Genomic DNA, 101,630 nt, shown 5'->3' with positions numbered 1-101,630 from the left:
ATTCCACGGTCCTGAAAGAGCCGGTCGGAAGTGCACGTTCATGCACCTTTGCCAACAGTCTCAGAGAAGTGTCTTTATTATTTTTTCTCTCAGTGTGTGGAGCCGCAAAGATATCGTGCGCCCACAATTGATATCCCATGGAAGGCATGGGAGCTTCCCCCTGCGCTCTGGAAAAGCGGCGTGTTGGAGAAGTCGCTGAATTCTTGCATGTGGAAATATGTATCGCTGCTTGAAGTGGCTTGTGTTGGTTTTCACTAGTCCCCCCCCCCACCCACCCCATGATGGACTCAGGCTGTGCATTTTTACACTGCAATTGAGTCAGCAAAATGATCCCTAAGTTCATGGGGATCCGGTTCATTGCAGTAGTAAAGTCCCTTTCTTTCACTCTCTAGCCATCTTTCTCACTTTCATATCTTTATGGACTCAGGGCCAGACAAGCCGTTCCCCCAAGCACCCTGGAGGGAAGCAGATAACTAGCCAGCTCTGCAGCAATTTAAAATTAGCAGCCTGAGCTTCAGGGCGTTCCCAGCGGTTCTCCCAAAGGATGTGCCTCAGAGCACCTGGCCTGGTTTCCATCTGGGTGCCTGCGGGCGACTGGCTCCCGTTCCCAGAGATAACAGGTCTTCCCTCCGGACCCTGGAACTGTGACCCTGTTTGGAAAACGGCTCTTTGCTCGTGAGATGGAATTTGGTATTTAGAGAGGAGATCATCCTTGATTCACCAGGGCGGGGTCCTCCAGGGGCCTTGCATGAGTGTCTTGTAGGACAGCGGCAGATAGAGCCTGGGCCCAGATGGCTGATGGGAATGCTGTGTGTGACCACAGAGGCGGAGGAGATGTGGGGGCGGGGGACTCGGCCACCAACCAAGGGGCAGGGGACAGCTTCTCCCCTACGACCTCCAGAAGGGCCACGGCCCTGCTGACCTTGACCCAGACGTCTGGCCTCTAGGGAGGAAAAAAAAAACATTCTCATGTTGTATTCTCAGGTTTTATGGTGATTTGTGACAACAGCCAGCCCTAGGAAGCTAGCAGTATCCTGGGGTGCGCCTGAGATTTCCACGTGTCCCAGAGACACTCATGATTGTCTGGCCTCACCTGTCCTTGGGCCACCAATGGCCATGGATCAGCCGCCACTCAGCTCAGTCACTTAAACCAGGAGACCTCTTGGTTTTGACGCCCCCCACCCCCAAGCTGAGGCTCAGCCTGGAGAGCGAGTCAAAACGAACCAGACTCACTCAGCAACTTCCACCCTCATTGACAAGATTTCCACCTCCCCACAAAATCACATTCCTTGGCTCCACGGTTCCCGCCCGCTGCACCCTGGCCCCACTTCCTGTCAGCCTGGGAGATAATAGCTCCCTTGTTCCGTCCTGGGTGTGCTTTGAAACACTTTAGAGGAGAAAAAAAAAAGTGGGCAGGGACAAAAACAAGAGTTTGACTGCTGTGTCCATTGGCAATCTCCAGCACAGAAGATGAAACATTAAAGAAAAAAAAATTCCCCTCTGGTGTTATTAACTATTTTTTTTTCCTTGTCCTCTTCTCCTTGCTTGGTATCCCGCTGACACCGGGCAGTCGCAGGCCCTTGGGCTGTGAATCGCGCTCTAATTGTTTCGTGCCTGCTGGTGGCTGATGTTCCGTGGTTCCTGCATCTCGCACATTCCTGCCGCACCTCTCCCCCCGACCCAGCCTAAGAAACACTCCCGAGACGCATGCGCATTAGCGCTGGTGTTAAGGGGAAAAAAAAAAATTCCAAACTGAAAACGAGCCAATGTCTTCCTAACACTGTACTTTAAAATATATAAACGTTTAAAGTAGTAGCGTCTGCTTGGTACTCCCTCTTAAGGACTCCTGATTTGAAAAGGTTAGGTGTTAGTGTCGCAGGTTCGATTCCCAGTCAGGGTACATGCCTGGGTTGCAGGCCATGACCCCGAGCAACCGCATATTGATGTTTCTCTCTCTCTTTCTCCCTCCCTTCCCTCTCTAAAAATAAATAAATAAAATAAAATAAAAAGGTTAGGTGTTGTGTGTCTCATATATGTATGTATATATTTCATCAAGTGGATTAGCTATTGATTTTTCTTTGAAAGTTGGTCCAATTTGTCTTTTTTTTCATTAATTCATTTCCTATTGGTAACATTTTATGTTAAAAATATGGTTAGCCCTGGCTGGGTAGCTCTGTTGGTTAAAGCGTCGTCCCCGTACACCAAGGTTGTGGGTTCCATCCCAGGTCAGGGCATGTAAAAGAAAAAAAAAACAACGAATGCATAAATCAGTGGAACAAAATATTGATGTTTCTCTCTCTCGAAAAGTCAATTAAGTATATTGTTTTAACCCCTATGTACTTAGTCCTGTGTAGTGCCCAGCAGGTAACTTGGCTGGTTACATATCACATTTTAAAGAGCATGCCTAAAGCCCTGGCTGGTGTAGCTCAGTGGACTGAGTGCTGCCCTGTCAATCAAACTGTCACTGGTTCGATTCCCAGTCAGGCCACATGCCTGGGATGCGTGCCAGGTCCCCAGTGAGGGGCACATGAGAGGCAACCACACACTGATGTTTCTCTTTCTCTCCTTTCCTTCCCCTCCCTCTCTCTAAAAATAAATCAATAAAATATTTAAAAAAGAACAAATCATCACGTTGAGGTACTAAAAGAGATTAAAAACAAAATAAAGAGCATGCCTAAAAATAGCAGAATTGGAGCTGAAACACCGCTAGAGGGGCACCGGGTTCTATGGGCAAAGCTTGCCCACGAGGAGGTTTCGGCCTCCCCCCCGTAAGTGGGTGTTTGCAGCTGAAGGGAGCCTCCCCCAACGTGGCCAAATGTCTACACTCCTCACCGAGGAAGGTCCACCCACTCGCTCGGGGAAAACTGCCCTCCGTTGGTGGACATAAAGGGAGACGCGGACAGCACAATAGTGACAGCAGGGGAAGCGCATGCGTGCTTCAGGGGAATGGCCCGTGACCGCAGGCCAGCCGCGCAATCCCTCGGGGCAGAGGGTGGGGCACGCCCTGAGAAAGAGCGCCAGAGATAACGAGGAGGATTATTTCCTAGCGGCGGCTGGGGTGCCTTCTCCCTCAGCCGAGCACGGGGCCCTGGGATGCGAACTCCACACACGAGGTAAGGGGGGCAGCACAGGTGGAGACCCAGGGTGTCTGCCCCTCACTGCCCTGCCCAGGAGGAGGTCTGCCCCCTACAGGTCTGTCAGTGTTCCAACTGCCGACACCCAGGGGGCAACCCTTAGGGAGGGGAGGTGGTGGGCGGGGCCGTGGGGCATCCAGCTTTCATCCCGGGGCCCAGGTCTGCCTCGAAGTGGAATTGCAATGTTTCCAGTAAGAGCCTCTAGAAATCAAGATGACCGACATCTTGGTGGCGGAGGGCCTGGTCATTTGGTCAGTGGTCCCTTACCTGCTATCACACCTGTGAGTTCTGAATGCATAAGGACCCTCACTCAGGGTCACTGTGGGTCCAACAGGAAATGGCTCCACTTGCCTTTTACAAAACTACCACCATGAGCCCTGGCTGGGGTGGCTCATTGGATAGAGTGCCCGTCTGCAAACCAAAGGGTGGCCGGTTCAATTCCCAGTCAGGGCACATGCCTGGGTTGTGGGCCCGGTCACCAGTAGGGGGCGGGAGAGGCAACCACACTCGGATGTTTCTCTCCCTCCCTCCCCGTCTCTGTAAAAATAAATATATAAAATATTTTTTAAAAAATACCACCATGATAGCCCTGGCTGGTGTAGCTCAGTGGATTGAGTGCGGGCTGCGAACCAAAGCGTCGCAGGTTCGATTCCCAGTCAGGGCACGTGCCTGGGTTGCAGGCCACAGCCCCCAGCAACCGCACATGGATGTTTCTCTCTCTCTCTTTCTCCTTCCCTTCCCTCTCTAAAAAATAAATAAAATTTAAAAAATACCGCCATGAAAGGTGTGCTGGAAGGCTAGACCCTGCTCACGGAGCCACTGGTGTGAAAGGTGAAAGTGAAATTTACGCCCGGCATCGTCCACTGTTTTATAATGACACATGTTCTTCTTGGCCCAACAGAAAACAGACCTGACGTGTGTTTTATAAACAGGAGGAGCCGTGTGTATGGAGGAGATCTCTGATAGGAGCTTCCGCATGCCTTGCATTTGCTGGTTCATTCATTTGCTGTTGATAAAGTGAAAGCATCACTCACTTCAATTTCTCCTACCTTTTTAAAAAAATTTAAAGTACATTTCTTTATTGTTGTTCAGTTACAGTTGTCTCCCTCCCTTTTCTCCTACCACCACTGCCCGCCCACCCCAATTTCTCCTACCTTCCTGGCAACGGATAGAAGCCTAGGATTTGACGAGCGCACCCCCGAGGCTCCAGAATGCCTAGCAGTGGGGGGCGGCAGGGTGCCGCTGTGCCCGTGCAGAAGACGACGTGCCCACCGCCGTCCGGTTCTCTGGGCAGTAACGCTGAGCGTGCCAGGAGTGAGAAGCTCCGCACAAGCGGCGTGCCCTCCGGCTTCCCCAAAGAACAGAAGCTGGATGCCGGCGAACGTCCTGGTCTCGGGAGCTGTGGCTACATGGCGAGTTCTTCAAAAAGAAAGCCGTCACCTCCGGAAGCCCACCCTGGTCCCATGGCACGTGACACTCTTCCAGCAGGGTCCCAGGTTGATTCACTGGGGGGAGGCCTTGCAGTCAGCAGATGTTGAGATTTTCACAAGGTGTTCGACGGGCTCTTTTTGATGGTGTCAGTAAGGGACAGGACGCAGATGTCTCGGTGTGAGGGTGGCCCAGGTGTTTGGTCGGCTGTGCACTTCCAGGCGTCAAGGAAAGGCTGGTGCGGGTCTGACCGGTGGGCATCGACCAGGCAGCAGGCCGCCCAGGATGTGGGCCACTCCCTTTTAGCATGTTTATTAGTATACAGACTGCAGCCTTATCAATATTTAAATGATGCAAAGTGGAGAGTGATACTTCATGTGAAAGGGAAAAGAAAAAAAAGAGCAAGCTCAGCTCCAGCTGGTGTGGCTCAGTGGATTGAGTGCTGGCCTGCGCATCGAAAGGTCGCTGGTTCGATTCCCAGTCAGCGCACATGCCTGGGCTGCAGGCCAGGTCCCCAGTTGGGCACGTGGGAGAGACAACTGATCAATGTATCTCCCAGACATCGATGTTTCCCTCCATTTCTTTCTCCTTCTTCTCCCCCTGTCTAAAAATAAATCAATAAAACCTAAAAAAAAAAAAAAAGAGCTCAGCAAAGTGGTATCACAGATGAATGTATGTTTGCACCACAGTTTGAGAAATGAACAAGACAACCCTTTCACGTGACAGGTAATCTGAGTGTCTGATCGTGATTACACAATGAACGTAAAATGTTAAAGACGACTTTGGCTGCGATGGACCGGGACCAGTGAAATTGGCGTCCCTGCTTTATGGGACCCAGTGGCCTGCATTTCAGCCCTGGGTGAGAACTGGGATTAAAGTCCACACCACCTCTGGGGTGGGTGGAAACAGGTGGCTCTTTCAGGTGGGGACCAGGGGACTTCCGAAAACCCTAGGTGTGTGTATAGGGTCCTCGATCAATTGGCTGATCATAGGCATCCACTTTGGAAAGGAAACTTTTTATTTGGCGATTATCACAGGTTCACGGGTGAGATGTAACAGATAATACAGGGGCATCCTTTGCCCCCTGCCTCTCCCAATGGTAACATCTTGCCAAATTACAGAGCAATGCATTAACTTTTTAAAAAAAGATTTTATTTATTTATTTTTTAGAGAGGGAGGGAGAGAGAGAGAGAGAGAGAAACATCCATGTGCAGTTGCTGAGGGCCGTGGCCTGCAACCCAAGCATGTGCCCTGGCTGGGAATCGAACCTGCGATGCTTTGGTTCGCAGCCCTCCCTCAATCCACTGAGCTACGCCAGCCAGGGCGCAATGCATTAACATTGATACAATGAAACAATGCGCCGAGTTTATTCAGATTTGCCGTTTACATGCGCTCCTGTATGTGACTGCGTTTGTTTAGTTCTGTGCAATGTCATCAGTCTGTGTGGATTCGTGTGGCCACCACAGCCAAGGTACACTCGAGATGGATTCTTCCGGGGGGTACACCCTCCTTAAGGCTACGCTTAAACAGGAAAAAAAAAAGTAATCTCATCATTCCCGTAACTGCAGGCATTCAGGATCCTGCAGGCTGGAAGGGATTCACGGGGCAGCAAGCACTGCGCAGCCACCGCAGGCGCCTGGTCCGTAGGTCTGCGTCCTCGTTTCAGTTGCCTGGATGCGCAGTGGGGACCACAGAGTGTAGACCCGTCGCCACTTGGCCGCTGAAGAAAGAGACCCGAGCTCATCCTGCTCGCCCTGGCTCTACCGGGCAGAACCCAGGCAAGGACGCGGGCCCCTCACCCTCTGTCCAGGGCGTCCCGTGCGGTCCTTGCCACCTACACCCAGCGTCGTCACCTGCTCACAGTCTCCGGATGGAGCTGCTCGGAGGAAACGGGTGTGTGTCAGCGCGCAGCTACCTAAGTGCAAACGACAAGACAAACGCGTGGTTTGCAAGGCAGATGGTTCTTCACAGTCCAGACGTTCGCGGAAACCGGAGAGGAGTGGGGGACTAGGTGGCACGCGTTCCATCCGCAAACACTCGGTCGTACCAGACCAGCACCTCGCCTTCGTAGCGGGTGCCGCCGTGGGTCACCAAGTCCAGGCGACAGAATTCCACCACAGTGAGAACAGAGTTTGGACGGACCAACTTTTCTGGGATCTAACTACGGGAAAGGCCGACTAGAGGCCACTCCTCATCTGGGCCGGGCGCCGTAGGAGGGTGTTTGTGGAAAGACCCCTCCTGCGGAGAGGTGCAGCGCTGGCGTACCGGCTGCGGGGATCGCCCCTTTCCGCGGGTCGGGGCAGCGTGGGCGCTCGCGGGGGGCCAGGTGCGTGCGTGCGCGCGGGACAGGCCAGCAGCGCGCCGCTCCCGTCCGCTTCCGGCCTCACCTGCGCGGCCGCATGCGGCCCGCGGTCCGCGCCAACAAAGGCGACAGCGCAGGGCGGGCAGCGCGCTCCAAGATGGAGGCGCCGGGGTCTCCGGCCGCTGCCAGGTCTGCCTCGCGCGGGCGCTTCCGCCGACTCACCTGCCGCGCCCCGGTCTCCCGGGAGGCGGGCTGACGCGCCCTCAGCCTCCGGGGGCGGTGCTTGCGCCGCAGAGGCGGTGCCTCGCGCCACGGATCCCAGACCCCCGGCCCCCCGGTTCCGAGCGCGCGACCCCGGCCCTGGCGAGCAGCGCGCGCCCTGAGCGGGCCCCCTTCCCACTCCGGGTACCAGGGGGGCCCCCGATCGCGCGCCCTGGAGCCCCTCCCCGCCCTGCTCCCCCAGCCGGCACCTCGCCGGGCCAGAGTGAGCCCCACCCCCTGCCCGCGGAGCGGCGCGAGCCCCCCGCGCGCAGGCCCTCCGCCCCGTGGCGCGCGCCCCGCCCCTCCGGCCCGCCCCCTCCGGGCCCGCCCTCCCGCTGCCAGTCATCCCGGCTCCCTCCCGGCCCGGCCGGCACTTTCCTCTCAAGTTGCAGCGCAAGTTCGCCTGTGGCTGGCGGCAGGGAGGGCGCGCGGAGCCTCCTCGCCCACGGCCAGGCGGGGGTCCCCGAGTGCATGGGCGCGGGCCGGGGGCGCCCGGGGGGCTGAGGAGCCGCGCAGCCCGCGCGCCCCGCGCCATGGAGGGCCCCGAGCCCCGCGCACGGCCCGAGCGCCTGGCGGAGGCCGAGGCGCGGACGGCCGACGGCGGGCGCCTGGTGGAGGTGCAGCTGAACGGCGGCGCCCCGTGGGGCTTCACCCTGAAAGGCGGCCGCGAGCACGGCGAGCCGCTGGTCATCACCAAGGTGAGGCGACCGCGAGACCTGCATGGTGACAGCCCGCAGGCGGGCGGGGGGGGGGCTCGGAGCGGGTGGGGGCAGCGGAGTGAGCGGCGCGATCGCGCCCCACCCCCCCGCCCCCGGCTCCAGGGCGCGCGTGTGCTCCGATCAGCCGTGGGGAGCGGGGCTCCGGGGCCCGCTTAGGTGTGTGGTCCGGGCGCCCCTCCCGCCGCTCTGTGGCGGCTTCCAGCCCCGCTGGCTCCCGGCGCCGCGGAGAGTTTAAATGGCTTCTGTTCCGGGTCCCCTCCCCTCCCCCTCCGGGAAGGGGCCCCGCAGGGTCTCTGGTCACTGGCGGTCTCGCCGGCGGCGGCGGCCGCCCCGGCGCGCACCTGTGGGGCTGCCCGGGGGGAGGAGAGAGCCGGCCCGCCGGTGTTTCCCTGTGTGGGCCCCTGCGCCCTGCACCCCTCGGACCTGCACCCTTAGCCCCGCGAAACGCCGAGCAGCAGCTGGTGCCGCCAGCGCGGCGTCTCGATTGCCATCAGCCCATCAATATTTACTGACTTTCGGCTCGCGGTTCCGCGGCTGTCTGGAGACCCGCGCCGGCGCGCAGAGAACTTTTCGGCCGCCTTTGTCAAGGTGCGGCTCGAACTCCACCGAGAGGAGAAATAAATGCCTCCCTGTGCCTCGCCGGGAATGTGTGGTTTTGCAAAGGTGGGGATGAGAGGGGGCTCTTTTAGACCTGAGTTTTCTGGTCTGGAGACAGAAAGGTCCGCCCTTGACATGGGCCGGCGGAACCCGTGTACCTTTCCTGTGAAAACTCACCAACAAGAACCCATCTCCCCCGTCCGGGTTCACTTCTGCTGGGAAAGTGTGGATTGGTCCGTTCCTTTGGGGAAGGGTTGGGCCGGATCCTTGCTGGGGACAAAGGTCCCTTTAAAATGGAAACAAGTCTTGGCCACGGGAAGCGTTTGAAGGTGACCTACCGGTTTTCTCTGCTTTCCTGCTCGGGCCGCCGCAGGAAGAAATCTGGCGACTCCGGACCCACCCCCTGCGGAGATGACTTGGGGAAGTGTGGGTGGCTTTTGTCATTCAGAAAGCAGAGGCTGTGACGCCAAACCTTGCTCCTCTGTCTTTTCCCTCGTTTTTTTTTTTTCCTTCTATTTACAGAAGTAGCGATGGTGAGGGGAGGACTGGGTGGGTGGGCCCTGGCGTCGCGTCGAGCTGGGTTCTTTGGAAAGAGGGTGGGCGGTCACTGGAGTGTCCAGCAAGGGCGCTTTCCCCGCACGTTGGTGCGTTCGGGCGTCTGTGTCCTGTGCCTTTTCAATACAGGTTTTCCAGCGCGTGTCTCATGGTACAAGTTCAAAACATGTTGGGTAAAGGACTCGGACTTTTAGTACTTCATGTCACTTTTTAAAGGATACACACACCATTCATTGTAAAAGGAGGTTTGCAGTTGTTTTGTATGGAAAATAATGCCATAATTAATAAATATAGGCATTGCCTGGTGGGGCTCAGTGGATTGAGCACTGGACTGCAAACTAGAGGGTCTCCGGTTTGATTCCCAGTCAGGGCACATGCCTGGGTTGCAGGCCAGGTCCCCAGTAGGGGGCGCACGAGGGTCAACCGCACATTGATGTTTCTCTCCCTTTCTCCTTCTCTTCCTCTCTCTAAAAATAAAATATTTTAAAAAGTAATAATAATAAATATTAATCCAATGAAGTCTGTTTTCTGTGCTCACGACTGTAAACCTACTTTTGCTTCACCGTGCATCCTTTTCATACTTGCCTCGGTAAGCCGGTGGAATACGTTGTAAAACATGATGTAAGGGGAGGCCTTGCGTTTTGGCCTTACACAGTGTGACGAAGCTGGAAATCACGTTACAATGGAGTTGTTTTAGCCCTGGCCGGGTGGCTCTGTGGAGGAGAGTGTTGTCCCTGTAAACCAGAGTCGTGGGTTTGATCCCCGGCCAGGGCGCACACAAGGACTGACCAATGAATGCATTAGTCAGCGGAGCAACAGAGTGATGTTTCTTTCTCTCTAAAAAGGAAATCAGTTGTTTTACCAGAAATTGGGTAAAGGGACCCCAGAGCACCTCTTTGTTTATATACGTACCCTGAGTTCTTTTTTTAAAAACAGATTTTATTGATTCTTACAGAGGGGGAAGGGAGAGAAAAGCGAGGGAGGAGCATACCAATGTGAGAGAGAAACTATGGGTGGGTGGTTTCTCTGATGTGCTCCAAAGCGGACAAGACATGCCCCCCAGCGGTGCTGGGAAGCAGGGACCACCCGTAACCCTGGCACGTGCCCTGCCTGACTGGGAATCAAACTGGTGACCGTTCGCTTTGCAGGGCGACCGCCAACCAACCGAGCCACGCTGGACAGGGCCCGCCTCTTTTAAAAAAAAAAATTTTGTGCCCTGGCTGGCGAGGCTCAGTGGATTGAACACCAGCCTGCAAACCAAAGTGTTCGATTCCCAGTCAGGGCACAGGCCTGGGTTGCTGGCCTGGTCCTCAGTAGTGGGCGCATGAGAGATGACCACACATGGATGTTTCTCTCCCTGTCTTTATCCTTCCCTTCGCCTCTCTCTAAAAATAAATATATAAAATCTTAAAGAAATCTCTTTTGCCTAATAGTCCATTAGGTTTTTAAAAAGATTTTATTTATTTATTTTTAGAGAGGGAAGGGAGGGAGAACGAGAGAGAGAGAAACATCCATGTGCAGTTGCTGGGGGCCGTGACCTGCAACCCAGGCCTGTGCCCTGACTGGGAATCGAACCTGCGACACTTTGGTTCGCAGCCCGAGCTCAATCCACTGAGCTATGCCAGCCAGGGCTGTCTATTGGTTTTTTAATTACAACTGACATTCAGTGCTACATCTGTTCCAGGTGTACAAGTTAGTGGTTATACATTTATATAACTTACAAGTAGCTCACCCCGATAAGCCTAGTACCCACCTGGTAACAGGTACCCCAAGTTCTAAAAAACCCAGTGTGTTGTTAGTGGGCTCCCATTCTAGAAACTGAAGGTGGGACAGCCCCGGGATCTTTTGGAGGGGGGCTAGGGGGGCATATGAGGCAGTTTGCTCCTGATTTGGCCGGAGGGCCGGCTCCCACAGGAGTCGCTAAGGTATTTTTTGGAAAGTTTTTGTGGCCAGGCTGGTAGCGGTATATGTACACAGCTTTTCCGGATTGTGCTTCAGGATTTCGCAGAATCAAATGTGTTTGATTCTTCTCCTTGATGCTCGTAATGTCTCTCCCTTCAAATGCTGTTTTTTTGTTGTTTTAATACACAGGACTGTTGCTTCTTTTGTTTATTTTTAGAGAGGGGAAGGGAGGGAGAGAAACATTGACGTGCAAGAGATGCATCCAATTGGTGGCCTCTTGCATGCCCCCAACCCAGGCACGTGCCCGGACCAGGAACCGAACCGGTGACCTTTCAGTTCACAGACCGGGGCTCAGTCTACTTACTGCAGGGGTTTCAGAACAGTGCGGGAGTTCTGTCTGAGTTTTCCCGCACACCCTGCATGGTATATTGTCCATGTTACTCACACACCTGTCTCTTGTGGATTGGTCATCAGTGATACTTGCTCACAGTGCAACTGCCAGTAATAAACAGTATCATTAGGAGAAAAGGATGAAGCAAAGTGTGTCTACTTGGAACAGCGTGGAGAATGGAAATGGACGTTTGTGATGGAGACTGTGGGCACCACGGGAATTTAGGCTAATTCCAGCTTCTCATCTTTTCTTTCCCTGCAGCTCCAGAAAAATCTTCAGGGTTCATGAGGTAGTGATTGTTCTGATTGATTTTGTGCATTTTTTAAAAACTGTCAGCCTCGGATATGTTTATTGACATGACAGAGGGGAGGGGGGAGAGACAGAAAGAGAGAGGGGGGTATGAGAGAGAAACATTGATTGGTGGTCTCTCGTGGGCAGCCCAGCTGGGATCAGACCATGACCTTGGGTATGTGCCCCAACTACGAATTGAACCCATGACCTTTTGGTGCATGGAGTGCTCCTTCCACCCACCTGACGGGGGCTTGAGATACTGTGCATTTGCAAAAGTTTGTGATTAGCCCTGGCTGGTGTGGCTCCGTGGGTTGGTTGCCTGTCGGCCCTGCAGACAAGAAGGTTCGAATCCGCGGCAGGCATATGCCTGGGTTGTGGGCCAGGTCTCCTGCTTGGGGCGCGTGAGAGGCAACTGATTTGGTGTTCCTCTCCCTCTCTTCCTCCTCCCCTCCCCCGCTTTCTAGAGGTTAATGAATACAGCCTTTAGCCCCGAGGTCCTGCACCACGCGCTTCCGGTTTAACAGCACTGACGGGGCAGGCGCTGGACCCCGTGTGGGAAGCACACTGGTGTTCCGACCCTGAGGGCTCGTTGTAACCCTCCGAGCCGTGCGCTCCTGGGAACTGGAAGGCGTGCCCCAGCACGGCCGCTCCAATCCCGGTCTGCAGGCGGAGGCGGAGGCGCAGGCGGAGGCGGGCTGCAGCCTGGGTTTTTATACGCGTGCCCTCGGGCCACAACCCTGGCAAGTCTGCAGAAGGACCTTGAGGACCAGGTCTTGACCTCGGACGTCCCTGTGGTTTGTGCGGTCGGTTGCCACGCCGCGTGGAATGACTCGGTCACGCCCACTGGGTGCGCGTGTCTAAACCTTGACCCCTGTCGAATACCCGGTTGCGCAGTGGTTTTGCGTGGGGCTGTGCTGTGCGTGCTTGGATGTTGAGTGGGGTCCCCTTTCTCGACCCACGGGCACCCCTTCTCCAGCTGTGACAACCCAAAAAAGTCTCTACACGGCGCCCTGTGCCCTGGGTGCGAAATCGCCCTCGCTGCATTGACCGCGTGCCTCCCACCTTTGCTCCGGGAGGTTATCGGCTTGCAAAGCTCCTGCGTGAGTCATTCTCTGTGGAGACTCCGGCCTCGTAGGATCTGCTGGCTGTGGTTGCAGGCCCCTGGCGTGGCCGGGGACTCCTGTGTCTAGGGCTGTTCTAGGCCTGTTTTCTCCCCAGGCTGCAGCCCCGATAAAAGGCTTTATTTACCTACTGAAACACAAACAAATACTTGCCTCATCTGCACTTTTGCAGCTGGAACAGGGAAACCAGGCAGGAGCTGCCCCGGCGCTGTGTTGGACGGCCGAGGGGCGCTGCTGGGTAGGGACTGGCGGCTTCTCTGGGTCTCGTTGGAAGGCAAGGGGGCCCGGGCCCCCCCGGGAGTGGCGTTCTTGGCATTCGAAGCACCTGTGTGAACTGCCACCTGGCTGCCACTGCAGGTGGCCATTGGGTCAGGCTTAGGAAAGACAGCAGCTGCTTGCTTGTCCGTCCTGCTGTCTGGGAGGGCACGTCCCTGCCCGTCTTTCCAAACCTTTCACTGGTTTGCATTCCTGCGACTGCCCTCCCATGGGGGTATCTCCGGACCTGTCAGTGTGAGACACAGAAGACCCCGCTGTATCCTCCTGTTTTCCTCTCTGTCTCTTCAGCAGAGGAGAACGTCCGTGGGGGTGAGGGGTGGAGGGAGGGGGGCACTGATTTCTAAAATGTCAGCGGCCTGGAATTCCAGGGAAGCATTCCGGGCCCCAGCTGGGTGTCAGCGGGCCCCCCGTGGCCTGAGGAATGTTTGTGCCCGGAAGGAATGAAACCCCGGCCCTCCTTGTGGCATTTCTTGGAGGAGTCGTCGTCGTCGTCCCCCCCCCCCTCCCCGCCCCGTCTCAGGAGGCCGGAGCCTTGGCTTAGCAGCCTCTCAGGCACCCTTAGAAGGGTCTGGCTGTGCCTGATCTCAGGGTGCCTTTGGGGGACCCAGCACCGCCCTGGAGCGGGTGGGGGGGGCTGTGGGCTGGGAGGTCCCCCCCCCCCCGACTCACCATCCTAGGGGCTTCAGGCTGTTGAAGCACTTCAGTGCATGGAAGACCAAGTCATGCAGCGACCTTTCTAGTTTCAGTGCTGGAGGTGACGGAAGGGAATCCCGGGACGTGGGGGTGGGGGGCAGCATCAGACAGCCCGGAGGCAACTGGGCTATGCAACTCCTGGCCAGATCTCCCGGTGCTGGGTGGCGGGTGGTGGGGGACGGTGGGAGGCCCTGGCCCCTGACGAGCCGCCCCTGGAGGGTGGAGAAAGGGCCCCATTGTGTGGGGCCGTGGTGTGTGTCACTGCTGACCGGGACACCCTGATGGGGACAGGCTGTCCCGGGGGACCCAGATGAGCTCCCGAGGGCCAGGTCCTTGGCCGGGGATCTCGGAGGGCTTTGAGGACGAAGGGTGTGTGTGTCGTCGAGGGAGCAGGTCCTCAGGGGCTGACGCATGGAGAGAGATCTCTCCGGGGTTTCACTGCACTTCTGGGCCGAGTGCCGGCCGCCTGAGACCCTGCCCTGAGGTTTGTTGCTGCTGCTTTTGCAGGCCCCGGGCAGAAATAAGGGGTGCTGGTGGGTGGGGAGGGCCAGGCCTCCCGCCACGCAGCAAAACCAGGTGCTGGGGGTGCTGAGGCCACAGCCACAGTCGGATGCGTGGGATTCTGAAGGCTCATGGGTATAGAGGAGTTACGGGGCCGGGGGCGGGGGCGGGGAAGAGGTGAGTTTTCTTTCCGTTGCCAGCCTGCTGTTTGCCAGGGGGCACTCATTTCTCTCTCTTCTCTGCCTTGCCCTGTCCCAGCCTGTGCCTGCGTTGGCTGGGGGGCGGGGGGGGGGACCTCCGCCCCGGCTGCTCTGCCCGCTGCTGGGTGCAGCATGGGGGAACCAGCAGGCAGTGTCGGGTCCCACCTGGGGGGGCTGGTGCCTGGGGCTTGGAGGTTCCACCCGTGCAGAAGGGGCTCTCACGGAGACATTCACTCAGCAGGACCGAACCCCACGAAATGCGGAGGGCTTGGGCGGCGTGGAAGCTGCAGGTGGCCGCTGCTCACCACGCTGCCTCGCCGCGATGATGAGTCTTGCCCTCCCGGGTTCACTTCTGAGTGTTTCTGAACATGTCCTAACAGTTGTCTTTGGGGAAACACGAACACAGGTTTGCCCGAGAGCTAAATGTGGAATAGCGTGATAATGACAGGCCTCTGAGAAGAGCGTTTCACCCAGTCCCGAGCAGAGGAGAGCAGAGGTTTCTCCCCGTGGTCAGAGCAATGCCTGCCTGCTCGCAGGGGGCCCCCCCGGGCTTGCGATTTGGGAAGTCCTGTGAGGTGGTCCCCCCCCCCGGCCAGGGTGGTTTGGTGTCAGCAGGCCAAGGAACCTGGGCTCGTGGCTTTCTCCCGGGCTCCGTGGAGTTTTTCTTGGACACTCTGGGCACAGTGTAAACATTCGGCAGGATCATTTAAGGATCTGAGGGCTGAACAGACGTTGTATTCAGGTCTTTTCTTCTTCTTTCGCTTTCAAACCCTGTGGCCAGGCGGGAGGGCGGCTCTTGGAGCAGAAATGCCACAAGACACTGTTCTGCCAAGTGGATGCCTTTCCCCCACCCCCGCAGGAGGGATTGGGAGAGAGCTCGCCACTGCATGCTGAGGTGTTTGTTCTTCTATTTTTAATGGGATAAAGTTTACTTACTAACTTATTTTAGAGAGAGGGGGGTGTGACAGGGAGAAAGGGAGGGAGAGGGAAACATAAACGGGTTGTGTCTCGTACATGCCCCGACTTGTTGGGGACCGAACCTGCAGCCCAGGCAAGTGCTGGGGCTGGGAATCGAACCGGCGACCTTTCACTTTCTGGGACGAGGCCCAGCCAGCTGAGTCACAGGGGTCATGGGTCCTGGGCCTTCTTGTAAAATAAGGCCAGTGCCCCACAAAAGGGAGGTATATATCCTGGAGGAATTGTTTCCCTGTCATCTTCCTGGAGTGGACATTTGCATTGTCCTGTGGTAGATCCGGTTCTGTGCCACCCTGTGACTGTGAAGTTAAGGCTTCTTTTCCGGGAGAACACGGCTGAGTAGAAGGACTCTAGAGTTTTGTTAAAAAAAAAATGAAATAAATGATTGGACTAACCGTCTTTTAGGTTCAAACCAATCTGGTGGTTCTGGAAAGCCAGCATGTTCTGAAGTGCAGAGCAAAAGTATCGTTTTTGACCTGGGCTGGTTTTTTTTTTTTCCGTTTTAAATCTCTGGCGTTTTTTAGTTGTAGGGACTGTTCAGCTGCCTCCGGTGGGTGTGGACAGGAGGGAAAGTTTCGCAGATTATCTTCCTTCGGGGCGGAGGGGACTGAGATCTCCGGATCAAAGGCGTAGCGTGAAGGTCAGCCTCAGCCCAGGCCGGGGAGGGTCTGAGAGCTTTAAAGACAACATTTTTACTTCCGCGTAGAAAGGACGGAATGTTAGTGTATCTTTTTCGAGTTTTTGTTTTTATCGGAGTGGTTCTGGGGGCAGTTTAAATAATCAGACCGCTCCTCAGGCTTGTTGTCCCGCGCACCAGCTCATTTCCTGTTCCCTGGAGACAGCCATTGAAACTTTGTAGCCGATTTCTGTCGGCTTGTGCTCACCTTCTGGATTGCGGCTCCTTTTGTTTGTTCTCTTTGGAAGTGACTGGTGACTTCCTGCCGGAGCAGACGGGGATTTAGCCGCCCCGCCCCCACAACCTCCTTCCCACCCACCGAGTACCCAGGCCCCTGTCTGGGGTTCCCACACTGCCCGCGTGTACTTACATCATCGTTTTGGTTGGAAAGGGGTTTTTTCTTTTCAAAAAGAACTTCATTTTATTTATTTTTAGAGAGAAGGGAAAGGAGGGAGAAAGAGAGGGAGAGACACATAAATGTGTGGTTGCCTCTGTCTCACCCCCCTTACGGGGGACCTGGCCCGCAACCCAGGCATGTGCCTTGACTGGGAATCGAACCTGCGACCCTGTGGTTCACAGGCTGGTGCTCCATCTACTGAACCATAGCAGCCAGGGCTGGCCTTTCCTTTTCTTGACCCTTTGACCCAGCTCTCAGTTTTTCAAGCTGACGTTTTCATTTCGTGGTATTTTTTAAATATTATATTTATTTATTTTTAGAGAGGGAAGGGAGGAGAGAGAGAGAGAGAGAGAGAGATCAATGTGCGGTTGCTGGGGGCCATGGCCCGCAACCCAGGCATGTGCCTTGACTGGGAATCGAACCTGCGACCCTGTGGTTCACAGGCTGGTGCTCAGTCTACTGAACCATAGCAGTCAGGGCTGGCCTTTCTGTTTCTTGACCCTTTGACCCAGCTCTCAGCTCTTCAGTCTGACGTTTTCATTTCGTGGTATTTTTTAAAAGATTTTATTTATTTATTTTTAGAGAGGGAAGGGAGGGAGAAAGAGAGAGAGAGAGAAACAACAATGTGAGGTTGCTGGGGGCTGTGGCCTGCAACCCAGGCATGTACCCTGACTGGGAATCGAACCTGCAACACTTTGGGTCGCAGCCTGCGCCCAATCCACTGAGCTACACCAGCCAGGGCTTCATTTCTTGGTATTTTTTTGTGCTTCTAGGGGACTTTGGTGCAACTGTATCTCCCAATTTTTCCATTGGATTTTAACATTTGTGCTCTCACTTGTTGGCCATTTCCAAACTTTTTGTTGTTCTGGACTGTTGCTTGTTGATATCAGACGGATGGTGTTTCCTGGTGCTTGTTTCCTATGGTGGAGGATATTTAGTTGTTGTGCTTGCTTTGAATGTTTTTCTGGGTGGATTCAGTGCTGACCTCTGCTGCGTTGTTTTGTTTGTTCTGGCTTCTCTCTTCCGCGCTGAGGGCTGTCTTGCTGGCCCAGGTCGTTGTGAAGACGAGTGGGTGGTGCAGCTCTCTGCGGAGGCGGTGTGCAGGCAGAGAGGGCCTCCCTGGGGCTCCTGCGGGGCCGGAGCTTTGGGTGCTCCTACCCCCCTGCTGCGCGTGCCCTGGTCCGCCATCAGTCTCCTCTGCTGGAGACAGGTTTCTGGCGTGGGCAGATCGGAAAGGTGAGGCGAGGTTTCAGGGACTTGGCCAGTTCCGAGGAGCCCAGCTTAGGTCACGGAGGTCCCAGGGGTCCGTCACCTGCCCCCCTACTCCGGCCACTACCACGGCGGTTCTGGTTTGGAGGGAACGGTGCGGTGCTCGCTACCGGAAGCGGCAGAGCTTGGAGACGCAGCTGGGTCTCGCCTTGGTCCATCAGCGTCTCTAATCCTGAATGCTTCAGGCTGTCACTCTGGAAGCATTCCCCTTTCGCTGTAGTAACACGGGGATTAAATGAGGTTATGCGTAAAGCTTGCCCTGGTGAGTTACATTTCTTCTCTCCTCTCCCTTCCCCCGCGCTTGCCTATAGAACCCCGCTTCGTGAAGAATTGGGGAAACTGTAAATAATGTCGTTGCCTGGGACCACCAGTATGTAAAGAATGTAGGCTGGATTTTGTATGGGAACACGTTAATGCGTGTGGTGGAGATTCTGTTACCGATGGTGACCATTTAGTATGGGCTTGAAAGAAAGCATTTAATGAAAGTCCATCTCTTGTCCACCAGTACACTCACTGTGCTTTTTACTGCCCAGGGGAGTGATTCTTTCCTCCTTTCTACCCCCGCCAGTACTTTTTATAATAATGTTTTTTCTCTTTTTAAAAGATTTTATTTATTTATTTTTAGAGAGGGAAGGGAGGGAGAAAGAAAGAGAGACAAACATCGATGTGCAGTTGCTGGGGGCCATGGCCTGCAACCTGGGCATGTGCCCTGACTGGGAATTGAACCTGCGACACTTTGGTTCGAAGCCCGCGCTCAATTCACTGAACTACACCAGCCAGGGCTTATAATAATGTTTTTTCCTTTGTGTCATATCAGTGGAGGGTAGCTCTCTCAGACCAATTCAGATCAGGTTAAATGTTAGAAGGTCTCCCAGGCATAGTGTGGGACCCGCCCTGCGTGGAAGAGGTCGCTGCACTTGTCTTCTTTCTTCTGCACACACTGTTGGACTACATTTCCCAGCTTCCCTGGCAGTTAGGTGTGGCCATGTGACAGTTCTGGCCAATCAGGTGAACTTGGGAGTGAGGGTTGCCCGGCTGGAGCTGGCCCTGCAGTCCCTGTTGCTGCTGGTGGTCTGGACCAAACCTGCCTGTAGGACTGCCCCTGATCCTGGGTGCCTGAGTGACAGCGGGGCGCTGCTCAGGACCTGGGGCCCCTCCTAGGAGTACCATCACCTGAGCAAGAAATAAACGAGCCCCCGTGGTGTTTGGGCCGTGACTCGGTTCCTGCATTATTTGCTCTAAGAGGGAGACAGTTCCAACAAATGGAATGCAGAGGGAAGTCAGCTTTGCTTTTGAGAAGACACTTAGCTTCAGGAGACTGACTGTGCAGGGCTTAACGTGCTCCTGCGCCCACGCAGGGTGCAGCGGCCTCTTTCCTTCGTGGGAGCAGCCCCTCTGGGCTGCGGGTGCAGTTAGTGCCCTGCTGATGGAGCCCTGCACGCCCAGAGCGTTGGCTGCCTTTCCCCCTTATGGGATGTTGGCCCAGTTTGGCTCTGCCCCTCCCTGGAGAGGGGTTGCCTGGCAGCTACGGAGAGCTGGGGCTGCGGGCACAGAGAGCCCCCCACCCCCACCCGCGCCTGCCCTGCCCCCTGCAACCAGGCCAAGAACCTTCACCGAGGGCCGGCGAGGCGAGGAGGCTGGGTGCCAGCTGCTGGCGTGATGTCAGGGTCCGTACCTTCCAGGTCGCATTCCCCTTCCCTCCGCTGCCTGGGTCGGGGCGCAGGAGATGCCGCTGGGAGGGCTGCACGTTCAGTCCTCACGAGCGGGGCTGCCTGTCTCAGACGCATGAGCTAATAATGATGTGTTCTGGCAGACTGGTTTTCCCCTTGGGGGCCGGAGCATGGGACCCATGAACTAGACCATCCAAGAAAGGGGAGAGGAAGGTGGGGCTGGTGTTGGGGACCTCGGTGTGGGGGAAGGGGGCGCGGGGGAGGGTGCCCGGGGCCCGGGCGTGGCAGCTCCCGGGACGTGAAGGGACTTCGTTGCCTGTGGCTGGAAAACGCTGCAGCCGAGGAAGTTCTGCCTGTGTCTACGGTACGTTCGCTGGGCGGATGTTTGTACGTTTGTAAGCAGCGTGATGTTTATCCCGGCTAATTGTACGCAGGCTTGCCAATTTGTACACATGGGGATCCTGCTGTTTCTTGCAGAAACGTTGAAACGGTCTTGGAAAAAAGTGAAAATAAAGGAGAAGAGGGATCAAAACGTAGAATTATATTATTTCTGGCAGTATAGCTATATTGATTCCTCCCCACCCCCCGTGGAATTCTTTGCTTCGCACCATATATTTATAACATAGATGTAATTATTAATTGCTTCAGGGTAATTCTCTCTGTTGTTGATAGTAATTTGAGAAAGTGAGAGAAAGAGAAACATCCATTTGCTGTTCCATTTATTGGTGCTTTCATTGGTTGACTCTTGTCTGTGTCCTGACCAAGGGTTGAACCCACCACCTTGGTGTATCCCAACGATGCTCTTACCCACTGAGCTATCATGTAGCCAGGGTGAAGGTAAATTCTCTTAAGAATTATGCCCTGGCTGGCGTAGCTCAGTGGATTGAGCGCGGGCTGCGAACCAAAGCATCGCAGGTTCGATTCCCAGTCAGGGCACATGCCTGGGTTGCAGGCCACGGCCCCCAGCAACCACACATTGCTATTTCTCTCTCTTTCTCCCTCCCTTCCCTCTGTAAAAATAAATAAAATCTTAAAAAAAAAAAGAATTACATGGGCGCCCCAGGCAGTGCGGCTCCGTGGGTTGGGCGTTGTCCCGAAAACGGAAAGGTCCCCGGTTTGATTCCTGGTCGGCACACCTGCCCGGGTTGTGCACACCTGGTTGGGGCGCGTGCAGAAGGCAACCTGTCAATGTTTCTCTCTCACGTTCATCTTCCTCTCCCTCTCTTGCTCCCTTCCTTCTCTTCTCGAAAGTAAAAACATGAAAAAAGAAAAAAAAAGAACGCCTTTGCTGACACGCCTTGGAATCAGCTGATCGCTCAAAGGAAGCTTAGTTGTGTGGCTGGCAGTTGGAATTTCCAAAAGGACCCGTTTCGTATCGTTGAGCATATTGCGTTTTATCATTAAGCTTTTCCGAGGCAGGGCTATTCAAAAAAGAAAAAACAAAAAACAACCCAACTGCACCTTCTGGAAAACTGCGTCCTTTCTCTATTGGTCTGGAACGTCCGTGCGTAAACAGTGCGCGCTTTGGACGGTCCGCGCGGCCGGCTGCTCACTTCCCCTCGCGCCGGGCGTCTTGAAGGAAGAAAGCTTGCTCAGGAAGCATCTGGGCTTGTGAAGATAGGCCCGCGGCTGCTCGACTCAGATTGATTCCGTGTGCCTTTGGCCGCAAAAATCTCACACGGCTGATACCACCCGGGGTGTACAAGGCTGGGGTGGGGGGAGAGGGCGGAGTGGCCCTCTTTCCGGCTGCTGCCCCATTTCCAGGGGGTGGTGGTGTGGACGAAAGTCATCGTCCCCGGGTAGCGGGGTGCCCGGTGGTGCAGTTTTACCCACGGAGGGAAGTTCTTCTGCTGGCGACTGAGGGGCTCCTCCTGGTGCCCTGGGCCAGGAATTGGGTTTGCTTTCCCAGAGTGCCATTCTGAAATGACTCTGCGGGTGGTATTGTCCCCTGAAGACCGTGTCTCTGTCTCCTGGAGAGGCATCGTTTTGCACGTCTGTCTTCCTGCGGGCTCTTGATTCCCTTGGCCGTCCGCTGCGGTGCTGGCTTCTCGGAGGTGCGCCCCTTACCTCTCATCTCCGGTCTGTGGGGTCCCCTCCCTGCACAGACTGAGTCCCCTCCCTGCACGCAGACCCGCGCTGAACCCCTGTGTGCACTCCCGAGCCTCAGGCACATGCCCCTGCAAACTCGGAGGGATCCGGATGGTGCGCATGCATGCATCCATCCAGACGCCTCACCTTCTGTAATTCCCCTGCATCGCCACTGCTGTGCACAGCTTTAGCCCCAGTGTGGGCGCATCCTCATGCCCCTCTCTCTCCCCGCTGACCTTCTGCAGCCAGCCGACCCCCAAGGGCTGTGGAGCTGGACAACTGCCTGGTGTCGGTTGCTTCTTTCTCATTCCCGTGATGGCCTTCCTGTCTGCATGATTGCTGGTGTGCACAGCCACAGTGCTCTTGAAGTTGCACCCTGCCTCCGACTCTTCCTGCAGATGTCCGGCTGTGCGGGGTCCCCATGCTCCCTGAGGTCTCACGCCCTGGCTGGAAGTCGGTGTCAGGGATTGTGACCCCAGTGACGGCTCATCTAATAATACTTCAGCCAGGTGTACGTGCGTGACTCTCCATCTTTCGGCTCTTGTTTCTCAGCCGTGTCTCCTGTATCCTCTCCCTGCCTCGATCCTGGAGGCCTGCACTGTCCCTTTGTTAGCCACTTGTCCCCTGTGACTCCTGAGCACTTGAAATGTGGCGTGTCCCACATGAGATGCACGGCAAGTGAAAATACACACTGGAATTCAGACGTAGTCTGAAAAAAAAAAAGGGCGATGCGGAGTATCTCACTAGTAATTCCTTTACAGTGATTACCTGTTGAAATAATGATATTTTTGCTCTTTTGAGTTAAATAAAAAGTCTTTTCTTAAAATTAATTTCATATAATTCTTTTTTAAAAGACTATTTATTTTTAACATTTTATGTATTTGTTTTTAGAGAGGGGAAGGGAAGGAGGAAGAAGGGACAGAAACAGCAATGTGTGCTTGCCTTTCTTGTGCCCCCTGCTGGGGACCTGGCCCGCAACCCAGGCATGTGCCCTGATCGGGAATTGAACCGGGGACTTGCCGGTTTGCAGGCTGGCACTCAATCCACTGAGCCACACCAGCCAGGGCTCACGTACTTCTTTTTGCTTTTTAAAATGCGCCTCCTGGAGCCCTGGCTGAGTGGCTCAGTGGGTTGGAAGGTCATCTCAGACACTGTCTCGCACACACAAAGGTTGCGGGTTCGGTCCCCAGGAGGGGTGTGTATGGCAGGCAAGTGATTGATGTTCTTCTCTCACATCAATGTTTCTCTCTGAGCCTCTCTCTGTAAAATCCATTTTAAATATATAAAAAAACGATGCTCTGGTTGGTGTAGCTCAGTGGATGGAGCACGGGCTGCAAACCAAAGCATCACAGGTTCGATTCCCAGCCAGGGCACATGCCTGGGTTGCAGGCCATGGCTCCCAGCAACCACACATGGATGTTTCTCTCTCTCTCTCTTTCTCCCTCCCTTCCCTCTCTAAAAATAAATAAATCAATCTTCAAAAAATATGGTGCCCTTTTGCTAGAGGCGCGCACACCGGCACATCTGCTAGTGCACATTTGGTGTTTGATGTGGACACAGGTGGAGAATGTGCCGTGTGACCCCATGGGTATCGGGTGCCCAGCACAGGCAAGCGGGCGGGGGCAGATTGCAGACCGGGCCTTGCCAGGGCCTGGGGGAGAGGCAGAGCAGGGCTCTCCCAGTGGGCCCGGGTGTTTCGGGTGGTGACTGTGTTCCAGCGGTCTGGGCGCCCCACGCTGAGGATTCTGAAAACCGCTGAGGTGGACCCTTGAGACGGCACATGGTAGGGATGTGAGGGGTGCCTCCTGCCGCTGGGGCTCCGTGAAGGGAAAGGGGTCCAGGTGTTCAGTCTCCTTTGTGAACGGCAAAGACCTGGCCCAGAGGAGGCTGACCAGGAAGGCCCCTTGCAGGTCGCGGTCTTGGCCTCTGGGCAGTTCCTCCACGGCCTGCATGGAGGGCACGGGGACCCGTCTGTGTGGGTGCTGGGCCCCACCTCAGGCAGACGCCTGCGGGGAGAGGCGGTGTCTGGTCTTCGGGGGGCATCACCCCGGCAGTGGCAAGGGCCCCCGCACTGGGTGGGGGAGCCGCTTTCCTGCAGGTGGGCGGGGTGGGCAGCAGGTGCTGGCAGGGATTTCTGCGGCAGCAGAAGGGCCGTTGGGTGCAGGGGTGCGGAGGGATGGGGAGCCTCAGGTTGCGGGTGGGGATGAAGTCAAGGCCTCTGGGTGGTTCTCCAGAGGCACAGGAGCCCCCCCCCCCCCGGACATTTGCGTGGGGGATGCTGCAGAAGGCACCCGAACGAGGGGTGTGGCTGTAGGTGCTGCTGCCTCTCCCGTCCCACCCGCCCCATGCAGTTCAGGGCTGAGCAGGGATGGGGCCCCAGCTCGGACAATGTGGGAGGCGCCCCCAAAACGTTCTGTGGAGGCAACGGGTGCGTCCAGGGCCTACCCGGATCTCCCCGTGCCCAGCTGCATTCGGTCGATGGGCAGGTGCTGGTCTTGACCGGCCTGCTCAGGGCCGTGTGGAGCAGCAGGCGTGCTGGGGTGGCTCCCCGGGTCGCTGGTCCTTCCCCGCGGTTCCTGGGCAACACGCGGCTTGCTTCGCTCCTCCTCGAGTGTGTTTTCTGTGCTCCGTCCTATGGCTCCTCAAGCAAGCAGCTCAAACAGGAGTCAAGTAAGAACGTCCCACGCAAATGCAGGAGAGGTGTTGGCTGGCCTTCTCTGAAAGGGAAGATGAGAGTCTTTTTTCCTTTTTTTTTTTTTAAAAGAAAGCAGCGTGCAGCCTGCTCTTTCTGGTGGACAGACCGTGTCTCCGTTATGATTTCAGTAGGCGAAGAAGGGACGAGGTGGCTGAAGGCGCCCTAGCAGACGGTGACAGAGAGGGCAGCTGTGCGCGGCGCTGTCTGCTGGCGGGGATGACAGAGCAGGTATAGAAGTGTGACCTTTGGCCTACATAGAGAAGACGGTAATTTCAAGTTCACACCAGCTGGGAGGCAGAGTGAATATTAAACAGTTTTGGGGCCCCAGGTACAATAGCAGCATTGAAGGCCAGCCTTGGCCTCGTAATTCAGCCCCTAGCTGTGTATCCCAATATACATGTATTAATCACCACGAAACTGTAACTCAGCAAATGAGTCACCTGTCTGATTCTGTCCAGATTCCTAACCATTCTGGTTGTGTGGCTCCTGCCAAATGAACTCCACTCTGGAGTAAAAAGTGGTTGTGTAATCAAATACACCTTTTCCGTGTTCTCAAGAATTTCTTGTTATTAATCATCCTAAGATTGTACTCGAATTGTCCTCATAAGCAATTAACCTTTTATTTTTGTAGTCATGCTTTAATTCATGGAGAATTGTAGGACGTGCCCTAAAACTCCATCAGGTATGCGTTACTCTTCTCAGAAAGGGGGAGGATTGTACAAAGGCGCTCTTGTTTATTGCTTTGCTTTGGTTTTGGTAGTAATCATGAAGTCATGTTTTAGATTTAAACGGAGAAGTGGTATTTAGGTTTTAGGTGAAGGAGGTTAGTCCATTCTGTTTCCCCTCAAATGTTTTCAGTTCAACTGTTTAATAAAATTATTTTTAATTAAACAATTTAAAATATTTTTATTTATTTTTAGACAGGGGAAGGGAGAGAGGGAGAGAGACATCAATGTGTGGTTGCCTCTCTTGCGCCGCCTACTGGGTACCTGGCCCACAACCCAGGCTCGGTGCCCTGACTGGGACTCAAACCTGAGACCATTTGTTGGTTCACAGGCTGGAGCTCAGTCCACTGAGCCACACCACCCAGGGCTAATACAAATATTTTTTAGATTTTATTTATTAGTAGAGAGGGGGGAAATGAAGGAGAGAAACATCTATGTGTGAAAGATACATTGATTGCAGGCATGTGCCCTGACCAGGGATTGAACCAGTGACCTTTGGGTTCACAGGCTGGCGCTCAGTCCACTGAGCCACACCCACTAGGGCAGCTCAATTGTTTAATCGTTAAAGGCCCATTGATTTCTAGTAAGAGAGGCCATATAATTTGGCATATATCAAGCTAGAGATCTTCCAGTGGTTCTCCCACCCCCTAGGAATTTGCACACCTGGCAGAAAGCTTCCATCACCCTCTGCAGACCCCGGCACCGCAGGGAGGAAACCTGTGGGGGCGCTCTGGGTGCACTGCTACGCGACGCAGATCCCAGCACACAAGCCTCCTGCCCTTGGAACTGTGCAGCGTCGGAGCCGGGCTGGGCCACTTAGCGTGGCTGTTGTCTTCCAGTAGGACACCCCGCTGTGGTTCAGCACCTGGGGCGTGCGGGCGTCATCCTGCAAAAAAAACGTCTGCCCAGATGGCTCCTGTGGGGCGCCCCCGCTGAGCTCCCGTGGGGGCTTCTCAGGACCGGGGGGGGGGTCGGGCCGTGCAGCAGCTTTACTTCCGTGAGTGCAGTTATGTCAAGTTCAGAGGTCGCGGAGTCGTGGCAGGAAATTTCTCTTATGGGCGAGTTCACTCTCCTGCCGTGGGAGCTTTTGGACAAATCATCCCTGAATGTTACACTGCGGAGTTTATGGAATAATAATACATGCTTGCAGTAGCTTAAAAGGCTTATCCAGAATGTTAAACTTTAAGAAATTTCTCTTTGGGGGATTGTGGGTACAATGGGATGCCGAAGAGACTGGAGGATTGATTGTAGAGGGTTATTTTGGTACAATAGGATGCTGAAGAGAAGGGGACTGTAGAGGGGGATTGTGGGTACAATAGGGCTGCAGCAGAGGGGAGGATTGTGGGCACAGTACTGTGCGGAAGAGGGGTATTGTGGGTAGAATAGGTTACGGAAGAGAAGTTCTTGTGGGCCAATAGGATGCGGAAGAGAAAGGGATTGTGGGTATAATAGGTTGGGGAAGAGACTGGGGTGCTAATTGTAGAGTTTTTTGTTGCTATGGCATGGGGGGTACAGTAGGATGTAGAAGAGAAAGGGATTGGAGAGGAGTGTCGTGGACTCAATACTATGCGCAAGAAGGGGGTTGTGGGTAGAAAAGGTGGAGGAGAATGGGATTGAGGGTCACATAAAGTGCGGGGGAGAAAGGGATTGTGGGTACAGTGGGATGCGGAAGAGAAGGGGGTTGTGAATGCTATAGGATGCGGAAGAGAAAGGAATTGTGGGTACAAGGGGATGCAGGAAAGATAGGGTGATTGTAGCGAGTTATTGTTGGGTCCAATAGGATGCGGAAGAGAAGGGGATTGTGGATATAATATGGGTATGAGAGGAGGGGCTAATTGTAGTCTTATTTTTGGTACAATAGGATAGAGAAGAGGGGTATTGTGGGCACAATAGGCTGCAGCAGAGAGGGGGACTGGGTACAGTACCATGCAGAAGAGGGGTGTTGTGGGTAGAATAGGATGAGGAAGAGAAGGGGATTGTGGGTGCAATAGGATGAGGAAGAGAAGGGGATTGTGGGTGCAATAGGGTGCGGAAGAGAAAGGAATTGTGGGTACAACGGGGTGCAGAAGCGCGGGTGATTGTAGAACGTTATTGGTGCAGTAGGCTTGGAAGAGAAAGGGGGATTATGGGTACAATCGAATGCGGTAGAGAAGGATTGTGGGTACAGTAGGATGCGGAAGAGAAAGGAATTGTGGGGTACAATAGGGTATGGAAGAGGAAGGGGATTGTTGGAGAAAGCACACGTGGGCCGGACAGGGACTTGGTAGCGGGGGGATGTTGTGGGAGAACATGTAGCGTGCTGTGGGAGGGACAGGTAACTGTGGAACGGAGGAAGGGTTGTAGGAACGACCTGAGCAGTGATCCCCAGGAGAATAATGGGAGAGGAGGAGAAAGTAGCCCGCCAGTGGTCCAAAAGGAGAGCGAGCACGTGGACTGTTAGGCCCCTCCTCATTTGCTGCCCTAAGGGCCCGTGTTGCCCATCCGCCACCCCTGCAAGAGACCCCAGTTTTATTGAGCAAGAAGTCCTTGCCTCATGAAAATAATGTAGTGCACACGATCCCATGACGGCATGAAATTTCCGTGTTCGCTTTTGGGGCTCTCAGGAAATAGTGAGACCCTTTCCGCCTCCCATTCCCATGAACTCAGTGGGGGATGAGAACAGGAAGGGGCAGGCGGTTCAGAGTCCCGCCCCTTGTCCCTGCTCCTCCTCCTCCTGCTGCCTGTGAAGATGCGCAGGAGCGCTGCTTGGTGTTGGGAACGTGGGGCTTAAGAACGATCTGCCCACGCTGCCCTTAGGAGGTGGAAGTTCCGGGGCATTTATTCTATTACTTTTTAAAATACACTTTACTGAGCCCTGGCTGGCGTAGCTCAGTGGATTGAGCTCGGGCTGCAAACCAAACTGTCGCAGGTTCGATTCCCAGTCAGGGCACATGCCTGGGTTGCAGGCCACGGCCCCCAGCAACCGCACATTGATGTCTCTCTCTCTCTAGCTCTCCCCCTTCCCTCTCTAAAAATAAGAATACAAATAAAATCTTTAAATATACTTTACTGATTATGCTGTTATAGTTGTCCCATTTTTTTCTCCCCCTGATTCCCTTCTGAGCTGTACCTCCCATCCCACCAGCATCTCCCGCACCTTAGTTCATGTCTGTGTCTCATACATATTCGGCCTCTCCAGTTCCCATACTATTCTCAACCTCCCCCTGTCTATTTTGTACCTACCAGTTATCCTTCTTATTCCCTGTACCTTTTCCCACATTTTCCCCCTCCCCCTCCCTGTTGATCACCCTCCATGTGATCTCCATTTCTGTGGTTCTGTTCCTGTTCTAGTTGTTTGCTTTGTTTGTTTTGGTTTTAGGTTCAGTTGTTGATAGTTGTGAGTTTGTCATTTTACTGTTCATAGTTTTGGTCTTCTACTTTTTCTTAGATAAGTCCCTTTAACATTTCATATAATAAGGGCTTGGTGATGAAGAGCTCCTTTAACTTGATCTTATTTGGGAAGCACTTTATCCACCCTTCCACTGTAAGTGATAGCTTTGTTGGATGGAGTCATCTTGGTTGTAGGTCCTTGCCTTTCATGACTTTCAATACTTCTTTCCAGCCCCTCCTTGCCTGTAAGTTTTCTTCTGAGAAATCAGCTGATAATCTTATGGGAGCTCCTTTGTAAGTAACTGTCTCCTTTTCTCTCACTGCTTTTAAGATTCTCTCCTTCTCTTTAATCTTGGGTCATGTGATTATGATGTGCCTTGGTGTGTGCTTCCTTGGGTCCAGCTTCTTTGGGACTCTCTGGGCTTCCTGGAAATTATTTCTTTTTTGAGATTAGGGAAGTTCTCCTTCATTATTTTTTTCAAATAAGGTTTCAATGTCCTGCTTTTCCTCTTCTGTTTCTGGCACCCCTATGATTCGGATGTTGGAACATTTGAAGTTGTCTTGGAGGTTCCTAAGCCTCTCTTCATTTTTCGATATTTTGTTTCTTTATTGTGTTCTGGATGAATGTTTGTTTTTTTTTCTTCTGGTCCAAATCATTGATTTGCGTCCTGGTTTCCTTCCCTTCACTGTTGGTTCCCTTTATTTTCACTTAGCATAGCCTTCACTTTTTCGTCTATCTCAGCACCATACTCAACCATTCCTGTGAGCATCCTGATTGTCAGTGTTTTTACCTCTGCATCTGACAGGTTGGCTATCTCTTCATCACTTAGTTGTATTTTGGGGGTAATTTGGCACTGTGCGTAGTGGGCTGCAGTGTCTGTGGGAATGCCACGGCGGTGAACACATGTGGCTGCATGGGGTATTTCCAGCAAACCCCCGGCCGATTCCCTGCTTCCCAAATGTCCTAGCAGTAGGCGTGACTGGGGTGTTGGGGCAGGAGCCGATGCCTGGGGCAGTGATGGGCGCTGGCCGGTCACTGGGCGCCATGGGAGAGGCACTCAGTCGCTGTGGGTGCAGACAGCAGGCGGCTGGCCGCGCGCTCTCTGCTTCCCTTGAAGGCCTTCAGCCAGCCAACGAGAGCACGTCCAGGGTCCCCGTCCAGGGTCCCCGCGGTGAAAGCCCCGGGGGCCGATCCTGGTACGAGACGCTTTTCCTTACGTGGGAGAAGTGGGCAGAGCACCTCAGGGGCGAGAAATTCCTGTCGGCTGCAGGTGACTCACTCACAAGCGGAAAGGTGTTCTGTGGCCAGATAGACGGTATGACTCAGCCTGGAAAAAGCACACCCCTCCTTGTTGCCACGGAGCTTCCTGAGAGCGCTCTTGAGAACGTTCTCGTGGGGGTAGGAATCCAGGGTAGCCACTCTGCTTGTTGCGTTCAGGGCGAGAATAGCAGAGTCCCGGACTTCATGGGGTGGTCCAGTGTCAGGTTCGGCTGGCAGACATTCCGACCCCGTGCCCTTGAGGATCTCGGGTTCATGGTTCCGGAAAGCCCGTCGGGTTATTTCCCTCGCCCCGTGGCAGGCCCGAGTGCTCGGGAGGGTTTGCACCTGGAGGCCTCAGGGTGGGCACTGGTCTGCATTTGGTCAGCACGGTCGGGTTGAGGGGAAGCAGGAAGCTCACACACCCCGAGGGGTTAGGGGTGTGCAGCCAGCAGCTGCCGCTCTGATCAGCCTTGAAGAACGCCCGGTGACCAGAGCACTTGCGCCGCTCGTGGGGCGTGCCGAGGGCGCAGGCAGTCCCGGGGTCAGCAAGCCCTTGACTGAGAAGTGGCAGCCGGGTAGGGGTGGGTGCAGCTTCTGCGAAGAAGGGTGGTCCCCTGCGAGCCCGACAGGCCAGCAGGTGCGGCTGTACACCTGTGTGGCGGGGCCGGGAGTCACCAGCTGCTTGTTGGACACTACAGTGTGCACAGCGCAGTGGGGCCCTGCCCGTGACACCTGGCTGGCCGGTGCACCAGGTGTTCCCCGGTGGATGTCAAAACGTCCAGGACGCGCTGGGTCTGTTTTGTTAGTGCTGTCGTGGAAATCGACCTCGTCCTGGGTCAGAGGGAGGGCAAGGACGTGGCTCTCCTGGTTCCTGAAGCCGAGGGGGGCCGGGGGGGTTCTCACGGGACCTCACCCCTGGCGGGTTGACAGGAGAGGGGGTATGGGAAGAGAGGGGTTCCCCGGGCGCAGAGAGTGTTTGCTTCCCTGCTGCTGGCGAGCAGATATAAATGCTTTCTGGTCCTTCTGGCACGGGAAGAGGCTGGCGATCCGCGGCTGGCCCCGTTTCCTGGGCAAAGTCAGGCCCGAGCAAAGCCGCAGCCTCCTGGGAGGCGTCCTGGCGGACCTCACTGGGGGGCACCGCCGGTCCCCGCGGCCCAGCGGTGGAAGGCACGCACGTCTGCCTGCTTTCTTTCCCGGCTTTCGTCTGGGCGTTCTCTTCTGCGTGCTCTCTCAGTGCTTCTGGAATTCCCCTCCCAGCAGAGGCCTGAAATGGGTCAGAGGAGTGGGTGGGGTCGGAGCGGCAGCTGGTGGTTTCTCCCCCCCCCATCTCTTGGGAACCTCTGGGCGCGTCCAGCCTCCCCCGGGCCTCATCGTCAAACACCGAGACAACTGGAAGCACTTAGGCAGTTTGGAGCACGGAGTTGGCGACCCGCGGATCCCTGGGGAGCGCGCACAGTGAAGGCACCCGCCGCCTGCCCATTTATCTGTGTCCTTGGCTATCGGAACTGACGGCTTCAGACTCTCAGAGCTGTTTTTGGGTTGCAAGAAGCCAAAGGGCAAACCCACGTCCTGGGCGGAGGAGGGGAGGCCTGGACTCGCCCAGTGGGGAGGTCTCAGCGGGAGAGGGCGCGCCCGTATCTCCCCCTCCGCCCCACCCACTTGGATCAGCTGTCTCCTTCCTGCGGGCGTGACTTCTGAGCTCTGAGCCTGGCCCTTCCCTCCCGCCCGGCCTCTGGGGTTCCCAGCTGTGCCGCAAGCGGGCGTCGGGCGCTGCCAGGTGCTTGGCACTGCCCGGAGGAAGACCTGTTTGGTCGCGGTAGGGGGAGGTGTGGGGGTGTGGGCGGAAGCCAGGGGTGCTGCTGACCATCCCGCGATGGGCGGGGCTGCCGCGCCACAAACACCCAGCGTGTGGGCAGCGCTGGAGGACCATGTCCTGGCCCCGTGCTTTGCTCCCGAGTACGGCATACACGGCACAGTGATGTCAGCCATCTGTGCGTCCTGCTCTTAAAGTGCAGGTGAACAGCTCAGCGTTGAATGCTGTGCTCGGGAGTCGGGCACAGGGGGAGGTGAAGCGACGGTCGTTTACCCACCCTTTATAAAGTATCTGCTCTGGCTGGTGTAGCTCAGTGGATTGAGTGCGGACCTGCAAACCAAAGGGTCGCTGGTTCGGTTCCCAGTCAGGGCACATGCCTGGGTTGCAGGCCAAGTCCCCAATAGGGGCCGTGCAAGAGGCAACCACACATGGATGTTTCTCTCCCTTCCCCGCTCTCTAAAAATAAATAAAAGTATCTGATGCCGGTCACCGATGACCTTGGGCGCCCCGCCCCCGCCCGCCCCCCTGCCTGCCCCTCCTCCTCTTCCTCCGCCTTGCCTTTGTTTGCACAAACCTCCTCTGCCAGCCTTGCTGGCTTCCATTCATTCTCCCTGCCTGGGAGGTCTCCTTTCTTAAAGGGACCCCCGTCTCTTTCTTCATGTGTCATCTGCACACCTGGGTACACCGTTGTTGTAGTGTGACGGAGAAATCCCTGAGGGCCAAGGGCGTACAGGACGCGCCCCGAGGTCACGTGGAGGGTTTACGGCCGGACGGCGTGGAAGTGCACCTGAGCGTGCCTGACACAGAGGTCTCTGTAGGGCTGTGTCCTTTGAAAACGGTTTGTGTGCACGGCACAAAATTAGACAGCTCTTCTGCAGAGTCCTAAAAATGAGTCACCCTGGCACCGGCCTCTGGGGATGCATGTAGAAGACACACAGGCCTGTTACCTTGGTGCCTCTCCACTGTGGAGCGTTTTTTTTCCAGCTACACGTGTATGGGCCGGACAGGTGAAACCATAGGGGTGGCTTTAAGGCTTTTTTTGTTTTTTTAAAGGAAGTTGTAGATTTGCAGGAACACGGAGAGGGAGGTACAGAGGTTTTCCCGTGCAGTTGCGGCCTCCCCATCGTCAGTGTGGTTCCTCAGAGGGGGGCGTGTCTTGCTCGGGAGGAACCGGCCTTGGTCCCAGGCCGTGTCTCCGCGTGCGCAGTGCGCTTGGGGTTGGCCCCCCCGGTGGGCGGGGCGTGCAGCCGGTGGGCGGGGCGTGCAGCCGGGGGGCGTGGACGGATGTGGCGGCCTTTGCAGCCTCCCACGGAGGCGTTTCCTTGACCCGATGTCGTCCGTGGTGCGCTGGTCAGCTCTGCCTTCCTCCCGCCCCTGGCAGCCACTGAGCTTCATACGGCCCGCAAAGGTTTGCCTGTTCTGGAACGTCCCAGAACTGCAGTCGGATAGCGTGCAGCCTTGTCCTGCTGCCTCTTCCCACTTGGAGATGTGCATGAAGGTCCCTCTGCGTCCTCTCACGGCTCTGGCGTGCGTGTCTCTTCTCTTTTTGTACATTTAAGAAACAGGGACTTTTTGTTAAAGGTTTTATTTATTTAATTTTAGAGAGGGAAGGGAGGGAGAAAGAGAGGGAGAGAGAGAGAAACATCCATGTGCGGTTGCTGGGGGCCGTGGCCTGCAACCCAGGCATGTGCCCTGCAACCCAGGCATGTGCCCTGACTGGGAATCGAACCTGCGACACTTTGGTTCGCAGCCCGCGCTCAATCCACACTGAGCTAGGTCAGCCAGGCCGGGACTTTGTTTTTTTTATTAGAGTAAAACGTGTATAAAATAAAACAAACTGTTCTTTTAACCATTTCTAAGTATATAATTCAACGCCGCATTTCTTTTGAGCCCTGAAACGCCTGATTTTCAAATTCCTTGGGGAGCGGAGAATTGTCCCTGTGTCCGGAACGAAATTTCGATAGTTTAAAAATAAGTGAATTGACGGTCGTTATCCCGCTTCCGCCGGTTACCCGCCTCCCAGCTAACCTGCAGCTTCTCTCCTGTCGGCACTGGTCCCCCCGCCGTGTCCCCAGGAATAGCGTCACGTCACTGAGCGGGACAGCTGTCCCCTCTGTTGTCAGACACGCCTTTCTCCATCCCCCCCTCCGCCCCGTGCGTTGGCCCTCCGGTCCCCAGGAGCTGATGGGTGTGTCTGCTCTTGTCTGGATTCTCGGTGTCCGCCGGGCACCCCCGGCCCTCGGCGCCCTCTCTGCTCGGTGCCGCTGCGTTTTGTACGTGCAGGGGCTGTTCAGCGTTAAATGGTTAAAAGAACGGCGGCCTCTGCTGCTGCGAAGTCTGCCTTTTCTTTTCGACTGCGGACGTGAAGGCATTCCGGGTGTGGCTGGGAATGAATGCCCTCTGTCCAGGAGGTGTCGCGGAGCAAGGTCAAAGGGCTGCAGGTCAAGTGCGGTGGGAAGGGTGCTGCTGGAGAGAGACATCCCCCAGGGGGAGGGGAGTGGGCGAGGGAGGAAGAAGGTCAGGGGGCCGGTGCAGGTGGGTGGGGAGGACCAGGGATTGCAGACACACAGGGAGAGGTGGGGGAAGGTGCAGGTGGGTGGACAGGACCAGGGAGGAGATGAGGGGAAGGTGCAGGTGGGTGGACAGGACCAGGGAGTGCAGACGGAGAAGCAGTGGAAGGGGAAGAAAGCAGACAAGGTGCAGTCACAGCGGCGCACCCTTGGGTGACACAGCGGCCCAAAGGAGCCTGTTTTCTGTGTCGTGGTGGGAGGCTGTCTACGCTGCCTTCCCTGTGACTCGGCCTGCAAAGTCTCAGGTGGTATGGGTGGTCCCCTGAAACGCCCCTGGAGCCCCCTCGGGAGGGGCTAGGACCGGCCTGTGCAGGAAGAAGGGGCAGCCCCGAGCAGGCCGGAGCGCTGAGTGCCGTGCCGGCTTTCTCCTTGGAGATGAGCGGAACCGGGCTGCGCGCAGACACGCACGCGGCAGGCGGCTGGCGGCTCCCGGGCCTGGCTCTCCCGCCGCAGACCTGCAGCACCTGGGGAGGGCGGGGACTTGCGAGGGCCACCCTCTGGCCTGGCTGCTGGCTGGCACGGAGCTCACCGGCGGCCGCCCCCAGATGCGCGCTCGAGTTTCACCAGCAGCCTCCGCGGGAGGTGGCGTTCGGAGGGGCCCTCCCAGGTGGTCCTGCTGGGCCAGCCAAGGTCATCTCGGTGCCAGCGCCCAGAGGCCTCCAGACAGACCGCGCGGTCGCCAGGGAAAGTAGCTTTCACCCGGTTGACCCTGGAAAACAGCGCACGGGTTTGGGGAAAACACCCTACGCGTGTTGACTGTAAATAACGGGGGCCTCGTGTTTTCGTTTCAAAATCGGGAGTCAGGACATGGGACTCGAAACGCCGCTCCTCTTTCCTTCTTGACAGGTGACCTCCCGTAGGACACGCGGGGTTCCTCGGGCCGGCGGAGGCTTGGGGACCAGCGGTGCGTGGAAGAACCGGGAGGGGGGCGGGCGAGCATGCGCCCGGGGGATTGGAGGTGTCTGTCTCTGCGGAGTGATCTCTGGGAATGAGTCTGTCTGTCTGTCTGTGTGTCTGTCTGTCTGGGCCCTGCCTCCTCTCCCTGTCTCCCTCCCCCTCCCCCTGCTTTCCCTCCTCCCCCTCCTGGGCCTCAGTTCCTTTGTCCCACTCCTGCTTTCTTGACCGGGAGCGCAGGTGAAACAGGTAACCACGGTCAGCGTCCCTTCGCTCGTCTGCGAAAGCGGGTGGGAAGCCCCGCCTTGCAGTGGGCTGTCATCCGAGGGAGGTCCCCGATCGCCCGATGTTTACCTGGTGCCGCACAGGTAGGGGCTCGACGTTGGTTAGAACACCTGGGAGCCCGGCCTGTGCACCTGTGGGACGGCTGCCCTCCCGCGCCGCCTGCCCCTTTCTCCCCGTGTCGCCGGCCTCATCTACAGCCGGGCTGGTCTGTGTATTTATTTTTCTCTCCCCCTCCCCATCCTCTGGCCCCCCCTTTTCCATCCCAGTCTGAGGCAGGCATAGGATTTCCATTCTGGAACATTCACCAAGTTTGGGGCACAGTATCTGCACTGTTTCTGGGGGACTGGGCTCCCTAATCTGTGGCTCCCTAATCCGTGGGTTGTTGTCCCTTGAATGAAGGACATCGGATTCTTTTTTTCTTTTAAGATTTTATTTATTTATTTTTAGAGAGGGAAGGGAGAGAGAGAGAGAGAGAGAGAGAGAGAGAGAGAGAGAGAGAGAGAGAGAGAGAGAAACATCCATGTGCAGTTGCTGGGGACCTGACCTGCAACCCAGGCATGTGGCCTGACTGGGAATCGAACCTGAAATGCCTGGTTCAATGCCGCCCGTGCTCCATCCACTGAGCTACACCAGCCAGGGCGACATCATATTCTTTAAAAAAAAAAAATTGATGTGAGAGAGAAAGAAAAACATCAATTTGTTGTTGCACTTGTTGATGGACTCACGGGTTGCTTCTTGTATGTGCCCTGACCGGGGATCGAACCCACAACCTTGGTGTACCGGGACGATGCTCTAACCCACTGACCTACCCGGCCAGGGCCGACGTGAACCTCATTTTGAAAAGTTCACCCAGTCTGAGTGTACAATTCAGTGACTCTTCGTCAATTCAGAGTTGTGTCACCCCTCCCTGCCGTCCAGTTTGAGGACGTTTCTGTCTCCCCCCAAAAGTCCCTTCGTGCCCGCTGAGCTGTCCCTCGGTGCTCCACCGCAGCCCGGGCAGCGTGGCCCGCTTGCTGTCCCCGTGGGCTTGCCTGCTCTGGACCTTCTGCCTCCGCGGGGTCCCACGGCGGCCTTGTGTGCGTGCGCCTGCCCCTTCGGCCGGCATCCTGCATCCAAATCGAGGTGCGTCCCCGTTGTCGTGCGTGAGCGCCGGGCCTGCCTGCTTGTCTGGGTCGTGCTCCGCCCTGGGTGCCGCCTCCGCTGCCGTGTGGTCGTCCGCCCGGCCACCAGCCGATGCACGGTGGCGGCGGTGTTTTCCGGCGCCGCGCTGAGCACCCGTGTGGGCCGGCCCCACCTCCTGGAGGCACCCCGAGGAGGTGGCCGGACTCTGGGGCCTGGGGGAGGCAGGTTGCTCCCGTCTTTCTCAGCCCCCTCCCCTTGTAAGCAGGCATGGGTGTGTGTGTGTGTGTGTGTGTGTGTGTGTGTGTGTAGCTATCCTAGGATTGTTACAAAAAAACCTAATAAACCAAATATTTGAAAAATGCGTTTCATGTCGGCTGTCGGCCTGACCTCAGGAAGTAACCGAATTCTTGCAGCGGGGAGAAAAAACCCCTGGCTTCATCAAACGGACAGGCGGGCGGGAGGGCCCTTGCGTCTGAAGGGGAGGCCTGTCCTCTGCTCGGGTTTCCTTCAGATACATGCAGAGCGGGCGGGGGCGGGGGCGGGGGAGACGGTGCACCGGTCCCGTCTGGCCCTCCTGCCAGGCCAGCGCGGAATGTGGGACGAACGGAGAAAACGCTGCTTTGACAGAGGCGCGTGCCGGGGGTCTATTACTGTGGGTTGCACCGGGCGCGGGGTTCCTCCATAGGTGTGGCCCTGTGTTCTCTGTGGGCCGGAGCCGGCAGCGGGGGCGGGGGGGGCGGCAGCTGTTTGCTCCCCTCCCCCCCCCCGTGCACCTTGGGCTCCAGCCTCTCCCCCACAGGGTCACAATGTGGCAGGGCCCCCCAAGTCTCTTGTGGCCTGGTGGGAACCCTTCCGTGGGGCATGATGGCTGTCCCAGGCCACTGGGCGACCGGGAGGTGGGGGCGGGTGGGTCAGTGAGAGAGCTGAATGGATCTCCTGGCCTCTTCCTCAGGTGGCAGGAGCACTAGCTCAGGACATGCGGACAGAGCCAGCCAGGGCTGGCTGGGGCTGCTGAGCCCATGACCACTGAAAACGGTTTCTGAAATACCTGGTGCTGGGGTGTGTTATTGTGGGTCTCTGCGAGCTTGGGGATTTCAGTACCCCACCGCAAAGATCAGGTCTTGTCTGCTAAGGAGGGAAGGGGTCCCAGTGATGGGCACGGAACTCTCTGGACTTGGGGGGGCAGCTCATCACAGAGAATCCTTAGTTTCTTCTGAAAGATTCCCAGCAAGTGCAGATCGAAGTCTTCCAGAGTTAAGCCGAGAGGGGGAAAAAGAAAGCCAGCCGTCGAACAGGAGACTTGCAAGACCCGGCCTTCCTGCCTCCGTTGAGTTTGGAAGCCACTGGCCCTCGCACGCAGTGGGCAGGGAGAGCCACCGCGCAGGGGACTCGGTCCGCCCTCCCTGGGGGGACATCGGAAACCCGCGGGCAGGCTCGCAAGCAGGGAGTCGCTTTCTGGACTGAAATTTCAGCAGGGGGCTCTGTGTGTCGAGAGCCCCGGCCCTGAGGAGTGTCAGGTGACTCCCGATATTAATTATTTCTGCCACTTCCTCCCGGGTGCGCGGGGCGCGGCGCGCTCCGCCAGCCTTTGTGTGCCCTGGCGGGGCCCTGCTGGGGTTGGGTTTCTATAGCGACCCGGTGGCTTGCAGTGGGCGGGGCTGGGGGGGGCGCAGGCTCGCAGCCGGGTCACCTCTGGTTTGAGTGCAGCGTATGGGAGAGGCTGGTCACTTTCTCTTGTCACCTGCGTTGGTCCAGAATCTGGCCAGAGAGGAAACCCCGTTTGTAATCTGGCTTCTCCAGACGGTCGAGTTTCCCCATCCCCCTAGCCCTCCGGCGAGGGCGAGCGAGCCAGTAAGCAGTCCAGCCCGGGAGAGTGAGTCTTGGCAGACCACAAGGGAAGCTCCTGGCCGGCCTTGTGACCTGGGAGCTCAGGATGAACCCGCAGGTCTGGGAAAAGTTCCCCGGGGGAGGCCACGCCCTCGATCCGTATCAGAGGTTCTGCAGGAGGGTAGGCTAGGCTAGCCAGCCCAGGCTTCCACCTCGGGGCTGGGCTCGGCCGCTTCTGTTCCCACGGCTGCTGACCGGAGGCAGAGGGAGAGTTCTGTGCACCGATTCAGACCCGGGACGGTGCTGCCGCCACTGCGGCTGCTACTTATGAGGAGTTGACATGACAAACGGTGCTTAGGATTTAACGTTGCGCGGGCAGCGTGGCGGAGAAGGCGGGATGTGGGTGAGCGTTCCCGTCCACTTCTGTGTCTTTTTATGTAGTTTTAATTTTTTTTCTTAAGATTTTATTTATTTATTTTTAGGGAGGGAGAAAGAGAGGGAGAGAGAAGTATCGATGTGTGGTTGCCTCTCACGTGGCCCCCCACTGGGGGCTGTGGCCTGCAACCCAGGCAGGTGCCCTGACTGGGAGTCAAACCGGCGACATTTGGGTTCACAGCCCGCGCTCAATCCACTGAGCTACGCCAGCCAGGGCCGGAGTCTAGTTTTGAATGAACTGGTGGTCGCTGTCGTGGTGGGGAAGAGGCCTCTCTCTGCCTCTTCCCGTGCCCGTAAGGAGCCGGGGTCCGGCAGAGGGCCTGCTCGTGAGAGGCAGACTCTCGGGAGGCGGACGGAGGTGTGTGGCACTGTGGGGCGGGGCCGCCAGCTGCCCGAGCCGCCGGAGCCCTCCCAGTGTGTTGCAGGCGGTTCGTGCCGGAGAACGGGCTACACGCGATAGTCCACAAAAACTCGACACTACCTCCCGGCCGCACGTTCGGCGGACGCTCTGATTAATTGGCACTGTGAATTCATTAGACGTTGTTTTTTCCATGCTCTGCGTGTAAGAAGGATCCTCCCCCCCTCCTCCCCGCCTTGGCCCCATGGCAGGTACCAAAGGCGCTCCCTGCCCATGCCCAGACCGCCCACAGGCCTTGTCCGGCTGAGATCTGTCTCCTCCGCGCGGGGGTTCTCCAGCATCTGAGGCCTGAGGCTTGGGTCTTCAGCCACCCACCGGATTTCTAACTCGGGGCTGGGTCTGCCACACCCTTGCTTGTATGTCCAGGCTGCCCCGGGGCCACACAGCACACCTTTACTAGTGTGCAAGCTGCGTGCACTGCAGTTGAAGGCTCTTTTTATTGTGTGTTTATTTTATTTTAAAAATTTTATTTATTTATTTTTAGAGAGGTGGGAGAGAGACATCAATGTGTGGTTGCCTCTCATGTGCACCCCCAGCCCCCGCTGACTGGGGACCCAGCCCACTTAGTGGGTTAGAGCATCCTCCTGATATACCAAGGTTGCAGGTTCAATTCCCTTACAAGAATGAACCCATGAATGCACAAATAAGTGGCACAACAAATCGATCTCTCTCTCATCAATAAATAATTCTAAAAACCTTTTTTTTTTAAAGTGCTCCCATTGGAAGCATGAAACATGGGCGGATTTTCCTGTGGAGAATCACACTTGAAACCTACACCCAGAAGGAGGACTAGGAGAGACAGACGGTCTTAAAAAAAAAAGAAAGAAAGAAAGAAACAACCAAGCACTCGTAAAAGCACTCCACACCTTTTAAGGAAAGCCTGTGTGGAAGGCATTTCCTGGGGCTCTTCCACCAGCCTGGCGCTTGCAGGGTTAATCCGGGCCTCGGCCAACCGCCAGACCCTCCTGGACGCTTTGATCGCAGGTACAGAGCACAGATCATTTCACCGCGTTTCCCGTCAAACAGAGCCGTGCATGGTCCTGAGACGGTCCAGGGCCTCTTTCTAAGGGAGGCCGTTAAAATGTACCTTTCCTTATCTTCCAGTGGTGCCCTCAGTGTCAAGATTTGTCAATAGAGAGAAGGTGTTTTGTTTTTTGGGTTTTGTTTTTTTTTTAATCTTTTTTTTTAAAGATTTTATTTATTTATTTTTAGAGAGGGAAGGGAGGGAGAAAGAGAGAGAGAGAGAGAAACATCAATGTGCGGTTGCTGGGGGCCGTGGCCTGCAACCCAGGCATGTACCCTGACTGGGAATTGAACCTGTGGCACTTTGGTTTGCAGCCCACGCTCCGTGCACTGAGCTACACTAGCCAGGGCGGGTTTTTTTTTTTTTTGTTTTTTTTTTTTTGCCAGTTGGGTTGGTATCTCAGCTATGTTCAGAATCTTTCACCTACCTGTGCCGGTTTTGTTTTCAGAATCCTTGGGCAGAAACTTTTGCTTGCGAGTCTGTCCCGGGAGAGAGCCGCCGCCTCCCTGTGTTTGAACCCGGTATTTGGAAATCGGAAATATTCCCGTATCAGCCCTAACAGAAAAGTGTCTGTTTTGTGTCCAGTTCTGTCCCGAAAAGGGTGGAATAGGGCGCGGGAGGTGGAATGGAGCCAGGCTCTGGCCCGCTGCAGAAGTGGCGCTCAGTCATTCAGTCCCTCCTTGAGGGAGAAAGCAGAGGAGGGCTGCTGGGTAGGTTCTGACCCCTGGTCCAAGTTTGCACCGCCCCGCCCACCCAGAGCACAGCCAACAGCTCCCCAATGTGCCCGGTCTGGGCGGGTAGCCATGGCATGGTGGTGTCAGAAGATTTAAGCGGTTTTGAGTCTTTATATCTTAAACACTACCTTGTTTTAGAGATTTTATTTATTTTTAGAGAGGGGGGAAGGGAAGGGGAAAGAGAGGGAGAGAAACACCAGTGTGTGGTTGCCTCTCACACGCCCCCTACTGGGGACCTGGCCCGCAACCCAGGCATGTGCCCTGACTGGGAATCAAACCCGCGACCCTGCGATTCTCAGTCTGGCACTCAATCCACTGAGCCACACCAGCCGGGGCTGAGTCTTTATATTTGAAAGGTTTGAGACGGCCTGCATTTCTTCCCGAAGCTGTGAAGGAGCCCGGGAGACGTGAACGGGACTCACGGAGCGAAGGCGTCTCCTGGTGGGAAAAGTCGGCAAAGGGTTCCTCGCGTGGTCTCGTCATGATCGGGGTGGGGTGAATGTTCAGTGTTTCCTTGTTGTTTTTTTTTTCCTGTGACAGAGAAGGCTACACGTTAGATAATAATCTGGCTATTTTGGTTTCCTTCTAGCTTCACTTTGCGGTGGAGAAATGAGACTACCGATGGGCGGGGGGGGATATGTTTAGGGTAATAAAAAACCTGCTTTCACGGAGTCCTGTTGCGTTTACACTGCTTAGTTTTTGTAAGTGTCCAGCCAGCACTCCCCTGTGGTGTGGTGTGGTGTGGTGTGACTGTAAAAAGAGCATTCTGGCCCTGACCCCGGGTGGGTCAGTTGGTTGGAGCATCGTCTGTATTATGCCAAAAGGTTGTAGGTTTGATTCCTGCTCAGGGGCGTGAATGAGAGGTAACTGATTAATGCCTCTCTCTCTGTCTCTCTCTCTGTCTGTCTCTCTGTCTCCCCCCTTCCCCTTCTCTCTCCATCCCTCCCTGCCTCTCCCCTTCTACCCTCCCTCCCTTCCTCTAAAATCAATAAACATACCCTCAGGTGAGGACTTTTTTTAGAAAACGCCTTCTAGCAGTCCATTTGTGGGTTGGCAAGAGGTGTAGCATCAGGCGGGCAGAAATGTAAATGACTCACGGCTGGTAGATTTTTCGGGCAGGTGCGCTGTGTGTGTTACCGTTCAATAAAAACATAAATACGGCCACATGGTAGTTTTTCTTCACTTGTTTCTCCAACAGGGTGATATATTATACCCCTCAATCTTTTTTTCTTTCTTTCTTTTTTTAATTACAAAAGCTAACAACGTTTTGCTGTCGGGAACACATTCTGCTTGGTGTTGAATTTTGGACATCACAGACGTTATGGGGGAAAGCCTGTGGGTTTGGAGAGAATGCTGACTCATTCCGAAGTATCTGTGTCTGTGGATGAGTTGCTTGGGGTGGATGCCGGACCTGGCCCCTGGCCGCAGGCCCCAGGCCAGTCACCTAGGCTGGGGGGTAGGGGGAGCTCACTGCGGCCGCTGCCCGAATGCCCCACCCAGGCGGCGTCTGGCTGTGCTCCCAGCTCTGGGGCACGTCAGGTCTCTGCCTCCTGGCTGCCCGGCACCTGCTGCCTCTGTGGGCACGTGCCTTTGTTCACGGCCAGAGGAAAGGGACCCAGTGGCCCCAGATGTTCCTGCCCCTTTGATGCCGAGACCAAGGCTACGCTCAAAGCCCCCAGCTGGCGCTGGCTTCCATCTCCTGCCAGGAATGTCAGGGCCAGCCCTCCCTGCACGGGCCACTGGCTCGGGGGTGGAGGGGGCAGGTTCCAGCTTCAGGGCGTCGCCCACCAGTGATGGTGAAATGCTCAGCCTAGTGGCGGGCACTGCTTCTGAGAGACCCCATGTGTGAGCCAGGAGAACTGGGCACCTGAATGAAACCCCAAGGGCGGTCTCCTTTGAAGAGGCAGGGAGGGGATGTGACGGTCGTTGTCTCTGCGAGGTTTCAGACGAAGAGAAGTCGCCGGGACCTTGAGTACCCCGGCCAGCTTGCTGGGCAGGGCTCCCACGTTGTACCGCGGGTCCGCACGTGGGCAAGTCAGTCTGTACTGCAGACACAGGCCGGGCATTACCCAGACCCACACTGCCCTTGGGGTGACTGCTGGGTGACCTTCTGACATGATTTGACTTTGGTCTCTCCTGGCCTTACAAGCAAAGGGCGGCCTGGCCCGTGGCTCAGTGGTTGGAGCATTGTCCTGTGCACCAAAAGGTGGTGGGTTCGATTCCCCGCCAGGGCACCTACCTGGGTTGTGGGTTTGATCTCCGGTCAGGATACTGTTGATGTTTCTCTCTCACAGTGATGTTTCTTTCCCCCTCCCTCCCTCCCTGCGTTTTCCTCTCTGTCCAAAATCAATAAAACATATGTTGCCCTGGCTGGGCTTGCTCAGTGGACTGAGTGCTGGCCTGTAAACCACCAGGTGCGCAGTTCGATTCCCAGTCGGGGCGCCTGCTCGGGTGGCAGGCCAGGTCCCCAGTAGGGGGCGTGCAAGAGGCAACCGCACATTCATGTTTCTCTCCGTCTTTCTCTCTCCCATTTCCGCTCTCTAAAAGTAAATAAATAAATAAATAAAAAGAAAACCCAAAAAGCTCGGAAGACCTGCCCACGCAGGGTGCTGATTGACATGGGGCGACCAGTGGCTTGCTCTGGGTAGGGGTTGCATCATTGACCTCTCGAGGTCAGCCGCCGGTGCAGCCCTCCCTGATGCGCACGCGCACGCAGGCCTTCCTGTGTCTCCCACGGTGTGCTCCATGCCCGTCTAGGTGCGCTTGGGCTGCTGGAGCAAAATGCCCCGGACTGGGGGTCTTGGAACAAGCAGCATTGCTTTCTCACACTCGCAGAGGCCTGCCGGCCGGGGGTGTCCATTATAAGGACCCCAGCCCCACAGAGGAGGGCTCCGCGCCTGGCCTGGCTGTGTCCCGGAGGCCCCGCCTCCTCGCCAGTCAGTTTTGGGGAAACACAAACTTTCCGTCTTGAAAAGGGTTTTTTCCGAAAAGAAAGCCAGCCCTCGGGGGGTGGGGAGTGAGATCACCCTTATTTTGCCCAGGAAGGAGAGGAAGGGGACTTGCATCGCCCAGAGGCAAGTTGGGGGCGCCCTCGGGGCGCTGCGCGTCACTCACTCCCAGGCGCGTTATCCAGGCGCGTTATCCAGGCGCGTTATCGGGAGGAACCCGCCGGCGGCTGTCTTCTTTGAAACATCAGCAGGCTGGGAACGGCCATGAAAAATAAACAGCCGCGGCTCCTGAAAAGCAGGGACACTTTGTTCTCTCGTGTCCGGCAGTTCCCTTTCCTGCTTCTTCATCGCCTATCGGCCGATCTGTCAGATGCCCTTCTCGCTTTGAAAACGGCAGCGCGAAGTCACGCCACTTGAATCATGTCTGTTGGCACCGGCGCCTTACATGCTCCCGCTGCTGGTGTCCAGAAGGCTGCTGGTTTCGACGAGGAGGAGGAGGAGCGGCGGGGGTGTGTTCCCAGGCTCGGGGGCTGCAGGAGGGGCGCTGGGGCCTGACCATTCCTGACCGCTCCTGAGATGGCCATGGCCAAAAAGTTCGTTCGTTTCCCCCTCCGATGGCGCTAGGAGCACTTGGTTGTCTATAACTTCACTTAAAACAATTTTGTTAGATTTTGTATTGTGACAGCTGTCATCTCAGTGTGCATTTTTTAAAAAAACTTACCAAAACTGGTGAGCTTTTATGGACCTATTTTAGTATTGAAGACGGAGGTAAGAAACACAACATTTACGGTGTATGTATTGTGCTTTATTATTATTATTTTAGATTTTATTTATTTTTAGAGAGAAGGGGAAGGAAGGGAGGGAAACATCAATGCGTGGCTGCCTCTCGAGCGCCCCTTATTGGGGACCTGGCCCACAACCTGGGCTTGTGCCCCAACTGTGAATAGAACCAGTGACCCTTTGGTTTGCAGGCCAGCACTTAATGCAATAAGCCACACCAGCCAGGGCTGTGCTTTATTATTTTAAGAAAGGCAAATATGCACCTGAAATGCAAAAGAAAAAAAAAGATTTGTGCAGTGTGTGGAGAAGGTGCTGAGACGGATGGAACGTGTCAAAAGTGGTTTGCAAGGTTTCTTGTACTGTTGACCCTTTGGCCAAATAATTCTCTGCTGTGGGGCTGTCTTAAGCACTGAAAATATTCGGCAGCACCCCTGGCCTCTGCCCGCTAGAAGCCAATAGCGGGAGATAGCTGACGTACTCAAAACATCCAAACCAATAAAGTTATTGGTGACAATGAAAAACGAAAAACGTGTCTTTTATTTCGTGGAAGAAACGTAACGGGCGTTTTGGCTGATGGTGATGCCAACCTGACAGCGCGGGGCGGTGGGGGTATTTCCTTCCCCTGCCTCGGGGCAGGAGCAGGCCTGCAGCAGGGACTTGGGGCTGTCTCTGCTGCTTCTCAGGCAGAAACGCGGCCTGCGCCCCTGTGACAGGCAGACGGGAGGAAGCAGAGGCGCAGCTTCTGTGTCCTGCAGGGAGAGGGGCCGGCGGTCTTGCCGCGGGGCTGCAGGCGCCGCCGGCACACGTGCTGAGGGGGCCAGGGCAGTCTGAGGGCTGAGCAGGACCGAGCCGGACGGAGTGTGCGCTTGTGCAGCAGCGAGGGGGGTGGGGCGGAACAGAGGCGACCCTGTCCCCAAGGCCTGCAGGCAAGAAAGACCCCTTTCTCTGGGCAGAAAGGCTGCTTTGTTGCGACGGGCGATGCAGGGACCGGCGGGTGGTGTCCAGAACCTCAAGGCCTGTCTTGCATGGTAATGCTGCAGCTGGATTCCGCGAGGTGGCTGGCGGCTGCGCCCGGCCCCGTCACGGGCCCTTCCTTGCTGGAGACGCAGCAGGGCGACTGGTGCGCTTGGCGCCGCTGGGGGGCGCGCTGTGCAGGGTGAGAGCTGCAACGGGATGGTAGAGCTGTCTTGTTTGATTTAGGTCGTCTCAGATACGCGACCCTTTTTGTACAATAGTGGTTCTCAGCTGGGAAGAGGGGGATATTTTTTGTTCCCCAGGGGATGTTGAGTAATACCTGGGGACATTGGTGGTTATTACAACTTGCGGTTACTGGCCCCTTGCAGGGCGGAGACCAGGGGTGCTGCTAATGAACCTCCTACGGTGCAAGGCACGCCCCACAGCAATGGGTCTCCTAGTCCCAGACTTCCATGGTGTGGCTGCGGAGTCGTGGCCGGGTATTTCCGTTGGTTAGAGCGTCGTCCCCGACCTTCCAAGGTGGAGGGTGGACCCAGGTCAGGGCACAGACAAGAATCCACCCATGAATGCATCAGTGAGAGGTACAACAAATCAGCTCTCTAAAGATCAATGTAAAGTTTTTTTAAAAAACTATTTCGTTGTACAATACAGACATGCCACATTTCTTTTTTTTTTAATTTAATTTTATTTATTTATTTTTAGAGAGGGAAGGGAGGGGGAGAGAGAGAAACATCAATGTGCGGTTGCTGGGGGCTGTGGCCTGCAACCCAGGCATGTGCCCTCACTGGGAATCGAACCTGCGACACATTGGCTTGCAGTCCGAGCTCCATCCAATGAGCTATGCCAGCCAGGAACACATTTCTTTATCCCCTTGACTGCCGATGGGTACTTGGGCTGCTTCTGACACCTGCAGTGCTGGTATGACCTTGCAATGACCCCTTGGGCAAACAGCCCGCCCACCCTGCCATGGGCGACGTGTGGCTGTGTTCGCCCACACCAGCACCATCCACCGTAGCTGTAACCGGAAACCACCCGCATGACCGATACAGAAAATACAGGCGAGGCAGACAGCAGGGTACTCCTCCTGCGTATTTCTCCACTGCAACCGGCAGCTCGGTCTTGTGTCTGAGGCAGACCCATCCAGATGGGGACGCGGGACGCCGCAGTGCTATTGCAACCGAGAGGCCCTGCTTCTGTGCCTGCGTTCGGAGCACCCAACCTTGCACGTTCGACACGTTCCAAGGGCCGTCTGTGGAAATGCTCGCTTCTTCTCCCCACTGCTTGATGGCAATGCCAGCTATTTAAAGCATGACGTGTTTTAAAAGAGGTATTTGTGTCTCGGCCTGAGCACTTAACGACCACTTACATCATGTTGTTTGTATGGCGGAGATGTGGCCTGGCGTCCACATAATCCACTTAGGCAGAGCTTCTTCCAAAACGCCCCCTTGGTAAATTGTAACTCTCTGTGGTTGAGCAGTTTTCCGTAATGCTACAGTAGCTAAACAAGGGGGGCGGGGAAAGAAACTTGGCGTTTCAAGTAGAGAATAAGAGCATCTAAAATAATCGAGCTTTGGGATTTTTTTTTCCCCCTCGCAAATAATGTGTCTAAAAGAACTTAGTTAGAAACCACGCTGCCCAGACACCTTGCCCTTCTGGATGCGAAGCTGTCTTCCTTTAGCACTTGAGTTTCTTGTTTCCTCGTGTTGCAAGAAGGGGATCGTTTGTCCTTGAACTTGAGAGGCCGGCAGCTCAGCGTGGGCCGTGCTGCTGTTACTTTGGCCGCGAAGAAATGCTCACGTACACGGAATGGTTTGTAAACATAACTTGAGCAGTACGTGCGGTTCTCAACACACTCTCGTGGTCGTCTCACTTTTTTTCCGCTGATCGTCCCGGAAGGTCAGACAACCAACTCTTCTTGTCACCAGTTTTAGGGGAGGTGACGAGCGGAGACCGAGAAGAATGAAGTGACGTTATCCCAATCTTGTTAAATAAGTGGGAGAGGCAGGTTTTTTTGGGATCGGATCGCCCCGTCTTCGTGAAGCCCTCCCCGAAACAGCCCTTCCTCCGTCCCACCTCCTGCGCCCTGTGCTTCTGTCCCTCCCTGCCCTCTGTGGCCAGGGCCCCGTGCGTGTCTCTGTGGCGACACTTGTCACAGAGAGTTTATATCCACCAGGGCCCGGTGAGGAGGGAGAAACCACACCCACAGCACGTTCGAACTGGGGGCACTCCCGTGTAAAGCTGCAGCCAGCAAACTGTCCAGACACCCAGACAGCCCTTGGCTGCCGTGTTGTCTGTGGGGCGAGGCTGAGCCCGCACCCCTGGAGATCCAGGCCCCGCGAAGCCTAAACTATGTGTTGCTGCGTGGCTCCTGTGCAAGAGCGCGCTGGCCCTGGATGCGCAAGGTTAACTATTAACAGATGACCGCTGACGACCGGCTCAGGGTGGAGTAATTATTAACTCGTCAGTCCTGTGGGGGAGAGAACTCGGAGGAACACCCCGCCGCCCCCCAGCCCGGGCTGAGGCACGTTGGTTCCCTAAGGGAGCCGGCTGCAACCACTCCCCTGGGAGAGCCCGTCTCCTCGCAGTGGGTGGGACTGTGCCGCCGGCCGGTGGAGAGGAGAGGCTCACCCAGTGCACGGGCCAGCTGGCAAGCAGCAAGCTCAGCGGGGCCGCTGGCCGGGGTGCCGGGGCAGCGGCCAGACAGCCGGCTGGCATGCATGCCCTTGGAACCTCCTGGGAGGCCACCCGAGGTGCCGCTATAAAACTCACCGGGGAGGCGCCCGCGGCAGGGCCGCTGGGATTTTCCGGGGAGTTGCTCTGGGGGCGGTGCCACGCCGTTCCAGGGGGTGGCCGCCAGGAACGCGGGCCGCCCCCGGGAGCCTCTGCTGTGCCAGCGTCCCGCCGGCGCCTCCTGCTGCCAGACCCTGCTTGCTTACCCGGGTGCCAGCCAGCCGGCGGGGGAGCAGTGCTCGCAGCGCTGCACCCCTCTCCCAGCGGAGCGCACAGCGACGGGCGCGTGTGCCGTGTGCCGGCGAGAGGCGCTCTGCGCTCCTGGGGACGGTGTTGGAGTCGGTGGTTTGCGCGTCTTCCTGTGTCTCGGTTGGAGCGCCCCCAACAGGGCGTAGCGTTAAAATGCTCCCTGAATGTCCCCGGACTCTGCAGGGCCCCGAGGCTCTGGACCTGCCCAGTGTCTGCAGAGGAGGCACCCCCTGGGCCTCGGCCTCGCCCCGCCCTCATGGGCCAATTGGCGCTCCGTGAAGGCGCCGCCTCAGGTTCTGGTCCAGCGTGGTCCTGGACTCCGCGCTGCCGCTCCCGACTGCCTGAGGCCAAGGCCCTTCCATCGCCTCGGTCCCTTCCTGTCCCTCCTCATCTCTCCTGGAGCTCAGTTTCCCGTTCGGTTTCTCTGCGGACGTCCAGTTGCTGATCGCAGCCTCCACACTCTCCACACATCTTGTCCTTGTCTTCCCCCCGAGTCTTCTTTTGATGTTTAAGGTGGCCTCGTGTCTCCTTTGCCCAGGTGCTGGTCACTCAGCGAGCACCCTTCCGCAGCTCTCTCTCGCCTGGCTGTGCCCCGTCCGGCTGGGCCACGTCTGCATTTCTTGTCGTAGGCCCTGCTCCAGCCCCGGTTTTCCGGGGGCTGGAAATGGCCTTCAAGGCTCTCAAGCCACAGCCTCCTGTTGCTGAGCACCGGGCTGAATACCGAGTTGCTCATCCGGGTGGGATTTTGATTTATTTTGTTAGTTTTCAAAAATTATTGGTCTCTCGTTTTTCTTGTTTTCTGTGTTTGTTTTTCTTTTTTTGTGGTCAACCATTTAGAGAGGAATTTTTCTCTTGTGGTTGAGATTTTATGGTTGTTGTGAGGACTGGTGCACAGGCGTTTCCGCGTGTGCGGAATTCTGACGGTGGTACGTGCTGACAGTTTAAGAAGTTACGGAGTTGCCCTGGCTGGCGTAGCTCAGAGGATTGCGCGCGGGCTACGAACCAAAGCATTGCAGGTTCGATTCCCAGCCAGGGCACATGCCTGGGTTGCAGGCCACGGCCCCCAGCAAATGCACATGGATGTTTCTCTCTCTCTCTCTCCCTCCCTCCCTCCCTCCCTTCCCTCTCTAAAAATAAATAAATAAAATCTTTAAAAAAAAGAAGTTATACGGAGTTGCGATTCTTTTCTGAGGGGTTATTGCAGCGACATTCCAAGGTCACATGTGGAAATACACTACGGGGCCGTGCGACCTTCTGGCGTCTCTGGGCCACACTGGAATCGGAAGAGTTGTCTCGGACCACACATTAAATACATGGTGACTTGTAGTCACAAAGAAATCTGATCATGTTTTAAGTAAAACAACAACGTTCCGTTGGGCCTCATTCACAGCCCTCCTGGGCCGCATGCGTCCCGCAGGCCACAGGCTGGACAGACCCCCCTGCTAGAGAGTATGAAGGACCGATGCCTTCCAGCTCACGTCGGCTGTTTCTGAAGCCGTCCGCCCCATGCGCATGCTCACACTTCCAAACCGGGAAACGGTACGCCGCCGTGGTGGTTTTCGTAGCAAATTAGCAAAGGCACTTGGGAAACTTGGACACTTGTGCCGCAGGACAGGGATGGCCAAGACCCCCCAGGGGTTTTTATTAGGGAAAGTACTGAAAACAGCATGGAAATAAGAGGTAATTTTATAAAGATTTTACTTATTTATGTTCAGAGAGAGGGGAAGGGAAAGAGAAAGAGAGACAGGGAAACATCCATGTGTGGTTGCCTTTCACACGCCCCCTACTGGGGACCTGGCCGCAATGCAGGCATGTGCCCTGACTGGGAATCGAACCGGCAACCCTGTGGTTCACAGGCCTGTGCTCAGTCTACTGAGCCACACCACCCAGGGAAGAGGCAATTTTAAATGTCCCAGACGTATCGAGCACAGACTGGGACCCCAGATCACTGTTCACTGTGCCGAGTGTGGGGTCGGGTGTAAAAACTGCCCGCACTCTGGAATGGTAGTCTGACGCCCTCCCGCCCCCTGCAGGACCACCAGAGTTCGGGGACTCAATAGCCCACCCACCATTCTGCTGTTGTACCTAAAAAAAAAAAAAAATTGATGAGCAAACAGTTTCATCTCAATAACAATAGAAATGCATTTACGCTTCAAAATGGGATGAGGTAGGATCGCCCGCCTTCTGAAACATGTTTCTGGAGCTACTATAAGTCTTGCATTTCCAAAGTAGTTGGTAAAATATTCCCGCATGTTGCCCTGGCCGGGTGGCTCTGCTGGTTGGAGCGGCGTCTTGGACACCCAGAGGTTTTGGGATATTCCTGGTCAGGGCACATACCAAGGTCTCGGGTTCGATGCCTGGTTGGGGCGTGTACAGCAGGCAACCCATTGATGTTTCTCTCTCTCCCTCCTCGTCCTCTCTCCCTCCCCCCCCTTTGGTCTCTCTCTCTCTCTCTGATTTATAAACGTATCCTCCAGTGAAGATGTTTTAAAAAGCTAAAAAAAAGTAAGGGAGACAGGGACCACCGTTGAGACCAGGCTCATGGTATATTCATCCTCCTTGACTCCCTTCTCTATGGCCTCGTCCGAGGCCGATGCTTCTCGGTGTAGTTTGTTTTCCGCAGGTGGGTCTTGTGCGCCTTTCAGCCTGTTTCTCTCCAGTTGGTCTTGGTCGGTGCGAAGGTTTGCCCTTGCCCGTCACCTTTGTGCCGGATCCCGGGCTATCTGGCGGCCATCACCCCTGCGCAGGTGCGTGTGTGGGGTGGGGGCGGGAACTATCACCTGTTCACGTCTCAGCACCTCTGGCCGCCGGCGTTGCCCTTTCTGACAACCGGCTTATCTGCCGTGAGAGACTCTCCCCGGTTATTTCCCAGCGGGGACCTGGGCCAGGTGAGTCAGCTGTCTTGTCTGAAGCGGCCGCGCCCGCCCGAGGGGAAGGAGGAAGGTGCTGGGCTGGAAAGCAGACTCGGGAGCCGTGGGGACCTTGCCCTGAGAGTCGAACCGAAGGCGTCGCTGCCTCGCGCCCTGGTCTCCCTTGTCTGGGAGGCGGGGCCTTCTCCAGGTAGATGCCCATAGGTGCTCCTTGGCGGGGTGGGGGACTCAGGGGCTTGCAAATGCGATCTTGGACGTAAGCAAAGAGGTGTTCTTCCTCTTTTCTCTGGCATCTCTGGTCACTGTGATTTGATGCATTTGCTTTGCTCCTCACTGGCACCGTGGGTCTTCCTCCCCAACGCAGGGAGTCCTTGCTCTGATGTTCCCTGTGCCCCGTGTTGGTCTGAGACCTCGGGTGCCGGGGTCGGCACCGGGCAGGACCCACCTCCTTCCCGCTTGGTTCTCAGACGGAAGAAACTCGTTGTGTTGTGTGGACACCTACGAAACTGGCCTCCCCAGACGTATTTGCGTGGACGATAAGGCCACTCCCGTACTTCCGCGCCTGCGTTCTCCAGGCCCCCACTGCCCGCAGGCTAGGATCCAGATTCCGATTCAAGGTCAAGTTCCTCCTGTTCCCGTTTCCGCCCTTATTCTCAGACGCTGCCCAGGGAGAGTTTTACAGCCCGCTGGGCTGACCTGCCTCGGGCAGCCCCGGGCTCCTGTGTCTGCACCCCACTCGGGGCCCCACTTGGGGATGTCTCCCCCCCATCGGTGCTGCTGATTCGTGGGCCTGTCCACCCCTGAAGAGTGTTCATCTCCTGCACCCCCCACCCCACACCCCAAGGACAGGGCGCGATTCCTTCACTTGTGCGCCTGCCCCCCACCCCATGAGAATAAAGATGCTTTTCTGTTTTTTTAAATTTATTTTCAATTTAATTTAAATTTTTAAAAAATGTTTATTGATTTTAGAGAAAGAGGAAGGGGGAGAGAGAGAGAGAGAGAGAGAGAGAGAGAGAGAGAGAGAGAGAGAGAGAGGGAGAGGGAGAGGGAGAGGGAGAGAGGGAAACAGGGATTGGTTACCTCCAATACATGCTGTCTGACCTGGGATCAACCCCCACAGCGCACGGGCCCTGACTAGGAATCGAACCCACAACCTTTCGGTGCCCAGGACGATGCTCCAGTCCGGATAGGAGCCCCACCGGCCGGGACTCTGAGTCTTCATCCCTGGTTATCTTTCACATCCATTCAATAAAGTATTGAAAACTCGGTTCCAAAAAGCCTTTCATCAGCTGTTCTATTTTTCCCCTCCCCGGCTGTTTCCAGAGAAAACATTTCCCTGGGAACAATAAGGCGTTCTGCACATTGTGGGCCGTTCACCTGTCACTGGGGCCGGAAGAGCAACTTTTCCGTATCGGACGCCGGTGAAGGACTGCCCCCGGCCTCGCTGGGTCTGAGTGCGCGCGGTGCGGTCCCCTGTGCGCGTCAGCATTGGCGTGCGCTGATGCTTCCGCGGCGGCCTGCCTGCCTTTTTGCAGGGGGCAGTCTCGGAGTCAGCAAGTGCACCCGAGGACAGAGCCTGACCGCTGCTGCGTGGGCTGGTGCCAAGGCCAAGTGTGCGGCTTTACTTCGTGATGCACCGGCCGTGACAAAATGAGCAGCGCCACCGCGGTGCGCGCTACGCGCTACAGAGTCCCGGCTGGCAGAGCCCTCGGGCTGCGAAACTTGAGCGTGCCAAGTTTGGCTTTGTTTCTCACCAAGTTCAAGTGTGATCCGTGCTACCTCACCTGGGACGTGGGGTGGGGCGCACCGCATAGAAGGGAGGTTTCCGAAGCTGCTTTTTCTTTCACCAAAGATTTTCTCTTGGCGAGGAAGCCACAGGGAGGAACGCAAGTAGCTGCTTCCTCTCCCACACCCAGGCGCGTGTTCGCGGGAAGGGCGCCGCTGGGTGTGGGAGGGGGAGAGGGCCGCTGGGGAAGCACAGTCCTCACTAGGAGAAGGAGAGCTTTAGCAGACTTTGCAGGAGAGAGGACGCGTCAGGGAGTTATCCTTCGGACGGGGGGAGGTCGTGCTTCCCGAGAACTTGTTTGGACACAGGGGCGTGTGGGAATGTGGCCGGGTCATAACTCAGTCAGCACAGGGGATGTGTCGCCTCCAAAACCCGTCTTCCCATACGGCCCTGCGACTCATGACTGGCTGCGCCTACAGACTTTGCGGTCGTGGTCCGTGTGGCTCAGTGGGTTGGCGCGTCGTCCCCGCAGACTAAAAGGTCACTGGTTCAGTTCCCAGTCAGGGCGGATGCCTGAGTTGTGGGTTCGATCCCCGGTTGGGCCACTTGTGAGAGGCAACTGATTGATGTTTCTCTCTTTCTCCCTCCCCTTTCCTCTCTCCCTAAAATACAATGAAAAAATGTCCTCGAGTGAGGATTTAAAAAAAGAAAAATCCAATTTTCTTGGAGTACTCCAATGCCATGGTATCATTTGCTCACTCTTTTTAAAAATATATATATCTCACAGTTTTTCACAGTATTTATTTATTTTTAGAGCAAAGGGGAGGGAGAAACATCAATATTGGTTACCTCTTGTGCGCCCCCTACTGGGGACCTGGCCCACAACCCAGGCCTGTGCCCTGACTGGGAATCGAACCGGTGACCCTTTGCTTCGCCGTCCCGCACTCAATCCACTGAGCCACCCCAGCCAGGTCTGAATTGTGGGTTTCCGTCTGGTCCCGAGGAAGCCTCTTCTGGGAGAGAGGAGTTCCCCTTCATCCGGAACGTGGCCAAGTCGTAGACCATCTCAGCGACAAGTCTTTTGAGAGCTGATTTGTTCCGTCCGCCCCTGGCTTGGCATCGAAAGCCTGTGGTGTGTGGCTCTTTAAAAAAAAAAAGGGCCCCGCTGGCTGTCCTCGCCAGCGTCTGCGTCACAGGGCAGCTGTGCCGTCCGCTGTGAACACGAGGAGAGGAGGAGGAGAAAGAGGTGGGAAGTGGTGTGTTCTGCAGGTAGTACCCGCAGAACAGTCACGGACGGGAGAGGCCGCTGTGAGGTTCCCGGAGGTCAACGGGAGCTCCAAACACAGCAGGTGTCGCAAGGAAAGGCCTGCTCCCGGCGTCAGGAGGGGGTGCACCGGCCTTGGGCTTCCCGGGCCACTGCAGCCGTGGGAAGCTGCAGTTGGTCACTCTGTCCTCTGCGGTTCCACCGGGGCACAGAAACAGGCAGAAAGGCCGCCGAGGGCACAGTTAGCCCGGGTGTGCGTGCACTCGGCCCCTTCACACCTGGCAGTGACGTCGTCCACGCGTCCTTCCCAGGGACCTGTGCCCCGCCCCCGCTCAGTGGCAACAGGAGCCCTTCCTCTGCGCAGAATTGTGCCGGGGCCCCCCGTGCCCAGGGGACACTGCAGGGCACGTCCCCGGTGCCTGACCGCTTGAATGCCTTCCTCTGTGCTGTTGTTGCTCCCTGCCTGCAGCTGTCTGTCCTGCGCTTTGCTGTCTGTCTCCAGAGTTGGCACGCCTTCAAGGCCACACCCAGCCCCCTGGAGCGGCTGCCCCGGAAGGAGGGTGCATGTGGGTCCCAGCCGTCCTGTGCTCACAGCGAAGGGCCTGTCCCCGTCTCTGACCCCGATGCTCCTGGGAGCTCGGGGGAGATGACACGGGCATGCCCGTGCTGGGGCCCCACCTGCACCTGCTGGGCCGGAACCCGCATTTTCACGGACACCTGGGGCATTTGCCTGCACGTTGTAGTTTGAGAAGTACTGGTCCACCTGCCCGTGTGTGTGTTTTCCAGGTACAAACTGTCTCTTTCAAGATCCCCCCCAACCCTGGTCTCCTGCGCTTTTGGCTGGCTCCTCCCCCACCAGAGCTCTAAAGATCAGGGGGTCCTGAGGTCGGTCCTTGCTGGTTTGTCTCCTGTCCAGGTGGCCTTCTTTGGTCTGCCCACCTCTCCAGTGTTTATATACCACCTGTGGGGGCTCACTCCATGCGTGGGTCACCTTTCTCTGGGCACCCTCCTCCCACACCCAGCTGCTCACTGCACCCTGCCCTTGGACGGCCCCTTGGCCTCTCCCACGGGCCGTGTTAGGCCTTGAGCCCCCCACCCCGTGGAACCGACAGCCTGGCTGCTGTGTCTGAGGGGTCATCTTCGGTGGGTGGAGGTTTATTTCTAATCCGTCTTATTACTACGTGGGAACACAATGGTCTGGGCTTTGGAAACGTTTGGTTCAGTGGATGAACTGCTTCCCGTGTGTGTTGGGGGTGGTCTGCAGTTTCCTCTGTGGTGTTGGTACTCAGTGGTAGATGGTGGCTCTCTTAACCCAAGGGGTCCGGTGTCCTTGGATGGAGGTGGAGATTTTGGAAAACTGGGAGGTTTCAGAAGCGAGGCGTCGTCAGGGGCTTGGCCCCAGCTCATGAACTCTCTCAGAGGAAAACCGGCCGCTTCAGCGGCCTGTGCACACTTGACCTAGCCCCGAGGTTAGCTGGGGTGTCCGGTTCGGGAACTGTGAACTTGGCACATTGCACGCTGGTATGCTCCTGGCTGTTCGTTTCTGTTCACGAGTTTTCCTAGCGGTTTGTCAAGAAACGGCTTTTTGATACAAAGCAGGGGTTGGCAACGTTGCTTTTGCGTCACCAGCCAAGTAGTAAATGGTTTTGGCTCTGTGGGCCAGACTTCTCCGTTCTGTCCTGCAGCAGTATGTAAACAGATGGGGGTGGTTGCATTCCGATAAAATGGCTCCTAGCGCCCCGAACACAAGAAGGCAGCTTGGCCGGATGTGCTCGTGGGCCCTGGCTTGCCAAGGAGCGGCACAGAAAATAGTTTGGCTTCACTGATACGGAATGGGATTATTACTAGGTAGGGAAAACCAGGGGAAGGGTTGACACCTCAAGATTTCTCAGAATCGAGCTTCCAGAAAATCCATGAATATACACTCACGCGTATGCGTTTAGCACTGGGTAGGAAATGTGTCAGTACGTGCCGCCTGGCATACTGCTCTCATCCGGACCGTAGCTGAAGAAAGCAGGGAATACAAAGGTGCAGGGGTGGGGGGCCACGGGAACCTGCGTTTGCGGATGTGGAAGGGAAGGTGAGGCAGGCGCTTTTGAGGGCGGCCTGTGGCACGTCCCCAGAACACTCACGGTAGTTCCCAGGTGACCCAGCACAGCAGGTCCAGTCCTAGACAGCAGTCGCCCAAGGGCAATGAAAACGCACACGCAGAGACCTGGACGCCAGCGTTCGTAGCAGCCGAGAGCCAGAATCCGCAAACGTCTTCAATTTCCACCCCCTGACGAGGGGGTGGAGAAAAGGCCGCCTTCCGTGCAAGGGAGGGCTGTGCAGCCGTGGGAGGGAGGGAGGCTCTGACCCCTGCCTCACCTGGCGGGGGACCTGGCAAACATCACGTTTTCCTGGCGCAGGAGAGAAGCCGGACACAAAATGCAACATTGTATAGCTTATTGTGTGGGAGACGCCCGTGACTGGTGAAGCTGCGGAGACACAGACAGAGAGTGGACGCGGGGCTGCAGGGGCCCTGTAGCGTCAGGAAGACACAGTGCACTGGCCTGTGGTTTCTTGTGGGATGGTGGTGCATGCCCCCATTGATGATGCTGGCGGGTGCACACATCTGTGACTGTATTGCGTATTGATACGGTTGAGTGGCGTGGTGTTTGAATTAGATCCCGATAAAGCTGGGACACATCCTATCAGCAGGCACGGGATGCAAGCATGAGACCTCATTAGTGAGTACCACCGGTGACCCGCCATTGTTGTTTGGGTGAGGGAGAGTCACAAAATGCATCACAGTGTGTGGGTCCACTCTGCTCGGTTGTGTGTCCTGGCGGAGGCAGACCCGTGTGGGAGCCTCCGGGGCCAGGGGGACCCTTCCCCTCCTCGGAACTGCAGGCCGCTCCCGGGGCCTCTGGGTGGGTGGCATGCTGTACTCCTGGCCGAGCCCTGGGCCCGGGCTGTGCTGCTGCTTCCGGGGGCTCACTGGGCACGCTTGTTTGTTGCAGATTGAGGAGGGAAGCAAAGCCGCCGCGGTGGACAAGTTACTGGCCGGGGACGAGATCGTGGGCATCAACGACATCGGACTCTCAGGGTTTCGACAGGAAGCCATTTGCCTGGTGAAGGGGTCCCATAAGACCCTGAAGCTGGTGGTGAAAAGGTAAGGCCCCATCCTCCTGGTGCAGTTACCAGCACACACACCGTATGGAGTAGAGCGGCAGTCCCCATGTGGTGTTAAGTGGTGGGGGGTGGGGGGGTGTATTTAGCTATGTTTCTGCATTCACGCATGCACGCAAATGAGATAGTTGCCTGTTCGCCGAGGACGAATTAAGCATCAAACATTTAAAAAGACTCCTTTTATGACCACCGATTGTTTATTTTTGATTTGTTAGTGAATCTGAGTAGTTGTATCTTTCTTTGGCAATGTGTGGATTATTTTCTTGGCAGGAAAAAAAACAACTGTGCTTTTTGTTCCACATGAAGTGAAGTGTGGTTGCCTGTTGCTTCCACAAGGGGGCAGTGTACTGGGATGTGGGGTTTTATGGTGAGAAGCATGTTACTGCAGGTAGACGGGAAGGTAGCTCCCAGGTGTTCCCAGAGCTGTGCCCAGGTCTCAGGGTAGCCAGCAGCTGGTTCCTAGAAATTAGACTGTTGGTAGCAATTTGGATGATGTGAAGAGGTAAGACAGTGAAATGAGGGACTTGATGGTTTTATGCACAGGAACTACGGCAGTGTCCCTGAATTCCACAAAGGTATTTGTGACTTCTTTTCACGTGGAAATAATTTCCCACCTTGCATTTTCTAGTTCTCTAATCCCAGGGGAAGCATGCCTTTTTTTTTAATAGCAGGATCAGTGCAGTCTTTCCAAAGGTGACTGTAAATTTTAAAAAATAAATGGACTCAGGCACTTCCTACCATTTTTTTTTATGCAAACTTAAAGACAAATTCCCAAAGGACTTTCCTTCTATAAAATTTCTGGGGACCAAACCAGCATCTAAGGAGGTGGTTCATACACGAAGAAAGAGAAGCTTTCATTCTTTGCCAAATTACTTCAGCCACCTTATTTCTAAGGGGTGTAGGCTGTCTTCCTTGTGAATCAGGAAAATGAAATCTCAGAATGGCCGTTTCAGAGCCCTTTGGGGAGCATGGGGCATGAGAGGTGCGGCCATATCGTATAATTATTCCTTTGTGGCCGGCTCATGGAGCGCCCTCACGCGGGCCGTGTGTCCCCACACGATTCGGGTAGGCGTGGCGCCGTGGTGGTGGTGGTGGTGGTGACGCTGATGGAGGGTGGCCTCAGAGGTCAGGCAGCAGTTAGCAGCATCTGTGGGCTGATCCGAGCCCCTCTTCTTCTGTTTTCACTCTTGCCTCCCTCATAGAGCTGCCAGGGCCCCCAAAACTCCGAGCGTGTGGGGACAGAGTTGTCTCTTCTGCAGGGGAGGTGCTAGCTTAGGGGTTGCCGTGGGCAATGTGGGGGCTGCCTACCACAGTGCGTGGTGCGCAGCGGGTGAAGGAAGGACTGGGGTTGGTTGAACTGGACTGAGCTGGGCGGCACCTGGACGCGCATCACTGAGCCTCTACCTGATGGTGGGGATGCAGAGACTCAGGTGTTTGTACAGTAACACCTGTCAGTGTGGCCCCGCCCCGCCCTGGGAGGCAGCAGCACATAACATAGCACGGGCAGAGCCGTTGACAGTGGGGGCCAGAATGGGGGGACAAGGCTGTCTTCACCGCCGCGTCTAAGGAGGTAGAGCAGAATGTTGGTGGGGTCTTATTCTACCCTCCAATAAACAGGTATCTACTAACAAAGCTGGCGTATAGTCATAGAGAAAAAAAGAATGGGATTGTTTGGCCCCTCAGGAGAAAGTTGGATGAAAGATACAAGCTGGCAGTTTCTAAAACGAGAGGTGTAAATAGGAGACAAGTTTGAGTAATGAACGATTAGGAATCGACGTTTATTTAAAAAAGAGAGACACTGGGTTTTGAGTGGCAAGTTGTGTCATGGAGCAGCAGCGCCCTCTGCTGGTGAGAGAGCGGGAAGACAAGGACTTAGTCGACGGGATGCTGATTGGATTGCAAATTAGGCAGCTTCCCCAGCGGGCAGTTTGGCAATGGGGGCAGTTTGGCAATGCGGCGGGCGGTTTGGCAATGCCGTTCAGAACGGCGCACAGTGATGTTCCTGGGGCCGTAGACATTCAGCAGAGGGAGCTTACCGAGCTGACTTAGGGACACCCACAACTTGGCAATGCTGAAAGCTGCTCGTCAAAGCCCAGTTGGATGGAACACATACATGCATTTATTGCTATGTCTCGTTTAAAAAAAAGTTTTTAATTTTTAATGGTGGTAAAATACACGTAGCAAATTTACTGTCTTAACCATTGTTAAAGTTTAGCGCATGGATCTCGTGCACTCTTTGAGAAGGTGGCAGCCCTGGCTGGCATAGCTCAGTGGATGGAGCGTGGGCTGGGAACCAAAGTGTCGCAGGTTCGATTCCCAGTCAGGGCACATGCCTGGGTTGCAGGCCACGGCCCCCAGCAACCGCACATCGATGTTTCTCTCTCTCTCTCTTTCTCCCTCCCTTCTCTCTCTAAAAAATAAATAAATAAATACATTTTTTTAAAAAAAGGAAAAAGAAAAGGTGGCGACTTTATAAAAAGGCACTGTGTGAGTAGCTCATCATCCACCGAGCCACAGACACGGAACTCTCATCTAGTCCCTTACCCAAGAGGGTGTCCAAAGAGTAAATTAGCTTTGTTGAATCTGATTCAACCGCCTGCCTGCCTGAGGCGCCCTGAGGAAGAGTGGCCTTCTGCTAACACGCAGAAGTTGGGGTTCTGAGCGGTGTTGGGGGTGCGGGGACGGGGGCGGGCCCGGTGTGGCTGTTCCGGAGAAAGAGGCGTGTGCGCCTGAGTATAAAACACGCCCGCGGTTCTGGACACCGAATGGGCACCGTGGTCCACGTCCTGGCCCCTCCCGCCTGGGGGCAGCGGCGGAGCCTGCTGTCCCGCGGGCAGGCCGGTTTGGTCTGGTTTCCGTGTGTGTGTGTGTGTGTGTGTGTGTGTGTGTGTGTGGCGAGCAGGCACCCCCCCTGCCCCCCCCCCACCCCCGCAGGCGCAGGTGGGGCGGGATCGCGGGCAGCCAGCCGGTCGGCGGTTTCACGGAGCCCCGGCGTCTGGTTTCAGGAGGCCTGGGTGGCGCGTATCTTGTCATCGTGCAGCAGCCGGGCTGGGGGAGCCGTGCGTGACGAGACACGGGATCGCTCCCCCCCACCCCCCCGCGAAGTTTCTCTCGCAGACAAAGGGGCGAGCAGTGCTTTTCCCCGCTGCAAGCAAAGAGCTGTAACAGGAGCCCCGCCCCGGGCACGTATGCTCTCCTTCGCGGTGCCCAGGCCGTGTCCCAGGCCGGCGAGGCGTTGAGGGGCGGGGGCGGGGGGGGCTCCCGCCCAGGTGCTGCAGCGAGGGGCCAGACTGGCAGGAGAGGCTGAGCCGGAGGGTTTATTGGCCTGGTCCTTTTCTCGTGGCGCTCTGCTCTTCCATCTGTGCGGGGCCAAGGAGGTGCTGCGGGCAGGGAAGTTCAGGGCGCCCGGGGTAACCTGTCCTTTGTCTGTCTCTCCGGTGGTCACCTGCATTTTTTCTCCTGGGTGTGCACGCCGCAGCTCCCTGGAGATCCCGCTGGCCAGTTCTGCAGTGGACGGGGCTGTGGCAGTAGGGTCCCAGGCGGGCCTGGACGACGTTGCCGGTGGTAGTACTGCTGCCGTAAGCCAGCGTGCTCGGAAAAGGTTAAGACCAGAGACCAGGTCATCCGCGGTATTTAATGCTGATTAGCGTGGCCTGGGATGTTTAGCCCCGTGCGGGGGGCGGGGGGTGGGGGGATGGGGGAGAGAGTCTAGCAGCCTGCCCGCCCCTGTGGCTGGGGCTGTCCCTGTGGCCCACACTCCCCCATTTTTGTCACTTTAGAGGCAAGTCACCGTACATTCAGCTCCTCTAGAAGAGGACGTTCAGTGCCCAACGCCTTGAGGAAAGTTTCTGTTAAGTACCACGTCACAACCTATTCTGTACAGGTTGTTCTGAGCATTTCCATCTTCCGAATTTGTACGGCGACTTTTAGTTGTGTGTGCAACAATGATGCCTCACCAGGATTCTTAGGCTCTCTCCCTCTCTCTCCCTCTCCCTCTCCCTCTCTCTCTCTCTCTCTCTCTCTCTCTCTCTCTCTCTCTCTCTCTCTGAGTCTTACTCCTGAACCAGCGGTGCAGCAGGCAGTTTTGCCAGGGCCACGTTACCAAGAGTGTCGATTCGGGTCATTGCCTGCATCTTTGCTGCCCGCCCGCCTTAAAGCCCTTTTGTGACCGAGTAGGTCCACTCAGTTTGCATTCAGGAGCCGACGGACACGCCCCGGGAGGAGGTTCCTGGCAGGAGCTGTGGGATCCGTCGCACGGAGAGGCCGGTGGTGCATTGGAAGGAGGGAGGGAGAGGCCAGAGCTGGTGGCAGCACCTGTACCTGCCCTTTAGGAGCATGTGCCTTATAGCTCGTTCAGGTTCCTGGTGTCACTCGCTTGCAGTGAATTCTGCACCAGCCGAATTGTGCTGCGCCCCCCCCACCTGGCTCCGTAGTGCTGTCCTGACCAGGTAGCTGTGCGTGGGGCCCCACCTCTGACGTTCCGGAAGCAGCTCCGTGTTAGGGTTAGGGTTAGGGTTAGGGACGTTCTGGAAACAGCTCAGTGCAGTGGTGCGGCCGGAGGACAGGGAAGGCTGGGCGGTGGGCAGGTCGTGTCTTCCTTCCCCTCACCTCCCCGCCCCGTCGGTGGGCTCTCCTGGGGGCAGAAGCAGTGTGTGTTCTGAAGGAGGAAGGTTCGCGTCTTCGTGGGGCTGCTGGCCGGAGCTGGCAGACGCAGGCACTTGGGGGAGGGGAAGGGGAATCTGAGATCATTTGTTCGAGTTTCAGGGGACGGTTTGCATTTAGAGAATTTTGGAAATTATCGTCAGTGGCTCTTTGTGGTACCTATTTTCCAAATAAAACAGAGTAAAGCTGGAGGTTTGTGCTGGATAGACATCCTGACTTGTTTGGGCTGTTTTCCATTATTGTTTTTTAGAGGTTTTTTTTTTAATTTTTTTAAAAGATTTTATTTATTTATTTTTAGAGAGGGAAGGGAGGGAGAAAGAGAGAGAGAGAGAAACATCCATGTGCGTTTGCTGGGGGCCATGGCCTGCAACCCAGGCATGTGCCCTGACTGGGAATCGAACCTGCGACACTCCATTATTGTGTTTTTTTTTTCTTAATGGAGAAATAATTGACGTATGTTAGTTTCAGGGGTACGACGTCACGACTCGATACGTGCCCATATTGCAAAATGATCACAGTGAGTCTCGTTAACAGCCGTCACCCCACACAGTTGTAAATAGTTTTCTTGGAGTGAGTGAGAAGAACAGTATAGCTTTTATTAAAGTCAGGGCGGGGAAGAAAACCACATAGACCAGAATTGATTTATTTTGGGGAAAGTTGCTTGTGCTGAGGTTTAGAGTTTGTGTCCAGCATAAGCACTTAATCAGATGAATCTCTAACTACGTGAGATGTTTCATATTCTAAGTCAAGTCCAGACAGGTAAAAAGTTGTTGTTCCCAGCAAGGCAGGCAAGCGATGTTTGTAACATTTCTTTTGCAAACATTGCTGGTTGGTAGTCTGTGAAGACATGGAAAAAATGTTTCACTTACCTTTGTTCCTTTGTTGTTACAAATAGATAAGACTCCCAGCCCTGCCGCTAATCCTTACGGCTACTTATAATTAGTTACATGAATGGTTACGCATCGGAACATCCTGCGTTTCTTTGCAAAGGCACCACTCTGTGGAAACGTGGCCTGGAAGGAAGTGTGTCAGTGCCCTTTCGCACATGCGGGGTGGGGGGGGGCGCTGCATTGCGGACAGAGCCTGTTTAGCGCTGCTGGTGCTGGTGAGACAGCCTTTGCTCCTTTTTTTCCCTCACGGGCACCGGTTTCTCGATGGGAAGATGATAACCGCTGCTGGCCCTGGCGGCTGTGTAAAATGCAATGTGGATGCTTTGTGTCCTGTTCCAGCCACGGCGGTCACTTGGGAATTTGTGCCTTTCTGTAATTCCCTTCACGTGGAGAGGCAGGAGCTGCCCGGCCCTCCTCCTGTAGGGCTGTAGGTTTTGTTGACCGTGACCACGGCATGCACAGCATTGCCCTGTCTGAACACTGAGCAGGGAAGAACTCTCGGCCTGAGAGGGTCCCCCAAAAGGCTGCCAGGGGCTGGGAGTTTTCTTTTCTTTTAAGATTTACTTATTTATTTTTAGAGAGGGAAGGGAGGGAGAAAGAGAGAGAGAGAGAGAAGCATCAATGTGCGGTTGCTGGGGGCCATGGCCTGCAACCCAGGCACGTGCCCTGACTGGGAATCGAACCTGCGACGCTTTGGTTTGCAGCCTGTGCTCAATCCACTGAGCTACACCAGCCAGGGCAGATTGGTGTTTTTTAATTAAATTTATTGGGGTGATGTTAATACAGTTTTAGAGGTTTCAGGTGTATGATTCTGTGATCCCTCATCTGAACATTGCATTGTGTGCCCACTAACCAGTCACATGCTCTTCTATCACCGTAGATTTGACCCCCTTAAAATTATTATTCTTTTTAAAGGTTTTACTTACTTATTTTTAGAGAGAGGGGCCGGGGGGAGAAAGAGAGGGAGAGAAACATTGATGTGCGGTTGCCTCTCTGGCACCCCCTACGGGGTACCCGGCCCGCACAACCCAGGCGTGTGCCTTGCCTGGGAATCAAACCAGCGACCCTTTGGTTTGCAGACTGGTGCTCAGTCCAGTGAGCCACAGCAGCCAGGGCAAAAGTATTTTTAAAATTCAAAATAAATTCAGATTAGGTTTGGTGGGCAGTTTGTGGGGAAGGTTTCGCCAGGGGGGCCCTCATGAGAGTGGATGATTTTATCGGGAACCCTGGAAAACCTAAGATGGACTGACAATATCATGGCTTTTTGGTGCTTGGAGGAGAGGACCCTCAGTGCTGGTGTGAGGTTCTGTTTTGCAAGAGCGGCCGTGGCATGGAGGGCGCTCACAGGGCACGCAGGCTGCTGCAGGACGTGAGGGACCCCCGCCTGTGCGGACGATCTCACCTGTGTGAAAACACCCGCAGGGAAACACGGGCAGAGGCGTGTCCTGGGTTGTTATCCTCACGTCATGTGGGGTTGCCTTTCATCTTCTCATGGGCCTCCTAATTTGTTTTTCTTCATTACACATTTTTGTTGTTGTTGATTTGAGACAGAGAGAGCGAGCGAGAAGCATCAGTATGTTGTTCCACTTATTTGGGCATTTATTTATCGGTTGACTTGTGTGAGTGCCCTGACCGGGGATCGAACCCGCAACCTTGGTGTATGGGGAGGACGCTCCAACCCACTGGACTAGGCAGGCAGCACAGGGCTCTCCACGTTTCGGTGTTCCACGTTTTGTACCATAAGATGCACAGGCACCAGCAGCCCTTTGGCTGAGAAGAATCTCTAACCCAGACACTGGGATGACCTGGGGGCCTCGGCAGAGTGTCCAGGGGGCCTGACCGTGGGCTTGTCCCGCTGCCGTTGGGAGGTCCGTGCAGGGGGGAGGGGTCAGCCCTTCCCCTCGCTGGCTTCCTCCCTGGGGCCCCTGCCCAGAGGCGCCGTGTCCGGGCTGAGCTGTGCTCTGCTCCCTCTAGGGCTGGAAAGATTGGCGCGTAGCTCTCCCAGCCTTTCCAGCCTGCCTCTGGAGTGGCTCTCCCCCACCTACCCACCCACCCACCCACCCATCCATCCATCCACCCATCCATCCATCCATCCATCCACCCACCCATCCACCCACACACCCACCCACCCATCCATGCATCCATCCATCCACCCATCCATCCATCCATCCACCCACCCACCCATCCATCCACCCACCCATCCATCCACCCACCCATCCATCCATCCACCCACCCACCCATCCATCCATCCATCAACCCATCCATCCAACTGCCATGGGGGTGTGTCTCCTGACCCAGCGGACACCTCGCTCAGGGGTGGTTTGCGGCACCAGCCGGCTGCGTTTTTTCAGTTGTGATGCGCCGGGCTCTGTCAGGAGGCAGGGCAGGGTTCCCCCCAACACCCCCCTCCCCCTCCGCGCGAGGGTGGCCTGGTGCTGGTCTCCCAGACCCTCCCCGCAGGGCGTTTCGGTCCCTTGTCTTGTGGCCTGTCTGTGTGCTCCTCCCACCTCTGCAGGAACTGGCGGTTTCAAGCCACCTGTGTGTCGCGTGGGGGAAGCAAAGCAACACCCGAGCGTTGGGGGCAGAAGGGCGCTCAACCTGCCCTTGTTTCTGCGGCATCTGCAGCGGCTACTGAAGCCGCCGGAAGGCGTAATGAGTGTGTGAGGACGCTAGGTGGCGCCAGACCCCCTCTGTCCCCAGGGCGCGTCACAGGGTGCTGACAGTAGTAAGCAGCTCACAGGTGCTGGGTGGCCTTTGGCCTGTTCCCACGGTCAGTCCAGCCCTTCCAGGCCTCAGGGTGCGCGCCCACACACCGGCGGGACCCTCCTGCAACCCCAGAAGTGTTCACAGCCCTTGACGAAAGGACAGGCAGTTTAGGCACATTCCACGCCCCCCACTGCCTGTGACACCCTCACTCATATCTTGGTAGGCGTGAGCCTTTCCACTGGATTTTCTTTTATTTATTCTTAAAAAAAAATAGCCCCGATTAGTACTGGAACTGTTGGCTGTGCCTTCTATTTTTTTTTAATTTATTTTTTACAAAATCCTCAGCCGAGGATATGTTGACTGAATTGGGAGACAGGAAGGGGGCGAGAGAGATACATTGATCCGTTGCCTTCCGTATGTGCCCCGAGCAGGGATCGAACCTGTCACCTTCTGGTGCATGGGGCGATGCTCCAGCCGGCTGAGCCGCCTGGCCAGGGCGACCGCGTCTTGTGGACACAGACACGCGGGCCTGCGTGGTAGCTTTCTAGAAGGAAGAGGACACTCACGCGCCCTTGCAGCGGTGCTCCGGGAACCCCTGCCCTAGCCACGTGGGGGGCACTTTTCTTCCCAAGCCTGCCTTTTCTCTTTGCCGCCCATTCCAGCCAGCTGGGCCGATGCCCTTCATTGACTAACCCTAGAGGACGGTGAAGGAGGTCGTGCATGTGGTAGCGCAGAGAGCGCCCTCCGCGCGGGCCGTGCGGGTGGCCAGGACCCTCCTGACGAGGATCCTGAGGCGCGCCGTGACGTACGGTCTTGGTTCTGCGGCCGCTGCGCTTGGCGCGGTGTGCTGCGTCCGCCCGCTCTGTGCTTCGCTCGCGGGGAACTGTCCTAAAGCCGATGTGTTCCGTGTCCCTGCCGGCCAGGTGTCCGTCCTCGTGAACGACCAGAGTTGTCAGGTGGCTTATGTTCCACATGCTTTTGTGGTTTGTCCCTTGAATATAGTCTTTACGCTTGGCTGCGTTGGCCTGCTTGGGAGAAGGCTCCGTCTCCGACAGGGACCCGAAGAGGCTCCATTGTTGGGCCGTGTGCCAGCCACTGCAAAGCTCCTTCTGCCCTAAACCGAGGGCCTGCCAGTGCCAGAGGTGCCTGGGGGCTCTGTTATGCTTCCACCGCAGCTGCAGGGACTTCCACTTGGGCGTACCTGCCACACCTGGACAGGTGTGGCCAGAAAACGAACAGACCACCCACGGGGATGGTAGGGACTGGGGAGTGAAGGGAGGGGAAGGCTCGTACCAGGTTCAGAAGCGCCGCGCTGCCCCTGTTGGATGAGGGCATTGTGAGCCCCACGGCAGGGACCTGTGGTTCACATTCCGAGAGGTTTGGAGGCGCCTATGTCTGCTCATCTGAGGTCACAACATGGCCACGCTGACTCGAGTGAGGAAATAAGCAGAAGCGATCTAAAAGGAGACCCAGCTGAGCTGGAGGACTCCTTGCACTTTTCTCCGGCCCTGGTGCTTTGTTCCCAAGGAGGGTGAAGGCCCACGCAACACTGTGCCCAAAGCCAAGCCACCCGCGCAACGCTGCGCAGGAAGCAAAGCTGCGCGCAAAGCGCAGGGCCTGCGCAAAGCTCCCTCAAAGCTGCGCCCAAATCTGCACGCGAAGCTCCGCTCAAAGCTGCACCCAAATCTGCAGGCAAAGCTCTGCGCAAAGCTGCGTGCAAAGCGGAGGATCTGTGCAAAGCTACGCCCAAATCTGCAGGCAAAGCTCCGTTCAAAGCTGCGCGCAAAGCGGAGGGCCTGCGCAAAGCTGCGCGCAAAGCTGCGCGCAAAGCTGCGGATCGGTGCAAAGCTGCGCGCAAAGCAGCAGCCAAAGCCGAGGGCCGTCGCAAAGATGTGCGGAAACCGGAAGGCTGGGAGGTTCTGTCTTCCGTCTTCGTGTGGGAGGGAAGGGCAAGGTTTTTTTACTCAGCTAGAACACATTGGTGGAATAAGGGCCGGCTCCCCTTTTGGAGCCGGTGATGTGCTCTCCGCGCTGGGGTAAGAGTTTAAGCACAGCGCCCCTGCCCTGGGACAAGCAGAAGCACCTGGAATCGATGCTGTCCCCCCAGGTGGAAGGAGCTGGGGCTTCTCTCCACACTTGGCGCGGAGCTGTCCTGGGCGGGGGTGGCGTCCCTGAGTCGTGTGCCTTCTCTTTCAGGAGGAATGAGCTGAGCTGGCGGCCTCACTCCTGGCACGCCACCAAGTTCTCCGACAGCCACACCGAGACGTCTGCCTGTCAGCTGCCCTCCGCCAGCGCCTGCCCCTCCTGGCACGGCCGACACCACGCCAGGTAGGACCCGCACTTCTGGCAGTGGGATGCTCGGGCACAGCCTCACCTCTGTCGTGAGGGCGCCTGCCTTGCCTTCAGTGATGGCTACTGGAGGCTGGGCCAGTGTCCTCCCTAGTGTCCTGTCAGAAGGATGACAGTAAACGCAATAGTGTGGCTCTTATTTGTGGGCACGGGCACTCATGTGACTGTGCGCTAGATTGTGTGGCTCTACATGTGCATTTATGTGCAGACATGTGTGCACACATGTGTGCATGACAGGACGCACGAGAACATACCGATTTTGTTTATATGCGTGTATGTGCACGTGCAAGCTCGTGCATGTATGTACACACGTGCACCTGTGCAACCGCATGTGTGCACACCTATGCGCACATGTATATCGGTGTACATTTGCTTGCTCCCGTGTTGCATGCATGTGATTGTGCTTGCATGCCGACACATGTGCGCCTGCATGTCCGTGTGTGAGCGTGTGTATCTATGTAAGTGTGCTTGTGCCCGTCTGTCTGTGTGTGTGTGTGGGGGGCTCCCATAAGCAGGTCAGACCAGGCTTTGGCAGACAGCGCTGGTCTGCTGCAGTGCTGTCTAGCGTGCTCGTGGGAAGTGGCGGCCGTCCCTGCCAAACACGGCGCGAGCTCTTCCAGGTGGCAGGAGGCAATGGTGAGGGAGGCCCGGGCAGGTCTGGGAAACCACCGGCTCTCCTCCAAGCGGTGACGCCTCAGTGAAAACCGTGCCTTTTCACCCGTGATCGAGCCGACTCCATATTTCAGGATCTCCGTGAAGCCCACACTGGGAGTGCAGACGGCACTCCGACGTTGTTGCTCTGCCCTTGGCCACGGGACGCCGTGGACGAGTCGGCTCAGGGCTGTTGGTGGGAGGGTGGAGAGGACAGGCTCCATTTCTGCCAGGGGTCGTCCCGGGTCTGTCCGCACAGCAGGGGGCGGGGAACGCAAAGCTCCCTCCCTCGGGTGACTTGGCCAGCGCACGGCCCTGGGTTCTTCCTGCTCACACGGTTTCCTTGCTCATCGAGGTGCTCGGTAACCTAACGTAGCCACGGGGCCTTTCTGTTTATTTGTTTTTAAGATTTTCTTCTTTTACAGATCTTATTTAGAGATCTCTTTTTTTAGGAATCTTATTCAAAAATAAGATTATTTTATTTTTAGAGTGAGAAGGGAAGGAGAGAGGGTGAGAAATATCAATGTGTGGTTGTCTCTCCTGCGCCCTCTACTGGGGACTTGGCTTGCAACCCTGGCATATGCCCTGACTGGGGCTCGAACCTCTGACCCTTTGCTTTGCAGGATGGTGCTTAATCCACTGAGCTATACCAGCCATACCAGCCATATGCTCCGTCCGTCCCTCCCTCCCTCCCCTTTGTGGGTATTTTCTTTTTTCTTTTTCTTTTGTAATTTTTAAAAAATATTTTATTTACTTTTAGAGAGAAGGGAAGGGAGGGAGAAAGAAAGGGAGAGAAACATCCATGTGTGGTTGCCTCTCACGTGGCCCCCACTAAGGGACCTGGCCTGCAGCCCAGGCATGTGCCCTGACTGGGAATCGAACTGGTGACCCTTTGGTTTGCAGCCTGTGCTCAATCCACTGAGCTACAGCAGCCAGAGCTGGGTGTCCTTTATTTTAACCATTAAGCACAAATGTCGTAGCTCTGCTGAGCGTGACTGAAATACCTTCTGCCACTCCGGAGGCCTGGGTACCGTGCCGCCCCTGAAACCCTGTGGCTCTTCTTGTCCACAGCTCCTCCTCCCAGGACCTGTCGGGCGCGTGGGAGCCCACGAACCTGCAGCGCAGCTCGGGCCACTTCAGCTCCCTGGGCAGCGTGGACAGCCTGGACCAGCCCTCGCAGCCCTACCCCTCGGGCCGCCTGTCGGCGGCCAAGTCCAACAGCAGCATCGACCACCTGGGCGGGCCGAGCAAGCGCGACTCGGCCTACGGCTCCTTCTCCACCAGCTGCAGCACGCCCGACCACACCTTGCCCAAGGCCGACGCCGCCTCCACGGAGAACATCCTCTACACCGTGGGGCTGTGGGAGGCCTCCCGGCCGGCGGGCGGGCGACAGGACCCCCTGGGCCCGGAGGAGAGGCTCGGGCCCTTGGCGCCCAGGGCGCCCCTGGAGAGCAGCAGGAGCCCCTGGCCGGAGGACGGGCCGGACCCCAAGCTGCCCCCGGCGGGGAGGTCCAGCTTTGGGCCCGTCTGGTACGTTCCGGATAAGAAGAAAGCCCCGGCCTCCCCGCCCCCGCCCCCGCCCCCTCTGCGCAGTGATAGCTTCGCGGCCACCAAGAGCCACGACAAGGCCCAGGGCCCTGCGTTCGCAGAGGCCGCTGCGGCCGCCCAGCAGCACTTGGCGGGCCTGACGCGGGCTCAGCCCCGCGGCGACTGGAGAGCGGAGCCCGCCGAGGCCCAGCGCCGGCCGGCACGCCCCGGAGACGGCAGGAGACCCGGCAGCTCGGGCTGCGCCGCCGACGCGCCCCTGGACTGCGGGTGGCCGTCCGCCGGCCACGGGGCCGCCAGCCGGCTGCAGGCCTCTCTGTCCAGCACCGACGTGCGCTTCCCGCCGTCGCCCTACGGGTGCCAGCACCCGCGCCAGTACAGCGACGACGGCCCCTTCTTGCACGAGGGCCCCGGGGCCGCCGCGGGGCAGGGGGGGCAGCTGCGCGGGGTCCTCGCCGGGGTTCGGCCGGAGGCTCCGGCCCAGCGCTTCCAGGACGACAACCCCTGTCAGGCCAGGTGGCCGCCTGCTGCTGACCGGAAGGGGGACAGCGGTGGGCAGAGCCACCCCCGCTCCGGGACTGCAAGGCAGGGCCTCCTGGGGGGTCCTCAGCTGTCGCAGCTCCGGGACGTCTCCTGGCGCTGCGCCTCGCCTCTGGGCGCCCCAGACGGTCCCGCCCCACAGCTGGTGGGCCAGAAGCCCCGCGGCCCCTTCCCGCAGCCCGAGGATGCTCAGGGGAGGGAGAGGGCTGACCTAGGGCACAGAGGGGTGGGGGGCTGCCCCTCGGGAACGGAGGAGCCCCCGGGGGCCGGCCAGGGCGCTGCCGCGGTGAAGCCCGCGGCGGACGCCTTCAAGTGGGCGGACGGCGACCGCGGCAAGATCTCGGCTCACAAGACGCCCCTGCTGCACTCGCTGGCCCAGGAGGGCAGCCGGCGGCCCGCGGAGGGCCGGGAAGGGGGCGCGGACAGGCTGCCGCCCTTCGACGCCCAGGTGGGCAAGCCCACGCGGAGGAGCGACCGGTTCGCCACCACGCTGCGGAACGAGATCCAGCAGCGGCGGGCCAGGCTGCAGAAGAGCAAGAGCACCGTGGCGCTGGCCGGGCCCGCCGAGGCCGAGGCCGAGGGCGAGGGTGAGGGCGAGGCCAGCGGCGGCTGGTGCGGGGCCGCCGCGCCGGGGCCGTCTTTCCCGGGCACCTACAAGGACCACCTGAAGGGGGTGCAGGCGCGCGTCCTCAGGGCCACGTCGTTCCAGCGCCGCGACTTGGACCCCAGCCCTGCGGAGCGGTACGCGGGGTCCCCAGAACCCAGGCCCGCGAGCCACCGCCCAGAGCCCAGCGCCGCCGCCGCGCCCCACGCCTGGGAGGCCGGCCCCGCCCGGCCGCCTTCCTGCGCGGGCGGCGCGCCCCACGTGGCCCGCATCGGGGGCCGCAGGCGCTTCACGGCGGAGCAGAAACTGAAGTCCTACTCGGAGCCGGAGAAGATGAACGAGGTGGGGCTCTCGGGGGGTGGCCGCCCCCGCGCGCACCCGCACCCGCACCCCGAGGACACCGTGGGCAGCTTCGCCGACAGGTGGAAGTTTTTTGAGGAAACCAGCAGGCCGGTGGCGCAGAGAGCCGGCCCGCGGCAGGTGCTCCCCGGGGTCCCGAAGGAGAAGCTGGACCGGCCGTGGGCCGCCGGCCACGGGGACCAGGGCCCTGAGCTCCGGCTCCAGGGGAGGGCCCGCGCCACCTCCTTCGGAGAAACCGCCGCGGGCGGCCCCAGGAAGGCGGGAAAGGCGGGGGCACCGGAGGAAGCACCGCAGAGGCTGGGAACCTTCGCCGAGTATCAGGCCTGCTGGAGGACGCAGCGCAGGGGCCCCGACGCCAGGGCCTCGGGGCGGTACCACTCGGCCGACGACATCCTGGACGCCAGCCTGGGCCCGCGCGAGCCGCTGCGGCAGGTGCACGAGCGCTCGCGGTCGTCGCCGTCCACGGAGCTCTACAAACAGGTGAGCCTCGCTGGTTTTTTGTTTTTACTCTCACCTGAGCACGTGTGTGTGTGTTGATTTTAGAGCGAGGAAAGCGAGGATAGACACACACACGTATTGATCAGTTGCCTCCGGTATGCGCCCCAAACGGGAGCAAATTTGCAGCCTTTTTGGTGCACTGGCCGAGGCTCCAACCCATGGAGCCGCCCGGCCACGGGGCGATGACAGTCTCAAGGGTCCTCATTTCCCCTTGAGCTCCCAGCCCCGCTGTTGTCACGCCTTGCTTCCCCTGTCTCCCCCTACCCCCTTGTTCGCTGGTCTTGGCGCTCATCCAAAGCCAAGACTTGGGAGGAAACTGTGGAAGGTGGTGAGTTGTCCTCGGAAATGGAAAGGGGTGTTTCAGGTAAACAGTTAGGAAAACTACTGAGAGCTGCTTTTTTTTTTCCTTTTTTTTTCACGTTTGTCATATTTTATTTTTATTTCTTTAATTTTTAAAAAAGATTTTATTTATTTATTTTTAGACAGAGAAAGAAGGGAGAAAGAGAGAGAGAGAGAGAAACATCCATGTGCGGTTGCTGGGGGCCGTGGCCTACAACCCAGGCATGTGCCCTGACTGGGAATCGAATCTGCGATGCTTTGGTTCGCAGCCTGTGCTCAATCCACTGAGCTACCTGAGCCAGGGCTTTTTTTTTTGCAAGTATTTTTCACGATTGGCCTGGGACCGATGTGATGAGAAAGCCGCGCATGACGCTGTGCAGCATTGCGCTGTTTTTGCGGCGCGCGTGGGGACGGTCAGACTTGACGGGAGCCTTTCCCAGGAGCTCCATCTCTGTGCCCCAGCTTCCTCGGCGACAGCTGCCATCTCCTTCTCTCTCTCTCTGCGTTTTGGGGCTCCCGACAACCTGCCTGTCTGTGTCTGAGCAAACGTTTGCTGCGGTGTCTTGAAAAGAACAGGCGGCAGGAGCATGTCAGAGCAGTCAGAGTGCACATGTGAGAGAGAGAGAGAGAGAGAGAGGGGCCCAGCCGTGCAGCCTGGGCTCTGGGAGGCCCCTGGGCGCGGGGAGTGTTGTGCTGTCCCCTGCGGGACCCCTGGCCCCTGGCCCGTGCAGGATGACCACCGGGAAATCCTCGCTCGCTCACTCGGGAGACAGGAATCCCAGACTCAGTGCATCCGGGGCTCCGGGCTCTGCTGCCTCCAGTTGTTAGCAGCTGGGTTGCATTTCACTTCCGTTGTGGCGTCGTGTCTTTTTGTTTTTGTTTTTGGGTTTTTTTTTTTTTTGAGCCAGTGGTGTCCCACGGCTTCCCAGACCCCACGGAGCGGACGCAGGGTCTGGCTGAGTCATCTCGGGGCCAGTGCTTCCTGGCACTGAGCTCCCAGCCCCGTGGCCAGCAGTCCCCGCTCTCGGGGCGAGCCCACAATGACGGGGTTCGTAATAACAGACGTCCCGAAGGAGGGCGGCCTGGTGACGCGGGTGTCCCTGTGCTGCCCTTGGCAGGAAGCGCCCGTGGAGCCGCGGCGACAAGCAGAGGACCCTGGGGAGCGCAGAGGACTCGCCTCCGCAGTCCCGGATGAGGAGCGGTGTCCGGCCCCAAGGTAGGCGCCCGAGTTTGGGTTTGGGGGTATCTAGAGAGCCTCCCGGGGGGGTGGGTGTCTTTCTAGGGGTTGTTGCTTGGTGAACGGGGTTGGGCATGTGGTGTCGGTGGAACCTGAAGGGGTTGCTGACGGCATTCCGGTGTCCCTGGGTGCCCCCACCCACCGCTGGCCTCCACCCCGGGTCTTGGCTACAGCCACAGACCCACACGCTGCCTGGGGAGGGGCCCGGAGGGCAGAGAAGCCTGCTGGTGCCACCGCGGCATTTTCCGTTCTGAGAGCGGCTGCTGTGTGTTGTGTGCAGTCAGGTTCCGTGTGCCGGCAGGAGGAACCCAGCGCCGTGCCCTCCAATGGAGTGCTTCCTGCAGGATGGCGACGGGAGGGTGCTTCCGTGGCCTCGCTGGCTGGCGGATGGGTGGCCGGGGCGCGGGCTGTGAATCCGCGTTGCCTCCCGGGATGGTCCGTGAGAAAGGGATCGGGCAAGCGGCCCTGAAGAGGGCGTGCTTCAGGAGTCGATTTTGAGCTTCATTGAGGAGGTCAAGTCCGTGGGCTCCCCCAGGAAACCTCAGAGGCCCTGCAAGGTTGTGGATGGCGCTGGCGGGAGCGGCAGCGTGCGACACAGTTGCGAAGAGCTGCAGGTGTCGCTGTTTCACCGTAGCGAGGAGGGAGTTCCCATTGAGTGCCTAGTGTCGCCTTGCCCTTCGCACCAGAGGGAGGCGGAGGAGAAAGCCTAGGTCTCCTGCAGGAGCTGGTGCTGCAGGAGCTGGTGCGCAGCCCTACGTAGCAGGCTTGACGGAGGGGTGGGGATACTTGTGTGTGCCGTAGGCTCGCTGCGTGCGGAGGTTTCTCAGGCCTCGGGGATCTCTGCTGATGGGGGTGCGAGGGCCCACGTAGAGCCATCCCTCCAAGTTCCAAAATGTGTGCTTATGAGAGCGGCACGGCATGGGGTTGCATTTCCCTTCGTGTGTGTCTCTGCGGGAAGCGAGGGGCCGAGCACTCACGCGCGGCTGCACCCGAGACGCCCCCCCCCGGGTGAGGGAGAGAGGCCGATGCATATGATACACCTACACAGTGCGAGCAGCACAGTGACAGCTTTATTCCCGCGGGCGCCGTGCACGTCAGAGCCGAGCGCCAGCTGGACTTTCTGCAGAGCCCACCCCCAGCCCCTGCCGGGAGGGCACACCGTGGGTGCGGCTGCGGCTGCGGCTTCGGGGGCGGCTGCCCAGGGCGCACCCTGCGCCCAAGCCACGTGTGTGTGTGAGTGGCGCTGCAGAGGGCTCGTGCGCTGCTGGGAGTTGGGGCCCCTGCTGTGAGCAGAGTCCCAGTGAACAGCCAGGATGGACACACTGAGTGTTCTAAGTGGCTCTATCCACAGTGAAGGGGTCGGCGGGAAGGGGGAGGGGCCGCGCACCCTCTCTCCGTCACGGCCGGGCCTTCCAGCAGACTGCGCAACTGCTCTGCAGAAATCAGTTCCAGAAGCTTGCTGCTTTTGAGCTACAGACCTAGTAATTTTGAGAATTGTGGGTGCCTTGAAAGCGTGGCAGGCCGCAGCGAAATGCTAGGGCAGGAATATGGAAAAGTGGTTTCCAGCTTTTTTTTTTTTTTTTTCAGGAAATTGTTTCTTTTCTAAAGCGTTGGCAAGAAACAGTGCCCTGGAAACATTGAATTTGATAGTGAAAGAAATGAAAATTCAGGCAAGGGACAGTCGTTTACTCCCCCCTCCCCCCCAAAGAATTATAAATGCAAAGGTTTCAAGATGTGCAAATATTTCACATAAGTTTAAAGTAATGTAAACATGCCCTGGCTGGTCCCCAGTGGCTCAGTGGACTGAGTGCCAGCCTGGTAACCAAAAGGTCGCCAGTTCAATTCCCAGTCAGGGCACATGCCTGGGTTGCGGGCCAGGTCCCCAGTGGGGGGCGCTCAAGAGGCAACCACACAGTGATGTTTCTCTCCCTCTCTTCCCCCTGTCTCCTCTATCTAAAAATAAATCATAAAATAAAATCTTTTAAAAAATATATAATGTGAACAAGTTGGTATAAAGAATATAAATCATATAAATTGCAGATCTGGTACACAGTGTGTGATTATAAAAAGTATTTTCTTGTCCTATTTTGGGATGACAGAAGAGCATTAGGATTATTTGGGCAAGGGAAATAAAGGGGAAAAAAACCGCAAATGGGACTACAATCCAATTAAAAGCTCCTGCATGGCTAAAGAAACCAGCATCAAAATGAAAAGGGAACCGACCATGTAGGAGAACGTACTTGCCAGTGATACCTCAGGCAAGGTTTTGATCTCCGAAATATATAAAGAACTCATATGAAGATTCCATTCCCAGAAGACAAAACAGCCCAGTTAAAAAATGGGCAAAGAACCTGAACAGACCCTTCTCCGAGGAGGACACACAGAGGGCCCAGAGACACATGAAAAGATGCTCAGTATCACTAGGCATCAGAGAGATGCAGATTAAAACCACAGGGAGATGCCGCTTCACACCGGTCAGAAGGACCCTCATAGCTGTGGGTGGGTGGACGGGCGGGTGGGTGGCCGGAGGGACGGATGAGGGGACGCACGGGTGAATCCCAGCCTCGGGTTCCTTGAGCGCCTGCTTGTGGACGGGGGTGAATGAGACTCCCTGTTGGCCGCACCGTGGGAGCTGAGGTTCTGTGTGGAGTGTGGGGTCCACGGCCGGAAGGGAAATGGGCTGCCCTCGTCTTCCTGGGCGCACGTGGCGTTTAGAGTCCAGGCACACGCGTCTCCCAGTGCAGGTGGGGGGAGCAGGGGTGTGTCTTCCGGTGTGGCGGTGAACCTGTGTAAGGAAGCTGAGAAGTTAGTTCCAAGTTCGATTGTCGCTGCTCCGCTCTGAGCCTCTTGGATGAGGGTTGTGTTCTGGGAGGCGCCGGAGCTGGTGCCAAAAGGGGACCCAGGGGTGGGGCAGCCAGTGGCTGCAGGTGCTGGCAGGTCCCCTCTTCTTCACCCCCTTCCAGCCACTTGCACCCCCCCCCACCTGTGTGAGGGGCTGGTGCTGAGCTGCAGTGACGTAGTCCATTGGGACAGATGGGAGAAGCCTTGGAGAAGGACCATGTATCCCGAATCACAATAATCACAGTCATTAAATTGAATCTGAATGAAATCAAGGTCTTTGGGGAAGATGTACTTTCATATTTATTTGTTTATATATAAAAGGTTTTATTTATTTATTTTTAGAGAGAGAAGGGAGGGAGAAAGAGAGAGAGAGAAACGTCAATGTGCAGTTGCTGGGGGTCATGGCCTGCAACCCAGGCATGTGCCCTGACTGGGAATCGAACCTGCGACACTTTGGTTGGCAGCCCGAGCTCAATCCACTGAGCTACGCCAGCCGGGGCTGTTTATATATTTTTAATGAGAGATTTTACTTATTTATTTTTAGAGAGAGGGGAAAGGAGGGAGAGAGGGAGAGAAACATCATTGTGTGGTTGCCTCTTGCACGCCCCCTATTGGGGACCTGGCCCACAGCCCAGCCTTGTGCCCTGCCTAGGAATTGAACCGGCCACCCTTTGGTTTGCAGGCCAGTGCTCAATCCACTGAGCCACCCCAGCCAGGACTGCTTTCATATCTATAAGGAAGCTAAAATCTACCTGAGGGTCACCTTCTCATGTGTTTTTTTTTTCCCCTGAGAGGTAACTTGTGGGCAGAGGCGAGGGCCAGGGTGGTTATTCGTGTACGAGTGGATTTCGGGGGAAGACAGGCAGATTTCCCATCCAGGCTCCGCCTCGTTTGTGGCTTTAAGTAAGAGGGCGTGCACCTCTCCAGGCCTTTAATTACAGGAGGGGCAATTGAGGCTTTCCATTCTGAACCGCTCGGGCTGGGTAATTAGGAGGCTGGGGTAACAGGGCGAAACTCGGGCTTGGAGCCCCGGCGGGGCTGAGCCCCCCCTCTGGCCTGGCTTCCTCCCACCGCCAGCTGTGTGCACGGAGGAGGGCTTGCAGGGGGGACCCCGTCCGTCCCCTGAGAAGTGAGAACCAGCAGCCGACGGAAGAGCTCTGTGCCCAGGGTCTGCTGGCTGTGTTTTCTGTGTGTGTTCCTATATGTTAGTTTCCATACGTATGCAAGTTTGCGTATGTTCCCTAAGTTTTTTAAAAGAGTATTTATTTTGAGAGAGAGTGGAAGGGAGGGAGAGAGAGAGGGAGAGAAAAATCAATCAATATGTGGTTGCCTCTTGCATGCCCCCTACTGGGGACCTGGCCTGCAGCCCAGCCATGTGCCCTGACTGGGAATTGAACCGGCCACTCTTTGGTTCGCTGGCCGGTGCTTAATCCACTGAGCCACGCCAGCCAGGAGCTTAGGTAAGTGTTTAACGGATGTAATGTTCATGCATCAGCACGGTGCTTAGGACCCAGCTGGCGTTGGGGGGAGAATACGAAGAAGTCACTGCCCCTGGAACGGCAGTCCAACCAGAGACACTGCCAAGTGTCCTGTGTGTTAATTGGGGTAAATGAGCAAGGGTCAGAAGTGATGGCTGTGAGTTGAGAAGAGGTTCCGAGAGGCAGGTTGAACACAGAAAGTCCACCCTAAAGGTGAGGTGCAGGACTCTGGGGTGGGGTGGGGGTCTCCAGTGGGAGGGGGCTGGTAGGGACCCTGTTGGGGGGGGAGGGGCACTTCAGGGGCGGGAAGGGCACGCTGAGCTCTCAGCTGCATGGGGTTGGGGGGTTGGGGGGGTGGGGGGGTGGCTCAGGCACTTCTCCTCAATACAGGTCATTGTGAGGGGACACTGTGCGTGGGCCGGGGTCAGCCGGCCAGCCCTTTGTCTGCGCGGATGAATGCTGGCCCACAGTGAAACTTCCGCAGACACTGTGTTCCTTGTCCGCCGGATGACATTCCTAGTGAGTGCGTAATAAATACATCGGAGACTCCGCACCCATGGACGTGAAATGCGCTTCTGAAACTTCCTTACCCCAGCGGACTTCTGTTCGGGTTGCGGAGTTGTCATTCCCGTGGATGACACACGTCCCGTGGTTATTTCCCGCGGTCAATAAGGGGAAGCCGCGAATGGGGAAAAGGAAGGCACCCAAGCCTTGGGGGGTGGGGTGGCCGTAAAAGGGCAAGCCCCCCCTCCCCGGGGGCGGGGGTTGCAGCGCGGGAGCCTTGGGAGCGGAGGAGCTTGGGGAGCGGCCCCCGCGGTCTCAGGAGTTGGCCGGGGAGTAGCATGCAATCCAAGGGCGGCTGAGTCACGGAGCAGCGCGCCGTTGGAGCCTGCGTGAACCTGCGTGAACCTGCCTGTCACGAGGCAGCAGGCACAGACAGGCAGACGTGGCTCCGAGACTCCCCGCTGCAGGCAGTGAGTGACCCACAAGGGCTGCGGCTGACGGGGGTGGGGGCTGCGGGTCCCTGGAGCGAGCGCTGCGCCTGGTTTAGCGCGCAGGGAGCCGGGTAGGACAGCCCCGGCCGCTGTCGGTCCAGACAGACAGCGGGTCCGGGAAGCGCGCCCCGCCCCCCGCCCCCCGCCCCCCCCTCCCGTGCCTGCCGCCTGGGTTTGCAAAGGCCTCTTTTGTTGTCCTGCCTGCAGGGGCGAGCTGTCAGCTCGCAGCGCGCCCGGGGGAGACCCGGGCACATCTGCACACACAGTCTCCGCGCTATTGTTCCGCCTGAAGATGAAAGATCGTGCGCGTCGGGGTGCAGGGTCCGGGCACGCGCGCTCGGCGTGCGGGGGGGTGCGCGCGCGCGCGCGCGTGCGTCCGAGCTGCCTGTGTGCCTGTGGATCCATGCAGCTCGGCGGCTGCAGCAGCTCGGCTTTGGCCTGGGCACGAGAAGGCAGTGCCTCTCAGCCCCGCTTGCTGTGCTGGGGTGGCGGGGGGGCTTGCCGTGGGGCAGCGCGGGGCGGGGGGCGGGCGGCTCCTGTGACATGTGCAGACCCACCCCCCTTCCCTGCGGAGGGGCAGGTGGCCGGCCCGGGAGGCTGGCTCAGGACGCCCGCCTGCGCCTGAGGAGCGGCTCTGCCTTGCTTTCTGCGGCTGCTGCCGCCTTTTGGGTTTTGCATGGCACCGAGCAAGGAGCGTTCTGGCGACTGCGGCGCTGAATGCGGTGGCAGTGGGAAGGAAATGGTGAGTCGGCTGCATCGAAATGAAAAAAAAAAAAAAAAAAAAAAAAGAAGCGAGGTGTGCATGTTCGGTCCTGAAGAAAAATGCTCTGAGGGTAGATTCCCACACCAGCCGGCTGGCTGCGGGGCCAAATGTAAGTGGGGGGGACATGGACCCTCGCTCTGAGCATGTTCTGGTGCTGGGGCTCTGCTGTCCTTGGCGTGCCTGGGACCATTTGGAGGCACGCTGAATTTGCTATACGTCTGCTGTCATTTTCTGGGGTGGTTTTTTTTTTTTTGCCTTTTGTAGTCTCTGATAAAAGGAATCGATTATTACTCGTTTGGGCTGTTTGCAATGGAAATGCATCCGCTCAAGGACGCTTGGCTGTGTGTGGACGGAGAGTGCCGTGTGACAGGGACATTGCTGCAGCATCCCGTGTGCACATGCGTGCGCACACGGGCTCGGCGTGTGCGGGCTCGCGCGGGTGGGTGGCGGTCGTGGTGAAACGCACGCTGGCTGGTCGCGGCAGGTGAAGGGACAGGAGGAGGAGCAGCCGTTGGAAGGAGGTTCTGCACACAAATCCACCGGGTCGCATTCACAACGCCACAGTCGGCCGTCTTCCTCCCGTGTCGTTGTCGGAGCACTTAACCAGATGCGTCCGTGAAAAAAGCAGTGTCTTCACGTGTCCCCCCAAAATTACCTGGAGGTCGGGGACAGATTTGGCGGCTGGCCGGTGTATTTCTTCTTTTTCCTTTGCAGAGCCAGGATCTTTGAGGGCGTATTGTAGACATTTTTTTGTTTGTTTGTTTGTTTTTTTACAGTTGTGTCGCAGAAAAGTGTTTCGTGGGTGGCGGAGAGAGAGGCAGCTCTGTGCTTTTGTCACGCATAGGGGAAACATTTTACACTTTGTGATGTCTCTCTCTCTCTCACACACACGCACGCACACACGCACAACCCTTAAAGAGAAACATCTGCAGGGGGCGCGTGAGCCACATGCACAGAACAGCAGTTTCACACGGGCTGCTGCGGCCCCCGGCTGCTGTGAGAGACGCCCCCAAGGAGTGCGCCCCAACTGCTGCTTGCAGGGACGGCCCCCTCTCCCAGAGCCCACCCCTGACTTTCGGGGTTGGGGGGGAGACGCGAATACCCCATGCAGCCTTTACCATGCGTGTGCCTGGCTCTCTCCACCTGTAAGCCTTTGCCTCTTCCGTGCATGCAGATGGAAGCAGGTGCAGGTGGGGAAGCCGCCGAAACCGGGGCTGGCGCTCTGTGGGCACCGTCTCGACCCGTCTTCCCCCCAGTCCCTGCACGGCTGTGCTTTCTAGCTAGCTTTGCCTGCAGCGGTGGGGCGGTCAGGACATTCGTAGGAGACTGGGAGACAGAGACCTTCCAGCTATCCCGTTTCTCCACCCCGAAACCGTACTTGCGGGACGCTTTGTCTTAACGCCTTCCAGGTCACCAAGCCTGTTGACGCGGGCACCTCGGGCCTCCCCGTGCAGGCGCCAGGTTCATTTTGCAACAGGGGGGGCCGGCCTTTGGGACTGACTGGGTTCACAGGGCGGCTTATGTGTCCAGTGCGGTTGGTCCTGAAGCCGGTGGGCTCCTGCGAAGGCACCCTCCCCCCCAGCCCACCCTCCCGGCGTGACAGGTGCTACAGATGAGCCTGGCCCGCATGCAGACCCGCTGCAGCCCGCTCTCTCATTAACTCGCGCCTCGCGTGTCTGGTGAGCCGGCAATGCAGAGAGGGAAGGGAGTCTAGCGCGGGCTTCCCGCGGCTGCAGGACGGGGACCCCCCCCAGCCGGGCTGAGCAACTGGGCGCAGGGGTCCCAAGGCTGCTTGCGTGGGGCCCCGGGTTTCTTCATCCGTCAGATAAGGAATTTGGATGAAATGGTGCTTGAGGCCCCTTTCCGCTGTAATGATTTTTGATTCCCTGGGAGAGAAGGCGGGACTTCAGGTCCCATGAAGACATCGCACGTCCAGCCCTGCCTGGTGTAGCTCAGTGGATAGAGTGCCGGCCTGTGAACCAAAGGGTTGCCGGTTTGATTCCCAGTCAGGGCACATGCCTGGGTTATGGGCCAGGTCCCCAGTAGGGGGCGTGCGAGAGGCAACCGCACATAGACGTTTCTCCCCCTTTCTCCCTCCCTTCTCCTCTTTCTAAAAATACATAAAATCTTTAACAGAAACACATATTTATTTAACATTTACACACATACACACATATGTATGCATACATGCACACAGACATCACACAGATACATGTGTCTTTGGCATATAGTTGTAGAACATACACAGTTAATTTTCATGTACAATTACTGTCTGGAGTCTATTGGATACATAATTCATTTCCAAATATGGTTCATCTGAGTGGCAATACTCAAACAATAACCCAAGCCGTGCGATTTTCAGAATTTGGGGTTCCATGCAATTGTGACAGAAAGCAAGCCTCCTGCCCTGGGTGGGGGCTCAGCTGGTTCGAGCGTTCTCCCGTGCACCTAAAGGTTGCTGGTTCGATTCCCAGCCAGGGCACACACCTCAGTTGCGAGGTTCCCTCTCCAGTTGAGGCACGTACAGGAGGCAACGGCCTGCTGTTTCTCATGTCCACGTGTCTGTCTGTCTGTCTGTCCATGGTCTCTCCCTCTCCTCTCTCCCTCCCTCTCTCTCTAAAGTCAATGAAAAAATAACATCCTCAGGTGAGGATGAAAATAAAATCTAAGCCCTGGCTGGCGTAGCTCAGTGGACTGAGCGCGGGCTGCGAACCAAAGCCTCGCAGGTTCGATTCCCAGTCAGGGCACAGGCCTGGGTTGTGGGCCAGGTCCCCAGTGGGGGCCACGTGAGAGGCAACCACACATTGATGTTTCTCTCTCTCTCTCTCTCTCTCTCTCTCTTTCTCCCTCCCTTCCCCTCTTTAAAAATAAATAAATAAAATCTTTTAAAAAATTTTAAAAAGGAAGACAGCCGAAGCCAGTGGTTTTTTGGTGACTTTGTAGCGATGCTGCTGGAATCCTGCCCCGGTGACATGTTGTCTGTTTTCCCTTTGGCAGCGTTTGAACCTTCGGGGTGTGAATGTGTCTAAATAAATAGGGGTCCCATCGCCACCGATAGAACTACATCAACAAGGGTGAAAGGCTCCCCAGGAAGCACGTCCTACTACTATTAGGGTCATGGCTTTGTGGAGAAGCTGAGTTACTTCACGTGGCCCTCCACGGCCAGACAAACCTCATGGCATCTGGCAGCGGCGTGTGGGCGCGTGATTTGAATTGGATGACGGGACCGTGGTGTGGAGACGGGGCTGCCCACCTCCCTTGTGGAGGACGCGTCCTTGCCCAGAGCTGTGAGCCCCTGGCACAGGTGCTCTGTAAGGGGCTTGTTTGCCCGGCGGCCCCTCCGAGTGTGTACGGGTGTCCGAGTGGGTCACGGGTGTGTGCTTGTGGTTGGGGACCAGGGAGCCTGCAAAGCCCAATCGGGCACGGGGAGCACCTCCCGGGGAGCAGCTGGCCTCTGTTGTCAGGGAACACAACACACCACAGACGGCCGTAGATGCAGCACTTCAACAGCAGGCTTTGATTCCTCACGCTCCCGGAGTTTGGAAGGCCAAGGTCAAGGTGGCAGGCAGTTGGGTTCCTGGCGGGACCTGTCTCCCCTGGTTTGCCCCTGGCCGTCTTCCTGCTCTGCCCTCACGGGGGTGGAGCACAGAGCGGAGAGCAAGCTCTGTGGGGTGTCTTTTATCAGGGCCCTCACGGAATGCATGGGGGTCCACCCGCAACCTCCCAAACACCCTCCCGCCTGCGGGCGTCCCGTTGGGGGTTAGGATTGCACAGGCGAATTTGAGGTGGGGGATGGGGGGCACAGCTTTCAGTCCCCAGCAGCAGTGCACGTGGCCGCGGCGCTGGGTGGTCGGAAGGCTCCACAAAGTCGGGTGGGAGGCAGGTGGCGGGCGGGGGTGGGGGAGGTTACAGTGTGGAGGGGTGCAGCAAAAAGGCAAAACGACTCAGGGACGTGGACCACATCGTGGTGACTGCTGGAAGTTGTACCTGGTGAACGTAAAACTTACAATAAAGATTCAAGATTTATTTATTTCTAGACAGGGAAGGGAGGGGGGGAGAGAGAGAGAGAGAGAGAGAAACATCCATGTGCGGTTGCTGGGGGCCGTGGCCTGCAACCCAGGCATGTGCCCTGACTGGGAATTGAACCTGCGACACTTAGGTTCGCAGCCCGCGCTCCATCCACTGAGCTACGCCAGCCAGGGTACAATAAAGATTAAATTTTGCAAAATCACCTGGCTGGTGTTGCTCTCCTCCCTTCTCCCCTTCCCTCCTAACTCTCTTCCTTCTTTCCCTCCCTCTCTTCCTTCTTCCCTCTCTCCCTCTCGGCTGACTTGGCCTCCCAAAATTCAGATTGCGAAACTGTAAATAAAGTCACCCTCTGATTTGTTGAAACGGGGCGATTCCCCACCAAACCGTCAGTGTGGTCTGATTTGCAGTTTGAGAGAATGTAGATCCTCGGCATCGGCTGCGTCAGGCTGGCCACCCTCGCAGGAGAGGGCGTTGCATCATTTAGAAGAGTTTTAGGCAGGGGCACAGTGAGGGCCGGGGAGAGTGTTCCGGGCACCGGAATTGCGGTCCGCTGAGACTTGGGGGTGGTGGTGTGAACTCTCCACTCTGCACATCACCCAGTCTCCCCCCACCCACCCCCACCGGTACACCGCTGATCCGTGAATCTTATGGTGCATAAGTCATGTCTTGGGGTGGGGTGTGGCGAGGAATGGACCAGAAAAGATTGGATCATGTGAAAACCTTCTAGGTCCGTAGCTAGATTTCTAAACATTCAAACACACATTTAAAAAAAGAAAGTGAAGTAGCTCAGAAGCAGAGTGTGTAGGTCCAGGGGCCAGAATGAAAGGGAACCCAAGTTCAAGGATTTCTGGTGACCAGTACCCTAACATATGTTTTCATCATCGATAGATCATGCCTCATAGACACTGCACGGCACGGCTGCTCCTGACACCGCAGCGGAGCTAAATGAATGTCTGACGTGCAAAATAATACTTTTCCCGGGACGTGGTGGATCTGGTGGCTCCTTCTGATTGGGACGCTTCCAGGGACAGGCCCTGGGGCTCCCTCTAGTGGCCGAAAAGAGAACAGACGCGTTCAGCGCTCCAGCTTGAACAATTCATTTCACCCACCGCTGCATGGAACCACTCTCCTCTGTCTCCCGACCTTAGCGTGGTCTTCAGAGTACTTACGAAAATGAGCAGTTACGTGCTTGCATTTTATCTATCTATCTATCTATCTATCTATCTATCTATCTATCTATCTATCTATCTATCTATCTATCTATTTTTAGGGAGGGAAGGGAGAGAGAAAGAGGCCAGCCAGGGTGTGTACCAGAGCTTTTTTTTTGTTTAAATATTTTATTTATTTATTTTTAGAGAAGGAAGGGAGGAAGAGAAAGAGAAAAACATCCATGTGCTGTTGCTGGGGGCCATGGCCTGCAACACAGGCATGTGCCCTGACTGGGAATCGAACCCGCAACACTTTGGTTCGCAGCCCGAGCTCAATCCACTGAGCTATGCCAGCCAGAGTACCAGAGCTTTTTGATCCACTCGTCTCCTGATGGGCCCTTGGGGTGCTTCCTCGTATGTTGGTTATTGTAAACAGCAATGCTATGAACATAAGGGGGTGTGTGTGTGTGTGTACATACATATATATACAGACGTACATGCACAGAGACTCATGCACACCCACACACATACAACACACGATCTACATTACAGTCACTTAGAACCTATTAGAAACACGGATTCGAACCCGATCCCTAGTAGAACCCCCGATTCCCACTGTTGTTCCTTTTTTTGGGGGGGGACCCTGATGTCCTGAGTTCTTATCAGCTGGGAGAATGAAAACCAGTCACTGCTTGCCCTGGCCGGTGTAGCTCAGTGGATTGAGCACGGGCTGCGAACCAAAGTGTTGCGGGTTCGATTCCCAGTTAGGGCACATGCCTGGGTTGCAGGCCACGGCCCCCAGCAACCGCGCATGGATGTTTCTCTCTCTCTCTCTCTTTCTCCCTCCCTTCGCTCTCTGAAAACAAATAAATAAAATCTAAAAAAAAAAAAAACTTAAACAAAAAAACACCAGTCACTGCTTTGATGCCTGTGCATTTGCAAAGGAGAGCTCACCTCTGGGGGGAGGTGAAGAGGAAATGGAAGTGGGGGGGCAGAGTTGGTCCCCAACCTGCTGCATGCAGTCAGCGGAACCGGAAGGAACCGGAATCGAGTGAGGTGCAGGGCTGCAGCGCGCTTCTAGAATGAGCCACTACCACCAGAGGGCGCTGTGCTGGGGAGCAGCGTGCCCTCCGATGCTGCACAGGGTTTCCCGGGACGAAGTCAGGACGGAGCCCGCCCTGGGCAGGCAGCTGGGGTTTGTCTCCCGGTCTTCCTTTACTTCTCGGTGGGGTTTTGCTCCTGCAGGTGACGGCTCTCCCACATCCGGCTGCATCTGGCAGCCTAGCCGGTGTCAGGTGCTTGGCCTGTAGAACTCACTTCAATGAACACACCCAGCACGACTCCAGGTGGCCCGCGGCACCGAGATGGAAACAGTCAATTCTCGCTAATTGTATTCTCCGTTTCTGTGTGTGTGTGTATGGGGGGCGGGTAATGATCAAGTAGCAGGCACCACGTGCTTGTATCAGGGGGCAAGAGTTTTATTAGCAGGAGAGGAAGGAATAGGTCGCCGTGTCCCTAGAGTGTTTGGAGGGAGACACAGGGCAGGCAGTGCTGAGTAGGCATCAGCTGTTGTATTGTCGGGAGAGGCTGGGTGCCTTTGGGGGAGGGGGGCCTGGGGCCTTCGCTCCCCCGAGCCAGGCCCCCGGAGCCCGGAGCTGCACCCCCAGAATGCACTGTCCACTGTGGCATGTGTTTTCAAGCGACCGTTCGCTGCTCTGATCAGCTCATTTCGGTCAGTTTTAGTTTGCCTTAGTGTGGGCCTCATACGCATTTCTGTAAAATGTAATGTTTGCTGGAGCTCTGACACTTGACTCTTTCCTCGCGGCTTGTTTTCTGAGCGGGCGAGGTATCACGAGTTTCCGGGAAGCCCGGAATATGTTGCCTGTCCTCTGTCGGGGTCCCAGTGGGATGTGACATTTTGTGTCGTCTGCTGGCTGCGGAGGAATCCCAGTTTCCGGCTTGGGGGCCGGGTTCTCTCTCTCTCTCCGCTGGGATAGCGCAGGGTAGGGAGTGCAGCCCCACCCAGGTGGCTGACGAGGCAGAGGCAATGGACGGACTCGGGCGTGATACCTGCTTGCCTACTCGAAAGCCTCTGGAGCACCCACCGAACCTGGAGGGGGCTTTTCTCCTGAGGACATAACAAGAGGGACCACGGACCTGGCGCGCAGCATGCAGCACAGTGGCTGAGATGGGATGGATACCTGTACTGGCCAGGCCAGGTGTCATGCACGTCCCAGGCTGCAGGCTCACTCCTGGGCCACAAGGGGGCGCTGGTGGTCACAGCAACGTGTCAGAGCCTGGTCCTGACAGGTTATACAGACGCTTTACCTGCTGGTTCTCTGTCCACTGCCCTAGCCAGGGTCTCCTTTAGTGACTCAGAGCCTGTCTTCCCAACGGAAAACACCTCTTGCCTTGACTGGGAGGTTGTGGGGGGCTCATCTTACTTGCTGTGTTGCGTCGCGAGAGGCAGTGTGTTGGCAAAGGTGTGGCCGGCCGATTTGTTGCAAATTTGATAGCTGTGAGGCCCTGAACTTCAGCGGTGGTGCCGAGAAACGTGTGTGAAGCATGCACATGTGGTTCTGCAGGCATGTTTGTGTGTGTATATGCCCGTAAATACACATATGTGTACACAGTATGGAAAGAAAGAAGCAGAGTTTGGATTTGGAAATGGGTAAGAACATGAAAAGATCGTTAAGTCACTGCCATGTACTAAAGCAAGCCTTTTAAATTTTTTGCTAATACACTTCTGATTTTAATGCTTTTTAAAAAATATTTTATTTATTTATTTTTAGAGAGGAGAGAGAGAGAGAGAGAGAGAGAGAGAGAGAGAAACGTCAATGTGCGGTTGGTTGCGGGGGTCATGGCCTGCAACCCAGGCATGTACCCTGGCTGGAAATCGAACCTGCGATGCTTTGGTTTGCAGCCTGTGCTCAATCCACTGAGCTATGCCAGCCAGGGCTTTGATTTTAATGCTTTTATTAATATGTTGATTTGCAGCCCATCGTAGAAAGCCCTTTCCTGTTGTATATGGCAATTTTCTGAAATAAGCCACCAAAAAATACTATTGCAACGTGAAATAAATATTTCCGAATAGAGCTGTGTCCAAGATTTTTCACAAACATTGGTTTCTAAAGTGGTAAATGGTGGTTTTTGCCCCCAAATACACTTTGTTTGTCCATGTATGTGTATCTGTACCTAACATGGGTGCATCATGTGTTTTTACTTTTTAACGAGTATTTCTTCCTTTATTTTTAGGCAGGGGGAAGGGAAAGGGAGAGAGGGAGGGAAACATAAATGTGTGGTTACCTCTCATGCGCCCCCTACTGGGACCTGGACTGCAACCCAGGCATGTCCTGTGAGGGGGAATTGAACCAGTGACACTTCAGTTCGAAAGCTGGCTCTCAGTCTACTGAGGCACACCAGCCAGGGCGGGTGCGTGTGTTTTTAATACCTCACACCCAGTGGAAAGACATTCCAACGCACAGCCTGATGGTGCCCGGGGTGTGTTGGGACTCCAGAGCTTGTATTCGTGGGAGCAGGGGGCGGGGAGGGTGCCTGTGGGTTTAGTTCCTTGCAGTCCTGTTCGGGGCTCGGTTGCTCACGTTTCTTCGTTCTTCCGCCAGACAAGCAGATGCCCAGGGTCCAGAAGTCAGCCCAGCGGCACGCCGGGACGCGCGGCACCCGGCCCGGGGCTCTGAGCCGTCCCATGCCCAGGACGCCGCGGAGGCGCCCCACGAGGGCCGCAGCAGAGCGGGGACCCTCCCGTGTGACTACAGATACTCAGAGGACCACAGCCCTGCACACCCACTGCCGCCGCCGCCACCACTGGGCCCAGGATCCCAAACGCACGGCGGCCTCTCGGCCCCGCCCACTCGAGGGCCAGACCCCCGGCCTCTGAGCGCCAGGTCCCTCGCCAAGCGACCCACTCCGCAGAGGCCGCCGCCGCCCAAGCGCGAGCCGAGACAGTTCAGGGGACCCGCCGGTGCCATTCCCACGGGCGCACCTGCCGCCAATCACCTGGCAGCGCCTGGCAGGCCGGTCCCCACGCCGTCCCCTGAGGCCCTGGAGGTGTGTGCCGACCGCCCGGCGCTCCCCCGCAGCCCCCGCGCCTGGGCGGAGAAGCTGAGCGGCGCCCAGCACGCAGACGCCACCCCGAAGCTGGACGGGCATGTAGAGGAGCACCCAGCCTGCCCCCCGCGGGAAGCCCCGCTCCCCCCCAAGGCCCGCCCCCCGCAGACGCCCGGCATGGAGACCTCGCGCTCCCCTTCTCCTCAGTTCGCCCCCCAGAAGCTGACGGACAAACCTCCCCTGCTCATCCAGGACGACGGGTCCACCAGGTACTGCCCCCCGGGGCGGTGGGCCTTGCGCGTGCTTGCCCTTCCGCGAGCTGCCTTCCCACCGAGGGGGGTTTTCGGTGCGTGTTTGCAGGGCGGCCCCTGAGCGGAGCCTCGCATCGGCCCCAGACGCCGGGTCCCCAGGTGGTCCTGGGGACGAACAGGGCGGGAACCACGGCTCCCAGGGGTTGCAGCCTGCTGGGGAGCTGCCTCGCCCCCCACAGATGGGAAAGAGGGCGTGGACCCTCCCTTGCACCCTTCCTCCAAGCCTCTAACCTGTTCTGTCTGCGATATCTGCGGGCACCTCCACAGTTTTCTGTTTGTAACCAGAACCCGTTTTCACGAAATGGATGGCATGCCGTCCTCCCGTGCGCCTTTTCGTCTGGATCTTGTCGCGGGAGGAAGCTAGGCTGGCATGCGCCTCGTCTGGAAGCGGGAGGCACATTGCTTTCGTGCCCCGGTGCGGGTGCCGGAATTTCAGGCGCGCGGTTGTGGGCCGTGCCCGTGGGGACGCCGGTGCGTGCCCGGGGCGGGGCTGGGGCAGCCGGGACCGGCCGGCCAGTCAAGCGCTCTGACTGTGGGGGTGTTGGCCCCTCCCGTCTGCATGCCTTTGAAGAACTGAGGCCTGGAAGAAGCGGAGGGTTTCCGTCTGGTTCTGAAATGAGGGCGGGGGACGACTGGGGGTCGTCCCGGGGTTTCACTGGCCCCCGCGTGTTTGCCCCCCCCAGGCACCTTCTTGGGGCCTGTTTCTGGGTTGGGGTGCTTGGTCCTTTGGGCACAGTGGTTACTGTGGGTTACCTCGAGCCTCGTGTTTGAGTGAGTCCCCTGAGTGGGTTGTGGCGCGTACCCGAGTGGCGTGCAGGCTGACCGGCTGCGGGAGTGGCTGTGTGAGCGGCGCCGGATGGACTGCGATGCCAGGGGCTGGCCTGTTCGGGCGGCAGGTGACTTACCTGCAGGGGGCGCCCTATCTGACTTACCTGCAGGGGGCGCCCTATCTCACCTACCTGCAGGGGGCGCCCTGATTTACCTGCAGGGGGCGCCCTATCTGACTTACCTGCAGGGGGCGCTCTATCTGACTTACCTGCAGGGGGCGCCCTATCTGACTTACCTGCAGGGGTCGTCCTGAGGGCCGCCGAGTCCCATAGAGGTTGCGGCGCTGCGCTCCCCCGGTCCCTCTCGGCTAGGATGTGATGAGATCCGCTCCATGTTTTGCGCATTCCAAAGGGACCGTTTCTGAGACTCTTCGTGTGGAAGGGGGGACCGTTCTCAGTGCTCAGGCACGTCCAGGCGGAGAGGCTGTGTTGGGAAGTTAGCCCACCTGTGGCCGAGCTGGTGCCTTCTATATTGTACTTGTGCCTTTGTTGGAAATGACGTTTCTGCGCCCACGCGGGGAGCCGCGGGCTGCCTGAGGCGCCGGTTGCTGGTGGCCGGGGGCGGGAAGGGTGCAGTGAAAGGAGGAAAAAAGAGGGTTTCTTGTTTCTTGTCGCTTGCATAACAGGCCAGAATTTTCCCTTTAAACTTTAGCAGAGCGAAATGGTATTTTCTGCATAGTTAGCCTTTAAAATATTTTTTAATCCTCATGTAAGGATATGCTTATTGATTTTACAGAGAGAGGAAGGGGGGTGAGGGGGGAGAGAGAGAGAGGGAGGGAGGGGGAGAGAGAGAGAGAGAGAGAGAGAGAGAGAGAGAGAGACATCAGTCTGTTGTCTCCCACACGTACCTGCACCAGGGATCGAACCCGCAATCTTTGCACCCTAACTGGGAATTGAATCCGTCATCTTCTGGTGCGTGGGTCGGTGCCCCAGCCAACTCAGCCAGCTGAGCCACCCGGCCAGGACTGCGTAGTCAGGCTTTTAAATGTTGCTCAGGAAGGCGATGTGACAAGAATGGTGCATGAACCGCTATATTTATTAGACACGTCTGCTCTGCACAATTCCACTGGAGGGGAAGAGAACACACAGTTGTTCCACATCGACCTGCACGCCACAAGCTCATGAACGGGGGAAGATCCAGCCACCGGGTCAGGGGCGAGAACAGCCTTTAATTTGGGGCCTAGAGCGCCCCTTGGCGCCATAAAACTAGGTCTGCCAGGGTCTCGTTGCAGAAGTGAGGTTGAGCGCCCTGAATTAGAAATAAACTGGGAGTTGAGCTTGCGATTTTGCTTGTTTTTTTTTTTTTTCTTTCTTTCTTCCTGGGCACCACTAGAGGGCTCTCTTTCCCGATATGTCCTTAAAAAATGCTGGGAACGCGTTTTGTCCTGGTGGTGGTCCTCGGCGGGGGCCTCCAGGGGTATGGTCCAGTGAGTACAGGGGGGACACCACCAGCTGCCATTCGGGGTGTCCAGAACGCAGCCCCATCGTATTGGCCAGACTATGGCTTTCCATTTTCTTTCCTGTGGGTGCTCTGGGTGCCTCTCCAGCTTCCTCTACTGAGACCCTATTTTTTTTTTTAAAGGAGAAGTGGGGGAAGGGTGGCTCGGTTGGTTGGAGCATCCTCCCTTGCACCGAAAGGTTGCGGGTTCTATTCCCCTCGGGGCACATGACTAGGTTGTGGGTTTGATTCCTGGTTGGCAGACACTGGTGAGTATTTCTCTCTCCCTTTCTCTTTTTTCTTTCTCTCTCCTTCCTTCTCTCTCTTTCTCTCTCTCTGTCTTTTTCTCTCTCATTCCTTTTCTTTCTCTCTCTGTGTTTCTCTCTCTCTCTCATGCGCCCAAGCATTTTCTCCCTCCAAAATCAGTAAACATATCCTTGGATGAGGATTAAAAAAAAAAAAAGAAGAAGAAGGGGAAAGTGTGTGTACTTAGTGAATGGTTTCAGGTAATCCAGAAGCCGTGAGCCCCGGGTTTGCTGCGAGGCCGTTACCTCACCGGTATGACATGCTGTGCGCGCAGGGCGGCTTCAAGTGCTGGGTGGTGGCGCGTGGAATGCAGGTGGAGAGGGACCCCGCGCCCGCCTCTCCTCCTGGGTGGGCGTGCGGCCCCGGGCGCGCACTGGGCCTCCCAGCGGCTGCTCTTGTGCCGGCAGGATCGAGCGGCTGATAGACAACACCACGGTGAAGATGGTGCCCATCAAGATCGTGCACTCGGAGAGCCAGCCGGAGAAGGAGAGCCGCCAGGGCCTGGCGCGCGCCCCCGCCGAGCCGCCCGCGCTGCCCAGCGGGCTGGAGCGCGACCAGATCAAGACGTTGAGCACGTCGGAGCAGTCCTACTCGCGCTTCTGCCTGTACAGCCGCCCGGGCGCCGAGCCCGAGCCCTCGCGCCCCGCCGCCGCCGCCACCGCCCCAGCCCGCAGCGCCCGGCGGCCCCGACGGCCGCGCCTCCCCGCCCGCGCTCAGCTACGTGAAGGCCAGGGAGCGGACGGCGGAAGACCTGAAGTCGGAGGAGCTGGCCCGGGAGATCGTGGGGAAGGACAAGTCCCTGGCCGACATCCTGGACCCCGGCGTGAAGATGAAGACCACCAGGGACCTCATGGAGGGTATCTTCCCCAAGGACGAGCACCTCCTGGAGGAGGCTCAGCAGCGCAGGAAGCTGCTCCCCAAAGTCCCCTCGCCCAGGACCACGGAGGAGAAGTAAGTAGGGGCTACACTCCGCGCTGCCGGCACCTGTTAGGCTTAAGGAGGTCGGGGTAGGGGGCCTAGATGTTTATGTACTTTCTCAACTGCTTTGTGCGCGAGTGGGGGGGGACCTCTCAGGACCGCCCGATGCCTAGCCCACTTTGGCTATGTGTGACCCTCTGGAAAGAAAAGGTCAGGCATGTCGGAGATCTTCCTGAGCTTCATGACTTGGGGTCTGGCCCAGAAATGATACACACCTACCGTAGGTGCCGGGCCTTCTGGTGTGAGACCAGTGTGGTTTCCGCTGATGCCCGTAGGACTCGTTTGTTACAGCGCAGCCGTTCTTAGTGGGCGGTTGCGTCCCCGCAGGGCATGGGCAGCAATGTCCACATACAGTTTTCCCTGTCTCCAGCGGGACAGAGGCTCCTGGCGTCTCGGTGCGGGGGGTGGGGGAGACCCGGGATCCGGGGATGCTTGTAAACCTCCTGCGGCGCCCACCGCTGGCCCTGCCACAGAGCGCGCCGCCGCAGGGTCCCAGTGCGGAGGCTGGGGCGCCTGGCCCGGGAGGAGCGAAGGCGTGTCCGCGAGGAGACGTGTTGGTCAGAGAGCAGAGGCAGCCATGTGTGCACGGGGGAGTGAAAGAGCTAGCTTTCATGGGAGTTGGACACGCCTCCCTCGAGGACGCAGGCAGCCGTCTGCCTACAGAGGGGCACGTGAGCCCGCCTGTGCGTCGCTGATGCGCACTGGCTCCTTGGGGCGGCGCGCCAGAGTCCCAGCGCAGAGCTGCAGACGAGAAATAGGGCGGGGCAGGGACCAGAGCCACAGGGAGGCCATGTGGCCGCCGACAGGAGGGTGCACGGGGTGCATCTCTAATAGATGGTGTCTCTCATGCTATCCTCATGGGCCTCGGACGCTGCTGGGGAAAACCATCTGTCTGTCCCCTTCCCTTCCGTGGGCACATGTGTGCACACGCACCCTGGCTGTGATAGGCATCTCCCGCCTTTTAGAAACCACGTGCGTTAGGTTGTACGCCTATGCCCCTGGCCAGGTGTGTGCAGTCCCGATCTTGCCACCTGCCTGCTTCTCCCGCCCTGGCCGTGCCACCACCGCCCGTGTGGGCGTCCTTCCGCGGCCGCCCGGGTCCTCAGCGAACGGTCTCCGTGGACGGTCGCGGCTCACCGACCTTCCGCCGTCTGTCCCCCAGGAGAGAGGAGCCGAGCGTGCCGGCGGCCGCGTTCCTGGCCACCAATTCCACCTACTACAGCACGTCGGCCCCCAAGGCGGAGCTGCTGATTAAGATGAAGGATCTGCAGGAGCAGCAGGAGCCCGAGGAGGACTCGGGCAGCGACTTGGACCACGACCTGTCCGTGAAGAAGGTAGGGACGCGGGGCCCCCGAGGGGAGCGCGCTGGGAGGCAGGCCGGGGTGTGGGCTGGCGGGCGCCTGCACCGTGGGTCGGGGGCGCCCGAGTTGGTCTTTCGTGAACCGGAGCCACAGCTGAACGGTCGTAGTAAGCCCTTGTGGTTAGCCTGCCGTTCTGACTCGGATCCTTTCCACCTGGATCCCTTTGCTCTCCTTCGGCATTGAGATCCAGTGGCAGATTACCTAAGTGGGCCTTGGCGCACTTGGTGACGGTATCGTCCGGTAGACCAGAAGGTTGCGAGTTCGATTCCCGATCAGGGCATGTTGCCCAACTTGCAGGTTTGGTCCCTGGTTGGGGAGCGTACAAGGGGCAACGAATCGATGTTTCTCTGTGACATTCATGTCTCTCCGTCTCTCCCCCCCTCAAAAAAAAAGCAATGAAAAAATGTCCTGGGTGAGGATTTAAAAAAAAATATCAACTAAGGTGGCACCATTCTCTTTCATTTTATTTTTTTATTTTTTAAAGATTTTATTTATTTATTTTTAGAGAGAGAAGGGAGGGAGAAAGAAAGAGAGAGAGAGAGAGAGAAACATCAATGTGTGGTTGCTGGGGGCCGTGGCCTGCAACCCAGGCATGTACCCTGACTGGGAATCGAACCTGCGATGCTTTGGTTCACAGCCTGCACTCAATCCACTGAGCTACACCAGCCAGGGTGCTTGTCTAAGTTTTTAATTGCTAATTCTATGTAGAACATCCTTTTTAATCATGGGATTCAGTACTGGACGCACGTCTCATTTCCCTCTGTACACGTAAATCTTTAAATTGGGAATTCCCAGATTTCACATGGACCCTGAGAATTTCTGCAAAGATTCAGGTTGAAATGAGGTTTACCATGAGTAGCCCAGAGAGGTCAGCTTCTCTGTAATCTGATGTAACATCAAGAGGATGAAAAGAGGTTTATTTTATTTATTTTCTTGTAAAGACTTTATTTACTTATTTTAGAGAGGGTGGGAGGAAGGGGGAAAGAGAGGGAGAGAAACATCGACATGTGGTTGCCTCTTGCGCTCCCCGTACCGGGGACCTACCTGTCCCACAACCCAGGCATGTGCCCTGACTGGGAATCAGACTGGCGACCCTTTGGTTCACAGGTCGACCCTCAATCCACTGAGCCACACCAGCCAGGGCGGTTCATTTTATTTCTAAATTAAATGCAGTGATTTCACCGGGAGTCAGTATCCTTCCTCTGGTCTTATGCACCCTCTGTGGTTTGATGCTGCTGAAGCCCTTGTGTAGTTTGCCCGCTGCCGCCATAGCGGCCCTGTCGAGGGCTGGGGGCGGCAACCCTGATGCGTGTTTGCGTGCGCCCTGTGCCCCGCAGCAGGAGCTCATCGACAGCATCAGCCGCAAGCTGCAGGTGCTCCGGGAAGCGCGCGAGAGCCTGCTGGAGGACATCCAGGCCAACAACGCCCTCGGGGACGAGGTGGAGGCCATCGCCAAGGACGTCTGCAAGCCCAACGAGTTCGACAAGTTCCGGATGTTCATCGGGGACCTGGACAAGGTGGTGAACCTCCTGCTGTCCCTGTCGGGCCGCCTGGCCCGGGTGGAGAACGCCCTCAACAATTTGGACGACAGTACTTCTCCTGGGGATCGGGTACGTAGGACCGCCTCTGACCTGGAAATGGGGGGCTGGGGGGCTGGTGTGGGAAGGTTGTCCTTGGGCTGTTGTGTGAATGGCATGAAGCCTCACACAGCGGCCTGTCCACCTCGTAGTACGGGATGCTATTGAAAGGGAGTGGGCCCTCTCTTCCGGTCATAGGGGGTAACCTGGCCCTCCCGGTACTGGCTTCACTGCCCTCACCTCACGGCATCCCTCAGCAGAAGGGCCGGCATCCCTGTGGCTGTGTGCAGCTGCCTCGCCTCCCACCTTCCATTGTCACGTTGAGGTGCCCGTCGGTGGCCAGGTCTTCAGTGTGGCTGGTGTTGAACGATCCCCTCCATGTGGGTGGGCAGCTCAGGGTTTCCGAGACAGACAGGCCGATGAGTTGGGAGACACAGAGTGAGGTTTTAGAAGGCTTCCTCCATGTCTCCAGTAGACAAGGAACATGCAGACAGACCACGAGGTCCCCCCCATCATGTCTGCAGTGTCGGGTCATCAGGGAACTCAACCGATCTTAGCCTGAGCCGGATTTCTGGAATCTGTTATGACCTCCTTCCCTTCCGGCTTGGAGTTCATTGGTGTAGCCTCCCCTATCTCCAGCCAAGCTCACGGCACCTTGCTTTTGCAAGCACCTGAGTGCAGGTGTCCCCAGGGGCAGGTGGCACAGCCTGGCCCAGTGTGTGCTCAGGGGCTGCACACCTGGATCAGCTTCTGTGGCAGCTCTCGCTGTGTTGGCACGCTGCAGGGCACGCCCGCCTCCTGGACGCTGGCCCGTGGCCTTGGCCCACAGTCCTCTGCCCAGCTGCAAAGCAGTAGGGTAGCAGGGAGCGTGTGTGCCAGCCCAGTGAACATGAGGAAGTCCCACTGAGGAAAGAATTTCTGGCACGCTCCCCAACCCCCAGCCCCCGCTGACATTAGAGTTGTATTCCTGGCTTCCTTTGTCTGTGTTCGTGACCCTGGCTCAGGGGGGACCTAGGGAACCGATGCGCATGTTTTGTGGGTAGAGGGTGACCTCGAGTGCACCCTATTGGGAATGGGGTCGTCTATGTGCCCAGAGCGAGACCCTTGCGAGGAGAGAGGGAGCCTACCCCCCACAGCCCGTCGAGTCTCTCCTGCCCCACTCTCTGCTCCCGCCTACGCCTTGTCTGCAAGTCCGCCCCCAGGCCCCTCCTCCCAGGAGAGTTTAGAAACACTGCCTGAGAATTTCTGTGTTTTGTGTTTTTTTTAAAGATTTTATTTATTTTATTTTTTAGAGCGAGGGGAAGGGAGGGAGAAAGAGAGGGAGAGAAACATCAACGTGTGGTCAGCTCTCGCAGGCCTCTAAACCAGGGACCCAGCCCACAACCCCAGGCACGTGCACTGACTGGGAATAGAACCTGCGACCCTTTGGTTCGCAGGCCGCCGCTCAATCCATTGATTGAGTCACACCAGCCAGGACCAAATTCTGTGGTTTCTAGTGTCTTGATCACTCTTGGGCTGGTTGGGGCTATTTGTGGTAGCCGCTGGGGGCAGGTAGGCGCGGTCCGAGAGCGCTGGGTGGATGGGGGGTGGGTGTGAGGACTGGACGGGGCAGCCCGCCGTGGCCGCGTGTCCACTCTGCGCAAATTCCCAGAGATCTGTGCGTAGCCCTGGTCCCAGAGCCCCTGGTGTTTCGGGGGCGTTGGCCACAGCCCTCTCCCTGCCTCCACCGCGGTCCTTCACAGCCGCGTCTCTCCCTCTGCCCGCAGCAATCGCTGCTCGAGAAGCAGCGGGTCCTCGTCCAGCAGCACGAGGACGCCAAGGAGCTGAAGGAGAACCTGGACCGCCGCGAGCGCCTGGTGTGCGACATCCTGGCCAGCTACCTGAGCGACGAGAGCCTGGCGGACTACGAGTACTTTGTGAAGATGAAGTCGGCCCTCATCATCGAGCAGCGGGAGCTGGAGGACAAGATCCACCTGGGCGAGGAGCAGCTCAGGTGCTTGGTGGACAGCCTCCAGCCCGACAGGGGCAAGTGACCGGGTCCTCGCCGGCGGGGCGTGGACGCACGGGGCCTGGGCACTGCGGTCCCCGGGCTGCGAGCGGAAGCACGGCCTGTGTGTATGCCCCGCGGCCAGAACTCTCCCTGCCGTGGCGAGGGGGCCCTGGGGAAAGCAGGAACTCCCGCGTGTGTTTGGGACGATTTATGGAAGCTGTTGGCTTCCCTTTAGAGCACGGGGCCCGGTGGCTGCCAGTCGGCCGTTCTCCTTCCCAAGGAACCAGACGTGGCGCTTAGTCTGCGGTCCGTGGCGGTCTCTGCCCTGCGTCCTTGGGCTCCGGGCCTGTGGTGCAGGCGGGGCTCGTGCGTGGCGGCCAGTGGGTCCTGCCTCCCCCGCCTTCGCTGCTGGACCAGCCTCCTGGGAAGCAACGGACGGCGTGTGCGGGGCGCACGGCAGGGGACCCCTGGTCCACGTCCTCTCGTGGGACTCCTCCCGGCCACGGGCCTCCCTCTCTTTCGTCCACGTTTGTCCCACGGCGTTAGTGTTCCTTGTCTCTCTCATGTAACGACGTGCCCTGACCTAGCAAAGCCCGTGATGATGATAATTTATTAACATTTTGTAAAGGTGACTACTTCGCCAGTGGTTCAAAACCAACTGTGAAACGCGTAAGCCGCACGTCGGGTGCCCTCACGCTACACCCGCAGCACAGATGGTGAGCGTGCCGCTAACCCTTCGCCCGCCTGCCCTGGCGGCACGGGGCGGGGGCTGCCCTGCGGCGTGCAGCGGCGCGGTGACGTGTGTGTCTGGTCGTCTCGTGCTCGCTCGATGTTTGTCTCATGAGCCCAACAGGATGTTCCTTAAGTTCCTTTCCCCCCAGAACAGTTGTTTTGTGTGTGTACGGTCCCATTCGTGGTGATCGGCTACTTGCCTGTGTTTCCCTCTTTAAATTGACCAGCACGGCCGTGAAGGCTGCGATCCGTTTCCTGGAAGAATCCAGCCTCCGGTGTTTCAGAGGTCCCATCGCCAGTATAAACCTGCCATCGAGTTCACAGACTCTGCCCCGCTTATGGATGGAAACGGCAAGATTCTGAAGAGAGTCTATTCACTTAAAACAAAACAAAACAAAACACACCATCGTGCTGTCCATTTCTAGTTGACAAGTCACAGACTGGGAGGAAATATTGGCATGTCACGCGTGTGACAAGGGAATTGTCTCCAGAATACGTAAAGGACTGAACAAAAAAATCTGCCATCAGAGAAAAACAGCCCCTGTTGAAACGCGGGCCGGAGATTGCACCAAAGAGGACCAGCGTGGCACATACATGCGCACAGTGGAAGGCTGGGGAACCGCCACCGGCCTGGTTGGGGGCTCCTGACGTCTCCCTAAATCGTCGTAGGGCTGTGCCTGTCTCCACGGATGCCCACCTGACCACAGGCGTGGTTGATGGCGGGGGATCCCTTGGATGAGTTCACGTGAAGGTAACATCTGGACACTTGTTTGACGGAGGGATCGTTGTCTTACCCGATGCCCCTTATTGCCATGAAAGACGTTTTCCAGCAAGTGCAGAGGAGACATCTCTTTGTCGGGGGGCGGGGACCGCCGCCTTATCAAAACGCACCCACGCAGAAATGTCTCAGGACATGTGTCCATCCTTCAGGAGCCAGAGCGGGGGAGCCGGACTCCCGTGCCCACGTCCTTGAGCCGAACGGAGGGGTCCCAACGGGCACGCCCCGCTAACGCAGGCAATAAGCCTCTCTCTGGCAACCCACCCACCCCGGAAAGACAGAGGCCTTTCTGGACGTCTTCATGCCCACCGGGGGAAGCTCTGTGGCTTGAGCAATCCGCCAACGAAGTGTCCTCCTTCGCGCCCGGCCGCGAGCTCCGGAGACCGGAAGGTCCAGCTGCCTGTTGGCGGACCTCCCCCCGTCTCCCTGCCCGGGGGGGCCGCCACCCTCCTTTCCGTGTGTGTTTGCTTTTTCCTTTAGACCCGAGGTTTCGTCTGTGATGCCTCCCCCTCAGATACCGTCTTGTGCTGGTGTCGATGCCCTGTCCAGTGTGGAGAACAGAGTCTGTGTGTCCGTACCCTGCCTTCGATGTGTCCCGAGCACTTTCTCATACGTGGCCACATGCAGTGCTGTTCCCCTGTTTGCCTGTTCCGTGTCTGGGGAGTGGGGTGGGGGGACCCAAAGATTCCGGCGAGTCGATGTATATACGTGATGTTGTATATAGTTCCATGATTGCCTAGAGAACCTGTCTGGTGCTACTGTTTGCCCTGGGCATTCCTGGAGGGGCGGGGGGCTGCCTCCTGAGCCCGTGGCGTCGCTCCGCTGCGGCACGCCCCGACTCCGGGCAGCCCCCCGTGCCCGCGGCTCACTGCGGAAACTGTGTGCAGGTGTCGCGCCCGACACTTACCTCTCTCTACACACCGTCCTGCTTGACTTTCACGAAATAAATAGTGTCTCCGAGTGCACAGCGTGTGTCTCTGATTCACCGACGTGAGGATGTCGGCTTGTGCAAACATTGACAGGGTCCTCCGCATCGGTCGGATTCCAAAACCATCGAATCACTGGGGGATGGGGTGACGCGTGTGTGGCTGCTGATGCCACTGCGTTGGCTGTCCAGAAACACCAGGGACAGGGGTGACGTGGGTTAGCTGTTGCCCCAGGAACGCTGCATGACTAGCAGCTGGGAAACACCCACTGTGTCCAGGGCGAAGCAGTTCTGAGCTCACGGGCGTGTAGATCAGCAGGCTCCGGCCCTTCAGTGCCTGTCACCTTACTCCTGGCCAGGGCATGTCAGGTGGCAGGTACGGGCAGAAATGAGACCAGAGACAAAGGTGCCTTTCACATCTCTGCTCCCTGCGCACCTGCTGAGCTTCCCTTGAAGAAGCACGTCCCACAGCCAAACCCGAGGCCCAAGCGGGGCGGGGCGGATGAACTCCTTCCGTGCGAGGAACCGTTCAGTCCCCTGGCCAAGGGCAGCTACAGGGAAGGATTGGGGCCGCCCACAGACTCCACCCCCTACACCAGGGCCTGCTCGTGCAGAGTGGCGGTAACAGACCCTGACCCGCAACCCAAGCTCCTGGAGCAGAGCCCCTCTGCCTCTGTCCTTCTTGGCTTAGCCTCGCCGAGCCTCAGTTTCCCCCTTTGTGTTTGGAGAAGAGCTACTGTGAGGTCGTGCACACGTGCTTAGAACCCAGGCCAGCATGTTTAAGCCTCTATGCTTGTCACGGAGCATGTCTCGGGGACCCGAAGCTTAGACCGTGGAGAGGCAACTGGAATCTGCGGATCGGAAAGTCAACACTCATGCTTTTGCTGGTGTTCGTTTATCTTCCTTAAATGTACGTGTAGCTCCCATACATTTCCGTATTTCATGTAGGAGTATTTGGGCTTTCTTTTGAAGTCTGGTGGTGTTTTTGTGACCAGAACTGTGTCGTCAGAGCTGCTGTTTATATCCAGTAGCTGACGACTAGTGGAATGGGTTTCGTCAGATGCCGTTTTGCCTAGAGTCGCCATTTCTGAGAACCTGTCGACAGTGTGAGGTAAGGACTCACTGTATCTCTTTCCGAGGGACTTTCAGAGCGTGGTACGGTTGCCAGGTAAGGCTGCAATGAAGAACCCCATCTGCTCTGGCCGGTGGGCTCAGCCGGTTGGAGCGTCGTCCCGTAAACCAAAAAGTTGTGGGTTCAATTCCTGCTCAGAATGCTTGCCTGGGTTGTGCGGGTTCTGTCCGCAGTTGGGGTGGGTACGGGAGCCAACCAGTGGAGGTTTCTCTCGCACATCCACATTGATGTTTCCCTCTCT

General features: G+C 57.0%; 1 protein-coding gene across 1 annotated transcript; it reads left to right on the top strand.

Moving 5' to 3' along the window:
- Positions 1–7,491: 7,491 nt before the first annotated feature.
- On the top strand, positions 7,492–100,293 carry SHROOM2 (shroom family member 2). The gene is given in 11 exon segments (XM_045855889.1): positions 7,492–7,823; positions 57,163–57,314; positions 67,786–67,917; positions 69,661–72,118; positions 73,594–73,691; positions 88,590–89,303; positions 92,324–92,557; positions 92,559–92,867; positions 94,057–94,228; positions 95,593–95,865; positions 97,599–100,293. Coding segments are annotated over 11 exon segments (4,974 nt in total). The 5' UTR covers positions 7,492–7,658; the 3' UTR covers positions 97,866–100,293.
- The last annotated feature ends 1,337 nt before the right edge of the window (positions 100,294–101,630 follow it).

Source organism: Phyllostomus hastatus, unplaced genomic scaffold (genome assembly GCF_019186645.2).
Source record: "Phyllostomus hastatus isolate PE091 unplaced genomic scaffold, TTU_PhHast_1.1 phas_scaffold_12, whole genome shotgun sequence".
Taxonomy (NCBI): domain Eukaryota; kingdom Metazoa; phylum Chordata; class Mammalia; order Chiroptera; family Phyllostomidae; genus Phyllostomus; species Phyllostomus hastatus.
This window is presented reverse-complemented; position numbering and strand designations above follow the sequence as displayed.